The sequence below is a fragment of the Polyodon spathula genome, chromosome 5 (genome assembly GCF_017654505.1).
Source record: "Polyodon spathula isolate WHYD16114869_AA chromosome 5, ASM1765450v1, whole genome shotgun sequence".
In the NCBI taxonomy this organism is placed as follows: Eukaryota; Metazoa; Chordata; class Actinopteri; order Acipenseriformes; family Polyodontidae; genus Polyodon; species Polyodon spathula.
This window is the reverse complement of record NC_054538.1, coordinates 63357183-63501361: the sequence shown is the minus strand read 5'-3', so window position 1 is coordinate 63501361 and position 144179 is coordinate 63357183. Positions and strand designations below refer to the sequence as shown.

General features: G+C 36.6%; 1 protein-coding gene across 1 annotated transcript; it reads left to right on the top strand.

Annotated features, from left to right (window-relative positions):
- The first annotated feature begins 57651 nt into the window (after window positions 1-57651).
- On the top strand, window positions 57652-112623 carry ccdc85a (coiled-coil domain containing 85A). Its single transcript, XM_041250967.1, has 4 exons — window positions 57652-58021; window positions 63109-63982; window positions 110106-110163; window positions 111060-112623. Exons 1-4 carry the CDS (start codon window positions 57818-57820, stop codon window positions 111073-111075), a joined length of 1152 nt encoding a protein of 383 aa, XP_041106901.1. The 5' UTR covers window positions 57652-57817; the 3' UTR covers window positions 111076-112623.
- The last annotated feature ends 31556 nt before the right edge of the window (window positions 112624-144179 follow it).

The window sequence follows — 144179 nt, the reverse complement described above, 5'->3', positions numbered from 1 at the left end:
AGTCTTGCAGGAATTCAAATTCAGGTATGTATTATCAATATTAGTAGCAGTAGGGTGGGTGAAAAGAACATGATCGGGTTCATCCCCTGTGAGAACAGTTAGTGCTTATCATCAATTCATCTTATTTGAAATCGATGTAAGATTATCCCAATAATCATCAATGGCAAAACATATATATTTTAATATAACTTTATGTCTATTACACGTCCTAAAATATTTAAGTATGTTTGTGTGGTTATATGTTTAACAGAGCTCTAAAGGGGCTACAAATCAGAAAAGACAACGAAACCCGTTCTAGTAGTACAGTATTATTATAAAAATATTACGTAGTGGGAAATGTGGGTGAGTTGGATAGCCTATTGTAGATTTAATAGCAGTATTTTTTAAATGTTCTGTACTAAACAGTTTTACTAGACCATTTTTATATCATTAACCTAATAAGGATCAGAAATGCTGAAGCTACAGCTCGCAGGAAAACTTGTATCTATCTATATCTATATATATGTATTATAGGGTTATAATACATATTGTAAAACGATCCTTTCACTTTTCACGTTCGTTGCCCCTTTCAAAGTAGACCCAGGACACAGAAATGGAATTGATTTAAGTGCTGACGCACACTTTTAATAAACACCAATCAAATAAATTAAAACAAACAAACACCTAGCTCCTTCTTGGAGCACTAACTATACAGTCTGGAACCTAACTCACCCAGGACAGCTAAGCTGTTTACCTGTAACCCAAACACAACTCACAAGGTTTAACACAGCACTTTACCTTGACTGCTTGGAAGCGGACCACACCTTCTGCCTCCCTACGCACAGCAGCCTGGAACAGACTGGCTGCCTCTCAAATACCCTGCACCTGGCTCTAATTTACAACTACCATCAGGTGCAGGGGATTACTAAACAATTACACAATTAATAATACCCAAATGTGCATTCTCACAAGGTTTTTAGCAGGGAAGGATTTTAACCCCCTCCCTGGTACCTTACAATATATATGCAGACAAAACATGTTTAGCAAATAATACAAGGATAGTACACAGCGCTTTCTTATGGAATGTTTTATTTTTTTATTTTTGTAACGCTATTTTGTTTTTTGTTTTCTTTCCCATAGTTTTTTCCTTGCAGCGCTTCAACAGCCTAAAAAGTTTGCGGAAATCCAATCTAAGAAAGCTGCAAGGCCAAATTGGAACTCAGACATAAAGATTTAAATATACCCTCCTCTATTTTAAATTTATTTGGTTATTTGCATTTGGAAAAATAATTTCTCTGGCGAAAATAAAACTACACGGAAACACACAACCCTAAAGATGAGAACTATTTTTCATTTCTCCATGGAAATTGCCCCAGTGTTAGGTCAACACAGCAAATGGCAATTGCAAGATGCAACAAAGAGGCTGATACTACTGACATTGCCTGTCATTCAATTAACTGTTCAGATGCACGAAAACCATAACACCTCTGTCAACATTAGCCACATTACCCATTAAAAGATTTCACAGTGTTTATAAGATAGTTGTGTTTTTTGAACATCTGCCGAGCTTGGCACAGAAATTTGACTTTCCTATAGTTAAAAATATGTTATATGCCAACAGCTCCAGAAGCAACTCGTTGTTATGTGTACCCGTGGATAGACCTGGCACAGATTATGCTGGCCTTTGAACCCTGTAGCCTATTTGTGCTGTTGTTAATAAAAACATGTTTCTATGGATGAAAATGTGAGACTGGATTCTGGAGATATTTTTTTGAAATTTTTACTTAATTGTTTGTGTTTTCCAAACTAAGTGTTCTTAGTAACATTTGCCCTACGGCAGGGCACTGACCAGTTTGGACATGGCAAATACCAGCAGAAATGATTTCTTTGCGGCCAATGTTAGCATCCTGTGGTTAATCAGCCAGCAGTTGCTAATATTAAGTTCCCTTAATTCACTGGGCTAACTGTCAGACTCCAGCCATTGGCAACAGAGGCAAAAAAGAATAGTTGTCTTATGATAATGTCATTATGTATCCTGATCCAGAGTCTGTTGCATTAAGTGATTGTCCATAAAGTAATTGTAGCATTCTTGTGAGCAAAAGGCTCCTCGCCAACATAAATAACAAGATTATATTTCAGATGTTATCAAGGCTGAGGTAATGCTTTCAAATAGAACAGTTGTTTTTGCACAAACTAATATGAAATGAACTTTGTTATTTGTACACAATGTAATTATTAATTGTAAACTGTGGTTGTTTTTTAAATGTTGGTCCAAGGGATATTGCATAATTTAATGGAAAAAGCTTATTTAAATAAGCTCTAACTTCATTGTAGGCATTGACATGGTCTTGAAATATATTATTTTAATCTTTAAATCTTGCCATGGCTCTTTCCAGATTTTAATGAAATGTAATATCTTTCAAACAGCATCAGGGCATTGAAAGACGGCATGCTACTACATTATAGCGGCTACATTAAACTTAAAAAAAAAAAAAAAAAAAGTCCATTAAGTTAAAAGATGTGCCTTATGTAGCAGCAATCACTTTCTATTACAGCTTTATATGAACACAAAACCACCACACTACTGTTCGCAAGTCTCAAAATGAAAGTCCAAAGAGGTTGGGTGACATTAAGTCTAAGCTCAAGGCAAGCTTGTTGGGCAGTTTAGGACAGCTCACTACATTGCACAAAAGTACTAAAAATATTAATACAGAAAAACACTTTCAAGAGAAGATATTGATTGTATTTTTGTTTATAGTATATGTGGTCACATTTTGCTGATGCACTATGGATTTTATTAGATGGTTACCGATGAGTGAAAACCGTGTTAATTTAATATAGTAATATAGATAGCTGGGTAAACAATCCAAAAAGGAACACAGATGTTTTTTCAATCCAAAAATATATGCCAGAGGGGATGCCAGAGTTGCCTGGAAAATGGTTTCACGCCAGTAGAAACGCAATGACTAAAATCTGGTGATAGAGCATCCCAGTGGTAGATAGCAGTCATTGCTGAATAATCCATCAGTCCAGGCAGGTCAGTCAAACCAGCCTGCTAAGTTGCTGGACTGAGTTCCAGATGTGAATGCCTATTAGCTGCCTACATACAGAACACCCTTAAACCTTTGGGGTCACTGGTCACTTAAAGGGTAATATACTGTACAATAGGCATACAGAGAAGGCATTCTTAAAGAGGGGAAATCTATATATGATTGGGTTTGCATTTTCTATTCTTTGCTGCCCACCAACAGCTGATTTAAGCTGAATTTTATACTCTGGAGTAACTTCTTACATTTGAATGCTAGAAAACATTTATACCACTTATATATATATATATATATATATATATATATATATATATATATATATATATATATATATATATATATATATATATATATGTGCTAATATATATATATATATATATATATATATATATATATATATATATATATATATATATATATATATATATATTTAAAAGCCAGCTACATAACTTGTGTGTAGGAGATTGATATGTGGAAACTTGGCTCATCAAATCTGAAGTGACAGGCAGTACTGGAGCATGACTAGGTTATCGGCGTCCCATAAAGACGTCCAGCATGCAGTAGAATGCTAAGAAAACAAGCATGCATTTAGTTCCCTTTCTGCAACACTAAATCTCTGCAAGGTATTTAAAGTAATAATGGACATTTCTGAAATTATTGATAAGGCAGTGATTTAAAATGTTTTGCATCATAATCTCATATCTTACTGGCAGTTAGCTCCTAAAAAATGATCAGTTATTAAAACATAAGCATAGCCTCAGGACTCAAAAGCTATTAAAATATTTTCAACTGCTTATTCCTTAAACTTCTTTTGCATACCATGGATTGATAACACTCTGATGACATACATCTCAAATTAACAAGGTTATTTAGTCGTCTCTGTATCTCGGTTGACTAGTTAACAGGACTTCATAGGCAATTCACAAGAAGAAAGACCTGGAAACTGATATAAGACTAGGAAATAATCTTTACTAATGTAATGTTTATGAGACAAACACAGTTTTAAATCTAATTACAAAATATTAAAACATTTTAATAGTGCATTTCAAATAGAATTATAGTTGGCAGTTTTTAAGTTGTCATACAACATTATTTGCTTTTTCAAATTTCAATAAAAATAATGACAATAAAAGCATAAACACATATGTACACCTGTATGTATGCATGTATGTATGTATGTATGTACACTGCTGTGCAAAAGTCTTGGACATTTTGCACATTTTGGGAGGGGATTACACTACCATAGAATCAACCATCTACAGAACATCATGTCATGTATACATTTTAAATAAGACAAAGAAAGTTTTCTCAATCCAGTTGATATTTCATGTAATAACCGGCTAGTTATTACTGTAAACACACGCTTATCAACACCTGCAACAAAGAGCGACCCCAGTGCTAGCTGTCAAACTGAAAGGAATTCCAATCGTACCTCACATAGTTACTGTCTTCTCTTGCTCGCGTCTCGGCAAGAAAAATTGCTCACCAGTAGTTATAAAAATATTGCATGGGATAATGTGTGAAAAATGAGAACATTTTTTTATAATCAAACACTAACAGAAATTAAATAGAATTGTAAACATTTTAATGACAATAAATTGCATGAATTTATTTTGTTTACGTTCTCAAAATCTCTCTCTCCTTGGCCACGGTGATAGTTCCTGTTAAGCCTCAGGCTGAAGTACCAAATTAAGCCGGACTGCAGGATCTGAAATTGGGGTGGAGATTGGTTGCGTTGGATCATAAATAATACTATTACTTCCCGTCGCATATGTACTATATATATATATATATATATATATATATATATATATATATATATATATATATATATATATATATATATATGAACACTGTCATAGCCAGAACCTTTTTGCCACTTGGGCAAAAATACAAATATCTTTAGAAACTTTCAATTTTTGCCAAGCCTTCCTGCTCTGATACTCTCTCTTCTTTCAGGTATTTTTGCGAGTAATAAATAAAAAAAAATATTATATTTCATGCAGTCGCCTCTCTGACCTCCTGCCAAGTTAACTTCACTTTATGATGTTTTTTCTGAAGTGGCGTTGTAACAGGATGGCAGGTATGGTCAGACCCGAAAGAAACACTCAATACTGCCAGGTGAAATGCGAATTGCGCTGTTGCGCAGTTTAATCAATAAACAGAAAATAAAAGGTTGCAAGACAAACAAAACACAAGACACGGCACTGGTAACCAAAACAAAGAGATGAAACAAAACGGACTAACAGACAAACAAACACGGTGAGTCAAGACAGTTCTAACTACGTTATTTTACTTTGTTTACTCTCCCTGTAGTTGTGTGTGCCTTCATGTCCAGTCAGTTTTATATGTTTCCACAGGTCAGATCACAAACAAACCTGGTGTCTGTGAATTATTGCCGACGGGGATTGTTGAGACAACCAGTGAATGGGGACAGACAACCGGGTTGAAGACCGTGAGACGTTATACATGCTCACATGAACTGCTCATTATCCTGAACGTCCTCCCAGCTCTTGCTTCATTCTTCTTAATGAAGCTTTATAAAGAATTCAGTTACAAACAATTGGCCTAATGGATCAATTACAGTGCAATTATAAGTACAAAGTAAAGTGCAAAGAAAGCTTAACCCTGTTACATCAGCATATTATTTTTTTTAATAATAAAGATTTGTACTTTTTTTGTGCTAAATATGCAAATGTAATATAATGTGGAACTTTTTGTAGACTCACATGAAAGCTGCTTCGTTGATTCTTCCATCCTGGAGCTGGTGAGTACTGGTATAAAATACAGCTGTAGATCTGTATTTAGTTTGAACCAAGCAAATCACGCTTTTGGGTACAGCACATCCCATTCAGATTTGCTTGTACTCTATGCTAATGAGGAAACAGGCATAATTAATGTGACATTAAAGGTCTGTCACCCATGGAGGGATGGGCATGGTATGGCAGGATTATTATTTTGATGGTTTACAACTGCAACATGTTATCTGTCTTGAGGTGGGGGAAAGCCCCTGGAGTATTGAACAAATTCTGGTCAACTTTGTTGAGCAGCCTAAATAAAGTGCCATAGGCAACACAAAGGATACTTTGTAATGTACTCTGATAGCTGATGCCTTCACATTTCTCTAATTAATGCATACAATAATTGAACTCTGAAACATTGGACTTATGACATAGACGGTGGGTCTAGTATTTCTCAACCTTGACCTGGCGGTAACTTGACCTGAAGGTCAGATGTTTCCCACAAACCTTGTATGTGACTGTGACAGGGAGTACCCTGTCGTTGGTTCTTGAGTGCATGTGTGCCTTTATGGAAGAAGCTGGGACGAGGAACAGGAGATGCGTTGCTAGGCAACTAATTGAGCAGGTAGGCCCGCCCGGCGCTTAGCTGATCGGGAGGTCTGGATTGGCTGGGGGGCGTGCCCAGAGCTCAAAAGGCACCTGCGCCACAGCTCGAGGCGTCTGCAACGACACAGCAACACAGGTGGGTGCTGAGCGAAGGTGTGTGCTTGTTGTCATCGAGGAGGAGAGTGTCGCTCCATGGAGAAAACTACTACATGAAGCCCTTACACTCCAAGAAAGTGCTTGTGAAGGCATTGCCCAGCCAAGGCCATTTGAAAAGGCTGTTTGAAGAGTCCAGAGTCGCTGTGAGGATGCCGGGACTCCGGGAGAAGTAGATAAATTTAAGGATGTGTGAGATAGCAGGGAGGGTGTTAAAATTCCTCCCTGCTAAAAAATGTGAAAATGCACTGTTGGGTGATTGGGCTAAGGGTTTGTGATTGTGTTAATTGCTTTATTGTTTAGTTAATCCCCTGCACCTGGTGCTAATTGTAAATTGGAGCCAGGTGCAGGGTATTTAAGAGAGGCAGCCAATCTCTTCTAGGCTGCTGCTGAGTGGAGGGAGGCAGATGGTGTGGTCTGCTTCCGAGCAGTCAATGGGTAGGGCTGTGTGAAACCTGTGTGAATGTTTGTGTTTGTGTCAGGTAAATGGCTTGGCTGTCCTGAGTGTTAGTTAGGTTCCGGTGGTGTTTAGTCAGAGCTCTAAAGGAGAGCTAGGTGTTTGTTTGTGTTCTGTTTTGTTTTCATTTGTGTTTATTAAAAGTGCGCGCAAGCGCTGAAAAACATACATTTTTGTGTCCTGGGTCTATTTTAAAGGGGCAACGAACCGTGTGAATGCAAGGATCGTTTACAGATGATAATCCCAAACAGTCTAGAGAAGCTTCGCATATTGTAGGAGGTTGCTGGAGTGAGACGTTCCTTTTAGTGGGACTAGCACTCTTTTCTTTATTAAATCCGGCGCTGAGATTACTATTGTTGGTACCCTAGCATTGGGGCCTATGTTGTTTTTAAATTTGCACACCTTTGCGACGTGTCATCACCCACTGCTCTGTGTCTGATTCTGTATTATTCAGTGACGACTCACCTATGTAACCTCGCTCTGTTACAGCGACCAAGTTCACCTGTGTGACAATGACCTCCATGACCTATTTAGTTTGGGTGTGAAAGACAGAGGGCTGCAGGTAATTAGACCAACAGTATAACATCCTGACAATCACCTGAAGTAAGCAAAACAAATCAGATTCAAATGTGTTCAATAATAGTATAAAGATAAGAGCAAAACAATGACTTGAAATCAGTAATAGTGTTTGTGTTAACAATGCAAGGGTGCATAGGAGGCCTAAGGGACAAGTCACAGAGCCAATTTAAACAGGATGACCAGTTCACCCAGGTAAGAAATGGGCCAATTTAGCCTGGAGCACTGCTAGGCTTAGAAAACAAAGTTTAATACCTTGAAACATATGTGTTCAGTATCTTTTTCCCTCAGGTTCTTTTTCCTTAGCTTTAATTGCTTCACAATCTGTTTTTTATTTTCAAAAGAGGCAACAATTTACCTTCCCATCTCTAATTTGTTAATTGTAATTACGGGAATTACTGAATCTTTAAAAACAGCGTCCGTGAATGCTCTAAACTCCTTGACGTTTGTTTAGATGCTGAAGGCAATGCATTAGGAACTGATGGTGACTGTACATTATCCAATCAGTTCCTGATGCAGTATCTGCGACATCATAAAATCTGCATCTCTCAGTGCTACACTTGGCTTCGCCACATGACCATCTGTTCACTTCTTTAATCAAACAATACTATCAACTAATCAATTGGAAAAGCTTGACGTACAGTCTGGGATTAGCCCAGTTAAAGGAAGAAGCTGCAGTTTGGGACAAAAAGAAAGAACCACAGACATAACTTTTATCTTGGGCAGATTAATTAATCAAAGCACGGTTCCTGAATTGCACTGACAGCTCTGTTCAGCACCTCCTTTTCCAGAATTCAGCTGGCTGCCAGGCCTATCGATCGAGTGGTACGAGGAAATTGCTGCATTTAGCAAAATCTCAGTGACCACTGTGAGAAAAGCTAATCACGGCTCACAGTTGCCAGCTGAGATTATGCCAGATCACAGCCGTTAAGGTAAGCCTACAAGCGGGAGCATTTCAGTTCAACTTCTTCTCTACATGCATAGCACACATCCACATATGCATATCTGACAGTTCATTATATAAACTACTTCACAGAGCACATTCAATCCTCTTAAATTTACCTACTGGAGAAGTACTTGACTGAAAGGAAAGAAAAAAAAAGTGCAACCTCTTTAAAACAAATTTTGTTAAGTAAATGACAGCATTTTCAAATTGTATTACATACAGTATGAACTAGAATATTAGTTACAGCTGAATTACATGAAGTAATGAAAGGCAGTTCTTTAAATGAATTTTACTTCTAAGTGTTTTTTTGTTTTGTTTTTGTTTTAATAAACTGCACACTTTGTTGGAAATTAGAACGTATGTATGCAATTATGAAAAACCCATTTTGAAAAGTGTTCTTCACTTTGTTTTTGCCTCCGTGGTATTACACTCCAAGCCATTTTACTCTAAGAGTATTCGCTTTAAAAACAATAACAAGGCTGTTAAATCAGAGTGCAATGTTTATTAAAGGCATGATTTAAAATGTTAACCCTAAATTGGTCAAATCGTTTAATGATCAGTACAAAACTCAACCTAAGATGATTCAGCTTTGGCTGACCGGATGGATTTCATAGTGTACCGTACATGTTATAAAAGGAATAATTATCACAATCTGTGAGAGATTCCTGCAAAATGTTCGCCGCAACTGATCATGGCTGTGAACTGTTCACAGATTGTAGGATCTCTACAGGTGATTGTGAGATTTGGTAGAACTTCACAGTTGCCTGCAGAGATTACTCAGTCTGTAATCTATTTCTAGGTTATCCTGCTGCTGGAATGAAGACATGCTTTTATGCTCTTCTAAATTTCCTGGAAAAAAAAACACAACAACCTTACCCACATTAAACCAATTATCTTAGATTCCTTGCCTATTTGTATTGATGTGTTAATGAAACATATCTGCTAATAGTGAGATGCAGCAGGGTCATGTATTCTTCCTGATATAGAGCATCAGGAATAATCCATCATTTCATTTGACACCATTCATAAAAAATATAGACCAGTCAATTAACACTCCAAGATAGTATGCATAGCAAATTTAAAGGCTTATAATGTAAAAATATAAATGTTACTAAACGTAATAAATTTGTGCTTAAATGTAAAGAATCTAAATGTAATATACAGTACGTACAGCTATAGGCCATCAATAGCATTTATACTTAAGGTAATTCTATTTTCTATAAGAGTATTGACCAGGCTAAATATTTAAACTTGCTATGTAAACTTTACTTTCTTGGAAACTATATGGTTAAATCTTACCTGGTATTATGGATTAGACTCCATCAAACAATCCTTCCCGCATTCCCATGTTGTCAGACAAACTTCTTCAGCTCCGGGATTCAGCAAGCGTACTTCTACCAAGGTTGCTTCTCATCAGAAATTGGCTTAAAGAATTTACCATCCTTGGACAATTCCACGCCTCTTAAAAGCTTTATTTACTAGAAATATTTCTAACAAGCCAACAATCGCTTCGTTCGACCATCGCCAGCTTAGATCGTTGCCTTTCCTCCTTGGAATACCACCATAACTAATTTCCTCAACCTCGGCTCAGTTTTTCTGCAGCTGCTACGCAATCCCCTACTCCAGCCCAGTTTACTTTGTTTTCCTTTGCACCCATTGCTTCTAACACTTCTCCAATCTGGTAACCTTTCCACAGTAGTCTTTACTTTTGAGACTCCAAACACAGCAACTCCTGTGCCTCATCCTACACTAATTTTCAGAAAACTCTGGGGTCAGGTTCAGGAAAGTAAGGATGTAAATATAGTCCTTTTGCTCCTGCTTCTCTAGATGTTTATGATAATAGTCCCAGACTTCGGGAATGTATCAATCATCCTGAAATCGAAATGAACCTTTCCATAGTTCGTCTCGTCATATTCAGAGCCATTCTCTGTGACGCATATCCTATGTGCTGCCCACAGCTGGACACCTACCTTAGCTTCCTGCTGGATTTAGCACAGCTTTCTATGACTTTCACAAATCATTTTCAGCTAAAGCAGCCGCAACTTTAGAACAGTTTAATCTTAGGATTAATTGGGGCATTCCAGACAACAAATTATTTTGTCGCCATTTCGCAGTTCTAAAGGTGACCTCCTACCAGATCTGTGGTTCGGTAAACCACAGAGCTCCTTTATGTCCTCAAGCAGCCCAATCCTCCCAAAAACCCAGATTGCTTTCTATCCATCCCACCCTTCCTAATATCTTCCAGATCCTCCAATTCGGCTTCACCCTCAACAAACTAACGACAGACGGGTTAAGCCGATAATGTTTGTCAGAGGGAAACATATATGTAACAATTTTAATAAAAATGTCTGCACTTTCCAGCCCTGTCAGTTCCATCGCATCTGCAACTTCTGTGGAGACATACCAAAGTGTTTGCCCTCAGCACAACTCCCGTACAAATTAAAAAATGGCTAAGAATGATACCATCCACTCCCATTATTCCAGTAGCCCTCGGGTTTCATTAATTCATCACCCAGACCTATACCTCAGCCTGGCAGCTGTTGTGCAGATTCTGTACTCTATCCAAAAGTCAGGCATCCTCTCCCACCAAACATTCCATCATTGAATTTATTACTTTTTGTTACATTAAGCGGAATCTGTCTCTCTACCATACAGAGCTACCTAGCAGGATTACAATTTAATTTTCACTTAAATAGTCCCCTTTCAATCTCTAACCTCCTTTCCACGTATTCGAATGCTGCTATGCGGCATCCAATGATCCGCTCCCAATTGCACCCCCCCCCCCCCCCCCCCCAAATCTACAAATTACTAATGAAGGGCTGCAATCACTCGTCAACATTCTCTGTGGTGGATGCTTCACCCCTTACAAAGACACCTTCTTGAAAGCAATGTTCATCTCAGCTTACTGCAGATTTCTGCGTTGTGGATAAATCACCTCCCGGACCCAGGCTTTTGTCCCGTCTTCTGACCTTTGCATCGTAGACGTCATCAGATCATGTATTCGTTATATTTAACCCTTTCCGGTCTGACATCATTGAAAAGACGTAAACTACAGGTCTCTAGTCGTGTTTTCTCCAGAAAAAGCAGAGAGAACCATTTGATGGCTGAGTGAGACCGATAGGAGCTGAATGAAACCGAAAAAAAGGGATGTGTGAGCAATAGCCCTAGCAGCTGCACCATACAGAGACAAGCAGACATAAACTAAGTTAGCTTCCGCATCCAGCGCTCAAAGAATATCACAGACATTTGCAGAGCTTTTTGAGATGTTATAGTAATAAAATAATGTCTTGGATCGCATTATTGAGGAGTTTGGTGATAAAACGAGTGATCAGGAGAGGAGTTATCAGTATGCATGTCTATAAAGAGGTATGTGAAAAATAAAGCGAACACGGGGTGGGGCTGGCTGGAGATGCAGTACTGATGTCGCTTAGCATTGCAATGCCCTTTAAACCAGTTTTACTCGGGGGGGGGGTGGGGGGTGGGGGGATGTAAACAGTGTGTGTAAAATAAACTGCCATGTGAAAATAAATTGGACCTGAGTGCCTGACAGGCGCCGAACAAATGGACCGCAAAGGGTTAAAACATTCCAAGACAGATTGTGAAAGGAAAGGGGTACTTATATATTTACTTAAAATGACGCTATATGCCCCTATTCTGCTCTTTCCAGCTATCTGTCTATGCGCCCAGGTGCCGGTGCATCTGACCCCCTCTTTCTCACCCGAGAAGGGACTGTTGTTTCCAGGATTTGGTTTTGTGACAACCTACGCACAGCTCTTCAACATGCTGGATTCCCTCCTGACAACTACTCCGGCCATTCCTTCAGGATTGGTGCCATCACTTCAGCTGCATCAGGAAACATCTCTTCACATATGATCAAGTCTCTGGGACGATGGACCTCTGGGGCGTATGATCTGTAAAAAATGATGCAGACATTTCAGCAGCTCAAAAAGCATTACCCCTTTAAATATATAATTATTATTATTAATAATTTTAATTTTGTGGTTTCATTTTGCAAGGTGAGGAAAGCAAGGCGGACCAATCCAAGCATAAGTACTAAACTCCATCTATTGTGGTTAATCTAATTATGAGCACTTGATTATAGTACAAGGTAGGCTGAGCAGCGTCTTGAGTTAGTTTTTTGGGGGTAGGTAGCTCATGCCACTATCTCAGCTGATATGTTATGTAGGTATAATATCAGTAAACCGTCGCGTCATCAACCAATAATCATTCATCTCAGTCAGTTAGCACATTGGCAGCCAGAAGCTCAATTGAAAAGGCCATCTCTTGGTCCTTCTGTCAAAACACAATAAAGATTCGGTCAAGTCACTCTTTGGTTGATGTCTTCTTTCTGAAATATGTAAATAAATTTGGTACAGTTGTATGATGTGACAAAGAAACAGAGCTTAACCTTGCATACAACCGGGCTGCTCAATAGAAGTGTGCCAGTTCATTCCTGCTGGTCTGCAACAGTGGTCTCACAGTAACAGCTGGCACGTGTCCTCATCTAACAAAGCCTCTGTTGGAAAAAAGATCTCCAATTGCTATACTCTAGCAGTTACCGTGGTGACAGTTAACTAGCATGTGTCTCATTGTTCTGTTCTGTCTTCTTAGTTTAGCTGCAGGCCGGTGGGAGATGTTTCCTTCTTGACCCCTTGAACTTGCAGATATTGCAACAAATTGAAAGGGAAAAAAAGAGAGATGTTATGTGATAAATTTAGCTTAATAAAATTTTATAGTTTGTGTATTCATGTACTGTATATTTGCATACTGGAAATTTGCATCTGTGTCCAGGTGGCAGGAATTAACAAAAAGAAACACTAACCTTCCTTTCATATTTTCTTTGACACAACATACAACGGGAAAGTTTGGCGGGGGATTTATTGTGGCTTTATTGGCAGTTTTGATTGGATCACCAATTATTCTTCCATCAATCACAATGTGTCATACAATGAGTGATCCCAGCCTCTGACAGACTGGTATGCAACACAGGTTAAAGAAGCGCTGGGCAAGGGAAAGAATGTGTCGGATGTTAATGAATATGAGAATGGCAGTGAGTGATAAAGCCAATTTGCTTGAAAAAATTAAAAGCAGACCAGACATTTCCATCAATGGATTCAGTAAATCTGGAATTTATGATGCGATCAGAAACTCTGAGGCAGTGTAAACTGTGCCTGCTACCGGAGTGCTTGCAGGACTGTTCTTTTTTAGTTTAAGCAGTTTTGTGCTATTTTATTTTTTTTACAAGGGGTTAATTAAGAAAGGGACAAAATTGTTTATGCCAGACTTGTTATAAAGTCTGTAACACAATGTTGCAAATTTGCTTTCTATTGCTATTGTCGATACGCTAGATGTAAGCAATAAGGCACAACAGGGTGTGTGATATATTCGTGGCTTGCAACACCCCCAGGGCTTGGTGATATTAGAGCATATCACACACCCTGAAGTGTCTTATTTGCTTATAAAATGGGTTAACTAACTACATTAAAAGAAAAAAAAGAGAAAACATTTTTTAATCAACAAAAAAGTATTTTTTATTAAATATCTTTCTGCCTAAAACTGAGCTAAGAAAAAATAGTTCCATATACAGTAACTTTAAAACAAAAAAATGCATGAATTAAAAAATGTATAGATGTTGAATTGAACATTGTCATTGAAAGTGGAGTTTTTCCTTTATTCATTATACTTTTTGTAATTCTTGGTTTGTTCATTAAATTTAAAAAGTAAAATATTGCTGCCCATTTTCATCATGACACAGCACAAACAAGTCTGCCATTAATCACGCAGACCTGCCTTCACAAGGTATGCGATAGTATCAGGTGACAGTGCGGTTATTTGTATTTATTTTTAATCGTCCTTTGTTATCTGGGGAAGTGACAGGAGGTAACCATATCAGATTAGCAGTACCGCTTCACAGTGGCAAGAAAGACGTTTGCATTATGGAATACCGGGTCACTTATCAAACTGACTTTGTGGTTTTTATGACTGGACAACTTGGAGAACTACTGGGCCTGAGTTAAAAAATTTAAAACAATGCATGGTACAGCAGAAGAGATCATACCATTGTACCTGCACAAATTTAGGTGGAGAGAAAGGTACGGCAGGAATTGTCGAGATTCATCTCAGATCACACAGTTGTGCAGGCGGGGCAGAAGATGCAACCGACCGAAGGAGGAGTACAGGCATACAGTTCACCAGTGGCAGCAGCAACAAAACATCCATTTAACCAGAAAAGGTTCTTTTAAGAGCCACACAAATCTTCTTTTTAAAAAGCTGAACTTTTTTTATATTTAAAAAAAAAAAAAGCAATATGCGTTAGTTCTGGCAGAGTTCAGGGAGAAGGGGCAGAGCGATCAGAATGGTGAGTTTTGAATTGATTTGAATACTTTTGCATTTTTTTCACTACTTGAATTAAAGTCAGTGATGTCTGATTCAGACTCAATCAAAATCTCACCTACACTTCGGTTTCCTAAAAGGTCAGCATTTACATAAATCTGGTTAGTTATTTTTATTGCGTTAAAATGGCTGCCACTTTTGTTTTGCTTTTTTTTCAAAATTCTAATGACATCTGGATATATACCAGTGATTTGCCCCTTTTTGAAAAAAAGTGCCGACCCATGGTGATATGCTGTAATATCAACACCACCATGTGACCTGTTTTGACCAATCAGGATAGAGTATTTAAAATACGCATTTTATAAACTACTATTAATTTGTTGTTCTCCAAGTTGCTGCAGTGACATTGTAGGTGCTATAACGAGTTACTGTAAAAGAGATACTGTTTTAGCAGGCAGGTTTCATTAAGTAAACATGGATTTGAAGGTTTTTGAAATTAAAAGTAGAATACAAAACTGTGTGGCATTTTTCTTTGTGAACCAAATGTGCTCATTTTAATACCAGCCAAAAATTCCCATTATACAGTGCATTAGTTGTTTAAAGGATTTCCACTAACATATTAGAGATGTACTGTTTAGCACTGATCTGTACATTCTACTGCGCCCCCAGCATTTGAATAATGCTTTACATTACATTGATAAGCATGTGATTAAATACATAAGCGTTACAGTAAAATATGGTTTTATTATGATATATAATGGTAATGAAACAATATATATGCATATGTGTAAGTATAATATGCTTTACATATTTATTTGTAGCCACTTGGAAGTTAGAAACATTTAAATATACCCTCCCATATTTGAATATTAATTAGGTTATTTGCATTTGGAACAACAATTTTTCTGGCTAAAATAAAAATACATGGGAACACACGCTACAAACGCTATTGAAAACTGAGATGTAACCTTCCTTGGTAAATCACTTAATAAATAATAATATATTAATAAACAGTTGAACAGTACACAAACTTATGTGAAGTATTTAAAGCAAGCTATGTAGGATATGCAGTATTTTTACATTTTTATATGCTGAGAGCTCCTAATTCTGGGTAATTCATTTTTATTGAACACTGAGTTATTAACTGATTTCAATATTCCAGAAAGATTATATTAAAAAATGTAATCCTAAAAATGAAGCACAATGATAATCATTACAATAAAATGAGTCTATAACTTCCAATTGGGTGCCCAATTCCAGTCCTGGAGGGCCTTTCCACTCTAGGTAAAATACCTGGGTGCAGATTGCAGATAGGTTCAATTTCAAACATTATTGGAACAAATAGTTAGAATGTCTCAACTTTGCAGATACACGTTTTGTATAGAAAAAAATAAAACCTTCATATTGATTACATTATAATGTATTATAGACTGTGATATTATACAATTGATCTGGCAAAACAAATGTTTAAAAAATGAATAAGTTACAGATTAAATGGGGTCTATTTTAAAGACCTAAATAATAGCACCTTTAACTGCATAGTAATCCCACTTTTGACTCCTTATTGGCAGTCCCACGTATACAGTGGAAAATACCTGCAGTAAAGCTGGGTCATGAGGTTCAGGGTGGATCCAGTGTAGTTAAGATCATTAGAATAACATAGTAGTTTTACAATACCTTAATAAGGTAACATGATATTTTACCCATATTGACGGTTTTGAATATCACATACAGAAACTGCGCCTCTCTAATGTAAACTGAACTGTAGAAAAAAACTTTGTGCGATATGTAAACTCAAAGCATGACACATTTTGCAGCAGTTATTCCACCAATGTTTTCATACCAACATACCCTTTAAATATAACTGAAGTGTGTCTGGAATTGTACATTACACACTGTGCATCATAACACCCATTGCTTACACACTGTCTACATTCATTGTATCATGTTCTTCAAGAGATTTATTAAATGCATTTACCTCAAAGCTTGCTGGTTATATAAAATTGCTAACTTTCTCACATCACATTTTTTTTTTTTTGTCTTTCATTGACAGATGATGTACAGTAGTTAACTATCAGCAAAAGATAACATATTTTAAAATATCTATATGGTAAATCTGCAAAACGTATTCAATGCAAGTCTATACATTCTCCTAAACACTACCAATCTTTGGTCAGTGCTGGTACAACAGCCCCTAACCTTTTACTCCTCCCCCTGTAGTTCTCTACTTTTTATTACCAGTTGTTGCAGTCACTACCTCATTAGCTACAACCACAGTCCTAATAAACAGCTTGTGAAATGGCCTACCTGGTTATCAGTTTGAATAGCTTCCCCCTGAATAGGTCTTTTATAGCCAAATATCATTCTTCTAGTCTTGGGGCTGCAAGCAGGTCTTCAACCAAGCGAATGTTTGCAAAAGGCACAGCAAAGTTATTCTGAAGAGGTTTTTTTTTTTTTTTTTTTTGCTGACAAAAGAAAAATCAAAGTTTATTAGATGTAGCAGACTGGCAGTCCACATTTAGTTATTCGCTCAATAGACAGAGGCTTTTTGACAGTCCGAACTTTCTAAGCTGTGGGTCCTGCTGAGCCCAGCAGGAGCCAAACGTTGCGTACCATCTGTCCGATCTCCCTAGATTTTTACAATACGTTGACCTAAAAAAACAACAAAAAAACTAAACAAAAAAACAAAAAAGACACATTTCACAAAACTTGCAGTTTAATTTAACTTATTTTCAAAGAGCTCCTATTGTTGGTTATTTTATTTTTTTATTTTTGTTTTTGTAACTGCTATTCAGCGTTCAGTATTTCACAACTGCACCACACCTGTATTTACTGGAAAAAAAAAAAATAAATCCTAAAGAACAATACCTTTTATTCTGGAATTTCTGTGTACCGTTTTAGTTCTGTTAACAACATGAAATAACATTTCAGTTCAAGTTATTGGTGGCTTAGAGACCAATTGAATTATGTACGCTTGAATTGAGCTGCTTTACAGACTGAGTCTGCTATTCAAGCTAAACAGTAACGAACCCAAATGCAGCTGCTCTTTATATCATTAAAACAGGAGTATTTGTGTGCCAAGACTGAAAAACCTTCCAGTTACTTGACTTTGCAAAATAATAAAAAAATAGAGAAACATGATGGCTTGAATTGTAAGGATTAATTTTATCAGGATGTGAGCATTAGCTCACATACTTAAAAATGGAATCAGTCACATAATATTAGTAATTTTACTAACTACTACAACAATTTGTACAAGATATGGTTATTATGAGTAATAATAATAATAATAATAATAATAATAATAATAATAATAATAATATAGCGCTGTTATACTCTTAAACTAAACTTAAACATACTGTTTTATATAACCAGCAATGGGCCACATTTACAAGCAAGTGGCCTTTGTATTAGTAACCTGGAAAGAGCTGTAGAAGCTAATGCTGTTTACCCCCTCCAGCCTCCCCTTTGCGGCTTCAGGGAGTATTGCGGAGCACCTGTTCTTTACCATGTTCCTGCTGTTTTCTGTTGTTTGAAATTGTTGCAAGCAGGCCCTGGGAGAGTCACGGGAGACTTGTAATGGTTCAAGACAGGCTGCGAGTGTGGCAGTTACTGAACCAATGTGCAGATGTTCTCTTTCTCAGCAGTGAACTTGTTTGGTGTTAGCCTGGTCACAATGAAATCAGCAGCGGTTGTTTTTTTTTCTTCATCATTGTAGCCAGAACATTGTTTAAATGTTAGCTAGGAGCCAGCTGAGACCACTGGCGCTGAAAACATTTGATAGCTATTTTAGTAGAAATTACATATTTCAAAGTGCCTTAACAGGGTCAGGGCTGAACCAATGGAGAGTAACTACTTTGGTTGAATATGCATTTCATCAAATTGAAGTGGCAGGATCCCACACTTTTCTTCAATCTATACACTACCCCAACAACAAGCAATGATGAGGCACCCTACCCCACCATGTACCCCAGTACTCTTACAATATCTGTTATGGGGTATTTACTACATTATTCCACAGAACACCTTTGTGGGCATTTAAAAATGATCAGATAGCAGAATTTATTGTCTGGTTTCTTTACATTTCTTAAAATAGTTTTATCAACTTGTCACCGTGTCATGCCCAATACATTCGTGTTCATGCAACAATATAAATGTAAATACCAAAGCATCTATTAAAAAGGAGAATGATGTTTTTGTCATACTACACTATGATTTACACAGAAAACACCAATAGAACTGGTAAGTTCAATATGGGATTGGCAACCTATTGGAACTATGTTTTGCCGTGACGATATCATAAGCTTGTTATTCCTTCTCCCTCTGGAGACCTGGCTTTATATCACCTCAGGTCAATGGAACACTATTCTCCAAGGAAAAAGAAAAAAAAACAAAACCCAAATCAAGACATTTCAATTCAGGATTGAAGTTCGATCTCAAGGGAGGCACTCCCTGCTCCTGAAGACACCATGCCTGTCTTTCACACTTAACCAAATGTATTAAAAACATTTTTCTTCAACTTCATTGTATATATTTGATCTTATGAGTTTTAATTGTTAACAATTGTTTAAGGTGATGCTTCAATACACACCAAAATGGACTAGGCTGTTCTTTAATCAACCACATCATTTCATACAGTAACCCAAACAGCAAATCGCTACAGGAACCTTTTAACAGGGAGCTATCTGTCTAAAACACTGCAGAATGTAAATTTATGCACCCAATAAAATAGGCTTCTGCCACATCACACAACAATCTGTCTAACTATATTTATTTCTAACCCACTTTATTGGATACATATTTTTTCTGTATCCCTCATGTCAGCTGACACAAAGAACTGCTAGAGGTTCTGTCGGATTACATTTGACAGGTTTTCATATATCATTACAGGAATTTGCAGTGATTTAAATCCCAATCTTTGCCATATGCAAATGAAGAGCAATCAATTTAGAGCAGATAAAATCACTGACCTTTCTCATTCTCGTTTTGTTTCAGGGATCAATGCAAATGCATAATTTTGGGAGTTTTATTGCACTTATTTCATTAAGCCAGGGCTAGGCAAGTGACTTTTCTCTTAAATCCCCTGGCCTTTTATTTACAGCAAAACATTAGCTCAAACGTCAAAGCCTTCAGCATATTGAATGACGTTAATAAAAAAAGTACGATTCAGGCAAGCATTTGTGCTTCTGTTATTATATAGAAGCTCTGTCACTAAACGATATTTTTGTACAGCCAATTTAGCTTCTTTTATTTTTTGGTTTATATATTCCCAGATTACAACCATTAACTGACGTCAGAAATCACTATTATGTAGCATTTTAATTAAGACCTGAAACTGTAGTTGGTGCAAAATATTTAAACACATCTATTGATATTACAACACTTTCTAAGAAAATGCACCAAAAAATACACATTTAGATTATAATTTAACATTTAATTTAATTACATTGAATTCAAAATTCCTCACACTTATTGAACCCCAACATAAAAACAACAAAAAGGCACAACTTGGAGGTTAAAGGCCCTGTTTTGAAATAAAGATCCCTTTTCTGAAAAGTAAAAACAATTTTAACAAACTTGAAAGTGCTACAGCAATACCAACATAGGAAAAGAAAACTCTACTCATTTATTTTAGCTTTGCTTTGTACGATTCAGTGGAATAAAATATCAAGAACAATAAATCGACTGACTACCTTCAACTTAGTCATTTTTTTTTTTGCCAATATTATTCCCTTACCATGTTGCTTTTTTACTTTCTTCAAATCAAGTACGGTCAAATGTGATTTTTTTCTTAATAGAGATGTCCTTATGATAACTCTGCTTACCTTTTCAATTAAACTTTCATTCCTCAACGTTTTGATATTTTTAATGTTTGCTGCCTCTCTTCCCATCATCCATCCTGTCTTCCAGTTCAAACCTTCCCCAATCAAACAGTGCTCCCTTTAGCGCTGGGTACTGCAGCAAGTGTAATGCCATCATGTTATCAACACCTCAAGGTTGACCCCTCCTTTTATCCCAGCGTTACCCCCCTCTTATGTCACTTTATTGATCTGATAAATTACCAATTTATACAGCTGTTTTACCAGCTGGAAACTAACAGTCCAATTTTTCATGTAGCCAATTGTCAGATTGTTTAGAGGAAAGGCTGCATAAAGGCGGCGCATTATGTTAAGTGACCTTTTAAAAGCAAGTTTATAGCAAGGCATGCAAATTGCAAGACAAAGCCTGTGCATTCATTAATAGGGCACTATGCTTTAGCTCTGGTGCTGGTGAAACTGTTTAAGCAGAGCTTGTCAAGTAAGGTATGATTTGTTTCCACTTAAAAAAAAAAAAAAAATTCTTATACTGAATTGGTATGATAAGATACATATCATTATGAAATGCTGGACCTAAAATGCAAAACTGTAACTCATGAGTTAATTAGAAATATTTTTTTGGGTATTCATACTGTTATTGAGGATAACAAGTAAACATATTTTGAAATACTCCATAATTTGTAAAAAAAAAAAAAAAAAGTATGAGCCGTGAGAAAATAAAAACTTGACTATGATCGTCCATGTTTACCACTTTGAATGCTTTTTATTATGTCTTTGCTTGATCAAAACAGACAGGGCAAAACAGGAGTATAAGGGTCCCATATTCTAATTGGTTGAGAATGTTTCCCAATCCATTCTTTTTAACCCAAAGGTAAAAGAGAAAGACAAATGTGTGCATGACAGTCTTGTGTGGACTCAAGCCAGTGTGCCTTGAATAGTTTATATCTTTATTTATTCCCCTTTTATCATGCTGTCCTCTGTCAGGAATGCTACGCCTATAAAACAGACTGACTACAGTGACATGTCACGTATCAATCACAGGTGGTCCATCCACAGCTACTTCAGAAGACCTGTAACTCCCAGAAGACTGTGTTGGTAAGTAGATCAATGACTGACATTTTGGAAATGTTGGTAGACATTTTTTCCCCAGATATAACTGCATCAGTACAATTGCTGGGTTATTCATTAAAATAGTGTTTTCAGATTGTTCATAAAAACATACTATTAATATTGTTCTGCAACACCTCCTACAGTTCTAAATTTCAATGGACCTGTAATAGGGGCAAGAGCAACTGCTGACAGATACTGGACAGAGGCTGGAGGTTGGAGATTTGCAAATATTTACAATTAAGAAAAATATTCAAAATAAAACACTGAACAAACACAGCTAACAAAAATAAAGGGCCTAAACAGTGGTCGAGCACTGCTCCCATTAAAATGGAGGTCCTGCGCCAGGAACCTTCTGTACTACACACAGTCAATGAAACTTTGGTGGGATTAGAATCCCCTACATAAATCCCTACTTTTACAGTTGGGGTTACCCCAGTCTACACACAGTGATAACTTGTTTCTCACAATTATTCACCTGCTCAGCCATAAGGGCTCTTTGCACATTCATGTCCTGGTTGCTGACAAAAGAACAAAGGACTGGCTTTCCAGCTCCTTGTTAAAGGCATGTGGCCAGGGTTCACTGATAAGCAACCAATCAATCAACATGCCACACATGGGTTTGGCAGGGATGAGATTTGAACCCCATCCCTATCTAAATGTGATTTAGAATCCAAACAAAAAATTCATGACTTACATGTGCAGGTCTTCTGCCCTGTGAAAGGACCTCTATAAAAAAAGAAAACAGCTTTCCCACCCAGATAGAAGAAAACAGAACACTGAAGAAGCTGGATAATGTGTTGGTTTGGTTTGGATACATAAAGTTGTCAGCCTTTCTTTTCCTATAAATTTCATTAACTACACAATCTTTCCCATCACAATTAGCCCGAATAATATAATATTTAGCAACTCCCTGAGCCTCATTACACAGTATGTGTTGCTCTGTGATGGTGCAGTGTGCTGCTGTGCGACATGTCTCCTTAAACTACCTGGACATTTTTGAAAGTTGAAAATGTGGGTGTGAGAAATTGCATTACGGCTTCCTACTTGTTAATATCTTGATTTTATATGAAGAGTTAAATAAAACAATAAAAATACAAAATTATATTATGAAAAATTATGATATATATATATATATATATATATATATATATATATATATATAATATATATATATATATATATATATATATATATATATATATAACAAAAAGTTGGAGGCTTAATTTCAGACTGCTTGGCCTGACTATGCCATTAAATCCAGAAACAAAATAAGTGATGCGATGAAATGGTAAAATGCCATTATATTCTTTGAAAAGTTAATTAACACTGGATATTTTTGGGAAGCAGACTTTGACCTCAATTGCAGCGTTTCTTATCAGTGTGTTTCATTCAGCTGTTTTCTTTCTCACAGGTAGACAGTGCATTCCCTCCCTCCACTCTATCTCAAGGCCTCATTTTGAATGACAAGGGGCTGATGTAAGCAGCTCACACACAGCTGCTAGTTTCCATGGTCTGTAAATTAAGAGGGTCATTGCTTCATTTAGCGTTACTATTTTTTTGCATTACACAAGATTTAGAAATCCTTACCACAAAGACAGCTGCTTTAGTCACAACTTTATAGCTGGTCATGTAGGCTGTCCCAATCGGTTTCATTTAATGCACTTTTTAATTGTTGTATATAGACATAGAGGATTAGGTGCGGCTAATAATTTTTTATATACAGTAACATGCCTCATAATTAAATAAGCACAGAGATGTCTTATTCAGGTGTTAAAATAGCATTGCACTGCAGGGGCACAACAAGCCTGCCTTTTGGAGGCCATTGCTAAATAAACATTTTGAAATATTAATAACACTGTCTTGAATTTCAAGAGCCAGCAGTGCGCAGCTGTTTAATAGACCGTTTTATGCTGTGCTGCAGTTTCTCTACCTAGGGAAGGGTACGCAAAGGGAAGGGTTTTTGCACCCAGCAAATAGGAATTTAGGTGGTAGGTCTTACCACCGGTTCTGGTATCAATACAATACCCAACCATAACTCAGAATAACGCCACAATAATTAACACATGCATAATCGTCATCATTTATATATATATATATATATATATATATATATATATATATATATATATATATATACACACACACACACACACACACACACACACATACATATATATATATATATATATATATATATATATAATATATATAAATTAAATATTGTATGCTGAAACTGTTCTTAAAATTAAGACTGTGTGCAGCATAATATCTTGATGTTCTGCCTATCACAAGTTATGCTACTAAACTGGGGTTGAAGTAATAAGTGTGCATGAACCCTCTGCAGCCTAATTTAACAAAAATAACAATGATGAGTGTGGTTAGTCTGCCTATTGATTTCAGTTAAAATAGGTTCTATTTTTAAAGTAAGTAAAGTACTTTAAAAATAGTAAAGTAAAGTAAGTTTTCCTATGATGTCTATAATGTCTATAAGATTTGATTTAATAAACAGCACAGGTGTTACTTATAGTAATAGGACACAGCTACTTAGCACGTTACTTATTATTTTAACATGTAGTTTCAAACAGTTTTTTGGCAGCAGGCCCATGTTTGCTGTTGCCACTCTCCAAGGTTAAAGTGCTTTTAAATGAAACAGGCATTGAATTTGGTGCTTAAAATGGGTAGACTAGGGCCTACAGCCACAAACTAAATGAACATGAAAGATATTGCAAGACTACTGTGCTAGGACCTCACTGCATTGAGGTAAGCATAAGCAATGCTTCTTCAGTATTAAAATATGTCAACTTCCTTATAAACTGTTATCTTTTTTACTTGTGTGTCAAAGGGTGCTATGCATCACAACAGATGGTAATCAAATCTTAGGCCACAGGTATAAAAAGGCTTTTTATGTTTTTTTTAATTAAATTTGATTCTGAATCAGAATAATGTAAATTGTTGACATTTTTATGAAGACAAAATTAGAAATGATCTTGAATTGAACAATTGCAGTATTACACAGATGCAAATGAGCTTAGAGTAAACATCACTGAAAGGGCAATAGGAACACAAGGATGTGTCAAGTGTGAGCTTTTAAAACATACATTTAAAACATTAAAATAGCTGTTTTTTTTAAAGGAATCTGAAAGATTTGCTCAGAGAATACGCAGTATTTTATTACTGTTTATACTGTTATTTAAGCACATGCAATCGACTATATTGCATGGAAGTCTACGCTGTTTTTATTTTATTTTATTAATTTTATGTTTTTACACCTGAACAGAAATGTATTGTATTTTTCAATCGTTCCCTAGTTTAAACAATTTTGAACTCTTCAGTTGCAGCAGCAACCAGAATAACAGGTTTTGGTGAATAAACCTGCTGTTACACAATGACGTTAACATCTATTATTTATTTGTTGCATTGCTTCTTTTTCCAGCTCTGCAAATAAAGGTAAATGTGGTCCCGTTATTCTGTGTTATAGTTTACAACTATTTACCACATGTACGTAATATATAAAAACCTGTTTTTACAATCATATAAGTTAGTTGTAGAAAAATGTAATGTACCTGTATTTGAAGTGTAACCGAAAAAAAAAAATACTAGGGCTCTTCTGATAATCAGAGGGTACCCCTTATTTAATAACATTAGAGCACTATGATTTTGGCAGATATATATGTCCTACTGCTGTCATATAGGCAGAGACATAGATCTATTTGCAGATAGGTGCAAAATCGTGAAAAATTAAAAAGGGGGGAAAAACACTTCAAAATGCGTTTTATTGGCCAGCAAAAAAAAGATAAACAGAGAAAAACATTTTCATTTTCTCTCCTGGGAAATTAAACTAGATGAGGTCTGGTTGAAGAAATAAATAAATAACTGGCTTTCAAGTAATGTCATCAAGATGCAGGGTGCTCGTTTAAACATATTCTTAAAATCACACTTCTATATTAATAGAAGGGACATTTATCAGTGGCAAGGTAAAAAATAATTCAGAACCTTGGTTATTGACTGGAGGCCCCTATCCCAATAGCAATTTGTGTGACCTTGCCCTCTCAGGGGGTTAAGCTAATTAGCCTCTGCCTCAATTTGACCCGACTAACCTTTGGGAAGGGGTGAAATTAAAAAATAACCACTAGCCTGTCCCACTGCCCTGCTGTTAACCTGCTTTTAGATGCAGGCAAAGATGACCATTACAATTGCAAGTCCAAATGACTGCCATATAATTAGTCAATATGTTTAGAACTTACAATTAGTGAGGCAGTGGAGACCTTAGATTCATTTGCCCCTTTTCTATTAGAGTGAAACAGCTTGCATTGGCACCCTGTTGTCAAAACTATGAAACAGAGGACGGGCCTAGCAAAAGCAATGTACACAAATAAAGTGGACTTTATAGGGTTCACTAAAAATGAATTGTTCAGTCACAAAAATACATTGAAACAAAATAACTGATTATTTATCTTTTACAATTGTACTGCAATACAGTTTTGGTATAATACTGTACGTAATCTATGGGCACACTTTTTGGCCAATAGAACATTCCAACTCTAGTCCACTATAAATGTTTCGCTCTTAACAGGCCATCCACTGTCTTTGCTTTTTAAAAACCTAAACGTAACCAAAGCGTACAGTAGTCATGCAATACGTATAATTTCAATTCAAATTCTGTGCGTAATTCTTCAGGTACAAACGGCTACATTTAATAGTGCTGAGTAATAGGCTTACATTAAGTTAGGCATTTAAAAATAATATATAAATCTGATAGTGCAAGATTTGTATTCATTTGATCCTACATGGGTTCTTTTGAAAAGAAAGACTGATGAGGACAATGTTTTATTGCAATCAGTGCTTCCAACAGCGTGCAGACTCTAAAGTAGCTTGCTTCTTCAATACGGAACAGCACACAGTGCATTAGCTCGTCATGTGGTAATTATTGAAGACCCTCTCAAACAAACAGTGGATTTGTCACAAAAGAAGTCAACATTGACAAAACTAAGCACAGTTTTTATATACAGCAGCAATAAACTTAAACATATGCATAACACATTTACAAATATATATATATATATATATATATATATATATATATATATATATATATATATATATATAATATATATATATATAATTAATTAAATACATATGTTTACCTATTACATGTTGTTTATGGGCTTTGTAAGATAGAAGCTGTTTTCATTCATTTGTTTTTGACTAGCCATGCCATATGGCTTATAATCAATGCTAGCCCACACACTTACTTGTGATGTTGCGTAGTTCTACCTGCATTAATTGCTTTCACAGAAAAGCCTCAGATTTACTCTTGACTACAGGCCTTATGCCAAGTTTTTTCTTCTAATCCCTCCTTGTCCCTCACTTGCTCAGATCCTTGGTAATTTGCCTTGTGCTGAGGTTTTTGTTTTTTCAAAGAGCGACTGAGGAAAGAAAGTGAAACTACTAATTTCATGCAATTTAGAATATTAAAACAAAAAACATATGCTGTGCTTCTTATACGAGGCCCTTGATGGTTTCCAGGTAAACTATGAAAGTTCTCTGTTGCTCTGGCCACTGGCTATGAATACACATGTGTTTAAATTAAACCAACTTTAATTCGTGAAAGAGCAGGGAGATTCAAGTCACTCACAGTCTGAACGACTATAAACAAAAGTAGCAGCATAGACCAAAAAACTCAAAATACAATAATAAGGTACACAGTAATAAATCATAACTACTGTAAATAAAACAGAATAAAATCAGTAAATAACGCATACATTACATTATAATGATTGACTGCATATGCACTGCTAAAGTAAGACTTTCAGTCATGTAACTTTGATTATAAATTAAATCGCTTCCCAAACTATGAAAGATATTTCTATTTATTTACTGTTTGGTAAAGAAACAGGCTTCTAACCAGCAGGTCCCTGGTTCAAATCCCAGCTCAGCCACTGACTCATTGTGTGACCCTGAGCAAGTCACTTAACCTCCTTGTGCTCCGTCTTTCGGGTGAGACGTTGTTGTTAGTGACTCTGCAGCTGATGCATAGTTCACACACCCTAATATCGTATCTTGTAAAGCGGTTTGTGGTGGCGGTCCACTATGAAAGGCGCTATATAAAAAAAAAAATTTTATATATATATATATATATTATTGTGTATGTCACATAGACAGGACATACTGCTGAACTTCTTCACTAAAATAATTAACCCAGCAAACTAGGAGAAAATAAAAACTACAAAATTGGTGCATAATTAAGGATTTGTACTAGACAACTTACTGCTTAGAGACTTAGTCAGCTCTGTTCAGTTAGCAAAATGAAGCTGAAAGGAGAGTTTGTCCATTTCATCACTAAGATTCTATTGAACATGTAGAACGGCCAAGTGAGTCAATCATTCTTGGCTCATACAAAGTGGTTCACTAGTCATTTTCTTGTCTTTGTAGGCAGACTAACACACTACCATAATACTGAATACAAGAATAAAATACACATACATAATAAATGACCAAAGAAAGTGGACCCTGACACAGCCTGACCCTTTCTGGTTTCATCACTTTGTGTGAGAGCCGGTGGTCTGTGAGACATGAAAGTCTTGTGCGAATGACTAGGGCTCAGGACTTCCACTTTAACGATGAAGAAATAATGCTGATTTCCTTGTTAAAGTGATCTGATTTAAAATGTTATGAGATAGGTCCGCTGTTTCTCGTGTAATTGACCATTATGAGGTGGAATTTTACATTTTAAATTTTGTATAAAGATATCGTTCCCATCAAATGATACATAAAATTATTATACATAAGCTCAAACATTGGTAGAGCTGGGCCCGCTTTTCAGCATATTGGCACCCACATAACCCGACGCCTATGGAAGGTCATAGAAAGCAATGTGCTCCTCATACAAAGTGCTATTTAAATGTTTGCAACTGCAAATGTACTACTGGTATACCTATCCCAGTTGAAATATAACACTTCAGCCTAGATTATTGGTTCACTGAAAATCTTTAACAATTCAGAGCCTTAAAATCAATATATGACAGGCCAATAAACAATATGCAGTAAAAGGCTGACCTATTATCACATGCTTCTATTATTCTATTTTAATGAGAAAAAAAAGGTACAGAATTTCTGAATCATTTTCTGGCAAATTATATGTGGAAAAGAAAACAACTGAAAACCTCCATGTGAACAAAATATTTTACACAACACCGCAGGGTTTACATCAAATTAAATTTAGCTGCAACACCCAAGGCCCATCTTCCTATTCTGCCACACAAATGTATACATTAGTGAATGAGTTATCACTTTTTTAAAATCAGGAAGATAAATACCCTTTACATATTTGTGATTAACAACGCTTTAATCATTTTAAAATTATTTATTTATTTTTACTGGTCATTTGTTTGAAACTGTGGCGAAGCTAAACACTTCCACTACTGGGATTACAAATATTATGAAGATCAAACAACTTACAGTGCATGCTTTCGTGTATTTCTGGCTGTAAAAGTATATAACATGTCATTAAGGGTCCCATTTGAATAATTTAAATCACAACAGTATTTGGATTCGCTGACGTTTTGATCAATTAAAAAGACTATATTATTTTTTTTGTTTATGACATAGCCTTCAGTCTATGGTTACAGCTTTTCATAGATATGCAAAATAAAAAAAGTTGTATATTCAGCTCTGTGTAACTTGCATGCACCAAATAATTTGCTTTAGAAAGCTTGTCAGATTACCTCTCATGTATCCATCTGACTTATAATATGAATACTGACATAATCCGTATATGATTGAAACATTTGTTATATTTACTAGAAAACAACGATAAGAAAATAAACACATCTTCAAAACAATGGATACAGGCAGATATGCAATTACAGAATGTACCTGTAAAAGCATTGCTCAGCATTTTAGAAATTAGGTGTATTATTATTATTATTATTATTATTATTATTATTATTATTATTAATATTGCATGATGATAGAGATTAGAAGACCCAGTTAACTGTAACAACAATACTGTCTACATATCATATACTGTAGAGCTGTTCTACTTTTTCAAAGTTGCCCTGACTCCCAGATTTGCTAGGCATACACACACACACACACACACACACACACACACACACACACACACACACACACACACACACACACAAATATTTGTTTTGTATACTGAAAGCAATATTAAGTTCAATCAAAAATAAACTTTCAAATACTTTTAAGAGAAAATGAAAAAATTACCTTTTGGAACTAGTAGTCTTTTTTGCTTTAATGTTCAAGATTCAAACTAAGACAATGTGGTCTGGTAGGATGGCTCTTGTCTGTACATCCTTACTACGTTCTACACAGGGCATCCCTCCTTGCCTGTGTCTGTTAATGAACTACATCCCTCTCAGACTGGCCCTTACTTGGGTGGAGGTGGTGGGGGAGGTTGAATGACCGCAGCCCATAGAGCTTTCTTCTCCCTCTTATGTCTCCCTCAGACATATGCTCATCCATTTGATATTCCACAAAGTGTTTTTGTTGTTGTTGGTTCACTCAGTCTCATAATACTGAAGCAGGGATTATTGCTGTGGAGAAAGAAAAAAAAAATCTGTCCATTGCAATAATCACTGCAGTCCTGCTCTAACCCCCACGCACCTCTCTCTCTCTGCACAGAGTCCCAGCTGATTCAGCCTGCATCCATCCATACATAAATCATTCCCTTATTCCACTGGCTACATGCTACATAGCAAGTATTGATTTTTTTTTCTTCTTTTCACCTTATTGCCAGGGAACTATGGTTTTAGCACGACTGGAGCACACTCGTGCATGCACACACACAGAGAGACAGACAACAATTTTGTTTACTTAGATTGCTTTGAAGGACATGAATGTAATTTATGAATCGTTGTGATTCTGAGTCTCATTGTTCTGCTCAGTTCTACCATTCACCTACATTGTGACTCGGCTGTCTGTTTCTTCTTCTGTGGCCTGTTGTTGTAAAGTAAAACAGAAAAGAGTGAAAGAAGACAAGGCCATGAAATTAACTTCAAACACTAACCCTAAGGTTAGACTTTAATTATGGGACTGCTATCCTTACACCTAAATAACAAAGCAAACAACAGCAATAGAAATAACTGATGTTTTGGGCATTTTAAGTAGTGTTAGCATTAAGTTAGTTAAGTGGTACTTGTTTTAAAAATGCTGTAAAAATAGAATGCTAATCCTAGGGTGACCTTTACTGAATAAATAACTCAATGCCAAGTACCGGCAAGCCACATTTGTTTTCTTCTTTTAAACAAGTTGTGCAGGTATATTTAAGACAATACATAGGTGCAGATACTTTGATTCAAAACTGCGATAAGGGACAGTATACTAGTGAGGAAGCATCCATAAGGCACATCTCTTGAAATAAGCCTGTGTAATTGTTCCCCTTTGGAAGTGGCCACTGCTTTAATTTATCCAGTGACCTCCATGACCTCCGTAACTCATCTGCAGGACACACATATTCCCCTGAGACTGAATGCAAAAAGCATTTATTGAAACCCTTGAATATATATATATATATATATATATATATATATATATATATATATATAATATATATATATATATATATATATATAAACAATTCTTTGTTTTCAGGTCCTCAGAAAGAGTAGTGGTGTGCAATACATTTGTATTTGATATTCACTTTCAGAAAAAAACATCGACATATTAAAAAATAAAGTACACCGACAGTTTTTGCTACGCACTAAGTGAAAAATAAATCCTATTCTAGAGGTAAACTTTCCGATCTGAAGCAGTATTTATATCAGTTTTGTTCTAAATATAGTTAACCATTTTAATCTTGTACATCCCTTATTGTTGTATTCAAAACAATCCTAGTTATCCTATTAAGTCATAAATACATTATTTTGATAGCACCCAAATAATACAATCAAAATACAGATTTATCATTTATATCCCATATTGAAAAAAGTGTGAGGAGACTGAAAATTCAATTGCGCTGCAGATTAAAACACTATAATAGTAATTATATGTTGATATTATGATCTGTAAGGATTGTAATTGAATTATATTGCTGCTGAATAGTAGTAATGGAGCAGATATTTGCACTTGCTAGGCAATGAAAACATTTAATAAATTATGAGAAATTAATCATCAGACAAACAGACGCTACCCTGAGAGGACTGTTTTCTGTATGTTACTGTTTATACACTGCTCCCATACACAAGACCAACAAGCACATGTTAATAACAAACATATAGTTCAATAACACAAAAATCTGGAATCAAAAATATTCAATGCAGTAGTCTTTTATGGTGTAACTTCAGACCAAAAATGACCAGACAGTGCTGAAGATTTATTTAACAAAGAATTTGATTTTAAAGACCTAATATGTATTGATTTTCCTTCTTCATTATGCAAATTTCAAATTAATATTCATAGTTCTCTTTTTCACATGTATTCTCCCTTTCCCTAGTACAATTGTGAGGTTGATTAATGCATTTTTTTTTACATAAAAAACCCAATGATATACAAGTAAAAGGCTTTTTAAATAATTGTAACAGATACTTATATTATATGAGTACTCGGCTTATCCCTTAATAAATATGTGGAATGAAAGAAGTTTTTTTTGGTATGATACCCACAAACAGTTTTCATATCATCTAAAAGCTCAGTTATCATGTTCCTTTGACTCATTTCACATTTCAATGTATTCAGGCACAATTCATGGCAGATTTAAAAATAAAAATGGTTAGGTTAATGTTATTGGGAATAGAATGTTAGAAATACTCCTTTGTGTCTTAGAAACATTCCCAAATTATATTTTCTGAAAATAATCCCAAACACAGTAAGTGCTTTATAAAATTGCATTGGCAGAACACTTAAGAATCAAGGAAGGATTAATAAAATAAAGCACCTAAACTACTACTGTAATTGTATACACTTTTTGTTTAATCACTGACCAATGTAGGTCATTAATATGGATTACTGTCTGCCACTTAACAGATATGCTCTTAAAGCCTACCATTTTTTTGCACTGAAAATGTACACAGTACAGACTGTGCACAGAGCAGACTAAGCAGTAAGATTAAAACATAATATAATATGCAGCCTTAGTTAAGTGCAGCATTTTGTAAAAACATGGTAGACCTGTTTTTTCTTTACTTTAGAGAGCAGATTCTTATATTTTGTTTATAAAGTGTTTTTAAAGAAAATACTTTGTATGGCCGACTCCCGTGAAGACTATAAAAGCACAGTCCGTTCCCAATCAGTGGATGAGCTCAGAGAACGGATCTTGGCAATTACTGATTGCTGACTAGACTTTAAAAAAAAGCTGACTTCCACTGAACCAGAGCATCTGGTAGCGAGAGAACTGTGTCCGTGAAGTACTGACTTCGGGGTCTGCAACAGTGTTTTTAATCATGTTTTACTGTGTTCACATGTTTAGTATACTTGAGGTGTTATTCATCTTTTAGCTTTATCTTTTAAAAACTAGGATTGGTGTTTACATCAGGAACTCTTTATGCGGATCTGTGAAGGTCAGACACATTTTATGGGGTGTTTTTTTTATGTTATGTTTAACGTTCTGAGTTGTAATGGTTTTATAAAGTTTTCACTGTTCCTTTATATAATGGATCACTTTAGATATATGATTGATTTAATTTATGTGTCATATTTATGTAGGTTGATTTTGGTCACTTTTAGGGGTTTAGTGTAGGGGTGTGTGCGTGTCTTCCTATTACACTTTCTTTCTGGGTTTCTTTACCAGGTTTAATTGACTTAGTAACCATTTTAATTGATATGATTTTGAGATCTGTATCTCTCTTGTCGACCAATTGTTTAAATGAACAGTTTGCCATAAGTTGAACATCCTGGTGTCTTTGTGGTATCTTAATTTCTTCTCATTTTAATAAAAAGGGGTTACTAGGCTGTCCGGTCAAAAAAAACACAGACCAGTTTTACACAGGTATCCTCTGTACGATTTAACATAGACATATTTATTTTGGAATTCATATTTATTGCATTATACCATATTCATCATAATGCAGCCCTGTAACATTTCAACAATGGTTAATGGACTAAAAATGTTTCAGTAAATCTTAACACAAGTTGCAGGAAAACTGTTCGACTGAAGACAAGAGAGGTGACTCACTCTGCTCTCATTCAGATAAGTCAATTATTTAAAATAGATTCTGCTGTTTCCCCCAAAGGTTTCGATGTACTTTCAAGCTTTGATGAATTTTAATTAAATACGGTATTGCATGGCATGGGAATAACAGAGAGAATGAGCTATCATCAGAAAATATATCAAGTGGGGGTTACTTCATTCACCAATCACTCTTTCCTGTGAGCATATACCTGTTGTTTTCAGCATTGAAACAACAAAGCTGAAAATATGGACTTTATTTACATACCACAGAAGGCAAGGCTGTTTTTGGGCTCAGTTTGCCATGGCAAAATAATTGTTACAATGTTATTTTACTTCAAACAAAAACTAAACAAAATATATGTGCATAAGAAAAAAAAAGTGACTTGTAAATAACATAATATTTTAAGATATTGAAAAATGAATGGGACACTTTGGGAAGTGACCACTTATAACCTTTTTCCAGTTAAACAGGGTGCTAATATGAATAAGGGCGGATTGAATAATATGAATATGGGCTATTTCAAGTATATACAGTAATTACAAAATGCTGAGTGACACACATGGTATTTTTAAAGAGATTATTATTATTATTATTATTATTATTATTATTATTATTATTTGAACACAGAAGTTCTCTCCTGTAATAATTGTAAAATTAGTTGCTGAGGTTACATGACCAAAATGCATTAATTTAAACCAAAGTTAGCAAGCGTAAAACAATGTTGTAAAAGGGAAATGGTAACTAAACTATGTCATTGTGGCTCAGTGTTTTTAAGCTCACGCCAGCCTAGGAGTGATTCAACAGATTGTTGTCTTACAGAGCACATTAGGACCACATCAATGAACCTCTTATCATAATTAAACCAAAAAAAAAAATTGTGATAAGTAAAGCCTGTCTATTATTTTGCTTCAGCACAGCAGATTTTTAGGCACAAAGAGAAGAACACGAACCTTGCCATCTGCTGCACAGCCTAGGGTTTTGTTTGACGTTCAAGTTGAGTTGTGTTACTGGAAACGATGGGCTAAATCACTGAAATTAGACAAGAACCCTGCAGACTAATCCATAGGAACCAGCCAATCCTTTCCTATTTTCTTGTGTTTGATTAGCGCGACTGTAATTAGAGAAATTACTAATAGGGTCTTCTGTCTGGCCAAGGAATAAACAACATATGTAGCAGGTTTCTTCTTTTGGTGTACATCCAAGTTTTCTTTCTGTAGCAATTAAAATGTGGACAGTCTCAAAACTACTTTTGTTCAATCATAATAATAAAAAAACATGTTTATAGTATATTTTTTACAGTTATTATTATGCAATTATAATAATAAGAATACTGTATATTTGCACATATAAAAAGGTTTCATAAATTGTTTACAAAATATTTAATTTATTACTTTCCTACTTTTTCCATTGTAAAGTCACAACTGCATAAGAATTTAGGATTATTCCCATTTCATTTTTTAAACATTATTTGGCATACCATAAGAAAATAAAGAAAAATGACTTGGTACAACACATAATTGTTATGTTCATTTTTCAGCTCTGGGATGACAAAAGCAATATAGAATATAGGAATATATTTGCCAGTAACCAAAACATGAAATGAAGCCTGGTCAATTCTTTCCCCATATTATGCTAAGCATTTACTATGCTTTTTTAATATACTTCACTATGCTTTACCATTCATGCTTGTGCTTTTACTATACAATGCTGCACTTTGCCTTACTTTTACCATGGTATGCCACAGTAAACATTTACAATGAACATTGCAATAAGTTATACACCTGAGTAAGGGCTCGAAAGAAGGCTGTGTGGAATATGAAATAATTCTGTATAAATATTCAAGTAAAATGATATAAACTACTTTAGGGTTTAATTGGTTCAAGTAAACAATTTAGGACAAGGTTGTAACAAGACCAGGGGCCCGATTTTGATAACATGGGGGCAATACGAGGGCAACGCTTAAAGTCAATGTGGTAGCGCTGCAGCTAGTGGTCTATCCCAAGAGAGTGAATTTGATCAAATTTGGCGCCCGGCACAAGCGTAATTCAACACAATGCTTTTGCGCTATACCAATCACTGCTGAGTAGGAGGTGGAATCTGATGCCCAATCATGAGTCAGTAACATTCCCTTTAAGCTGTTCCCTTTAAGCTGGCACCAGGATGCTCAGCAATTTTGAGATAAGAAAAAGAATAAGCAGCGCTAGCTCTGTGTTTTTGGTGTCCAATATGGAAGAGACACCATTGCAGCATGAAGTGGAATTTGGCAATCTGCAGACAACGAAAGGAACACACCACAGAACTAGATATTTGTGCAGGAGGTTGACAATAAACAAACCTTCGAGAACCCAGGGCAAATAAGGTGAAAGAGAACGTGGGAACAAATAGCTGCATCTATGAATGCTTCTTTGTTCGGCATCCAAAGAACTGCACAAGAGTGCCGAAAAAGGTTCAGCGATGTCCGGCGGAGAAGCAAACACAAACAATCATCTGCCCACTGGCCTGCAGTGTAGGTCCCTGTGTCATGGCAGATTTAGCCCCCCCCCCCACTATAGTTGTAAATGAGTAATGTGACAATTCAGTTTTGCGATTTAAAAAAGTTCAAACAAAAACATATTTTTTATTGGCATGTAATCGTAATGTTTATACTTGTATTGCTTTTGTTATTTATCATCTCTTGGTGCTTTACATTACATTTATATATATATATATATATATATATATAATATATATATTATATATATATATATATATATATATATATATATATATATATATATATATATATATATATATACAGTGCCTTGCAAAAGTATTCAGACCCCTGACCAATTCTCTCATATTACCGAATTACAAATGGTACATTGAAATTTCGTTCTGTTTGATATTTTATTTTTAAACACTGAAACTCAGAATCAGTTATTGTAAGGTGACATTAGTTTTATGTTGGGAAATATTTTTAAGAAAAATAAAAAAAACTGAAATATCTTGCTTGCATAAGTATTCAACCCCTGTGCTGTGCACCGATGAAAGAAATATGCCCTAACGAGGACACAATTACCTTACCATTGGCCTCCACCTGTGAACCATTAAAGTTGCTGTCACATTTTCTGGATAAAAACCCCACTGTTGGAGGATCATTGGTAAGGCTGTGAATCTGAAGGAAAATGAAGACCAAAGAGCATTCTATAGAAGTTAGAGATAAAGTAATACAAATGCATAGATTAGGAAAGGGTACAAAATAATATCCAAGTGTTTGGATATCCCAGTGAGCACAGTTGGATCAATAATCAGTCAAGATCACTGGCAAGAAAAGGCCGTCCCTCAAAACTCAGTGCTCAAACAAGAAGGAGACTTGTGAGAGAAGTCACAGAGAGGCCAACAATCACTTTGAAGTTCAGTGACTATGACTGGAGTAATGGTGCACCAGTCTACCATATCAAGAGCTCTGCATAGCACTGGCCTGTATGGGAGGGTGGCAAGAAAGAAGCCGTTACTCAAAAAGTACCATCTGAAAGCACGTCTGGAGCTTGCCAGAAAGCATGAGAGTGACCCAGCTGCAATGTGGGAAAAGGTTTTGTGGTCAGGTGAGACCAAGATAGAGCTTTTTTGTCAAAACTCAAAGCGCTATGTGTGGCGCAAACCTAACATTGCTCATGCCTCAAGACACACCATCCCTACAGTGAAGTATGGTGGTGGCAGCATCATGCTGTGGGGATGCTTCTCATCAGCAGGGACTGGGCATCTTGTTACAATTGAAGGAAGAATGGATGGAGCAAAATACAGGAAAATACTGCAAGAGAATCTGCTTCAGTCCGCTAAAAAACTGAAACTTGGGAGGAAATTCACCTTTCAGCAGGACAATGATCCCAAGCACAAGGCCAAAGCAACAATGGAGTGGCTCAAGAACAAAAAGGTGAATGTCCTACAGTGGCCCAGTCAAAGTCCTGATCTCAATCCCATTGAGAATCTGTGGCACTATTTGAAAATTGCGGTCCACAAGCGTCGTCCAACCAACCTGAACAACCTGGAGCAAATCTGCCAAGAAGAATGGACCAAAATCACTCCGACACTGTGTGCAAAGCTGGTACATACTTACCCCAAAAGACTTAAAGCTGTTATTGCAGCGAAAGATGGCTCTACCAAATATTAATGTGTGGGGGTTGAATACTTATGCAAGCAAGATATTTCAGTTTTTTTATTTTTCTTAAAAATATTTCCCAACATAAAACCAATGTCACCTTACAATAATTGATTTTGAGTTTAAGTGTTTTAAAATATCGACAGAACGAAATTTCAACGTACCATTTGTAATTCAGTAATAAGAGAAAATTGGTCAGGGGTCTGCTTACTTTTGCAAGCCACTGTATATATATATATATATATATATATATATATATATATATATATATATATATATATATATATATATATATATAACTATAATATATATAAAAAGAACCATATACCGGTGTGTGTGTGTGTATAATATGCTTTACATATTTACCCGTAGCTCAGTTATTATTTGTAACATTGAAAAACCTGAACCAAATTGCAATACATTTTGACTCTTTGGGTGGAATTTTCAAAAGGTTGTAAAAGATAACTCCAGTGTTAATCAACAAATTGGTATCTAGCATTGCTTTTGGCATTTTCAAGCAGTCGTTATGCCTATTTCATTATTAAATAATCGTGCTAATGTGATTTCCAAAATTATGTTCATTTACGAAATAATGTTAATATCTTAATTAGCAATGCTTCTTGCGACTATTTCTTTTGTTTGCGTAAGAATTTAAAAGGAAATCTGTGTTAATTGTCAATTTATCAGGAGTTAATTTGCACTTGGTAAAGGAGGGTTTTAATTAACAAAAGAGTATATAACTTACCTGGAAACATAAATGTAACAGACGCTGTCTGTGATGCCTATTACATCTGCAGGTAATTAGTTTCCCCTCAAGTAATATGTATAATTAATGTTATTTAAACTGTGTTGGTTTTTCCAATTCCAGTGAACAGTTTTTTTTTTAAAGAATTGTTAGGCTACTTAAAACTTGTGCTGGTGACACAAAATTGTTAATTGCCTGTTTCGTTTAATAAACGTATAGTACAAGCAGCTGCAATGGGGTATCGCAAAACCACAAAAACAAAGACAATTAATATTGAATAGAGCCCAATATACATGTTTTATTGATGCTGCAATTAAGTTATATAATAAACAAACAAAAACAAAACAAAAAAATACACAGCCAAAATGTTTGTTCTTTGTTTTGTTTGCCGTTTCATCTGTAACCCATTCAAACAGAGGGGGAGGAGGAAGAGCGACACCTCTGTCATATTGACAAACCTAGAAGAGAACAAAGGGAGAATGAGGCGAAGGACAACAACAGGACAATGAAGTCAAGCCGGCACAGAGTTCTGCCCAAAGTCTATCAATGCTGCCAAGTAATACAAGGATTTGGTGACAGCTCCTCAATCCCGGCGCAGACACTGCATCACTGAGGACATTTTCGGCTGCAACATTTGGATAATTATTTGGATAACACGGGGTACCTGTACTGTAGAGTTCCGCACTAGCGACATCTCATTATATCGACTGAATTAATGTTACTAATTAAAACTAGATAAAAAGCAACAAAAAATTATTTAAGTAAAAAATAAACTTCTGTTAAATGTTGAAATCTGTCTGTTATTGATTCAGTATAAAATGATTTTGCTAATAGTAGGGACCCCTAAACTACATTGTAGTCAATAATACATACCTTATATGCAATCAGTGGGTGGTTTTAGAGTGAACTCGGACATTTACAGATATGTCCCCTTTCAGCAAAAACAAACTGTATTAAAATTAGAAAACAACAATACTTGTATAGACTACAAAAACATGAGTATACGTAATACAATGTCTGTTATAGAATAACATTTAAATCAATACATATAAAAAAAAAAGAGCTCCCTGATCTGTATTGCAGTATCAGCAACTGGAACATTCATATGGCAATATTATGAAAAACATAACATGCCACGAAAAAATCATTGACCTAAGGACTGTATTATAGACTACAACCTGACCGATCCAAACATCTGAATCGCATATTTAACATTCCAAATTTACGCTCAATGTCACCTCGAGCAGAAGTGGTGACTTGATTATACCTGTGTTCAGCAGGAGTACTTAGGGTTGCAAAATGGTGCCATAAGCCACGAATACAATGCATGCTTCACTAAAGCTGCAGTAAGTTATTGTACTGCTCCGCTTACAGCTGACTGGCTAATACCTACAGTGGCACTAACAGTCCTCTTAAAGGAACCAATGGCAAAAAAAGGTTAGTGCAGCCGTGACCTTCAATGCAACAGGCAATGCATTATATCTTCCCTTATCTCTTTCCAGATCTGCCTGCAGTAACTGGCAGATACTGTAGTAACGGCGTTCTGCATGAGGTATTAATTATGTTATTAATTATAAATTTTACATTATATGTATGTGTGTGTCTTTTATAGTTAAGTTGTTTTTAATCATTGTTTACATTGTGTGTGAATGGGCTTTTATAGTCGTTTTAATGCAGTATTGTCCAAGTTTAGAATTCTCACATCACATATCGCTGACCCTGAGACAGGGGAGGTATTTTAAAAGACAAAATGGCTGCGCCCTGCTCAATGTAGCACATGGCGGACCATTAGATCAGAGACCACCCCCCCTTTCCCACAGAGGAAGTATTTGGTAGGCTTGCCATGTGTGATGAGAGAACGACTACCTCGATTTTTGGACAGAAACCAGTCAGGTTGAAGGGCAGTCAACAATTGTTTGTAAAGATATAAATATCAAGTTTTGTCAGTCTTTTCATCTCTTTTGAATTGACTCCATGGATATCCGTGCTTTCTGATACAAACATATCATGCACTGAGCTGTACTGAGGCCTTGTCTAAAGTCAGTTTGAAATATGATTGTATGGAGGTATACCTTTCTTGAATATAAAGTGTTTTTGAATCAAAAACCATTTGGTCAATTTTTCACTATAATACCAGCTATAATTTATTTGTTGGTCACAGGCGATGTATGCATTTGCTATCTTGATAGGCGAAAAAAGCGACAGTTTCAGAAAACTATGTTGATATCTCCTACTCTCCATTTGATGCAGGAATGCTAATGCATGTTCCATTCTCTCTAAAAGCAAACAAACACAAAATTAATACATATATTTTATTTATAAAATTAAAATATCGATATGTATATATACTTACGTTTTGTCTTTATGTTCCTCTTCTCTTGTTTCTCCACATTTCATTTCCTTCTAACCCCGGTGACAATTACTGCACTCCTAATAAACCTGCCTGAGATGTCTTTCAAAATGCAAACGCAGCACCCAGTGCCAGCTTTGCGCCGCATCAAAATCACTTCACAATGAAATATTAATGACACTACGACAATGTAGTTATGCCGACAACGAGTGCTAGCCATAAAAGATGGTGCATGGCATGGATTCAAAAATTCATGTCCCCCAATTCCCTATACTAGTGATTCATGCAATATTTCTACAGTAAATACAGTACTGGTGTTGATCAAACTGTAAGCAACCTCCCAGTCTAACTCTCCTTTTTGATACAGTGTCTGAACTGTAAGTTCACGGAAAGTTACATAATTGTTTCACTATATGTGCATTACAGAGAGGGAGTTATTTTATTGTGTATTTTACTCAGATGTGTGTTGTTATGTGTCCCTGGAGACCCATATATTTATTAATATTTTGCTACCCAAAACTCTCAATTTCCTACTAGGTTTTTTTAAAGGTTTGAATTATTTTATAAACCAAAAGTAAAATTAAATTACTATTAAAAACAGTACAATTTTATAAGATAACAGGCAATGCCCTAACAGGATATTATGTTTATTCAGTGTCTATAAAATGCTAATTTCATCTGTCGTGGAGAATGTGGGCTCCGGTTTTGTTATAATGTTAACCCTGGTTTCACCCATGCTAAAAAGGAACACATAATAGGTAGATAATTATTACTTTATCAAAATTAAAAAAAACAAAAAAAAACAGGAGCTAGCTATAACGTTACCATGATCCATGTAATGGCTTTCTTGTCTTAGTATTAATAATACACAAAATACAATCTTGCATTAATTTATCTATCTGTTTTCTTTTTATAATGGATTCATCACTACCCTGTGTATTTCTCCTGCTTAACTAGTGAAATGTGTGCTTTAACAAAAACTGTTAAATATATTGCACTGTCAAACTATAACTTACACACATAGATAATAACCAGTGTCACTGTTTAATAAAACAAACCCATTGTGTATTTTTTTTTTAAATCTTGGTTGACATCCCTTATTCTGTTATTACTTCTTAGCTAATTTCTTCAAAATTGTACAGCATTAAAATTGCAATGAAAAGGCAGGGTGCGAGCATGCATATTTATGAACAAACCAGTTAGAGTAACACGTTGCATGAAACGTGTAAGGTAGCAAATCCTTACTACTGGCTTAAACTTAACTTCTAGCCCAGTGCATAAAGGGTGATCCCTTTTTCAGCCCACTGCTGTAGCACTGTCACAATACCAGCTACAGATAGAGAAAAAGGGGTCACAGACAGTAGCATCATATTGAGACATAATCTGAAAATGCCTGTGATCATCATGGAGAAGCTTGATAGCAAGACAAGGCACCTGTTTAGAGTGTGGTAGAGATGTAAGTAATTGAAAATCTTCAGCAGTAATGTGCACAGGGTTACTAATTTATGTAGAGCACCCCCCTAGCTCTTAAGATCCTACTGACAGAAAAAGGAATCTGTAAGGTCAAAGGTACAGGTCAATGGAAGGGCACCCTTGATTAGTGCTAGTAGTCAGTTGCAAGTCTAAGTAATGTACCCAGTTCAATAATTAAAAAGCAAACAGTAAAACAATAGCATCTATGCCTTAAATAGAGAGGCAGAGATACACGGCCCTTCCTGTGTTGCAGGGTCGTGTTGCTAGATAGACACTGTAATGGGTTATTGCTACCTGAATAAATAGGGTGTAAACAGTTCAATAATTCTCTAGCCTATCTATCATTTGTTATTTGTTTTCCAATTCTTGTTTTGTTTCAGTTTTTTATGATTTAATTTTGTAAAGACTATTTTTGTTCTATCTTTAAAATAAATACCTAGTTGATCTATGAACAATCCCGATACTATCCATAACTGAAGAATGTTTTACCGTTTTCTTATTGATAAAGAAAGAAAACATAAATAATCACCAAAAGAAAAGTGCATTTTAAAATGACATCGTCCCTGAATAAACATGTTCTAAACCAGTTGCTACCGTCCTTTTCCAAAAAAGGGGGGGACTACCTTGGTTTTAACGCTATTCTCACAGACCAAACACTAGCATTAGACTATGACATACATAATAGTATTATTATTTTCAATGTTGTTTTTTTTTAAACTCCTTCTCTTGAAATGACAATTTAAGTTACTTGCTCTTTAACTGGGCGCAATAAACCATTCTTTAATCCCAGCCTACAGGGTTTGTTTTCAAAACACAGTTAATGGTATACTTCTCCTAGTGTACTGTGCATATATTATATTCATTTTAAGACCTAAATGTTTTGGAAACATAATGACTTACTGTAGCACTGTGGACCACTAATGGAGAGTTGGTCAACAGGTTGGATACGTTGTGCTAAATCAATTCCTGTCAGTTTATGTTATTTAATTTTTCTATTCAATTTTATAATTTGCTTAAAGCACTTTCCAAAATCACATTAAAAATGAATAATAAATGGCTAATATTCTAAACATGTTTTGCCTTATACAGATTAATGATGGTGGTGAGGCTTTGTCCTTTAGCAGGAAATTATAAAATGATAGGAAGGTTTAAAAATGCTTTGTGATACAGACTGCTTTCTATTGGCAGGCATATTTATTGGAAATTCTGAGATCCTGTCTTGATAAAAAGTAATTGAGTCTGAGAGTTTTGTGCTGTATGTTTGAAATTCAAGCACAGTCAGTCCCTGTTATAAGTTGATTGTGGTATACATCGATAAATCTGCATACAGCTTAGTGCCTGGGGTTTGCTCTCTTATTGGTTTGTATTAGGTTTCTTTCGTGAAAGGAAATCTTGATTTGTTTCAGATTTTAGCTGCATGTTCCTTATTTCTTTATGTTTTTTCCTTATTTTATTTTCTATACTTACAGACCAACACCCGCCCCTGTTACACAGAGGGTTGCCACCTGTCTGGGTTTGACCCGGACAGTCTGGGAATTGGCATCAGTGCCCGGGTGGCAGGAATTAACAACCAGGATGCCCTAATGTCCGGTTTTAAGTGAAATGCATAAGAAACACTAACCTTCCTTTAACATTTTTTTTGACATACCATATAATGGACATTTTGGCGGGAAATTTATTTTGGCTTTATTGGCGGTTTTGATTGGCTTGCCAATAATTCTTCCACCAATCAGAGTGTGGCATACAGTGAGTGATCCCGGCCTCTGACAGACTGGTATGCAGCACAGATTAAAGAAGCGCTGGGCAAGGGATAGAATGTGTCGGATGTCAGTGAATATGAGAATGGCAGTGAGTGATGAAGCCAATTTGCTTGAAAAAATTAAAAGCAGACCGGACATTTCCATCAATGGATTTAGAAAATCTGGAATTTATGATGCGATCAGAAACTCTGAGGCAGTGTAAACTGTGCCTGCTACCGTGGTACCTGTAGGACTGTTGTTTTTTTATGTTAACCAGTTTTGTGTTCTTTTTTAGGGTTAATTAAGTAACAGACAAAATTGTTTATGCCAGACTTTTTAGAAAGACTGTAACAATGGTGCTGATTTGCTTTAGATCAGTTTTGTCGATTCGTTGTAGATACGACTATTGAGACATCCACTGTGCAGGTATCACAACTTCCCTTAACAACATGTTAAAATAAATTAGTACTGCACTGTGTAAAACTGAGTTGATTTTGCCAGTGCTTGCAAGTCTATTAACTAGTTTTAAATGTAAAGCATTTTTGTTTCTGTTTTATTGTTAAAGTTTTCACAGGTGGCAAAACTCTCCTACAATTACTAAATGAGACTGTGACCATTCCACAGTGTTATATTAGTGAACCATAGCTACGTTTTAAAACTGAGAGTTAGCAAATGCCTATCGTTAAAGTGTACATCAGCTACTAATCCTTTCCAGTTATTGGTATCTTAAAATTAAATGCTTTTATTAAATGATAAACAAAATAAACATTTATACAAAAACAAAACACCAAACAAAAAGGCACAAGGGCAAACAAACAAACAGTAACACGTAATATGCTAGCTGCGAAACCAGTACACCTAGCAGTTGTTTACTTCGCTTAAAGGTTTATGTTCCTTTACCGCCGGACTCGTTCTGCCTCCCGAACGCATTTCCTTGTGCAGCCAAATCTGCTGGTCTTTTATATTCTAGCCGAGGGGTTAACTAGCTAGTAATCTTATTACCCCCCTAGGCCATAGTCTGCACGAGTTTAATAAGGGTGCGTGACTGTCAGCTAGTTAAATAATCAGTAGCTGATCAGTCACGCATCCTCACAAGGTTTATAAAATATATACACAAAACAATAACAAATAATATTGGCTTTCGCCGTCATATATATACACAAATCATAATATAAATAAATAATAAACAAAGGGACGGGACACTCTGACACATGGTGCTATAACGAGTTACTGTAAATGAGATACTGTTATAGAAGACAGAATTCATTAAGTAAACATGAATGGTTTTTAAATTAAAAGTAGAAATACAAAACTGTTTTCTTTGTGAACGTGCTAAGTGAAAAAAGCCAATAAAAAAAAAAAAATGAAAATCTATCAAGGTAGCAAATCCGCCAAATTTAATACCAGCCAAAATTTCCTGTTATACGGTACAAATCGCTAAGTCATGCATTCATAATTATTTGGCAGTCAATAACGTGTTTCTTGCTCTCGCCCCTGTATTATAAGGACATCAGTTATGTTCCCTGTTAATGCTATTACTGTATACTGTAATGATGATGGCAGAAATGATAAGGGCTAAGAGTGGCATTATAGTCATTTCAGAGTCCTGATCTAAATAATGTGAGATTAACTTATATTGCTATTGCAAATAAGAACATATGTGGTTGATTAGTTGTTTACTGAGTGACACATGTGACAAATCTATTTTAATGCATTAAGCAATGGAAGATTAAGCATTATATAGAATAAAACTCATGGAATTAGATTTTTTTTAAATCTTGCGATGTTGCCGTAGCATTGGTTTTAATACAATCTAACTGGTCACATATATTTAATGTAGTCACAGCTCACAATGGAGTAAGCAAATGTTATCTGTGGTTGCTGGTAATCTTTTCTTCAACATCTGGAGTTAATTGTTTATACACTGACAGCTTGGAATTCAACAGATGTTGGTTTTATTTTTAGACTTGCCTAACAATGGATACTGAGGTTACAAGTTATTTGTTTTCCATAAAATTGAAAATAATCAGGTTAGTTTTAGTTTGGATCCCTGCTTATACATTCAATATCATTCTGCTTCTACTTCAACAGCTAATATCTCATTAACTTTTTAGTGTTATGGAAGCACCTTTGGAGAAGTGCAACGGCACTATTCACTTTGACCTGTGACCTGAGAGGGATGGCATTATTGTGATGATGTTTTTGGTTTCTTTGAGGTATTGGCTTCGTACTCGGTACACAGCTATGTCCTATGATTCTCTCAATGAGCTTCCATGGTGGCAGTAATTTTACAAAGCTGCAAAAGTACTTTGAAGTTTCTGGGGAGACAGAACACCTAGTAGTTGTCTTAAATAATTGGTATAAAGCTGAATTCTCAGTCTCATTCTGAAATGTATCAGTTAATTTCCATTACTAGTGTTGTCCAGTAAAAAATAACCTTTTCATTGCCACACTGTTTTAACAGCTGACCAAATCAATGATACAGTGCACACGCTTTTAGAAAATGGCTTTACTGTTGGTACACAGCTGCTTTCTATGGTTTTCTTCAGTTAAGTACCTTTACTTGTGCTAACCATTCTTTTAACCACTGGCCCTAATAATGCAGATATTTCATCTATTTTACTTCATGTTTCTAAATTACCCTATCAAAGATGCCATTTGTACACATCAATAATATATATATATATATATAATATATATATATATATATATATATATATATATATATATATATAGCTAATATATATATATATATATAGTATAATCTAGCATCTTATTTACCTGGTGTGAAAAGTGGCTACATCCTTTGTCATTATGATATAAGCCATAATACTATTTATTTGAGCTTTTCTTTAACGTAACTAGCCAAAGTACCATAATCGGTGTATGGGCTACCCGAAACACTTTGTGAAGACTTCTGTTCACTTCACTTCGGTCAACTATATAATATATATATATATATATATATATATATATATATATATATATATATATATATATATATATATATATATATTTTAGTGCATTTGTTGTTGTCTTTATTCTGCTTTTATAAATCAACTTAACTTTGATTAAAAATGGGTATAAAATAAACCAAATACAAGACTGGGGTTTCATCTTTCTTTCTATTTTGTTGTTTTATCATATTTTTTACTTTTTTTTTTTTTTTTACTGGATTGACCATTAAAAAAATGTAAACATCATAGACTATCTCAAATCGACTTTTCTCTGCAGTGGTAATGGAACCACTCAAAAACACTTTGCTGCAGCTGCCTCACTCAATGCTTCTATAATCTAAGGTCTAGACTCAGAGCACAGCTGACTAAACACTTGTGCTTCTGCATGAAACAGTTTCAGGGATGCGTGTGCTTCACAGCTAGTGGACAGATAATTAATATGCATTAATAAATTATACAGCAATAAAAATGTCTCTAAAGACCATGGGGCATTACTCGGTATTCACTATGTTTATGGAAGAGGTATATTTTAAATATCAGTTTTACCTGATATTTTACTGAGCAAATATAAAAACAACTTCCCAACGTGTGCAGTTCCAGCACAACTAAGCCTCCAGTAATAACTTACCAGAAGCAGTGCATATACAGTATACATCAACACCAATAACAATGAAAATTGTTTATATCATACTGTTTAAAATCACAGGTCAATTTCATGTACAACTTTCATGTACAACTTCAAGCTGTACACTACTTTGGTCCTTTTGTAAAAAAAAAAGAAAAAAAAAGAAAAAAAAACAAACTGCTCCATCTAGTGGACCATTTTTAAATAACCATTGAATAAAACTTACCAGTACATTATTATACTTTTTGTAATAAACTGCTCAAGCACTATGTAAGACAAGCCCTAAACACCACCCCAGAAACCTAGTTCACCTGCCAGACATGCCTGCTATTCCTGCTCTCCCGGAGCTACAGCTTGTTCTGTGTATTTCTGCTGCCTGAATTCCTGAATTTACTTTAACCCTAAACTCAACCCTGATCCCTAACTGTAACCCTGACCCTACCCCTAACATAAACCGCAAGTCTTGCCCCTTTCTACCTTCTAGTGAGGCGGAATTATGCAAACCCTTTAACGTCATATTTATTTTATCCTTTCCATAATCTGATTCTGTCTCTCATTCTACCCCTCAGCTCTATCTCTATTCATGTACCTCTTTTTGTAAGTGACCTATATTACCTAAGCAATTTACATTTTGCTTTGGAAAATTTACTCAAAACATTCCCTCTGCTGATCTTAGCTGTGTTCCAGAAGACCTGTCCATGAACCTTGCAGTCATACCTCATAATCTGAAGACTAATAGTAGGATGCTTGTTTTACTGTTTACTGTCCATTTCAACTATTCTTTTACATACATTGTTTTACATGTGTAAAACATTTATCCTTACAAGTTAATTTCACGGGGTAGGAGCCAGGCTCCTTCTGCGAGGTTAGCTAGAATAAGCTTAGAGCCACGGATTCCGAGGGGAGCGATAGTGCATGAGATGCTAAAAAGGTTGGATTGGCCAGGGGTCCCCTTTGACTCATTGAGAGAACCTCTCATGTAGGTAAAGGCAGCGTAGCTTTCACAAATGTCAGGGAAGTGTGACTCACTAACCCCCCAAAAGGATGGACACCCGGCTCCCTGCTAAAGATTCCTACGAATGCAGACAAACAAAAGAACCGCCAATGCATATACAAAGAAACAAACAAAACATTTAGCAGAACAAACAAGGTTAGTAACTGGCTCCCTACTAATTATGTGAAGGCCCTCCAGTCATCCCCACGCCAGACATACTAGCAATAGACTGATATGCAGAAGATATCTCAGAAGGGGAAGAACATACGTATGATTCAACTGCTGATGAGGTCCAGCACCCCACCATTTTATATAACCAGAATAAATTAGATGCTGGTTATATATGGGCATAGAGGAGTCAATTTTTGATAGCTGAATGAATTGACCTTGCTGAAGCTGATCCATTTTCGAAATGCGCAGGAAGAGGATAAGGTGTGAATCTAAGATGAGTGTGAGGTAACTGCAGAGAATACCCAGCACAGGAAAGCCGGCAATAGAAATAATTGCATATTCTGAGGATTTTAAAAAACAAAAAATGCAGTTAGACATATAGTTTACATTGTTAGGTCATTAAATATAGAGAAGCAGCCTTGATGGAGAATTTAAATCAAAGTGCTCAGAATCTCGATAGAGAAAGGCAGACAAGAAGGGGAAGTGGTTGGAGAGCTCTTAGAGATTCCACATGTTGGACAGCTGGTATTGATAGGAGAGTTGGGGAGGTAATGGACATCAAACGAAATCAAACAAAATTGGTATTGTATTCCTGGGGACAGATAGGATTTGATTGTAGTTGGTGCAAGATATAAAGAGTCCTTTGTGTGCACTATAAAAGCCATAATCCAGTCCTGGTTGAATGGGATCAGATTAATCCTGCTTTGGGAGCAGAAAGTGAAACAGGTGATCCAGCTGGGGGAATAAGATAATCTGGTGGAAGGAGCGAGTGCTGCAGCCATGCATGCATGTGATGTATTGAGTTGTCTACTGATAGTTGGATTCAATTGAAAATTAGCTGGATGGCAACCTCTGAAAATAAGCTTTTAAGATTGGTGATTGCTTCTGCTGGCGGATCTGAGGAAGGAGAAATCAAGAGCCAGTGTGGTCCAGTGGTTAAAGTCCAGGGCTTGTAACTAGAAGGTCATCGGTTCAAATCCCACCCCTGCCACTGACTGACTCACTGTGTGACCCTGAGCAAGTCACTTAACCTCCTTGTTCTCCATCCTGCAGATGAGATGTTAAACCAATATCCTATTGTAAGTGACTCTGCATATAATGCACAGCTCACAGCCTACCTCTGTAAAGTGCACTACAAAAGGCACTATATAAAATAAGAGAAAATCAGGTGGAGGAAAAAATGGAACATGATATGAATTGAAGTATTCAGCATAAAGCCTCTGAGAGAGTATAAAATACTTTTGGGCTGCTGTGGCAGCTGAAAGTTAACTGAGTAGAAAAATAGAATTGCTAACCAGGAGCTGTGACCTGCCAATTTAATTGAAAGAATTCCATCCGATATGTTAATGTAGTGTAAAGAAAACTGATTGTGAGGAATGAGCGAGTTGATGCTACTGGTGCTTGATCCCCGTGGTGCTGACAAGTCAATGATGAGTTTTCATTACATTTTCCGAGTGCCGATGCCGATGGGGTTAATCCTGAAGATTGGAAATGGGGCAGCTGCAAACGGGCCAACCATAAATCCTTTTTAATCTACTTCTGAATAAGAGACTGTACTGTCTTGGGCTCTTGAATAGAAAAATTGAGGTTTTTGCTTTGGAAGGAGGAGGGAGGGATTTGGCTGATTCCGGTTGAAAAAACATTCTCTAGTCCATCGATTAAATAATTAATGAAGATCTTGTCTGGATGATTCAGAAGTTTTTGTTTTAAAATGGAAATATTTATGGGAGTGGAGACTTGGAGCTACTGGGCAGATGGCTTTAGAATGGGCATCCCTGCAAAAACTGCACATATGGATGTTTTGCACTGTCTGAAAGAGCATATACCGGAATTGAAATTATTACAGATTTGACTTCCTCCTGCGAATCTGATTCTTTGCCCAAATTTGTCTTCTCTTGTAGATTGCTCAGGTGGGGCTGAAGAATGGATGGAGTTAGGGATTGAGATTCCAATATGGAAACAGGGAGGAGTGATGCAGACTGCTGATCTGGAGGAGGTTGATGCTATGGCAGCTTTCGGGCAGAGAGAGATTGAGTGGCTGGTGGAACCACAGACCCCGCATGCGTTGGTTCTGAGACTGCTGAAAACCCTGTTGAATAGGTCTAAATCAGGTTGTGCCCAGTCAATGATGTGATTACCTGTTGCCAAAATAGCTGCTGCTTTTGCTGAAAATGATTTGTGGCAATCAAAAAACATGGTCCCTCCATATCTGACAGATAGCTCCACTATGTAGAATTTGTAAGAAAATAGTTCTTGTCTGTGGTTTGGGTATACTGAACATAGCACATCTCTTTATATAGCGAATGCAAGGACGAGTTCCCCCAGGGTTAGATTTTTCAGTAATCTGGGGTCTCTGGATTCAGAGTGACTGATAAAGAAAAAACAGATTAACGTCCTTACCTTCAATTATGCTTCGTTGAATGGGCTGGGATATTGAGTGACGACGGGCAGTGGTTGAGGCAGCGGAACCATATGCTGGGGCAGAAGCAGCTACAGAGGTGGCTGAGTTTACTGCAGGAATGGAGAAAAACACTAACTGAGGAACTTTGCTTCTCTTGTTCGATGTTGGACACCCGTTTATCCAAGTTGATAAGTGGTATTGACTGAGGAAAAGGTCTCCACCACTGGCTGCATGAATTCTTTTATTTCATTAAAAATCTGAGTGTTCCTGCTGAGGTTTGTTGACTGGAGCAGCTGCCTGCTGGCTTGATGTGCTGGCTAGAGGAGTGGCTTGCTCTGCGACAGTTTACCTGCTGTCTGACCTGGGCTGCTGAACAGCCACACACGGCTGGGGAGTTTTCTTGGGTGGAAAAATGGGTTCTGCCGAGATGGAATTACAATAGAAAATGAAAAGAGATTCCCCATTGCTCCCTGTTGGAATCTCGCTGCCGTTTTTAAGGAGGGTCTTTATGAGTTTGTTGAGAGTCAGTTCTTAAAGTACAGGCGCTCTGGAGGTGTATCCTGGGCCCGGAACCGCTTCGATCAATGGGGATTGACTCCTTCAACAGTGGATAGTGGTATGGTAGGCACTTGTTCGGATGTTGCAGAGACATCTGATAGAGGGAAGAGTGGTGGGCTAATCAGCCCCTGGATTGATACTGTAGGAGAATGCTCTGATACGGACATTAGGTTGTCCTCGAAACCCTCCAAATCTGAGGAAGAGATGTGCGGTAAGCACGCCATATTTGATTTTTCTTTTAATCTTTATGATGAAAGAAATTAGCTGGTGGTCTTACAATCCGCTTAGGGTCAGAACAAAAAAACTAAGAAAATGCAAGACGGAAGTATAGGGACTGACTAATGGTTTAAATAGAAAGCAGATTTAATTGATGATAGGAGAGCAAAGCGTAGGGAGGAGCCTAGCTCCTGCCCCCCAAACCACACTAATAGGTTACGATGTAATGCTTATTTAAAACAACCACAAGCATTTTTGGTGCTCATTTTTTAAATTAAAATTATTAATGTTAGCGTATATTTTGTATGTGTCAAACATATTCTACCATAGCACTTCTCTTAGTGTCTTGTACACTAGGCATTCAGTACATATTTTACTGAAGCAATGCAGTCACTTTGGATACTATACCCTGCTCCTTACACTGCAGCAGCGTCATGTAGAGTTGTATACGATTTGGTAGCAGATTTTAATAACTTATTACTTTTAATAACTTTTGTGTATTTAATAGTATTTTGCATATGAGTGACATTCAATGTGTGATTTATAGTATGCACACATTGTCAAACAGTTTCTGTTAACAGGAAAAAAAATAATAATACAGTGCGTGAACCTGTCTGATGAGCCTTTGGAGGTTTAAAACAATCTTCGAATCCCTGGCTAGCGAACGAACCTTCGAACACAGCCCTAGTATTTATAATTTAATTTCCAGTTTACCAAAATGTACATGCGGATCAGTTGGTTGGAATTCCAAAGCCAACTTTTAAAGTATGGATTTATTGAGTACTGCTATGAAATGAAACACTGCTACTATGCATGTGTGGCAAAGCGAAGCCTTGCACATGGGGAAATCTGTCGTTTATTGTATGTTTTTGTGTTAATTGTTAACATTGATTTAATTAATTGTTTAGCTGCTGTGCGCTCCTCTGAGGACGATTACCCGTCTGCGTGGAGCAGCAGCTGAAAGCAATCAACTGTTCCTGCAGACGGGTGGGCGTGTCAGCGGAGCGTCAGTATAAAAGCATGGCAATCGCTGTGGTCAGGGCTGCTGCAAGGCCTGCCATTTTCACGGCACCTTTGAGTTATAGTTTGTTGTACTGTGTTTTATTTTGCATTTTTGTACAGTTAGCTGTATTAGTCCTCCTTGCGTTACCATCGCTGGTAATGTCACATGACCACCTTTATTTTACTTTCGTTTTCTGTTTTTGTTAACAAAACCTGCGCACCTGTGCCGGCGTTTTCAACATCAACACCACGTCTGTCTCTCTGTGCGCTTGAACAGCGGCTACCCACACACGTGACCCGAATAAGACCCTGTCACATATGGTGTCGGAAGTGGATTCCGCTGCATCCTGCCGAAGCAAGGCTAGGTGGCTACAGAGAGACAGGAGGAGCAAACCCCTGAAATTTTTTGGGGGGGACAAGGGCAGACCGCAGGTAACCCTGAGGTGCTGCTGAAGATGGATGGAGCCGCGGTCCTTGTAAAGGCACTGGAATGGAGCCGAGAGATCCAGCCCGAACGCCAGAGAGGCCGAGGAGGGTCCGTCCCCGAGAGCTGCAGAAGGAGGAGTTCTGGTCCTGAAAGCTGGCGAGGGAGGAGGAGAGACTGCCTGCCCAGAAGCCAGCGGGAGGAACTGCCTGCCGAGTGTCAGCGAAGGAGGACCTGTCGTTTGTGGGGGATCGTCTCAGAAGGAGGCGGGGCAATCCTCTGGAGAGGAGCCCCGTGAAGGGACACTGGGTTTAGGGGGTAATAATTGTGGGTGTATTGTTGTTAATTATTGTTACATGTTAGTAGATTATTGTTAAATGATGTATTGTATGAATGATGGTGATGGGAAATGAAAATAGTAAATTAGTGTTAATGTGGATAATGGTTGTATGTGTGTGCATGTTTGTTGTTTGTAGCGATGTTGGTATTGTGGCGCTAACGCTGGAGTCTGGTATTATGGTATGGAGGTTGCGCCTGGCTCTAATGTTCCCTCCCACCCACCCTTGTGATTTTTGTTTTGTTGAATGGACCCCTATGGGTTCCATTCTGAGCGGGAGGATATGTGGCAAAGCGTAAGCCTTGCACAATGGAAATATGTAGTTTATTGTATGTTTTTGTGTTAATTGTTAATATATTGATTTAATTGTTTAGCTGCCGTGGCGCTCCGCTGGGGACGATTACCCTTCTGCGTGGAGCAGCAGCTGAAAGCAATCAGCTGTTCCAGCAGGCGGGTGGGCGTGTCTCAGCGGAGCGTCAGTATAAAAGCATGGCGATCGCTGTGATCGAGGCTGCTGCAAGGCTTGCCGTTTTCACGGCACCTTTGAGTTATAGTTTGTTGTACTGTGTTTTATTTTGCATTTTTGTATAGTTAGCTGTATTAGTCCTCCTTGTGTTACTATTGCTGGTAATGTCAGATGACCACCTTTATTTTACTTTAGTTTTCTGTTTGTTTGTTAATAAATCCTGCGCGTCTGTGCTGGCATTTTCAACTTCACCCCAGTTGTCTCTCTGTATGCTTGAACAGCGGCTACCCACACGCGTGACATGAGGAAGACCCTGTCACAGCATGATAAAAGGCAATACTAATACCATATCACCTGTTTTATCTTATTAAACATAAATTTAGTAGATCCCCTAATCACTAATGCATTTAATAACTGTAAGTAAACTACTTTTTGGAAAAATATGCAGACAAACTATGGTAAAATCTACCTTTCCTCCTGATAGAACGAAAATTAACAAAGGCATTTTTTCATGTTTTATGCATGAGATTTTATTTGATATTTTTGTTTTTTCAATCCAGTGGGTCTAAATAGTGGCAGTTCGGTGCTAAATGCTTTGGGAACTATACAGCGCTTTTGGAAAATCTATTTTGCCTTCTGATAGTGATTGTAAGGTTAGGATTAGGATAAATATTTGGGTGAAACTGTGGTTGACGGTTAGAATTAGGTTATCATGTAGCTGCTCCTGGAAGCATGGATGTTACTGTGTTAGCAGAACAACCAACATACTTATTACCCCCAATTGTGTCTTTTTTTAACCTGGCCACTGAAAAAAATAAAATAATGCAACATTACTTTACTTTTTTTCTTTAACTATTTTTAAATTTTTATTTGAATGATAAAAAAAAAAAAACACTTTTCAATTACCAATGTTAGGAAATACCACCACTAGACAGCACTTACAACCAAAACACAGCTCAGAGCTTACATTAAAAAAAACAATCAGGATCCTCATAAATTTATCTATCTATCTAGATTTATTATTAATATTATGATTATAATATAATATTATTATTATTTAAACTGTAGGTTTTAAACTGTAGGGTTTGATTTCCACTCTTGGGCAAAATGAAATATATGTGAAATATGCATTCTAAAGGCAAAAAGGACATGTATAATCAAGTGTTGGTTGCAGTTAATGTTTGAGTAAACATTTCTCTCCCTTTTTTTTGTTTTTTGTTTTATAGTGCACATGGTACTTGTTATATAGTAAACCTCCTTTCTTCACAACATGTTGTGCTTGGCTGCAGCAATGTTACACTGCTGCTGCAGTTGTTCTCCTTCACTCTGCTGCTGCAGTTGTTTCTCCTTCCCCAAGACATTAATCCCCTGGGAGGATTATCCAAGCATCCTGTGGTTACTGTTTTACCTCCTGTGCAGCAGTAGATTGGCCTGAAATTCATATTACTGTAAAACAGCCCAGGATTACAAAGGGGTGTGGGTGGGGTGGGGTTGGGTACGAAACAACTTGGGGGGATGCTTTGTTGAACGTTTTTGAGAATCTTTTAAGCTGTCTTTGAAACTAAAAAGGTGTTCAGAACCCTTGATCTGGTTAGAGAGCATCCAGTGAGGCTAGACAAGTATTGTACAAGTACCCACCATTTAAAAATAATATATATATATATATATATATATATATATATATATATATATAATATATATATATATATATATATAGACACACACACAATAAAGGTTAAACTCGCTGCTGTAGTTGCTGATTTGTACACAAATGGTTTTATTTTAATTTATTTCCATGCTCTTTGAGCCTGCCTCTTTGAGGTTGCGAGCTGGCTGCAGTGACGTACAATAACTATGTCACATATGTCAATGTCAACCTTCCTCAATGTCAACAGCACCGATAATTGACAGCTGCACCAAGTTTTAACTACGTTTTTGATGTCATAAGTACACCTATGGCTAAATTATTTTGCATTACCTGACCTTTTTCAGGATTCGTATTATATATAGATGAATTTTAATATATATCATATATATATATAGTATATATATATATATATATATATATATATATATATATATATATATATAATATAAGGATCTATTATATATTATATATATATAATAAGACAAGACCGGAAGCCAAAATAGTATTTCATGCTAGCTTTTTTGAAATGTCACATTTTTTTTTTAGTTTTAGTCAGTTTTTCATTAAGTATATGGAAAACTACAAAGTGGTATGTAATTCAATATGTTAAAATAACAATATTCAGCAGGTTTCATTAGACTTTATGAACACATTAAAATATATTTAACAGAAGAAAAGGGTGACCAGTGGCAATATTACTTGTAAAGGTTTTTAAAAATACCACTCCTTTAAAAGTAATTGAAGACGTTTCCAAAAAATACCTCCACTATGCACATCTTTTCAATATAGGTCTCAAATGTGCAGTTTTGGATAGCAAACATGTATTTTCATTTTAAAACCTAATATCTGGTACGACACTAGGTTATATAAGGTTTGCAAGACATGATTTTATACTGTCTTGCACTTCCTGGGTGACCACCTGGAGCGTAAAATTATCCCCACTATATTAGCGTTTTTATGAATTATTATACCATTGACACTGCTTACCAAAAACATGATTGCAGAATGTGTCCTGCATGAATTCACCAGGTGGCGCTTGCTTGCCATAAAGCTTTTCTTAGTTCAGATGTATTTGACTGTGTTCTCTCTGTGAGAGAGAGGAGAGAAAAAAAAAAAAAAAAAAAAAAAAACACCAGGCCCTCAGGACTGTTGTGGCACACACTATAGTAGGGGGCCCCGTCTGCTGTGTCTCTCACTGCAGTCACACTGTCTCTTGTTGCTGTTGCGGCCAGTCGACTATTCCAATGCATTCGCAGAGCACTCCGCCGGCACACACTATAGTAGGGGGCATGTTTAGCTCGTCAGCTGATATGGCTTTAACCTTCTAAGTAATCAAATTCGACTTCTTGAAAATCCGGCTTCTGAAACAACAGAATTAGCCACGTGAATTACACGAATGTTTTTTTTTTTTTTTGGGGGGGGGGGGGGGGGGGGGGGGGGGGGGGGGGGGGGGGGGGGGGGGGGGGGGGGGGGGGGGGGGGAGGGGGGGGGGGGGGGGGCATGTGCTGCAGCAGGTAGTTTGAATACTAGTTCATGACACAGCTGGGTATGGTGGACTTCAGGGAAATAAATAATAACTCAGAGGGGGACGAGTGAATGCATTTGTTGTAATTTCGCAATATTTCCATGGACCGTTTTTTTTTTTTTTTTTTTTTTTTCAACATCATAAGTGACAATGGCCAAGAGCGCAGAGGGTCCAGCAGAAGACCTCTCCAAGGTGCCGGACGAAGAGCTGATGAAGTGGGGTAAGGAAGAGTTGATACGCCGGCTCCGACGGTCAGAAGCCGAAAAAATGGGGATTATGTTGGACCACGGCAACTTGATCAGGGAGATCAACCGGAGGCTGCAGCTTCACCTTAACGAGATTCGGGGACTCAAGGTAAGGCATGGGACTGTATATAACTTCTTATTATTTTGACATCATAATACTGTACATTAAACCTCAACGGCACCAGTTAATAACGACTAGGAGGATCTTAGCTAAATAAAAAAAAAAAAAAAAAAAAAAAAGAAAGAAAGAAAAGCGTCCTTGGTTGGCAGATAGGAAGGCATAATCACTTATAGTAGTTGGGTTGAAATAAAATGCAATCAAAAGAAAAAAAAAACACTTTAGTATCGTGAAAACAACACGCTGGAACTAATGAAAAAGGCGGTGGTTAGAGCGGTGCGATTGAGGAGGTTGGGGGCGACTGTGGTTGCACCTTAAATGGAAGACTTTGTTGTTATTATCATTTAAGATGCTATTATTTAAATAAAATCACTTAGTAAAATAATTTAAAAAAAAAAAAAAAAAAGTATATAAAACGTAATCAAATAAAAAGGAGGCTCATTAAGTTAATGGAATGATGTACTGAAGTAAAAAAGTCAACTATTCTTATTTTGTCAGCCAAAAAGCTTACAGGTTGAATAATGTTAGTTACAGTTATTTGTATATTCTTTCTTGCGTCCCATCACGTTGGTACTGGTATAGTTTCTGTGAAAATATGCATTTGGTCCATCTTCTGTGACATTTTGCATACGTTGTATGAAAAGATCTAGTAAAAAATAGTATTGCAGTATGTAAGGACTATAGTTATAGCGAAATGCCCCTACACAGCTGTTTTTATTTCAAAATTGAATACTGTTCATTGTTATTAAAAATATGTATTTGTTGCATTTGATTTGATATAATATTATAGATAGTTGTGCCTAATCATTTGGAGTAGCCTGTAAATTGAAACCTTAAAAGTTCAAATTAAGATTAAAATCATCTTCTATTAAGAACTGCATTTGCAACAGATGTATTGTGAACGGTGATAACCAGGTTACTGTGTTAAACATTTCATTTTATTTTACACATTACGCACCGGATGCACAACTGCTTCAATGCACATCGCATTAGACTAGTCCAGGGGCATGCCATTGGGAATTACACCAAAAAATATTACAGTTAAATAATAATCTTAAGCAGCTCTGGATCTTTAAAATAGAGGAGACCATGCAGGGCTGGGACCAAATCAAAACTTTGCTAATCGCTCTTAACAAAACTGTATTTAATGGTGTTTTCTTTTTTGTAAGTATCTAATTTCTTCTGCTCTTAAAAAGAAAACGCTGTTAAATACAGTTTTGTTAAGTGCGATTAGCACATTGTCAGAGATTTGATTTGGTCCCAGCCCAGGTCAGGTAATTCAAAGAGGCAAAACATAGCGTCTCATCAAATTCAACAATGTATTTAGTCAACACATAACACGTGTTAAAAAATCGTTAGTGGTACAAATTACTAGTCAGACGTAGCTTCACAGGTTAAGCAACATTACACAGTACTTGTATGGCATTGCTTCACAAGCTATGCTATATATTACTTGTCAGATATTCCTTCGCAGCTATGCAATACAAATTGTAGAGTACAAATAACACAATATAAGTGCAAATCAATTTCGTTATATTACAAAAAATAAACTTTAGCCACAGCTCTGCTAGGAATGTGATGCATAGAACTTCACCGTTTAAACTACACAAAACACATACCTGCATTGGACAACAATCCCTGTACATAATTAAAATATCATCAATTCAGTCTGCCTATAAAATCTGACATTTCTCTCAGATTTGATAGCTCTGATCTCTTTTAAAGTAACTTTTGCTTGCCAGACAATGCAGTCTTGTTATACATGTAAGCTGTCATAAAAGCGGTCCCATGTTTTGTGTCTTTTTACCCTCCCCACCCCAGACAATTACAGCAGGATCATACCCCTCTTAGCTTTCCCAAGCAGGTTTAAATATCCCTGGCTTCCTGTTCATGAGAACAATACTAGAAGCCCATTGGCCGAACTATCCTGCAGGTAATTAATTACTTGAGATTTCATACTCCAATGTCATGGCATCAACATGTTATTTTTAAAGTGACAGCGCAACACACACACACATAAAAAAATAAAATACTAATTTTATGTAGTAAATATAAAATAAAAAAGTGTGCAAGCAATTACCTTATAAATATTCAAGATGATAAAATACATAAATAAAACAAGTGGCTGCAAATACATTATTCACACTTGTTAGAGAAGGGTGGGCAGGAACAGTGTGGTCAGTGTGGGCAAAAGGAACCTCTCCAATGGAATCTGGGTGATTGTAAGGGCGTTGTTTTACCTGCCTGGTTATAAAAGATAAAAGCACTCTGTAAATATACAAATGTATATAATGTACTTGGTCAGTACTGGTTAATCCAATGGAAATGCTTACTGCTTTCATATATTTTCTTTTCCCCTTGAATTTATATTTGTATTTTTACCTCCATTTTGATTCTCACTTTTACCAGCAGCTGATGCAGAAATAACATTATATGACATGAAACTCAACCCAGCATGTAACTGTAAAAAGTGACATAACAAAATTTTGGGCCAAATAAAAAAAAAAAAAACATGTGGTTCGGGTTACCTAACGGTCCCTATTTTTATCCACCCAACCCTAAATATTTTTTGCTGATAAAAGGCGACATTTTTCGATATTCATCTGAAAAATAGTGCGCAGCCTCATTTTCGCTCCTGCGATTTTCCAGCAACCTTGTGCAAACAAGATCTTCAGCTTCATATAAATTGTTGGCGTCTGAGTATCAGCAAGTACCATGAAAATCCATTACAGGAGCAGCGTATCAGCAGTCATTCATTAGGGTGGGCATGATCGAGTTCATCCTCTCATTCTACAGCCAACTAATAATACAGTGGAATAGTTGTATGCCTTTATATAGATATTCACTTAAATTCAGGCCACTAGATTTCAGTTTACTAAAGCTCCCTTATTTTGAAAACTAAACATTGACAGGTATGCAAACCCACTTTCACAGTCAGCTATGCTCGCTGGAGGAGTTTCCACTGCAAGTATTTTTTGGTTATTTTTTTCAGCGTCTTCATGCACCAAATCAAGGATTATAATCCATGCTCCGAATAAAGTGAATGTTATGGAATGACCACCCCTAATATCAATATTAGTTACCGGATACCAAGAAGCCGGGAGGTGGGAACGTATTTAAAATGCAAAAAAACAATTATGTAGCCTAAAATATCAAATTACCTTGACAAACTCTTTTCCCGGTACTCCGTACAGATGTTTTACCAGTACGCGGAAATATAATTAAAATACCCCTTAAATCACTGTGAACACATTTTCAGAAACTCGCTCATATCACTAGCACGCCTGTATGTAGACATTATTCTTGAAAATGTTTCTTTGGTATGGCTTATCCCAGAAGGTTGAGATGCAATGTTGGGTGTATTTGCAAAGATACATATTCAATATAAAACACAGTAAAACATTGCAGTCCAAAACACGGGAAGCACCTTCTTCAGAAACAGGAACCTTTTATTAAATACCAGCATCCGAGTTAGTTCTGCCTGCTACGGATGTGTTTTGCAGAGTGATTTAATTCAACTCTGCAGAAAGTGTTCTGCAGCGCTCAGTGCTGTGCTGTGGAAAACACAGGGGTTTCAATGTATTGACTTTCAGATTTGCAGTGTTTTTTAATGTGTACTGTATGAATACTAGTTCACTTTGACCTGGTTAATCCAACATTTTTCATTTGTCAAAATTGAAATATGACAGATTTCAGATATTAATGTTGCAAATACATCATTGCATATCATATTTGTTTAAGGTAAATAAGGTGTTTAGTGTCTAAAAGCATGTACCATGATAATATTAATAATGCACAAAAAACTCAATTTATGTAGGAGTTTTAAAGCTAAAACTCTGACTGGTTTCACTTAACTGTTAATTAGTTGCCACATCTATTTTGTTATTTTCTGAATTCCATCAAGATTACAATTATAGCAGATTTGTTATTTAATAAGAGACTCATCTCTTTATTTTTTTACCTCGACTACACAAATTGCTTTATTTGCAGCAGACTTTTTACAGCAATGTGTTTTCACAGTGTAGAAAAGAATGTAGTGACAGTCAGTAAGTGCTGCAGTAATTCTGCTGCTATATTTCAGTCTCAGTGGTTTCACTCCTTAGAGCTACCTGCCTATAGAGTATTAATGAAGATGCACCCTCAAAATGAGACTGAGCCAGCTGTGAGGTGGAGAAAGGGGAGATGGTGGGAGAATGAAGCAAGGTGACAGTGAAACTAATGAAAGTACAACAGGGGTTAGTGACAATGTACTGTAAACTAGCACTTGCCACTTTTACCATGCTCACATTGCTTGTTCAGGAAATAAAAAAAATAAAAATAAAATTATTTTTGTCCCCCTGCTTAACCTGAACCACGCACATTTTTTTATTTGGCCTTGGTAAAATTAAAGAGAACATGAATATCACAATATTACAGCGTCATGTGTATTTCTTTTAGTCCACATGGTAGTTCACCTATGAAGTGAAGTGGGTTGTAAGTGATAATATAGTCATGTCAAAAGGCTGGGCGTATTGATTCTGTTGACGCCACTGGCTGCTCATTGTCTCCAGGGCATTACTGTCAGTGAGATTGTGCATCTTGGTACCAAAGTGTTTTCCAGGATATAAATCCAGTAAAACATATACCAGACGTTGCAGAAAAGAGTTTCTTGTTGTGACTGGTGGTAAAGGTATTTAACTAGTCTTTCAGATCAGCCTTTTTTTTTCTTTTGTCGATATTCAAGGAATTCACAAAAGAAATGCAAGTCAGGCCAAATTTATCAGTGCGCTGCTTTTTATTGTTGTGGGTTGTTTCTTGCTGCAGAATGTTGTGGGTAAAAAGGAAAGCTTCAGAAAAAAAAAAAAAAACATCCTAATATTTGGTGTCATATGCAATACTGTAATGTTTTCTCTAGCTGTCTCAAGCTGTTTATTCTTAAATATGAAAATATAAATAGTCCTTTTTTATGAACCCATTATTGATACTGTGACAATATTATGGAAACAGCTTATTGCACAGTGTTTACTTAAAAGTTTTTTTTTTATCATATTAATCGTTTTTTTCACCTGTTTATTTTTGTTTTCTTTCTGGATCTGAAGGACATAAACCAGAAGCTGCAGGAGGACAACCAGGAGCTGAGGGACCTCTGCTGCTTCTTGGATGATGACAGGCAAAAGGGGAAAAAAGTGTCAAGGGAGTGGCAGAGACTGGGGAGGTACAGTGCTGGAGTGATGCGAAAAGAAGTGACCTTGTATTTGCAAAAACTGAAGGAGCTTGAGGTGAAGCAAGAGGAAGTGATAAAGGAAAACCTGGAACTGAAAGAACTTTGCTTGATGTTGGATGAGGAAAAGAGTGGTGGTGCGTGTAGCCGCAATTCAATAGACAGCCAGAATAGCCTGTGCCAGATATCAGCAACAGGCACTGGCCTACTGAGGGATGTGGGAGATGGGAGCAGTACCTCCAGCACAGGAAGCACAGACAGTCCAGACAACCTCCAGAAATCACGAGGAGAGGGAAGCCCAGAGCACCAGCAAAAAAATAAATGTAGCAGTAACCCTGAACAGAAACATATGAGAGGGGCAAGCCCAGAAAAGCACAAGGGCCTGGGCAGAGGGAGTCCTGAGCATCAAAAGTTTACCGCCAGTGCCAGCCCTGAAAATCTGCAGAAACACCTTCTGAGCAGTACCAGTAGCCCAGAGCACTTCCAAAAGCACAGAGGAGGTGGCAGCCCCGAACATCAAAAGCACAGCAGTGTTAGCCCAGAGCATCTGCAGAAACAAGCGGTGACTGATACTCCAGAACATCTGCAGAAAGCCAGGGGAGGAAGCCCGGAGCAGCTGAGGCACCAGTACAGTGGGAGCCCGGAGCACCAAAAGTACCCAGGTGGAAGTACCAGCAGGGAAGGGATCCAGCGAAGGCAAGCCCCAGACGAAATGTCGCCTCATCACAGGAGTATATACAATGGGATGAATGGTGGGTTGCTAGACCTACTGAAACCTCATTTTCAAAGACTACAGGCACACAAAACACAAAACACTAAACAGTGACAGTATTTCATTTTAACACGTCTGGGTTTGAACCCTGGAACTGCCAGCCCTCAAATGGGGTCTGGTATTTCTTGGGTTTCTTAAAGACTGCAGGAATTATTGTTTGAACTGCAGCAATAATATTAAAATAGTTCCTCAGCCCATATAGATTTGGGATGAATAGCTGTATACTAGGGTGCTGTCACTTCCTTCTTTTTTTATTTTATTTTATTTTTTTATTTCTTTTTTAAGACATACGGCAGAGAGTTTGATAGCCTGGCAATTTTAATATGTTAGGAGCTGTTGGGGATTTTACAGAACATATGTAATTAACATATGTGAAGTGAATTATTACATACTGATATTAATTAAATCTCTTAAGTTTCATAAATGTATTTATGGGTTTTAATCATAAGTATATCATTTTTAAGGGAGTAAGAATCAGTTGTAAATGAAAATCCTTATAGGTGAATTAATTTAATATTGCTGTTTTAGATAGCTGGCTTAAGTAAGAGTGCCTTACCAGTCTGAGTTATGGTGCTTAGGTTTAATACAGTTTTGCATTGTATATTTGAAGATGCACTGTTTAAAAGGTACAGTTAAAAAAGCTTCTCTAATTATTTACTGCTAATTATGTGCCTCGTTTATACAGCTGCACTTGTTCTTTTTTCTATTTGCACCTTAATTTTTAGAGCTCAGAATACTTCAGAAGGTTACTTCAAATGTTTTGATGGACATCATTGCTATGCTAGAGCAGTGATGGGTTGTTTTCTTCCTGATTCTGGTTATGATACATTTACTGTAAAATGGCTTAACAGGGGACCTGGAATCTGTGCTATAAAAAGTTACCCCATTGCAGTGGGAAAAAAATGCAACGTAGAATAAAATATTTTATAATGCTCTGTAATTGAATTGTTCACAGTGTTTATTGCTTCACTTTGTGCTAATGTAGCCTTCGATTAGAAAAGCTAGAGTAAAGAATATCAAAGCACAAGCTGGGCTTGCTTCTCAGCCCCTACTGAGGTTAATAATGATTTTGAAAGGAAAAGTGCAGAGTAGTTTAACTAACTGAATATACAGGGCATGTTTCTGCAGGTCATCTGTTTGTCTTAAGTTACCCATGATGTTTTATTTATGGTAATTTGACTGAAGTGGTAAAAAAGAAATGGATTACTGCATTTTTTTTAAATAACACGGTTGCTTTTGCCTTAATTATCATAATAAGGTGATTTAGATAAGTTGGCTGTATCATATTATCAAGGTTAGAATGTAGCATTGTTTCCAATTTTATTATAACACAGTAGATAATTTACAAACAAGGAGGCCTTTTGGTCCGTCAGTGCTCGCTCGGCTCCTTGTAGCTGATTTATCTTAAACCTTGAATCTTCATTACTCAGCATCAACAGCATGGCTAGGTAACCCATTCCATACCTTCGTCACTCTCCATGTAAAGAAGGGCCCCCTATCTTCTGTTCTTCACTTTAGATTTTTCAAATATGTCCTCTGGTCCTGGTTTTCATACAGAGTATCTACCATGCCTAAAGATTTTAAGTACTTCAAATCAAGTTATTTTTGGTGGTGTCATTGTCATGTGGCATCAAAGTATTTAAAAGGTTCGCTGTTCTGTAAACTAGTGCAACACCAATTTTTCTTCTCCGTTTTAAATTCCCATTTTGAAAGTTGCATTGAGTCAGCAACCCACTTATCAATCCTGAACACTGAAGATTAACTGGTGACCACTGTTAAGCTAAGTGTTTCTTTTCCCATCTTGAACCCAAGCAAAGAGTGTTACCAAAGCTAATGAAGCCTGGATTCAGGTGTCCAGCATACAAAGTCTTCACCTTGACACCTGACCTGACCAGTAAGGGTCGCTAAAGCCCAATTAAGTGACTTAGTCTCAGACAATGTGATTCCCTAACCCTGCTGGAGTCCAAAGGCCAATGCAATGCTTTAACTTGGTGATCCCCCATCGGTACATGCTATTGTTTTTTTTTTGTTATATATATATATATATATATATATATATAACAGGAAACATACATAATGCAGTATTTAGGTTTAGACTCAGTCGTGTACAGTTTCTTAATTTAGGATATCAATTTACATTAGAACACAATACAAACTTATATGTGCTATTTTTTAAAACTGTGGTGGAAAAATAAATCTGCAACTTGGTTTGTGCACTGTAATGTTTAAACACATTTGTAAGTAGCCAAACTGCAAAGTTTTGTGTTGATTGAAATAATAATGAGTAAGGAAGATTTACTGAAAGAATATGAACCTGCATTTACTGGATAGTATGCTGTTGCTCAGTAGCGATAACGTCAAAATGGCTGGTCTTTTTGGAAGAGCTACAGAAGCATTTGTACAAAGATATAACAGTTCCTAAAATGTATATTTAAAAAAAAACCCAAAACACTTTAAAATATTGAACTTGGTGAAATCCTTTACAAATAGTACAGTAAAACTAAAAAAAACTAAACAGTTAGGGACATTCATTCTGGAAAACTCGTGTGATAGAGAACAAAAGCTTATTAAAGCTTAGACAACAAATACTACATTGTACATATTCCATTACATCTTTGGCCTTTGACCTCCCCCTTTGAGGTACCCCTGCTCGTAATTTAGTTTGCTGATGGAGAGGCTGACTGCAGAGAAGCCATGGGGAGGGTGGGGGGGGGCAGGATAGTTGCCCTGCCTCTAAGAGGAAGCCGAAAAACAGGTGGAGGGTGAAATATTTAACATTATTAGAGAGTACCAACCATGGATAGACTAAAGATAGATTTAGCTGATCAAAGGCCGTTCAGTTTTTGTTTTTATCCTTCAGCATTTCTTCAGAATGAGAAGTCTAGAAAGAGTCAATAGAAACTGCCTGTACCAGGCACATCTGTCTGTTCTTGATAATGTATAAGCGAATCATTACTTCCCAGAACAACTGTTGTACAGTTTACAGTAGCAAAGGGGACAGGGCTTTGTAATGCCAGTTTCTGTTGAATGGCAACGGTGTTTAGATTTTGCTAAGAAATATTTGTTTGGTCATTTTTGTAAATTGTTTAACTTGAGTTTTCCTATGGTTCTATTTTAATGTGTTACAATACATTGTCTTTAGAAGTTTTGTATAAATATTTGAAATGGGAGTAATATGGTGGAATGCTGATTTCTATACCAGTGCAAAGATACTTTATTGGCACTTCAAGTACAGAAAGAGTAAAGATAGCTGCATGCTGTTCCTTTGGTGGTTGAGCACAAAAAACTTTGACCTAGCTCTACATTATTCCATTTGTAGGTTATTTAACACATTTCAGCCTTCACTCGTCATTACAGGCTGACAGTCACTCTGTGCAGTGTTCTCCAAGAAGCCAGAATTACCTAAAGTTGTGAACCAGTGCAGTATTCATTTCTACTGGTAGTGTTCAATAAAATCAAATGTAAAAGCACTCAGTGTTTATTCTGTAATCCTCATTTGTGGCATAACCACTGTACTCATTGAATGTTAACAAATAGTAAACTAGTGTGGCAGCAGCAGTACATTGCAAAAGGTAGGTAATTTAATATATCCAAGGTCTAGCTTCAGTTTAAATAGATAGTGTTGTTTGCCTAGCAGGGAGTGTTGGATGATTTTTGCAGCAGTACAATGATTATTGTTTTCAGTAGGTTTCATTCCAGATTGGTTTAGTTCAAACAAAGCTGTGGCAGGCTGCTACTTCTGATGACTGTTGGATAGAATATAAAGCTCTGTGTGCAACCACTAAATGGTATGTTAACTGGCCTGCAATCAAGTTAATCCTCTTATACTGTAAATTACACATGTTAAAATAAAAATACATGTTCGTGGTGGATCCCTGGTACAATTTTTTAATTCATCTTTTTTATGTGAATTACGTTTGTTAGAGGGATGGATCTAAAAAAAATAGAAGTTACAAAGGAGCAGTATAAAAGACAACCCACTGCGATTTAAACAAAATCAGTTACCCGTTTTGAAAAAAATCTTTTTATTTGGAAATAAATTCTGTAGAATCTTGGCAATCCAAACCAGTTGCGACTAGTTAATTAGAGATTTAATGAGGTATTTAATCTGTACCATAAAAATGCCTTATCTAGTCTTTGTTTGAGATTTTTGATGCTAGCATTTCATTAAAAAAAGGTAATAACCATTTGAAGAAAAAAAAAACCCACTACATTCTTTATCATAGAATTATTATACAGTATTGTGTTCTTATTGTAATTTATAAGAGTTTATCTTTAAGAAGCAGTGTGTGATTTACCTGCAAATTTTAAAGATATCACTTGGATCTATGTGCTTACAAAGCTGATTTTGTGCACGTTGGCTAGAACTTTGCATAATGCTAATCATACATGGATCTAAATGAGTTTATTAAGTATCATACAGATTGTATTTACCCCAAGTTTCTGTTTAAAACTATTACTAAAAATGTTTGATAAACTGTATCGTGGGTTTGTGAATTCAGGTGGTTACAGCTAACGTACAGTACTTCAGAATACACTTGCAAATAGCTTTCCAAACAACTGTCAAAAGATCTCATTGTAAAGTACTACTAAGTCCTATGTTTAAATGTGTATAACTATACACCAATGCAATTTTTCTGAGTTATGTCTGAGCAAAACCCATGTCCATCTTCCAGTTATGTCCGTTGGAGTGATGAAGAGACTCGGGTGGTAATATCCGTAAGGGAAGAGGATATGATGAGGCAGCTTGATACAATGCACAACACAAACATTGTTTGACCCACTGTCAAAATAAAATGTGGTGTGGAATTTTTGTGACTTATTTCTCGGGGAATCAACAATACTACTCAATATTCCAATTCTTTATTTAGCAGAAACAGTCATACAAGTACAGCGCAAATGAGGATACCATATTTGATATAAAGAGATACAAAATAAGCTACTGAAACTAAAATGTGAGACAAAATAAAAGTACGCCATCGGGTTACAAAAAAAAGATAGCAGTGCATCTCTGATAGCAGGATCCTCTTCATATCTCTGTTGTGCAATTGTTGCTGGAGGCTGGGGTAGTTGTTCCACCGCTTGCCTGAACACCTCCTTACGGTCCTGGCATAGATTGTGCAGGATACAACAGGCAGTAATAATTTGGGAAACAAACTCACTTCAGTGGTATCTGCCCCCTCCCTTGCAATAGCCCAAACGCCTGTTCAATGACCACTCAGTTTATTATTAATAAAGATCTACCCCCCACAGATGATGTGTGAAAAGCAGTGTGGACAACAACACTAAAACAAAGTATTAAAAAAAAACAGGCACTATCCATCAGCAAATCAGATCTTTAATAACCATTTACATCACATATGATTACACATGGATTTTGTCTCGTGAAACTGTTCTCTGCTCATGTAAATGGTATTTTGTGGACTTTCACGGTTAACAGCGCAAGAATCTAAGTGGGCCGTCAGCATGGCTGATTTAAATCTGACCACCCTCGCCCTCGCCTTCATTTTCATAGCGATCGGAGAAAAGTAGAGGAAATACGAGGAAAATGAAAGGCTTTATATGTAAATGCAAAAAGGTACAAAGTCTATGTTTATTTTGCGAGTCATCCATGTTTCAAGAAACAGAAACACTTATGTAACTTGGCCCATTGAGTGAGTTTCCATGTGGTTTCCAATTTTACTTGAGACACTGTGCTCGAGCCACATAAAAAATGACCCTCTACATTTTGGGTTTCCATGGGCTCAGTTTATTTTACTCGAGAAGACCCTCTTCACCCGACGTTATGCAAATGAAGGAGAAAGGAGGAGGGCAAAATGCAAATTAGCCATGCATAGCGTTCTCGTGCTGTTTCCGCAGACAGCTCGGGAAAATGTGGTTTCCATGCACATAGAACAGGTACACGAGAGAATCCATGGTTGTCAGGTGGCATCTTTTTTGAGTGAACCTGTTTAAAGCACAGTGTTAAGCTCATGTAATAAAGCTGTGATTTGTAAATGCCTCGTGCCTGGTTGTTTAATAATATGTTTTACTGCTGGGACACTTTCCCAATGTCCATTGGTTGGGTGGCATATAGTTAGTAGTGAATAATATTTCAAATAATTTATCACGCAATTAATTAAATAAAAAAGAAAATAATTAACCCAGAGTTAAATAATGAAACTGTCCAAACCAGCTCTTTCAAACCATTGGAGTCATAGGATTATCTGTGCCAGACACCTTCCATGTATGCTCCAAAGCTGTCTGGATTGAGAGCAGTGGACTTTGTACGTGAAATGCGAGTTTCCGTGTGAAAATTGGAGTGGATTTTCTGTGTTTTACGTCATGCTCACGAGTAAATGGGCCAGTTTCCATGTGGGGCTATTTACACGTGAAGTGGCGCATGCACGTTTGGGAGAATTACTCGTGTGAATCAGATTTGTGGCTGAAAAAAACAGCCAAAGACAGGGATAGTGTAATTCTCATTTCCTCATGTAAATGAAGAAAAACCTGAGAAAACCACGCCCATTTTCACATGGAAACCCGCATTTCACATGAAAATGTAAATTAGCTTGTTTGTCCTTATGTGACAAATATTGCAAGAGAACAGGTCATGTGTTACTGTGGCTTTCAAGACGGCAGAAAGTGGGCGGTTTTATGGTCAGCAGTGATATCTTTCACCTTAATGATAATGCAGGCAGCTTTTGTTGTTGTTTTTTGCTGTGTGTCTGCCCTGTCATGCTGTATATCTTAAGTGGGTTTACAGTTCTGCATAAAACCACTTACAAATATACCACGAACTGTGGTATACACTTGTTATAGTGTTAAAGCAGCTGTTTGAGAGTACCATTGTTGTAAAAAAATACGCTAAAGTTAAACACGAAGAGCAAGCAAGCTGCTTAAATGTTTATAACTGGATTCCAATGTTTTTTTTGATCCCAGCTATGTCCGAAGACAACGCGTTTCCCACTCCACGTTAATAAATATAATTTTTGAACTAAATGTCATGAGCCAACTTGATTGCCCAAAACAGCGCATTGAACATATATACAAACAAGTTGTTGGTGCAAATGAATGTATTGATTGTGTTTTATTTGTTTGCATCATTAATATTTAACACAACAGTAAATCCAACACAACTTAAAAGAAAGGAGAGAATCTCAGCATGAGTCTCCTCAGATCGTTGCTGTCCAATTGAAACTGGCGGCTGAGGTAACCTGCCCCCCGTCTCTCACTGGCAGCCACTGATTCCTGAACATCTCATTTTGTTGTTGAGAAGAGTTTGTGCAGGATACAGCAGGCAGTGGCAATTTTGGGAACGAACTCATGCTGCATTTCAATCCGTTTCATCAGTATCTGCCACCTCCCTTTCAAGTGCCCACTACCCTTATTTGCCCAAGCACAGTGTTGAATGCTTCCTCAGCAGCTGTCAGCCGTCCGGATCGGTAGGTTTTCTAAGCCAGGGTAGTATACGCAGCATCACCTGATCCCCTATATGCTGTATTGCCTGAATGGAAGGGAAATATATATAACGTCTCTGACGGTTTTCAGCTATAGTGATCTGCAATACCTGTTGGTCAGTTTAAATTTATACCTCTGAGTTTATTTGTAATTAATGAGTAACAAGAGAAATTAGCTGAAACAGTATTCACTAATAACGACATGACACCCCAATAATGACATTTGAAAAACAACTTGGGCAAGAGCAGTAAAACATAGTAAGGCACCAGGAATTTAGAAATTGCGGCTTAGATTCACTCATGTACTAAATCTCAGTGTGTGCATGGAAACAACATTTTCACAAGCCATCTGTGAAAACAGCATGAGAACTTTATGCATAGCTAATTTACATATCAACCCCCACCTTTCCCCTTCATTTGCATGACGTCAGGTGAAAAGCTGAGTAAAATAAACGGAGCGAATACATTTTACACGAGGTATTTTCCTTGAGTAAATGTTTGGAAACAAAAAAAAACATACATGAAAACTCCATCAATGAGATTTATCCAATCCCTCTCTTTATTTCGGCCACAAATCTCATCCTCTCGAGCAGTTCTCTCAAACATGCACGTGCATCGCCACTTCACGTGTAAATAACCACACCTGGAGACTCCCCCAATGACAAATTTTCACTGATAATTCCCCCCCACCCTACTTAAAATTGCCAATTTTATCAGTGAAATAAAAATATATGTAATCACAACGAATACAAAGGACTGATATTTCAAGGATTGTGTGTGTTTAAGTAGGATTATCCTGTTATTGTTCCAGTCAATTTATCTAGTTTGTTTTTTATTATTCCATCTCCTGACCTTGAGGACTACCGTGTGTGTTGTAATGAAGGTGATTTATAAAATAATGTAATATTACAGGACGATGCCTGATAGTAATGGTATTAAATGAGGTAGTTCTTTGAAGGAATGTCTTAAATTAGGATGGATTATATCATAGCATCAATACATTACAGTAATACAGTAATACGTTTTAAACTCTCCTGAAAAGGAAATGCATTTCGTCTTACAATCTTTACAGCATACCTTCACCCAGCCTGTGCGAATGTAGTTAGTTCCTGAAGAAATCTTGAGTTGGCACATCACAATTAAAGGAGGTCACCCTTTTCTACTGTTAAAGGTCTTTTGCGTGTAGGAATAGATAGATAATTTTGCTATAGGTGAAAATGTACTGCTTCTTCCTGGTAACTAATTACTTCATGTTTTATAATTCAAACCCACTCACTCCAATGGTCTAGCTGTTGCCATTGGATATTAATAGTCAATCAGAAGCAATAAATGGTGGCAGCCAATCGAAAACAATAGGTTTCTTGACCCATATAAGTACTTCCAGGTTGCTTGTAAACAACACAGACAGACAGGATTCAAAGGCGGAAGTCTCCATAGGACTCGATTTGCAATCAACTTTAACTGTTTTTAAAATTAGAAACCTCAAACCATGTCAACTTGGAGTTTATCGAGGTACAAGGAATGATTTAATTGCTGCCAACAGTGACGAGAACATTTCTGTAAAAAATGTTTTTGAACGGCGTATAAATTAATGTTGCTAACATTATACTTGAAATAGAGTTAATTATTGTAGCATTATAAATTCATTTGAAAGAAAACTCCAGCGTGCATTCAATATTGTATCTATTTCTCTGAACATTTCATTCTTTCATAATGAATCTAAAATGATGTAGGGTTACCATATTTCAGATCCTGAAAAAGAGGACGCTACCCAGGAGGGCTGCTGACGGGCAGGACCAATTTTTATTTAAGATTAATCTTTTGTTGTGCAAAATGCACACAGCAAAGCTAAATTTAAACTAAACTGTAAAGTTTATTTATACTTTGAACATCTGAAAATGATTTAAAAAAAAAGTATAATTGACTGCATCAAACATACATCTACCTTTTTATAGTCAGTACTCTATTGCTTAGCAATCATACAGGTCTTAGCAAGATAACTGTGTCAAATCTGTTCACCAAACATCCCTTTTTTACTGTGCTTCTTTGTGTGCCCATGCATATTTCTCAGCAGTGGTTGGTTGCTCATCAAGCAGCTCTGAAAGTCTTTGCAGGGTGTGTGCTTGAAGTTGTGCTGTACAAGCAGGATCCCTTTCAGGGACTCAACAGTCAAGTTGTTCCTTTTCTTTGTCCACTGGCTTTGCATCAGTGAAAAAACTTTAAAAAAGCTCTAAATTTGCATTGTGAGAGGGAACAGCAAACAACTGTGCAATCTTTAACAGTTCTGAGTGTTCAGTGTTTTTGATCACTTTTGAAACCTTCCACACATTTTTGAGATTGCTCAACTGATCAAAGCACTTGTCTAAACAACAAGAAAACTTTTTTAAGTTTGGAACTTGCCATAGCTCGTTTGCATTATTGTCTGTGCCCTGCTGCAGTTTGACGTTCAAGCAACATACATATTTTAAGTGATTGGAAACTGAAACTTTCAAAAGTACTTTTTTTTCAAAAGTACTTTTTTTGTTTTTTTTTAAACTTGGTAGGTCTCAAACCTCCACTGGTAAAAGTACAATTTGTCAACACAATACGTACCAGTAGTCATTTTGTTATGCAAATCAATTTGATTCATTTGTGTATTAGAGGCAACTGAATGAAATAATTCCTATTTCTTTATTAATTTGGTAGACTTCTTTACCTAAGGTGACTTACAAGTATTAAAGGACAATACAAGGTTACAAGAACAGTATGTATATAATATATAGGCCTATATAATTTTTATTTATTTATTTATCTTCAGTTTTTTCTACTGCTGGCCAAAAAACTTGTCTTTCAGTCTACAAATGAGCTGCTGTAGTTTAAGTTCCTCCATTTAAAAATGTTGATCAAGCTCTGATCCTGCTCTGAAGGAAAATAGAGTTAGGATCAGATTTTGTGCTCAGGATCAGCTCTGATCCTTTTAGTACAACTCAGTACATTAAGGGAGCAAAATCAAATCTTGGATCCAATACAACCGGCCCCAGTGAACAATGCAATCGCGCGCTGTCTGCGTAGGTGTGGCGCTATTAGGGCATGCCGGGAATTGCAGTTCTGCTAGCATCAGCAGCAGCAAAGGAGCAAGCAGGCAAAATCTTGCATTTTTCGAAAAACCGCCCTGACGGAGATGTGATAGGAGCCAAGTGAAGCCAAAAAAAAGAAATAAATAAGGTGTATCTGAGCAATACAGATAGCCCCTGCGTCACAGAGGTAACACGGACACAAACAAAGGAGACAGCGGTAGCTGCTTCCGCATCCAGTGCTCAAAGAATATCACAGACATTTGCAGACCTTTCTCTGCTGATAAAACGAGTGATCAGGAGAGGATTTATTCGTATGCATGTCTATAAAGAGGTATGTGAAAAATACAGCAAACAAGGGCTGGGGCTTGGCTGGAGATGCAGTATTGATGTCCTTTTGCCATACAGTGCCTTTTAAACCTGTTTTACTCTGAAAAAAAGTATTTTAAACAGCGTGTGTAGCTGGCCATCTAAATCTGTATGTAAATGAGTCCTGCCCACTTTGTGCTGTCACACGATTTGATTAGCTCTTGTTCTCTATTCATTGCTTTCATTCCACTTAACTCGAAAGCTACCTGTTTTTACTTACTCTCGAGCTTTTCATGAGTCATAGTACAGTTGTGCTGCACTGATCAGCCCCAAACAGATCGAAACATGTCTGCAGATTGTACTTAGACTTTTAAAATGCTGTGAATGTAGAAGCCGCTTGATGACTTTCAAGCAATTGGATTGGCTCTTGTTATGCTGAAATGTGTGTATTTCCCGATTACCCAAACAACTTGGAGAAATGGTGTCTGTAGTTACGTGTCAATCAGAGTGAATTGAGAAATTGGTAGGTCATTTTGAGTTTGAGTACACCTGCTTGAAACCAGGTTTTTCCTGATTATCTGTGCTTTTAACTGTATAAACTTGTCTATAAACACTTAATATTTCATTATATGATATGTGTACTTATATAAGCTGATAATCATAAGTGCATTTCATTCAAAAATTTAATTTTTAAATGAAAATGTAAATCTTGTCAATTTCAATGAAATGGTCACCCAAAGCAAGGGGATTTCAGTCTGAAGCCCAAGTCAGTTAAAATTCAGAAATGTGTATAACACGGTGTTAGAACACTGGCCTAAGTATAAAAGTGTCTTTGTTAGATGTTCTCTGAGTTAACTAGGATGTTACTTAATTAACCTTTTGTCACCAATTATTGTTTACAGGTGAGGGTCCATGATTACTATAAATATAGATAGCATAGGCACAAGTTTGTAATTCCTGAATGTAAAGGAGCAGAAAATGGCAAAATACGCTCAGTTAAGCAAAGAAGAAAGTCAATCTTTAAGACAAATCGCAAAAAACTTTGCAAGTGTCTATAACTGCTGTGGCCAAGACCATGATTTGAAGAAACTGGCACTCATGATGACCGAACAAGGTCAGGCAGGCCAAGGATAAAACACAGAAATTGGACATTTGAGGAGTGGAAGTCGGTCTTATGGACCGATGAGTCAAAATTTGAAATATTTACGTCCAACTGCCGAGTATTTCGAAGACGCAGAGAGGGTGAGCGCATGAGTTCTGCATGTGTGGTTCCCACTGTCAAGCATGGAGAAGGCAGTATCATGGTCTGGGATTGCTTTGCTGGTGACAGAGTTGGTGATCTTTACCAAGTCTATGGCAAGCTGAACCAGCATGGCTATCACAGCATACTTCATAGGCATGCCATTCCATCAGGATTATGGCTAATTGGGCAGTCCTTCATTCTTCAGCAAGATAATGACCCAAAACTCACCTCAAAGTTGTGCATGAACTATCTGGCGAAGAAGGAAAGTGAAGGCAACTCAATCTAATGACCTGGCCTGCCCAGTCTCCAGACCTCAATCCCATAGAACTTGAATGGGATGAACTGGACAGAAGAGTCAAAGCAAAGCTACCCACAAGTGCCCTACATCTCTGGGAATTGCTGCTGAAACTTGTTAACCAAATGCCTTGTGTTTGTGAGGCTGTTATTAAGGCAAAGGGTGGCTATTTTGAGGAATACAAGATTTAGAGACGATTTTCAATTTTCTTGAACATTGCTTTGATACTCCTTATGTTTTGTTTTGTATATTGTAACATAGGTTTTCACTTTCAAGTTTTTACAGAAACGTATACAACGTAAAACATTGTCAATTATGAAAAAAACTAGTTTCCAGCAAGTGTGCTCAAACTTTTGACTGGTACTGTATATATTAGTGCTGTGACAAATATCTGAATAAACGAACTAGTATTTATTGACAAAAATCGTATTTTTTTTCGTATTCGCTACAAATGACAAAAATACCTTGCACTTATCTACCGTCTCACCAGAATTTGCGCGACAGTTTCAAAAAATGACAAATGAAAAAGAGCTCTGTGTGATATGTCAAATGCAAAACGCGGTTGTGGCAAAGTGGCTGGTAAAGAGGAACAGGTGTAGCGGTGATGCAATGCAGGAGTGATAGGCAGACAACGATATCCAGTGAAAAAGTGCTTTTATTTGTAATCCAGGTCTGGTGACTGTACAATAATAAATCCCTGGCTATACACAACAATGTGTAAAGCGCGGGGATAGCAATAACAGGGCACAGTCCTGAACAAAAAATGAACACACGGTCACCAGTCCTGGGTGAGTGCAGACGTGCTTGTGCGGTGGTAAAGACACAGGTAGTTCGTGATGGTTGGTGCAGTGGTGATCCGGTTCGTGCTGTCCCTTGTTGACAGCTCCAGATTTGTGCATTTAGCTGTCTAGTGGTGAAAACACAGACAGTTATTTACACAGACACAAACAACACACAACACTCTTTTCTTTTAATGAGAGCGCTTCTCTCAATCCTTCTCTCTCTCCAGCGTTTTACCCAAACAAAGGAAAAGATCAGCGTTACCCTGGCCTCTATATGTAATCCCGCATGATATCTAGGTAAACGGTTGCAGCTGCCTTATTACTTGCAGCTGCCCCTCGTTTATCTTTCAAGTCAATACGGTCTTACAAAGAGTCTCGCTTCTTTCCAGGCTGACCCACTTCCCGGTCCCGGAAACTAACTGTCAGGCCAGACCTTCCAGATACTTCTTTTCTTGTTCTTTAGTGCCCTCACAGGTCGGGAGGAAGATTTATCACCAGAACTCATTGTATTTCTGTCACAGCGATATATGCCATTCACACTAAAACTGAGCTAAAAGCAGGATCATTCATCTCACAGTGTCTACTTTCTGATGTAAATGCCCTTTGTCCTCAAAACACAATATACACCATGTTAAATACAACTCAAATTATCGTTTATTTCCATAACATGCTATACGCAAGGCTTGTAATTTAGCAAAATCCAAAATATCCACTGAGCCAATCAGCATGCAATATCGCAGTCCTGTGACCCTTTTATGGCAGAGCCCAGGAGGAGTATAGTAGCATATTTAATCTTGTAAATTGTAATTTTATGATTAAATTATGAATAATTTAAAAAAATGGAGGGAAGTCAATTTTCTAACGGGGTGTAGCAATGGTGAATAAGGATTCACAAATAAAGTCATTTTAAAAAAATGTGGAGATTTATACTTGGTTATGACCCTGACTGAAGATGTCATTAGCAGAGGGGGCCGGTTGTAGTAACAAGGTCAAACAATAGGTCACGTTTTACTCAACATTTTAAAACTAATAAACAAACAATTACAATAATGAACACTATCATATTATGTTGCTTAAGTCATATTATAAAATAGCTTGGATAAATTAAGTACTGTGATTGGCTGAACAAGATCACATGACTGTATGGTAAAAATTCTCTTATGACATCATAGACCAATTTACTTACTTGATCTTACTTGCCTTAATAGTAACAATTATCTAAACAGTGTTTCTGTAGGTAAAAATATCAACATACAACTGAAACAGCATTTAAATCAATCAACAATCTGTTTCATCTCTGTCACTAAGAATTACAGACAAATTGGCAAATATACTGTAGTATTTATAATTTAGTCAGAGAACAGCAAAGAAAACTCTGAGGAAAGCAGTCGCAGTAACACTATTCAAAATCCATCTGCGAAATCACCACGCAAGTCTCACTCAGCATGTAATGGTATATGCAGCAGCGGCATCTAGTTATTAAACTAAATATCGCCTTATAAAACTGACTAGCGAGTATGCTAATGTTTAAACTCGACACAACAGATACATCTCACCACTACTCTTCGATTTCAGAAACATATTTAAAACAAAATTAAAATCTCTCCTGCTCTCTTTTGACACAACCGTTGGGCTTTTAAACAAGGTCAGGTTCGGTAAAGAATTCTGTTGTGCTCGCCGCGGACAGGAAGAACTGCGCAAAGTGACACAAAGTTTTAGTCCACATATCATCTAATGCTGGTTTACAATCTAGGTAAATATGCTGGTTACCGACTATTGGTGTGAAAACAGCATCCGAAATTATTGGTCAGCTTCTCTTGAAGACCACAAAGCCCGAGTAGGATAATTTGCTATAAAAAAAAAAAAACACACTCAGAAGCCCCTCCCTCCATGTCAAGTGCAGTGTATGGCTGTTACATGAATCTTACCCACTTCCTGGTTGGTTGAAGGCATTCGGCCTGCGGCCTCCTGCCTCACAACGCACCCAGGGCGTGCAGTAAGAATTGTCTTACCACACACACTGTCGTGGGTTATTTCTTACATAACACAATATTCATAATAAAGTTGAGTTCTTATCTATAAACAGTAACACATTTAAAGCTTGGGACTCTCTGTCTGTAGCTTGCTGTTGTTTACATTATCATCAGTATATTTTAAATGATCGAAAGCTGAAATTACTTTTTTTTTAAAATTTTCTTATACCAATACAGTATTGGTGAGCGATAATCAGTTTGTTTGAAAGCTAGGCACTGATAATAGGTGCACAGGCGATGATTCCATGAGCGCTGCGGGGCTCACGCACCAGTGGGGGAAAATAAGGTTCCGCCAGTGCAAATAAATCACCTGTTTGTCAAATTATAGTGTGGATGCTTCACAAGCAGAACTGTCATTGCAGCGTTTAAAAATATAAAATCCATTTATACAAAGTTTCCCAGCTTTCTTGAAAAGATCTGCGGTTCCTTTGTTTTTCTTTTGTATTTGTTTTGCTCTCATTAGTTAGTAGATACAGCGTCCATCAGTTATGGTAGATTCTACTGCACTTGCTGAAGTGGTTTTCTCCCACTGCTAATTAAAAAAAAAAAAATAGCTACCTTGCTAACAATTTCATCCCGAGGGCTACAGTGAAACATACTGTCTTTAAATTGAGACTCTAGTGAAGACTGCGTGTGTACGCGAGTGCATTAACTATTGCAGATATTAATTCGTAGCCAGTCAGTATTTTTGTGAACAGCAACACATGTAATGTACAATAAAATAAACATTTTATTTGTGTCATCAGTGTCAATTTCAGGCGGAGCTTCATGGTCGGCAGGGTTACAAAGCTGAGTGAATTTTTTTTCCTCTGTCTTCCCGTCTGGTGCTGTCAGTGTCTGTTTCTCAGCACACAGTACAGTAGTTGCTCAGTAAAGAGGTACAAAGAGGTGATTAATCGATCAGTATGAGTGTTTACAAAGGTGTAAATCTAACTGTGTTTTCTTTTATTTTTTTTTAGTAAAATAAAATCTACGTCTATTTTTAGGGACCCCAACTGCTGTTGTTGATTCCAACTTAGGCACTTCACATAAGGACTAGCAAGTTTACATCAGGACTAGCAAGTTTCAAAAGGCACAATATTGTTAGTTTCTAACCCTGATATTATTGTATTTTGATTAATTTTAAGCAATGTATTTGATGAACCCTCGTCAGTGTGCCTCTGTAATACAGAAAATCACTGACTTTTCGTTCAAGAGTTTGTTCATGTCAATATTACAGTTAATATACCATGTAAAAGCAGAAAACTTGAAAATAATATTTTTAAAAAATACCAAATTCCTTTTGACTTTGATTAATCAATTTGCTTAATTCAGTAGAATGTGGATATGTCATGTTTTGCAAGAAAACAGCCCATGGATATATAGCCTTTTGCTGCAAAACTAAAACTAAAATGATTAATTTTTAGAGATTCAATACATTTTAATTTTGTTTGATTTAAAATTCTTATTTGTTTAGTTTTTCCATTAACATGGAATCAATGTATTTATTCAGAAAAGCACAATAAAAAAATTATCATTTACCAAAAATATGAAAAATTGGTATATCTGGTTTTGCATCTAAACTCTTCATTCTCTATTGTGTGTGTGCGTGTATATATATATATATATATATATATATATATATATATATATATATATATATATATATATATATATATATAAAACACAGGGACATCACAACAGAAACAGTCTCTGTTTAAAAGTTTCAGACCGTAAAAAGTAAACAAACCAGATTATGCGTGCGCACGCATAGTGCTCTCTATGGAAGGCCATCTGGGACAAAAATGCGTTGTTTCTGCTAGAGGGAGTCAGAATCTCATGGGACAGATAAAAGGCAAACGTCATTCTAAAATGCCTTGCTTAAACAGTACCCAACTTCCTGAAAATGTTGTGTAGTGATTTTATATAGATTGTACATATTATATATTTTTTGTTTTGACTTTCTGTTATGTGGAATGTAATAAACAACGCCATTTCCACGTTAGTTTTATTTGAAGTGTTTAAAGTTAAATTTCAGTTTTCGTTTGCTTGTTCAGCCACAAAAAGGCACAAGTGAACCGTACATTATTACTTTATGAAAACGTGTCTATAGACACTGTTTACTGTGAGGAAACGGCAATGGCAAGAAATGAAAAAGAAGTAAAAAAATAAAAATAAAAAAAAAATGCTGTGTCAACGTTATGTACTATTTATTTCAGGAATAAACAAAACAACGTTTAACTTGAACTTCTATTTGGCTTCCTTTGTTTGGTAGTTAATTCACTGGGGTTAAGTAAATAATGACAAGTTTCTTTTGTGGTATGTTTTGTAATTCATTCATATATATATATCACTTTTAATGTTGCCTCCACATTTATTCTAAACTGGTTTTCAGAGACTTATTTGGATATGAAAGATATACACGTTTTATTTCCATTCTGTGGCTTTAAATGAGGTGATGGTACAATAGTTATAACTGTGATAGATTGTGGTATGTATTTATTTTATGGATTGCTCCTAACAGTGTAATATAACTTACCTGTGTACAGTAGGTGTGTCAGTGACTGGCTATATGCCCCTGCTATGCCTCTTCTGTGAGCAGATTGGAGAATTTATTTTTAAAAACAACACATTCCTTTTACCCTGCCACTTTTTACAAGTCACAAGTAGATGAAAAACAAATAGTGATCCTCTGTTGTGAGAAACAGTGCGAGTCAACATGCCTTGGCCAACTTGACAGCGGAGCTGGCTCTTAACTAATGAAGTCCCCCCCCCCCAACACACACATAATCCATATAATAGTTAATTCATTTAAGTGACTGGCTGTGCTAGGCTCATAGTGGTTTATTCTTCGTGTTTGTCCAAACATCTAAAGGGACATTTTAATGCAGCTTCAAAACAAATATGCAAGAAAATTGAACATAACCTGTAATATTTATTTGGTGCAATTGTTCTTCAGCTTCATAAATTGATCATATCAAGGATAGAATTGCTATTGTATCATCAAAGTTACACTCATTTATGTAAAGTATTAACAGCGATCACACTGAATGCAGTACCAGTCTTGGCAGTTACCATTTTGATTTTTTTTTTTTGGGGGGTGGGGGGTAAAATAAATACACCAGCCAGTCAGTCATTCTGCATTCTAGTGAATGTATAACATTTGGGGTGCCACTGCATATGTGGGATGTCTTGCTCATTATAATCCTTTCCACTGACAAAGGGCTGTAATGCCCGAAGCCGCACCCTGGAGGTAACAATAGTCTTTCTGAGGGGCATTTAATTTTTCACTATGAGCTGAGTCTGCAGTACGTATATTTAATATATGAATCAATCAAGAAAATAAGTGAGCCAAGGTTGGATAGTGAATATGACTTTAAACACTGTAAAGCCATAAATATTTGCAAGCCTTTTATTTTTCGCTTATGACATTTTTTTAAAATTTTTGGCATGACTATCTTTGTGCTGACATATAATGAAGTAATATACTACTACCAGTGCAACTGGTTGCTAACATTTCTGGAGCAAAATAGGTTTTATGGGTGTGATTTGCAAATATTTTGGTCACAAATATTTATGGCTTTACAATATTTTGTTTAAATATAACTGATACAGCATAGGTAAATAACAGAAAATGTTTTTGACGTTCATACGGCAAGTTTCTTTCGTGGTATGTTTTGTAATTCATTTTCTGCTAGATTACAGACTCTCCATTCAGCAGTCTTTTTCATTCAGCCTTTTTATCTTGTTGTTTAGGAGTGGAGGTGGAGGGCATGCCTTTGAAAGGGGGCGGGACTCGCAGTTATGTGAACCAATCACATGACAGACAGAGACTATTGCCCGGTAGTGTAAGGATGTGAGGGCAATAGTTAAATCTATTTTTGCTCCTATGGTGAGGTTTTAATCAGTCACAGGCCAGAATTTCCAAGCACTGACTATATATTTTTTTTATTTATACCAAAAACATGAGTATATCTGGCATGCAATACATTTTAGTCATTCCACTTAAGTGGGATAACATAAGTCACAAGTGGGATTGCATGCTTGCCTTGACTAGTTTCGAATGTGTCTTTGCTTGCATTCCAATCCAGTGGTGTGCTGCTGAAATTCAGGACAGAGCTGCGCTTCGGCAGTGCAAACAATATGTGTTTTATAACAGCTTTAAAATGTCTAAAATAATTTCTGTTGTTGTTTTGATTTGGACACAACGATTTCCATGACAGGTTTAGTCAAGAAATGCCAGTTACCGATCTGTTAGTGTGACTTATCAGCCTGTTGCCCCTTTATTACCACCGGTGATGATAAGAAACCACAGAGGCTGCAAATTGACAGACCGAGCTCAAAGTTCTATATAAAATGACGGTTACGAAATGACCAAAACAGTGTTCGAAATTAATCCGCGCAAAAGCATAGTCTGTTGACGATGAAAGTAAAGATCTGCCAGGTAAAATAATCCCTAAATTAATGCATTTAATATAAAAATGTACACATTTTATTGATATTTATTTTAAAAAGTAAACTGAATGAACATTCATGGTGTCCGGTTTTGATCTCTGTACAGTATATGGTTTTGATCTCCATACATTATTTTTATCTGTTTAGGTGGCCTGGGCTCAAAAGTCAATTAATCACAAATTTCATAACATTTATGCATGTCATTTACTGTAATAAAGACTAGTGAAGACTGGAAATCCTTAGAATGAGGCTAAAAGTTGGATTTTAGGGAGCAGAAGTAAACCTGTTAACTGTTAAAGTCATTGAGGGAGACTCAAGAATTAACTATAGTTGTGTCAGCCAATCATATTCCTCATTCAGTTGTCATTACAAAAGTAAATAAATACTGTAACTTTGTATGAGTGTGAGTCCATCATACAAAGGACATGTGGAGGTGAAAAATGAAAAGGTTTATTCTCAATGCATTAGGTGCATGCTGTAGCTGGTACTCAAATTGAAAGTTCTATTAGCACACGCTGAACACCTTTTTGGGAAAGTTGAGACAAATATATTGACAGAATATGCTGGGTCTGCATAAAAGTCATTTTTAGCAACACCATTAGCTAAGAAGGAAGGACTGTTGTTTATAGAGGATTATTGTTTGTTGCTGACTTGGGATTATAGAGTAAGCAGCTTTGTTTTGTATTGTCTTTTTTATAATGTTTGCATATTTGTGAGTGGTTCTTATTACAGTTTCTCTATTGCTGTTTTTTTTTGTTTCTTTTTTGGCAAGTTTGTGTTATGGTGCTTTGACCTCAGGTTTGGAACTGCTTGTTAGTTCTAGCTGCCTGCCATAGACACATGTAATGAACTAGAACAATCTGTTACAAAATAACAACAAAAACATTTGTTGTTCAGATGTTATTCCTATTCAATTCGTAAAAACGTATATGAATTTGTGACTATTGTTTTAAAGTATTCCTCTTATTATGTATTGTAGACAGCTGGAACTGAAGAGAAGAATCATCTTTTTTTACTTTTATGTAAGTCACCTTGGATAATGGTGTCTGCCAAAAAAACAACAACAAAAAAAAAAAAACTATTTAGGAGTGTTGCAAATGAAACAAAATTGGTTATTTCATGCTGTTTTTTGATCAAATGTGTCCACCTCTAGAACTTGTACAAAATACAGCAGTGTTGTTGCATTATTTAATTTAATTTAGTACAGTGTCCTCTAGTTGGGTTTGACATAAAACTCTAATTCATCCAAATTTCAAGGGACTGGCAAAAAAAAAAAGCTGATAGCTGCTTTCTATTACAGTTGGCAGGTCATTACTAAGCAACAGAAGATACAGATTGCAATGATTGTTTCACAGGGCTTTTTTATCTAAATGTGGTGCTGTATGTTGTAGTATAGAGCAGGTTCTGTTGAAGAATGCTGGGACTCTAGCACTGTAGCTTTCTCAAGGTTAGGTGTAGCGTGGGAGGTGATGGTTGGTATGTAAGGCTGCTGACGGCAGGCAATTTTTTAATTGCAGTTTTTAAACAACTGCTGTATACAGCCACTAGCCTTGAGAGTTTTGCAGTCACTGGAAGTTACATTTATTTCACCAAAAAGCAGAGTGCTGTACCTTTGCTGCAGTATGAGTAAATGTTTGTTTAAAGTACTTTATTGAATGTAGGCCTGCAGAAATAAACAATCCCAACTGGAGGAAGGTTTTTAAAAAATATGTATTTATATAAATGTTATACAGAAGCAAAAAAAAAAAAAAAAAAAAATCAATCTATAGGAATATTTATCAGCATAAGTATATCTTCCTTTGATTTGTGCTGGTTAAAAGGCAGAACTGAAGAAGCACATCATTTTTTTTAACTCTTTGTCTGCCTATGACTAATTGCCTACAGCAGGGATCCTGGTGGGTCATTCCACTATTAGTTTATATAGGTATAATGAAATTAACTTCTTATAATAATGAACTTACTGATATTGACAATGGTTATTATCCTGGCATTACTACAGGACTCTGAAGTTACATACTGTACTATACAGATCTGCACAGCATTCCTTAGGAAATTGTAGGTGGAGTCAGCTAATTCTAAACAGGCAACCCAAATGGTAGCTCGGACTATTGTTGTCCTAAGAGCTTTGATAAAGAAATCTATACCTGCATGCACTGCTGAATGAAAACCACTTAAAACTAAAGTATATTGAAAGATCATGAACACAGTTTTGACAGTAATTGTGAAAAATCACAACAAAAGTGACAACTGCTTCTGTAGTACAGGTCATAAAAAATGGAATGGCATGTAACAAAGATTTTTTTTTTTTTTAAATGGGAAATATACAATACGATGATAAGCTTGAAAAGTATTTAAGAGCATCTTAGTACAACTCTTAATTGATTGACATTATACTGGACGAAATACATACAACACATGGTTAAGCAGAGATATGTTCAAAAGTATTATCTTCCATATAAATCTAATAATTACATGATACATATCGGCAGTTTCAAGGTCAATAACTATATAGCGCTAGAGCAATGTACAGGAATTAAAACATTTTGATTTGATTTGCCAATCATGTTACAGTTAAAAAAAAAAAAAAAAAAAAAAAAAAAAACATTTTAAATACCTTAGATCTATACATTAACCTGACATACTCTAAATTCTAGAATATTCCATTTAATTGAATGGTTCCATACCTGAACAGGAAATTCTAAATTAAGTCAGATGGACTTTAATATGAAGTTTTGTCTTTTTAAGCTGCAGCTGGACTGAAAGTGTTGCTTGCTTGTGATAAGTCTCTCTTTAAAAGGCAGGGGGATCTGAGGATATATAGCAATTGAGTTTAAGGTTAACTGACTTCTTCAAGGTAATTAATAAAAAACATGAGGGATGGTATCTAGTTTTTTTTTTCAGTTTCTGCATGTTGCTGAGTTTCTTTACCTGGTTTTCTTTGAATAATGCAGTTTACATGTGTGAAGACATCATGTAAAGTTTGTTTTTTAGCTAATAATGTGATGCATCGTATATTTTCAAAAACATCCAGATGGTTTCATTCTGGCTCACACCCTGCTGCTCTTTTAGCATTTCAAAGCTGCTTAAAAGCTCAGCAGTGCATAACCGAATGATTCATCAGGTTACTGACAGGACACCTTTCTATAGCCAGAAACTAGGCTTGTATCAGCTGTGGTTCGCTTTGATTTAAAGGAATGTTTACCAATGCTTTGAGTTGGTACTGCTTTTCTTCTTACCCATATAATCATTATTACGGTTCTCCCTTTAATTATATTTTCAGTGTTAATTCTGGATCTGCTAATAAGTCAAACACTAAATATAATGCTGTATCCTGTGTTGTAGGTCACATGGTCTGATTGCGGCTGGTATGATTTGGAGTGAGTTTGAACTGTTACACACATAGATTGATTAGGTTCCTGGACACAGCAACTTTGTATCTGTAGCATTGCCTGCCCAATTAAAACTGATTTATAAAATACCAGAACCAAAAGATCGTCAACAGAAGACAATAGGGACCAATGGTCATATTTCTAGTTCTAATAAGAGATACAAGTTTTTTGTGTTTTTCTTTTTTACTTGCAAGCATAAGTGGTTTACTTCATGTGTGCAATACAAGATCTCCTAGTAACATCTCCAAGTAAACTTTACTCTTTTCATTCCTGTTTAACATTATACTAAGCAATCCTCAGTGGTTCAGTTTCATGAATATGTATTTTTACAGTGCTAGCTACCATGTGTTGAAGACAAAGAAACAATTGTTGGCACAGCAACAGCAGCTTGGGTTGCCTGAAAGAACAAATGAAAGAGTAACAGACTTTTTGTACCTATAGACCTTGTTTAGCAAACCTCTGGAGGGTTTTATTCATGAAAAAAGTGTTTTTCAGACACAGAAACAAAGTCAGCCTGACTTGCCTGGACTCTGTTTGTTTTGATTTCAAAGGCCTCTGGAATACGTTTTATTTGGGTACTTCAGAAAGTGTATGGGAAGCAAACAAGGTCACTGAACAAACAGTTTTTTTCATTTTGTTTCTGATTTACAAGCAGACAGTCATGGGGAACAGGAACACATAAGACATTGTCAAAGTGACAGTGAAGTGTAGCAAAGGATCCAGACAGATCAAAGCCAAGTCACACTACAGTGTCCAGTGTAGAAAATGACCATATGCCAGGCCAGTGGCACAACTTAATTTGAATATCTTCGAATAATGTAATAGGGTTTTTTTTTTTTTTAATATTCTGTATTTATACACAAATACACACTTTTATGAATTCCATACTGTAGGTTCAGAGAATTGTGAAGGGTTGTCCATTTATTGGGTTTCAGGGAGTGATAAAAGAAATGTATCACCATGGCACCCAAACAGCACAGTTCTAATAATAATCTTTATTTTTATATAGTGCCTTTCATAGTGGACCACCACCACAAAGTACTTTACAAGATACGAGACTAGGGTGCGTGAACCATGCATCAACTGCAGAATCACTTACAAGAATGTCTCACTGTGGCAGGTTGGCGAGTGGAAAGAGGCCCAGAGACAGACTGCACTTCAAAAAAATAACTTTTATTATAAATAAACACAAAAATAAAAGGGCACAAGGGCCAAAACAAAGCAATTTAAACACAAAGAAAGACAAAAAGCAAAACTTACAAAAATAACAATTTCCAGGCTGGGCAATGCCTTCACTGGATTCAAACTTTCCAAACAAACCAAAAAAAAACCAACCTGCTTCCTCAGCTCCCTCTCTCCAAATGAGAAGCAGAGGCCTCCTTTTATATCAGGTGGCTGGGCGCTGATTGATCGTTAATCAACCTAATCAACTAATCAACCCCAGCCACCTGAACATAATAAACCCAGGCAGGTAGGGCAAGTTAACCCCATCCCTGCCAATTTAAAGGGCAGAGCTTTGCTCTGCCACACTCACCCAATAACACAATTCAGGGGAATTGGCTACACCTGAACAGTGCATATGAACATTGATCTGCGCACTGAATTCCATAACTGAATCCTGTGCAGCATTGATATGCTTCTCCACATTCAGCCTTGTGGAGTCTTATCAGAAGCACGTTGGCATGGCAAATAATAATGATCTAGGCAGAAACAGCAGAGAATCATACTGAACACACACCATAGGATACTCTCTTCAAACATGCTTGTCGTGGATTCAGACCACTCGGAAACGTTGCCCCTTCCTAACTTTCTGTCTTCGTAAGTCGCTTTGGATAAAAGTGTCTGCTAAATGACTAAATAATAATAATAATAATAATAATAATAATAATAATAATAATAATAATAATAATAATAATAATAATAATAATAATAATAAATAATATTAAACTGAATAGAAAGCAATACATTTAATATGTCAATGATATAAAGTATACCTCATATTCGCTACATGTTAAAAGTCAAACCCTTGTCTGGTTGGACCTGGTCAGTACTTGTGTGGGTGACCTCCAAGGCAATTGAAGTATTGGTGCTGGTGCTGGACCTCAAACTGTAGACATTATTTTCATCAAATGAATGAAAAAAATGTACAGTAAAACTGCACAAATAGGACTGTACTTATTTTGCTGTACTTGCACCATCATGTTGACCTGAAGCTATGTGACTAGACAAGTGGTTTTGGGGGGGGGGGGGGGGGGGGGGGGGAATATGTCTCAGATTTGTTGTGTAAAAGTACAATGAACTGGAAGCACCCCACTTCCAGGAAGAAACATGGGAATGAGTTTGAGGGAAGGTCATTGCCTGACTGCAGCAGACAGGGGACTATGGTACTCGGCAACACAAGCGGAAAAACAAAACAAATTAAATTAAATTCAAGATTAGAAAGTCGTCATTTGTGAGCCCCTTGTGTGGTCGTGGTGTTTTCTGTGCTTAAATTATAGCCCTTTGCAGGATACAGTGATAATGATATGTGTTTGAAAGCAGCATAATATGAGTAGGTCATGTAGCACTGATAAACACTGTGTTTATACTAGAGTAGAAAGCATTACTCAACTACCAGTTGGTGGTTCTTAAAGGGGCAATGTTTCCTTAAAATATTTTAAAAATCTAACCCACTTAATCCAGTTACTTCTGTGTTCGTACTGAAGTGTATTTCAAGTTGCATATTAATTATCTGTACATGTCAATTACAGTGTTGTATGCTCATTGTCTCCCTTTGCTGAGTGAATATTTAGTAGTAATGTTTTTCAATTCAATTGGATTTAAATCCTACTGAAAGGACCTAATAAAAGAAAACATAGTTACTTTCTACAACAGTCCTGTGTTTCCCAACATTGTTCAGCATGTCAAGGCAATATTTTTTTGTATATTATTCCATGGATATTCAGTCTGTCAGGGTAGCTGAGTCCTAATGAAAGTCTATTACTGGTATTGTGCTGGGAAATTGCTTGAAGGTGAATTGAATAAGAATCTGTTTACAGATTCCGTCCTAGACACACCCTGAAAGTGCCCATCTCCAGGTATATGGGAACTGTATGTAGGATACATGAGACAGTAATGTTATGTTTACCATATTGCAGTTCTAACCAAGAATCCTTAATTGTTAAAAATGTAAATGAAGATTGCTCGTGGCTATGGCTGTGTCGTGTGTTTTTTCTGCTTTAGCTATATTTTTTTAAAACCACATACAGTCCGGCAGTTAAATTACAGTTAGAAACCCTATGTGGTCATTTCTACACCAAAAATCAACCCCTATTATAGAACTACAGAGTCTTACAATGTAGTTTACTTGGACTCGGGTGTGTTGTATGATGCTGGATATTTATTCTCCCTGGCTGGATTCACATTTTACTATCAACGCAGTAAAATAACAGTGAATGTGTTATTGTCTTTCACGGTCTACATTTGAATTTAAATGTGCCACATTTATTCAGTACTGTACAGTCTGTACAGTGGAATGGTGTCTACAGTAGAGAGATTTCCATTTCTATGGGTGAAAGTCAACTTAAAAACAATACAGTCCATCCCGAATTACACGACAGCCCTTTAATGATGTCAGTTCACAATGTTTGGTGGTGCTGGATTAGACAGGTTTTACAGTAATGCTACTACCTTTTTAAACCGTTTCTGGTGCCAGTGTATCCCAATGTAAAATCATATCAAAGTGTAGTAAAACATAGTAATGTTATAGTCAAATCACAATGAAGTATGCTAAAGCATTAGACATTCATAGTAATACATGGGAAAAGTACAATCACTTACACAATTAAAGCCGCTAAGCACCAGACATGATGTGATTTTTCACGACAAAATACTTTCATTGCAACATGACCATGCACAGGTTTGAAAACTGCCAGATCTATAAAACTGTTAAAACTATTAAAAATTGCTGTTGAAAAAACTATGATCAAGTCGTCAATATGATGTTGAAATTCTCTGACTGTATTTCAACATATGACAATAAATCATTTGTACAAGGCTTATCCATTTCCTTCGAAATGGACTCCCTTATATTATCTTTCATATCTGTATATTTATAATTACGACAATCTTTGCCATAAAGCTCTGGGTATTTTTTCAACGGCAAGTATTATTTTTTCTTCCATCATTTTTGAAAGGCTTCACCCTGGTTGACACTTTGCATTGAACTTGTTTTGTAATTACTCAATTCCCTAGTTGTTGCGTGAAAAAATTAAAAAAAAATAAGATTAATTTCTATTTATTTCACGTCACCCATGCATCGCCTGTTGTCGCCTGTGGTGTGAAAGATACTTATCAAAAGTATAGGTTAATTCATTTTGTCACATCGCTGCACATTTTCACTTGTTGGATCGTGTCTGGTGTGTAGCGGTCATTACCCTGCAAATGTACGTTTAACATTTGTAAGCATCTGCAGAAGCTACATTTATATCTGAGTCTATGAGAATACAATATTGCAATATTTAATACAGAAAAAGACAAGCAATTAACGAACAAGCAGCATTGTGTAAAAAGAAATTATTTTGTGAATGTAGCCTAGTAGTTTTTAAACCTAAGCACATAAATATAGAAATAATAAATCACATACTGACTATGAATGTTTAATGAAAAGTGTAATGAGAAATGGAAAGCCTTTTTTTCTCCCAAATGGTTTATTTTATTTTAATAGAACGCTATCTACTGCTATGTAAATATGTTCAGAATTTTTTTAGATTTTTTTCTTTGTGTATTACGTTCGTCTAATTGTGGGCCACCGATATTTAGCTCTTTTATATATCACGTGAAATATTTAAATATATGCTAAATGAAAATGAAGTTATAAAATAAGTTATAAAACATGGTTATATACAATTAACTGTACTTTGATTGCAAATAAAATATTCCTAGATTACACACACTACACATTTCTTTTCATTTGTTTTTGTAAATACCCATTATAAATGGACCAACACTGTTTATCATTTTTTGTAGCAGATAATTAGTAAACCTTGTCATGCACAAACAAACAAAAAAATCTGACCCACAAAACAAAAACAAAGTTTTTGATTGAAAAGCAGTAACAGGACTTAACATTAAGCCTAAGCTTGTCCAAATATTTGGAGCAATTATAGTCTGAAATCTCGTTAGCTAGAATTTGCAAAGGACAGTGTGTAACAAGTTTCTGACGTGATATGTGAAAGAATTGCAGAGAAGAAATAACTTAACACAGAAGCCAAGCATCTCGAAATTACACTTCTGAGCAGCCAGACTTGCAGTAAAAGAGAAATGAATTGGTGATCCATAAGAAATATGGAAGCAATCACAATTAATTGGTAGGGCCATTAAAAAGGAATATACAAATCACACTGTAAAGGAAGGGAGTGTAAACCATTTCTAATTATACCACAGTAATGACTTTGTTGAATACCAGCTTATTCATGGGAAAGAGGACTGCTTCACATGGCTGTCTACAGGTCAGATCAGCCATTGTCATTTGTTCAGTCTAAACGTCACTGGAAAACATTTGACTGAAATGTACTTACTGTTGTAAAAACACTGTTGTACTTTCTTTTTTAAATCAATAGAGTAAGCAACATCTGTTTCAGGGAGCCAGGGTTACATCTGTAATCTAATGTTCCCTTTCAATTCGAAGATGACCACCAACAATACTTTTTGGAAAAGTATACCAAAGCCGTCGCGAGGGAGCGTGAGCAGAGACAGCAGACGAGGGATGCCTTGAAACCACAAAACCATGGTTAATGGTGTAAGCTTGCAACCTCAAGGACCCTTGTGCTTAATGAAGGCATAGAGGGATCTACCACATTAAGTCGGTAGAACCTGGTGAAAGTATGCGGGGTAGCTCAGCTAGCAACAGTACATATGTCAGATAATGAGGCTCCTCTAAAGAGTGCACATGATGTAGCCACTCCTCTGGTAGAGTGCGCGGCCACCTGCCCAGGTGGGGGTAGGCTGGCATTAGTACATGCAGTCGAAATAGTCCACAATCCAGTGAGACAGCCATTGCTTTGAGAGGGCCTGACCCAGGGTCCTTAAACTGTGACAGACAAAAAGCTGGTCAGACTGATACAGACCTCTCGTCCTGTCAACGTAACCTCTCAATGTCCGAACCGGGCAGAGGGAGTTTAGTGTTTGATCCTCCTCTCTGAACAAAATGGAGGGGGATGGAATGCCTGCAGCTCCGCTGACTGATTTAAGTGGAAAGCCGTAACCACTTTAGGGAGGAATGCAGGGTTTGTGCGTAACAATACCCTTTTCTTCGTCCCAGGTGCGCATACAGGAGCTGTGCACAGACAGAGCCTGTAGCTCACTGACCTGCTTGGCAGAGGTGATGGCTAACAAAAAGGCTGCCCTCATAGAAAGGTATTTAAACTCTGAGATCAACACAACCCTTCTAGGTGGATGTAACTGCCAGAAAACGGGTAGCCAGGAAATGGGCACCTGGGAACACAGAGGCAACAGGGACATGGCATGCGGATATGGCTGCCAGGTACACTTGCAGCGTAGAGGGCGATTTACCTGCTTCCAGCAGTTTTGCAGGAAATGTAGAATAGTTGCTCTAGGGCAAGGGTCATTTATCTCTATTTGTAGTTGTACAACAGCCATAGCATTCTGCAGTGTACCTATGATCGCGTCTGATAGCCCTAAAGTGGACAGACGGTCCCGTTCAGGGAACAGACCCATGATTGGAGTCTGCCTGGTTCTGGGTGCCAGAATGCCTTGTCTGACTGAAGAGATCCAAACGTATTGGGGTCTCCCAGGGATGGCCTTGTAATAGCTGGTAGAGAGTTTAAAACCAGATTCTCCTGGGCCATTAGGGGGCCACCAGGAGAAGTGTCACCTTCTCTCTCCGGATCTTCTCTAGGAAGGCTAGGAGCAATGATGTTGGGCTAGGGCATTGACACCTAGTGGACTGCCGAAGCGGTGGAGGGAGAACCATAGGGGGCAATGAGTCGTTTCTGCCGTGGTGAAGAGATCGTCTCGGGCCTTGCCAAACCACTCCCAAATTCGCTTCACTACCTGAGGGTGGAGCTGCCATTCTGATGGGTGAGGACCCTCCCTCGAGAGGAGGTCCACCGCCCGATTCATTACTCCATGAAGGTGAACAACCCGGAGTGATAGCAGGTTTTGTTTTGCCCACATCAATAGTCGAAAGGCTATGCAATGTAACCCCGGGGACCGAAGTCCTCCCTGGCGGTATATCCCTTGGCACTCCAGGAGAAAATGCTGGCGAGCGAGTTGAACTGTTCGCAGTTCCAGCTTATTTATATGCATGGATCGATTGCTTGGCCTTAACCACGTGCAGTCACACGACCGGGACATCGTGCAGCATACGCCAGAGTGGGGCAGTGTACTCAGAGAGCTGCTGTAGAGGCAGGCTTAACTGTTAGTAGACAGTAAGAAAAAAGAACGTACTCTTGTTTTTTAGTTTTTTCTTGAAGGCCCAATGCAAGGTGGGTGGGCCGAGACAGCCAGTGAAGTCTACTCAACAGTGGGACAAGGTAGAACCAGGCCCCCGGTGAAGGACGCACATGTTGTCTGATGTTAAAAGTTTTTATTTTTAACTGCAAAAGCAGTAGAAGAAAAAAACACACATGTACACACAACAGCCAAGCTGTGGGGGTAGAGCAGTCACCACGCCGGGCGGGTAGATTGAAAAGAAAGAGTTTTTTTTTTTTCTTTTTTTTTTGGCCAAGTGTACCGAGTAGGCAGGCCGAAACAACTGGCAGAGTCGATTCAGCAGCGGTACTGTAGTGAAAGAATTAAGCTGACAAATGGTTTTTGATTCAAAAACACTTTATATACTGTACTGTACAAGAAAGGTATACCTCCAATACAATCTTATAAGCACGAGATTTAAACTGACGTCAGACGAGGCCTCAGTACAGCTCAGTGCATACGTTTGTATTAGAAAGCACAGACATCCATGGAGTCAATTCGAAAGAGATGAAAAGACTGACAAAACTTTGTAATGTTTAGTATTTATACCTTTGTAAACAAGTGTTAACTTCACTCCTATTTGTTTTACTTCTGTCCAGTGATAGGGGTTTCCACTCTATCATTGCACACCCTTTGCGGGGGAAAAAAGGGAGTTGCATACCACGTTGTACCTAGCAGGGCGCATCCATCTTGTCTTTCAGTTCCCCTCCCTCATCTCACACTATCTCTGCTAATTTCCTGCCTTTTGGCGTTTAGCTCAGACGACCATCTGTGACTTTGAGTCGTGTTAGGCTATGCAAAACCGCACATAGCTGGTTTTGCCAATGGTAAATGAAAGAACTCGAAACAAAAATGTATTGAAACTTAATATAAAAGCGTATTTAAAGAAAGGAATTAGTAAACACATTAAAAAGACTATACAAACACAATTTAAACAGTGATCAAAAACAACTTAACTAAAAAAAGGTTACAATTAATAACATAATTAATACCTCAAGTGGCAAAGTCATCACTACAGTACTTGGCAGAGCCCGGCCCCGGTGGAGGAAATCACATGTCTCTTTTTTTTTAAATAGCAGGAGAAATAACATATAACAGCCGATGCTGTAGGTTAGAAAGCAGTCTGCAACACAAGTGATGCAGATTGGTAAAAAAGAAAGATTAATTAAGTGTAGTTGCGCAACGATTATAGCTCAGTTCACATAAGCTGAGTTACTGAATGGAAGTGGCAAGCTGACTTCCAGCAATATTTTTCAAAAATAAAGCAGGGAAACCAGTAAAACTCGAGTGAGAGCTCTCTCATACAGACTCAGCAACTGGACAGATTAGTACCTTACCTTACTGCAGTGAGAAGCAAAAGAGGAATTGAGCTCCATGGAGTGACTATTTGTTCCCTCTGGAGGCGGGACTGAGGACGTCATTCCCCAGAAAGGCCTATCGGCAGATCTGATATACCCGTCACCAGCATATAGAACAGAGAGTTAGACACATTTGATTTTACTCCGGACTGGGGACAAACCTTTTCATCCATCTAAAAATTTGGCATATCAAGTAACACATTTTAATTTCACCCATAGAGCTTATTCGACCCCACACAAAAAATACCAAATGATATTTGTGGAAGACTGTCAGGGGTGCACCCAGGATATAGTTGGCACGTATCTTTGGGAATGCCCCAGGATCCTGTCCCTTTGGAAATTTGTAGTTTCAGTGATAACTGGGATGACTGCTGTTCAGGTGCCACTGTGTCCTGGAGTGCTCCTTTTGGCAGATGACTCCCAACTCGATATGTCAAAACTTCTGTTTCTTGCTGGGTTGACTACAGCCAAGAAAGTGATCCTGAGGGGAGGGGTGGAGCCTGATAAACCGTTTCTAATGTCTTTCTTGAATGTTTGATCCACAGCTAGGCTACACCTGGCCAGCTCGGCCACGTTGACTTCTTGGTTGGCTGCAGCTAATAATATAGCTGAGCACCTTCTTAATGGGTCTCCCCATTAGGACAATTGGTACTGCCCACATCATATGGTACTATTGGTACTAATATATATATTCTGATATACTTTATTTTCATTTATTGTACTGTATTGTATTTTGATTTGAATTTATATATCTATTTTTTTGTGTAAAACATAAAAATAATCAGAATAATTGTTCACGAAAACATTATAATAATTGAGCATGCGTGCATGACCAATTGGGCTCATTCTGTAAAGTAGATACCGTAGACATGACTCTGCTGTATGACACAAGCTCCCAGTGATGTAGTGGGACCTGACCGGAGCATCAGTATTTTTTATTTGGGGTGTGGTGCTGCTCCTCCACTTATTTATTACTTGAAATAATTTCATTTTGGTACAGTAGTCTCTGAACACCACTCAGGAAGCAAGTGAAGTGTTCTTATAGCCAAAGTGTCCTCCAAGACACCGTTAGCCACCAGACATAATATGAATGAATGAATGAATGAATGAATGAATGAATGAATGAATCAATCAATCAATAAATAAATATGTATTCCATTACCGTTTGTTTCCCTGCCATTTTGTAGCGATGAGGGTCACGCATGGAAATCAGAATACAAAATGAGCCAATTGTATGACAGCAATTCGGAAAAGATTTAATAAACCAATCAGTGTGCCTGAAGACACTCTCAAGATGACAAGTTGCTTTTGAGAAGACTGAATAAACCATTTTAATTTAAGTCTGACGATGATGAGTTATCAGGTTACAAAACAATACTGTGTCCATTGTGAACGAATCCCTATCGGTGCCAAGAAGGTGTTCTTTTAAACTAAGTTCCTGTTCCTTTAGCCGGAGCATTTACAATGGGAAAAATCTGTTTCACCACAAGGGTGTTCCCTAAGGCGAGGTGTTCTCTTAGGAGGTGTTCCTAAACGCAGAGACTGATGTATTTGTTTTGTATTAATACAAACACTTTTTCGTGGACCCTGGTCTATTAACTACTGTTATTCACTATCACACAGTGTGTATGCGCTGGCTAGTACAAGGTTTTTTTTCTAACACAGTGAAAATTACTTAATTCGAAACACCTCTTTTCACTATATAACTAAAGAATCCTTAAATAGAGGCTACTGTTTGCTTTTGGACACACGCTGCTGAGTTAGTATAACTATTTTATACTTCAAGTGTTAGTAAACATTAGTTAATATGTGTATTGGTTGACTATTATTTAATTTAATTAAACGTTACATTTAGTAAAGGTTAACTGTTTACAATGTACCGTTATTTTTTAGGACAGATCGAGCACTTTGTTTTACCTGTACACACCAGTCATTGGCTTCATTAAACTTTAGTGCTGATCTAAAATATTTAAGGTTTTTCAAAAATAAAAACAGTTTTCTAAAATAAAGCCTATATTCAATACCTGTGTGCAGTGATGTATTCCAGATAATATTTTTAAATGCTGTATTCCAGATAATATTTTTAAATGCACATTTTTTTGTTTGCAAAACACATACATGGCTATTTGGAAGAATTATTTACATTTTCATCAAGTTGGACTAGATTCCTTCCAGAAATGATGAAGTGTGAGGTTTAGGCTTTGTATTTAAAAAAAAAAAAAAAAAAAAAAAAAAGCCGTACACATTTTTATTTCTCACAGCAGCATTAAAGTTAATGCAGCCATGTTTCAAATCGTAGTTCCCATATACATCTTAAATAAGCTATTTATTACAAAGGCTGGACATATACAAATAATTCATATGTATGAATATAACGAAACAATGTAGTAACATATTCCCAAATTGTTTATGTAAATAATAATTATAAATACTTATATTATACAAATGGTACTATGGCAATATAAAACTGCTTTTTGTTAATTAAAATCACTGCAAAGGCAATCATAGGGCTATCATTTTCTTAAAGGGAACGTCAGTTGCTTTTTCTTCATTGGTCAGCAATAACAGAATTCTGCAAGCGGCCAGTTCAAACTCACAACATGAAGGGGATCCAGCACAATTGTAAAGTACTTTGTTCACACGTTTGCATTTTACCACGTTTCCTCAAAATTATTCAAGATTTGTAATTATACAAAAATTATGTGGATGGTGTCATGATTATTAGAATATAATGTTCATTCCCAGAGGCTCCAAAGTTCCCAGTTTGAAGATAAACTCTCGTTCCTTTTGGTTCCGAGCAACATTTGTTCCATAGCACTAATTGATTACTCAGACTGTGGATGTGTTCAGCAGTGTGGGCTGCTGGAATTGCAGTGGTGTTAATGTGAATGCTTCTTAAGTGTTCCACCATCCGGTCTGCTAAACATCTTTTAGTTTGCCCCATGTGTTTCAGAATGAATGTATTTACAATATTACATCATGGTCTATGGATATGTGCCTTTCAAAGGTTCCCCAGAAGGCCGAATAGCACTGTGTACCACATATTCTCTTATATATGACATGAAGGGGGGAGTCTTGAAAATATGTGCTGTAGATGGGTCCTGTTGTAAAATTTTCTTTGCACAATTGTCTGTATATTTCTGTTGGTTGGGTGGTAAGTGAGGATCAGTGGGATTCTATCATCTGTGTGTTGTATAATGTTATTATATAAAGCATTTTTTCTATTTATATTTGAAATGCAGGATTTAGCTTTAGTGATGATCTTGTCCGGAAAGCCACAATTTCCAAAAAACACACACATTTCCTCACTTTTGGCGAAGAAATCTTGATCTTGATCGTCGCTGCAAATACGTCTGAATCTTAACAATTGTGATAGGGAATCAAGCCGTAGGGTGTGAGGAGTCACACTGCAGATATGAATGAGAATCAGTTGGTTTGTAGTAGACAGTGGTGTTAATGGTGGAATTCAAAACAGCGATGGAAATGTCTGAGAAAGATGTATTATTTTATTTTGTGTTTGATAAGTTTGTTTACTATTTGTGTTACTTTATTTAGTTATATATATATATATATATATATATATATATATATATATATATATATTTGTTCTATTATTATGCTTTTGCTAATGTTTGTTTTAGATCAGCAGGGAAGGAGTTAAATTCCTCCCTGCCAGAAATACATGTGAAAATGTGGCTGGATCCTTAACTAGGTTAATTATTGATTAATTGGGCTCCAGGCACATAAAGCCAGGAGACATCTTTTGTCTGGGTGAAGAGTTGAAGAGGACAGGAAACTGGTTGGAGAAAAGACAAATGGTGTAGTTTTTTTTTTGGAAAGGTACTCATTTGGTTTATTATGATTGTGTTTATTTTTGGCCCTTGTGCCCTTTTATTTTGTGTTTGAAAAGTTTTTGTTTGTTATTTGTGTTACTTTTATTTAGTGTTTAATAAATATAAGCACAGCAGCGCAGTTGGGCCCCGTACTACTTGTGTTGATGAGTACCTCTTCCTGGTTTGACATCACATACACGAGCCAACCTGCCTGTGACAGGAGTGAAAGGAGTCCCTCTTGTAACTCGCCCTCCCGACTACTGGTAGTGCTGTGCAGGAAGGACCGAGAAAGGCTGAGTCAGGGTTGGGGCAGAAGCCACAGTGGTAGCGGCCATCTTAACTTGGGGCAGGACCTCATGGTCGAGCCCCATTATTGCAATCAGCTGTGTTGCGCTCGACGATCGGCTGAGGTGGGGCAGTGCACTGACTGCAGGGGTGGGGCTCGGCACTATTTAGGCTGTGGGGTTCTGCCATTCGGTCTCCCTCTCCCAAGCAGGATAAGTAGTTCCTGGAGATACTGAGGATCACAGGGGGACCTCCGGGCTCGGAGGCAGCCGGCCTGGGAATCCTCAGTCTGGGTATATAAGCACAACAAAACAAACTCACAGGGTTCACGCAGCACAACTGTCTCAATTCAGGATAGGGAGACCGAATGGCAGAACCCCACAGCTTAAATAATGCTAAGCTCCACCCCTGCAATCAGTGCACTGTCCCACCTCAGCCAATCATCAAGCACATCACAGCTGATTGCAATAATAGGGCTACATCCATTCTGAAGAGATGTTAGCCAGGGCCTGTCTGTTCTGTATTTGGACACTAGAGATCCCATTAACATCTTTCCCAGAAGAGCAAGATTTTAACCTGTCATGGATAAATAGTTTTACGGTCAATTAAATAACGGCCTGGCTAAATTCCTCAATATATTCTAATAAATACATTATTGTTCACTAAGATATTTGACAAACACATACTTGTTCAGACTCCCTTAATTTTGCTTATTCAATATAAAATGTTGCAAGCCTTGTGTTAAAACATGATGCGTGTTCAAAACATTTTATTATTTTATTGCAGCATTTACTTTTCCCTGTACTAAATGCTATCTAATTTGTTATTACGGGATCAAAAAGTTTATGTTCAAAATGACTCCCTAATTCTTCTTTAACCTGGATAAATAAATCATATTAAATTACATGAAATACAAGCATGCACTTTAAAGTCCTGACTTCTGATATGGAGGAACTGCATTACTTAGAAATGTCTATTTATAGCACACACTGATATGAACTATCAATTAGGGAGATGAAAACAACAGGATGCATACAGTACACATTATGGAAGCACTCCAGGTATAATTGCAGACCGTGTACTTTAAATTTTTTTCAGATTTCAGCACTTTTGCTATTTTTCTGTCTGACTTGCTTATCAAAAAACCATTATACAGTAAAACATAGTATACAGAATGTACAGTTTACTGTCAGTGGCCTAATAAATCATGAGTGTCTTATCGAGAAGTACTACCTAGGATAAAAGGTGTGTGAACAAGTTGATTTGTTTCCCAGATCACCCTATAAGTTTTCACTAATGTAAATAAATATATTTTGCAGCTCTGGATTTAATTACCTTAGTGTAGTACTTCGTGATTGTGCGAAGTGAGTAAATTGATTTGCCTTATAGGGCTGATTACCAGGATTCAGCAGCAGGTACCAGCCAGTGTGCATAATACTGTACAAGATTTCAGTACTGCTTTTTCCAAATGAAAATTAATTGAATATACATTTAATTACGTTTTATGTCTTAAAGTAGTGATACCGTTATTGTTTCTTTGCAAGAGCTCCAATACTTTATTTGGTTAAAAGTCTATTTTTGTCCTTTTTATTTTGTTAAAAAACTGCTTGCACTAAAAAATAAGCTGCTATTATAAAGAGCACATAGAACAAACAATAACATGATAATGTGCAATAAAAGTATGTTCAGACCACTCCTTCAGTTTGCAGTCATTTATTAGATCTATTAAATATTTATTAGTTTTAAACTTAACATATAGCTCCACCTGGTGACCAACACATGTAATGGCTTGATAAATGTGACTTAACACATCACATGGGACAAAAACGACTTGTGGCTGACAGCTGTACTGTAATTGTCGTTAGTTTTTCGTCACATCCATAGAATACTTTTTTTTTTTTTAGTATCAAATTTTTAGTTGAAAATTAGAAATACAATATAGTAATTCAAAACAACAGAACATTCCCATTTTCCCCCCATATCCCCTCTCCCTGTGCCCCCCCCAAAAAAGGACCCCAAGAATCTACACCAGACATTGACAGCTGAGGACTGGCTTATCAGCAATTGAACAGTCTCTGCGGCCACTCCCCAGGCCTGTACAGTCCCCTCCCTGGCCCCATGAACCTGAATACTGAACATATTTGTAATGTGTCCTTTTTATACTATATTTTATTTTTTAAATATTAAAAAAAAAAAATACTAAACGTGAAATATACTAGTCTGTGTATGTAGGCTATATTATGTGCAATTGATCTAGTCCTTGTCCTCTTTCTTCCTTCTATCGTGGTAACGGATCCCTATTCTCCAGTTGCCAAGGAAACAGTTCAGAATGCAGGGGGGACAAGTACATTTTAGATGTCACATCCTGTACAGATACCAAGAGCCAGATTTAGAAGTGAATGCATTTTTTTCACTGAAATGTAAAGAACAACATAAATATGTTTGTTGTGTGATGCACTGTCATCATAGACTCTGTCCCCTGTTGGTCAGATGAAGTGAAAAGCATGAATGCAGATAACAACTTTGTTCAGTGATGACCATTTTAATACCCGTTTTGAGCTGTTTGTTACCATTATAAAAGTTTACTGTGGTGGTGAAAGCATGGCAAAGTGTTTTAAAGCACTGTGCAATCATGGTTTCAGCACAGTAACGCAAAGCGAATCACAAACATGCATTGTAAAGCAATGGGAAAAACATGGTAAACTTGTGAATTAGTGGGCACATTTATCATGGTCATTTTTTTAAAGGTAGCTTTATAATCTTAGTGAGTTAGAATGCTATTAAGGGGAAACACAATCAATGTAATGTAAAAACAAGACAAAAAAGCTCAAACAAAAAGAAACACACAACCTTGGATAAGAGGAGGAGACTCTAGAAATACAGTCATCATTAACGACATTAACTTATAATTAACACCAGTGTGGTAATTCTAAACAAACTCCTCAGTGAAAGCAAGAATGCTGTTGAATGCCCCCAATACATCTTGTGCTTATTTTTCCATAATAAAAGCTTTATTTATGAAAAAAAAAAATGGAAATACAATACATTCAGTGATCACAGGCAACCTATTTATGAACACCATTATCAGATGATCACAATGAATTGTTTTCCTGGAGTTACAGTTTGGTTAGGGTTAGGGACACTTTGTACGTGCTTATAAACTACTAATATATTTTAACATAATTTATTTTTTAATTAAATAATTTCTGTGGTGATTATTTATTTAAGTGTATGCAATGTCCAGTCGTTGTTTTACTGTTGTATCTTGTATACTGTACTTGTTTTTATGTTTTGTTGGTTAAAGGTTTATTAAAATTCTATAATCATTTCTCGTTTATAACTTTCACATCTTGTGAATGACGACCATTGGTTCCGAAGTGTTCATAGTAAGGTTGTTTTTTGTTGAGTTATTGGTATTCAATGTATTTGTAGAGAAAATGTCCAGTGAGAGCTGTAAATGAACGTCTCAAACTGAGCTGATCAATCCCCATTCATTTGTGTCAACAGAGCAACACCCATGTTACAGACATATAGTTAGGCAATTTGTTTGTAGAGAGGGACATTCTACTGTATGCAAATTCAACCAGTTCCCCATGCATGACCTTCTCAGGTGTTGTTTAATTTAGGATTATAATCCTTTTAAATCAGCACACATGCAAAACCTAATGTGGTCAATATTTATTTCTACTTTGCTGGGCAAGAAGATCCACCTTCCAAAATCTGCTTAAAATTATAACCCATAGTTAGCAATCTACACCTGTACTAAAACTAGTGCAAACATCTTCTGTTATTAGTCATGAATGATCAATCTGCTTATCTAAGCACCACCTGGGTTCCATAGTTTGAAGAATGTTATGAAACCAGGGCCGTGAGCAAATCTAATTACCAGATCAATATCTGATAGCAAATGGGTAGAAATTGTTAGTTGTTTATTGGATTAGGAGTAATGAACATTATGAGATTTGACTTTTATTCAATTTGTAACAGCAAATGTAGATATGATTTAACACTCATTGAACCAGAAAGATTTACAAAAACTATATTTGGAGGTCAGTATATAATAATAATAATAATAATAATAATAATAATAATAATAATAATAATAATAATAATAATGTCTTTTGAGAGTTATTAAGGTTTTACCCTAACTGTTTGTTTCGACAGGGGACGAATTCCAAGATGTGTAGTGGACAGGGGATTACTGTATATCAGGTTTGAAATGCTTTGAAGAAACCATTCACAGTATAAACTGTCCTGTGTTGAAAGCCATTACATAGTTTTCATACAGAGAAAGGCTAAGTAGGCCAACAGCTGCTCTGAAGACTCAATTTCCATTTTACTTTGAGGTTTATATTTATAGTGTAGAATTTTTCACATCTAATTGGTGCTTATGCTTTCAACAAACTGAAAGCCTGACCATTTCCAGCTACAGCATGTAACCTCATGTTTTCAGTCCCACTGGCCCCAATGGTGTTCACATCTGTGTTTTTTTCTTCTACTGTAAGATATTTCTATTTATAACATGACATGCTCATTTTGTTTCAGTGTAACTTACAAACATTGAATACAGCATATATCATATCTAGTGGAAGCCAAGAGTTAAGAAACAAACCACCCCCACATCTATATGTAATCATTTAAATGTGCAGGGCCAGAACAGGCAGCAGTTGGTCCTTAATCCACACTTAATATCTGTGTCGTCCTATTTGAAATCAGTGTGGCGTGATCAGGATATATTTCACAAAGCCTCATATCAGACAGGGTTTTCTTGATGTGCCACTGTAGTGAATTAAGTATACAATTTATTTAAATATAAATGAGTCTCTAGTCGCCCTGTTGAAGAACGTCAAAATGTAAGAAATGAGACATACCACATTTAAGTTCTGGACCACGCAGAACTTGGATTCCCTTGGACAATAACTGACAGTCACACAATGTGTCAGAAATATAAAACAATAATTTATTTAAGAATAAACAGGGGTGCACAACTTGTCTAATATTACAGAAAGGAAAGGCTATTGGTTAGATATACTTGTATGTATGAATAGTATACAGCTCATTGATCTCATAGTCAAACAATTACAACAACCATAACATCATCAGCATACATGGTTAATATATTAATATTGAATATTCTAATTTGCATCGATCATATCAATATGCACAATAATTAATTCAACTTCCCATTCAGAACAGAATCCAACATTCCAGTACCTAATTTAGCAAATTAGTTTTATCGTGTTAATTTAGTTTAGACGAGATGTACCAAACTAATAATATGTTATCAACCTAAGTTGATTATATATTCAAATTAACTCAGAAATGGGGCAATGATCAAATTCTCTGCATTTACGAGGCAACTCCTTTGCGTTGCACCTTTCAACAAACAAAATACATTTCTTACACACTCTAAAACAGGAAGTTATATTCTATTCCCAGAACAGTTTATCCACTAACTTGATATTTACTACAGTTACTTGCTCAAGTCTTGTTGAATACTTATCAATTTCATTATAAATAAGTTAATGAATATTGTAGATGAATACTGCAGCTCTCTGGATCCGAAGTTCCAATGAAGACGGTACTTTGCTGTACACATTGTATTGCTAGACTTGCAATAAACAAAAAGTTATTTTCAAATGGAGATCAGTTTGTTGATCTCCAAGTCTTGCAATAGTATTCTTGTTGTCGACAGTTTTCCAACTGGGAATAGTATCGTTGATCAGATGTAACTCACTTCAGATAATGTGTAGCAATTGAAAAGTTATATAGTTTGCAGACATTTTCTTATTGCAATTCTTCCAAAAGTATAACTGATGGCTTTGCTTCAGTTTGTTTCATGCAGCTACATGGAAACAAAGCCCCACTTTCTGATTAATGCAGTATCTTTTTAACTGAGTCAGTCTCTCACAGGACAGTCGACAGGGCCCTTCCTCAGAAGGTGATTTTAGCCATTATTCAAAAAATGGGTTCTTCCTTGCCTTCCGTGAATTTGAGCAATTATGCTCCCATGACTTCAGTAACTTTCTTCAGAACAGTTCAGCTTCCATTTCTCCCTCAGCACTCATTCTGATTGTCAAAGTTCAAAGACTTCCTTGTGTGGAGAGCGCCCTCTCTTGCCTGGAGCGCTGTTCCTTCTGTGGAGCACATATGGAAGCTCTCAGTGTGGGTAGCTTATGTGAAGCACGTATGGGAAGCTCTCAGTGTGGGGAGCTCTCTCTCATGCCTGGAGCGCTGTTCCTTCTGCAGGGAACTTATTTAGTGTGGAAAAAGTCTTTGTTTATGGAGAGCGCGCTCCGTTTGAAAGTCCCACGGCTGGTTTTGTTATTCTCACTTCCACCCTGTGATTGGTCAGTTTGTTTATTTTGGGCTGTGCCCGAATACACATGGGGTGTTTCTCATTGGTTGTTCTCAATTGGTCCGTGGTTTCGACCCCTGTTGGCTGTATTTATGAGGGGTACTGTTCTCTGTCCAAGGTGTCAAAGCATACTCAAAACTGTCTGGCTTGCCTTCTGCAAGAAACTGCTGGCACTTAAATGATTCATTCAATGATGGGGAAAGATAAAAGACTTGTCCAGCAGTTAGTTTATGATTCTTTTTTAAAAGCATTCTTTGTCAGTGGGAGAGTTTGTGACCAGAAACCAAGTAGACACAGACAATGGCTTAGGTCCCCCCCTCTATATATTAAATTTCTGTTAATTTCATACACAGAATATATAATGTTTACTTACAAGGAATTTCAATAATGAAGATATACATACTGTACAGCATATTATGACCCACTCTGACACTACACCAAAAAGTAAATCATGCAGTTAAAATAATTAAACAGTGCCAAAACAAGAGTAAAACAAGAAAAACAAAAGGCCAGCAATGGCATTTGGAGCCAGCAACGAGTCAGAGCATTTAATTTGATGCTGGTCATCGTTCAGGCTTCTTGTTTCAGGGAGCCATATGCCGCAAATTAGCAAGCTGATTGAGACTGATATCAGAAGAAATCCCTATTTTGTACATTAACAGCAAATCCTTTCTCATCTTTGAAAAAAAAAAATACTGTATATTTTCTAAATGAAATACAGAAAAAAACCAAATGAACATTTTTTAAATGTACAGTTTTATTAGGGTGCGACATTCTCCCTTTAAACTGCAGAAGGCACAATCTGACTAAACGTCCGCCGAGATGACAGCAGGACTAGAGGGCTCAAGCATCAGGGAGTCAGTTGTAGCTCTTATAAATTTATGAGCTGTGTCAGAATTTTGTGTCTAGAGATATAAAAACAGCATCCCTGCGGGCAGCTTTATATAGTATATATATATATATATTATATATATATATATATATATATATATATATATATATATATATATATATAAAGTATGGTTCATGATAAATGCTATTGGTGGGTCTCCCAGGGTGAGCATTTTTATGCAGGCACCTGTTTACACCACATATTTATGGGATATTTATTAATCAAGCCTGCTGCTCAGCCCCAAATGATTGCATCTATATGCAAAATCTCAAGGACTACCTAAGAGGGTGAACATGGATTCCATAAGGGCTTAAGTAGGGCAGTCAATCTCCAATTCTACATGTTTCCCACAATTATCATCTGGTCAACCAATGTATAATGTTTACTTACAAGGAATTTCAAGAATGAAGACATACGTTCTATAAAGTATGTGTTAAGTTTTAAGACCATAATAGTGGACAGGTTGTCCCTATTCCTCTGTAACATAGTTGCTCAAGATGGCTCATAAAAACTGTTTGTTTTTTCTGAAAACACAGAAACCCAAATTAAAATTCTAAAGCCTATTTTAAAACATCACTTTAAGGGCTTAAATGAAATGTTTTTTTTTTCCTTTCTGAATAATGACTATTTGGATTAAAGAGCTTCACAAATCTTTTCCTAAGTGAAGATGATTCCATGTGTATATTCAACGTGGGTGCAAATCTGGGCACTGTGAAGGACAGGCCAGTCATTGCAACTGTGCTTGTGTTCGTGCATAAAAGGCTAATACAGGCTAATACTTTTATACCCTGCTAGTTTGGGTGGCTGGATAACAGAGGAAGCTGTCACACTTCCAGAAAGACCAAAGCACAGCCACAAATGTATTGCATTTCATAGTTTTACAGAAATGATGTTTGAACATTTGGCTTAGAATATGAAATTAATTTCTCTTGATTTATACTGTGTTGTTACAGTGTTTAGCACATTTAGAAGCCCTTAAATTAAATGTGTGGCTTTTTATTTCAGGTTTGTGGTGTTGGAGAATATTGAAGATACTGCTTAATAACAGATGCAATAAAACATACTAAAAGTGCTGATATGTGTGGTTAATATATAAAACAAATACATTTGTAAATTTAAAAAGTAAATGATGTTATCCATGAAAAGCAGGCGGGAAGTGGCCATCTAGATGTAATGCAGCCAATTTAGTTTTATGTTCCTAAAGTAGACGAGTGGAACATTATTGTGGCGAATTTTGTTCAGGCTTCATGATTGCTGGTTGATAGATGGGACGTCTGGGGATTTGTTTCTTTTAACCAGATTTGGAACGCAGGTTACCTCGGATGTTAGGACTTCATACAGATAATGACACTGTGGTGGATTTGCTGACCAATAGGGCTTGACAGATTAGTCATTTTTATGACCTACTGTATTACTGCAATGGCTTTTTTTCCCCACATAATGCCTGCATTTAAGGGAAATTGTAAAAGCAATGATTTGTGTACCTCTTGAAAATGTCAGCCATAGTACTAGTCGTGATATCCACCACTGTTTTTTTTCCCCTCAAGGTGTAAGTGGATAATAGATGGTATCCACTTTTGGACTGGCCTATCAGGTACTTCTACATTATAAGGGTATTGATTTTTGAAGTATCAACCAGGTAAAAAATAAAACAGTATTAAAGCAGTATTAAGCCAGGTATTATACAATCCAACAATGATTCCCAAAGTTAATACTATTAGACAACATCCACAGCAGGGAAGCTGTGTTACACAAATGACTGCATCTGTTTCCAGCAATAATTCCCACTCTGGGTAATCTATTTCTGTTTTTTTTTTTTGTTGTCACTTTGGAAATAAAAGAAAGAGTAGTACGTTAGTGTTCCTCATAGTCACAGTAGCATCAACTCGGCTTCACATTCAGTTTACCAATGCCTTGAGCAAACACATACAGTTACAATTAAATACATTCTTTTGTTTGAGTTATGCTTAAAATCTGACTGACTAATTATACAAATATTATAATGCCTTGTTAACAAAGCATTTTTCCCAGTGCTCAGTTTGCCTTTGTAAAAGGAGTAACAAACTTTATTTAGGGCTTTAGTTTGGGGTAGTACTGTGGTAAACTGTTTGAATATTGCACTGCATCGACACAAATGTATTTCAAGAGTAACTGATAACATGATAAATAATAATTACTATAATAATAATTACAATAATAATTGCTTGGGAATGCAAGAATACAGATGTGCAGGATTATCATGTGTTACACAGGCACTGTGGCTGATTAGTTATAGTTTATTTACAATTTAACAACATGTGTTAACTAAATGAAAGTTTGTTATTGCTTTTTGTAACATTTGAACTAATAGTTAAGCATTACTGCTTTACAACAAATATACAACAAATACAAGCATATGCAACAAATACAAGCGGGGAGAAACACAGCTTGTTCGCTCTCAAATCATTAGTAAAATTGTTTGGCGAGTGAAGTGCACTTTTAGGAGAATATGTAGTGTTTGATTTTTAAAAACAAAATTGTTTAGAAAAAAGTGTATGAAAACATAATTCACACCTGTGTGAAAAACTTGTGACAAGCTGGAAAAACAAAACAAAACATGGGGACAGGCTGTTGAATTGGAAGGTTCAGTACAGGTCCCCATAAATAACTGCATCTCGAATTGAGTTCTTTGGAAAAATATATATATATATATAGATATAGCTATATATAATATATATTATATATATATATATAATTCGAGCTCAGAATCTAAAAAAAAAAGAGAAAGCACTCAAACAATTCTGTCAGTAACCAAGACTTTGAGACTAGCATGGTAAACTACTGGCCTCTCTTCTATCTTCTATCTGGCCTCTCTCTTCTATTCTTCGTAACAGCCGTGTCAGTCTTGTTCTGACCTTTTTGATTGCTATCTATCTTGTTATTTTTAGCACTCATATCAGCTGGCTGTTGCACAACTACCTGCAGAAGTGTCAAGCTCTGGGACAGGTAAGGATCTGAAATTCATGTACTGTACATACTGTAGTATACATACAGGCTGCACTACCGTTATGCTATTCTTGAATGATTTTACTGGCATATAAGACTATGGTATGGGGCCAATGCATCTAGTGAAGGCCAGATCTTTAATTATCAAGTTAAAACTAATGTAGTTAATGTAGGGAATTTGTAAAATGTCACATGTTAGTCTCAATTGAAAATGAGAAAAAAAGAGACTCCCCTGGGATGACAAACACCATATATTATAGTCTGAGTATGACATTTAGTTCAATGGTTTCTGTGCTTCCCAACAGAGAAAGAAGGTAGGTCTATTTATCAAGTTTGTCTTAAATGTGCCTCCATGGTGAATGTCCTTTTTTGGATGATAATTTGATCTAAGCAGGGTGTAGGATTGGTTTGTTAATATTTAATGTGATATGGAGAAGCAAAATAAGCAAGCAGCTTCCACTGCAGACTGTGAGAAGTGAACCTAAAAAAATAAAAAAACAGAGACAAAAAAGGACATTATGGGTGAATTGAAACAAGTACAATGGTAACAATGGGAGATTAGTCTCTGAAAGACACAGCTTCTTTTACAGTTTCCTAACACTAATATTCTGATGAAAAACAAGATGAGACTGAAATCAAATAACAAAGGTCTCAGTCTTTTATATTGACTAGGAAGTAAGACAAGGGATATGGTTGACAAGTTCCTCTCTCCTGAGAGACACTGATAAGGCTCCAGAAAATTGATTACTAAGGGCTGAGTGACAGAAATTAAAAGTTCACACAAAGCCTGTTTGGTCTGATTTATCACAATTAACATCAAATGTCTTTCTTTCTCACAATGAACCTACACAAATAACCCTACTGATCCTAACCATCAGTTTCACACTTTCTTGCAGTTTTGATGCGTCTTGACTAGAACCTTCTGTGAATGATGACCACTAGTACCTAGGTCCCAACTGGATGTGGTCTATAGAGAAGCTGTAGTGGAAGAGATGGGATTTCGAAGATGTAATAAAGAATGCTTTGCTCTTTTTTCTTTTCTTTTTAAAGAAAAAAAAATGTAGCCTTTAGAACTAATCTGTGATATGAAGGTTATCTAAACATGTCAGGTGTGCTTAGACAACCTACTATATATTCAGATATTCACTGACACTTAAAATTGATTCTCTCTGTACAAACTATCACAAAGGTTCAACTAAGGAGATGTAGCCTACATGGTGAAAATGATGTCCTACCTCCCGGGAAAAAATTAAAAAAGTAATTGGACGAACGAACACGGAAAGACTAGATCTGGGGATAATCTGATTTATGGAGATTTGCTATGCTACTTTCAGTTCCATTGAGGTTTTCCTCATGTTCCGTTTGGATGACACACACAAAAAAAGTGTATTCTGCTGCTTCCTTTGGACTGTTCACCCTACAGCACAATATCCCAATTTTGTTTTAAACTGTTTGTCAACATTAATCTACACTGGGGATATTGGGAAGACCTTTTATTTCACTGTACTGTTCTTTATATACATGTTGGGTTTCTGCCTCTGTATTAAGCAGAACAGTTACTTTGTAACCTTTTATTTTCATGCGTAACCCTTTTTTATGTTGAAAATACAATAAACTTTCCAGTCTATGACATAAATGAAAGTGCATTTTCAACGAATGGCTTTCTGTATTGGAATGCACATATTTCGATCATGTAATATGCTAAGTAATTGGAAGAAAGTAAATCATGTAATGCCACAACAGGATTGGCCTAGCATGCCAACATTTAAAAGTTCAAGGTTGTATTTCCATAAATTGTCATTAATGAAGATAATATATGTGTAAAAACAAACTGTGATTTATTAGAGATTTCCATACTAACTCAGTTGTATAGAGATAAGAAATTACATTTGCACATCCATTGTGGCAATTTCTAGCACCCCAGTGGTTGAGAAAGTTTGTAAGTCTGATAAATAATGACCTAAAGCAGAAGCAGCAATAGATAATGATCCAAAACACAATATAGGGTTGGTGTTTACAAAAAAAGTATTTCTTGCATTTTTATCATATTTTATGTATCAAGTGATAGCGTTGTCAACAGTCATGATGGTTCTGATTATGTATTTATTTTATTTTTTTAACAAAAGTGTTTCTCAATCCTTCAACATACCAAACACTTTTATGTGTAGCCATTATGTGAACAACTGCTGAGGAATGATGAATTAGAAAGATACTGTAAGTGTAATTACAGTATCTTAAGGTAAAACCTAAGAGAAACTAAGTGGTAGGTGTACTAACTCTCAGCACTAACATACAGTTTGCATTTTCGTTGCAACACTTAGCAAAGTACACATTTTGTTGTATGCACTAAGAGAAAACATGTTAATGAAAAGAGTGGCAATAAACAAATTCAGATTTGTTGTGTCCTCTTAGCGAGATCTCTAGCATTGTGAGAGTTGTGCGACATTGTTCAGATAAGTAGTGGGAGTTGAGTTGTGGTTTGCTGCAGCAGAGGCTGCCCGAAGGATAATGTCTATACATGCAAGGATCCAAGAATCAAAATAACACTGTTTTTGTTAAATGTAAACGTCATCTGTACAGTGCATTCTGTTCCGTCATCATTTTACTTATTTTAATATATATATATATATATATATATATATATATATATATTATAACGTATTCTATTGGCTGAGGCTTACATTTCACCCTCCTATACAAAACAGTCTGACACATAACTGAACTTTAACAGCACTTGCAATTTACAACAAAGAAAATAAACAAAACAATGTAAAAATGTTCTTCTTCCTAGCTATGGCTGGACGGCTAATCCGTTTACCTGGCTTGTCCTTCGTCAGCCTTGCTGCCTCTAGCTGTTTCTACATCAGCCACGCTCCTCCCGACTGTAGTGTTTCGCCTGTCTTTATGCAGGCCTTAATTGGGCTCGGATGCATCCTCTCCTGCAGTGCCGGGGCATTCTAGGAGTTGTAGTCCTGCAGCTCCCTCCTTGGACTACAACTTTTCTTTTTACAGACTTCCTCCATTGTCTTTGCCACTTATAGTCTTATACTTATATAGTCGACTCCACTTATTTGCAGATTGGATAATTGCACAAAGATTAATAATTGCATAGCATGCAGCTGGTCCTGTTTTTTAGTGCATCATTTTCTATGATTGTATAATACAGTTAAATGCATATCGGCTAAATACAGAATTCACTTAATTGCATGAAGCTGCACAGTTCTGAAGTCCACTGTACATTACATTTTAATTTTGGTAATTGCATAATGCAAACAACGTTCGAATGTTTAAAAAAAAAAAGTTTGAGTTTCAGACATAGCAGTGACGTAGAGCCCATATGAAACACATGACAGCAGAAAAAGCCAGCAAGACAGACACAGCAAATTGCAAAATGACTCTAAAACTCCAGCCTCAGCACACTACGAGCCTTCCTGGAGACAAATGGTTGTCAGTATTATGAGAGTTTCTTTTGTTGTTGTTTATCAGCTCAACTGGCCAAATACTGTACATATTGTACATACTTCCATCAAATATTTTTTTGTTATGTTGTACTAAGATCTATAGTAAGGTACAGTAAATGCCTGTTTAACTTTTATGTTTAACTGTACTGTATTACAATATTATTCTGTATATATATACGATTTTACCTTTCATATTGTACAATACCAGAGAATAGTGTTGTTTGTACTGAGTGCATAACATATTTTAAATTGGTTTATTTTTCTTAAGTTATACAGTATTTTGGGTTACTTGTAATAAGTTACTTATTATGCAATACATAAAAATAACTTTGTTTATTGCGGCTTTTATATACATTATTTTGCTTTTCATATCGTACATTGCCAGAGAATAGTGTTCTTTGCATTGAGCGTCTAACATATTTCAAGTTGTTTTATTTTTATTAACTTGTTCAGTATTTTAAGTCACTTGTAATAAAATATAAGTGAAAAATAAAGTTATGAATCTGATCAAAATGAGTCATATATACATGTACACGTACATATCGATCTATTGTCATTGTATCCCATTGTATTCCCTCACTATGGTTCTATGACTATGACCTCACACCGGTCCAGTGTTCATGCAATTATGTGGAGTCGACTGTGTGTGTGTGTGTGTGTATATATATATATTACTTCAATTTGGTGCCGCCCTCGAATTAAAGATGCCCTCGTATTGACGCTGCAGTCACATATCAGCTTTATAATAGAGGCCGCCCTCGAATAAACGCGGTTTTGTTGTTTTGTTTTCAGTTTAATTGTAATTCCTGTACTCAATCTCTTTCAAATAAAAACAACGCGCTTACTATCTATGAGAAGATTTAGTTTCGGTTTCTCTTGCAGAGAAATTACAAACAAGCAAGTTACTGAGGAAAAAAATAACCGAGTAGAAGTTTTTACAGAAATCAAGCTGATATTCTGAGGTAGTTTAGGTGCAGAAAAATATCTACGTCTCACTCTTGGACTTAACTGCCATACCAGTATTGCTCCGCCCGTTAGCAACCGATACACACTTCTGATTCGCTGGTACAGTACTCCCCTGACCTTTCAACTCCCACCTAATAGGCTCTTGTTAACTGTCAGTAAATATACTGTATTCAACCGCTAAAAACACACAGGAGTTTAGTGCTGCAGATCGGAGCATCCCACGCACCATTTCTAAAATTAATAAGGGTCACCCTCATTTAAGGGACGCAGTCATTTTGATCAATTTAAAATAAACGGTGAGGCGCCAAATTGAAGTAACACGGTGTGTGTGTGTGTGTGTGTGTGTGTGTGTATATATATATATATATATATATATATATATATATATATATACACACACACACACAGTGCCTATATATATATATATATATATATATATATATATATATATATATATATATATATATATATATATATATACAGTGCCTATAGTAAGTATTCAACCCCTTTGGACGTTTTCACAGTTTGTTGTGTTACAACCTGAAATCTTGATGCATTTAAATGGGATTTTTTTTTTCCCTTTGATTTACACAAGCTACTCAACAATTTTTATTGTGAAACAGCAGTTAATGAAAATAAAAAAAAAATGGAATGTATTGGTTAGATAAGTATTCACCCCCCTGAGCTTTTGGGTAAGTCTCTACCAGGTTTGCACATCTGGTTCATGCAATAGTCGCCCATTCTACTTGGCAAAATTGTTCAAGCTCTGTCAAGTTGGATGGGGATCGCTGGTGGACAGCAATCTTCAAGTCTTGCCACAGATTCTCAATCGGATTCAAGTCTGGGGTTTGACTGGTCCACTCTAGGACATTAACTTTCTTGTTTTTAAGCCACTCCAGTGTTGCTTTGGCTGTGTGCTTGGGGTCATTGTCCTGCTGAAAGGTGAATCTTCATCCCAGTCTTAGGTCTTTTGCAGACTGAAGCAAGTTTTCCTCAAGGATTTGCCTGAATTTAGCTCCAGCCATTTTGCCCTCTACCCTGACAAGCTTCTCAGACCCTGTCGATGAAAAGCATCCTCATATCATGATGCTGCCACCACCATGCTTCACAGTAGGGTTGGTGTTACCTGGGTGATGTGCAGTGTTGCATTTGCGCCAGACATAATGCTTTGCATTTTAGGCCAAATAGTTCAATTTTTGTTTCATCGGACCACAGAATCTTTTGCCACATCTTTTCAGAGTCTCCCACATGCCTTTTTGCAAATTCCAAGCAGGCTTTTACATGGGATTTTTTCAGAAATGGCTTCCTTCTTGCCACTCTTCCATACAGGCCAGATTGGTGGAGTACCTCAGTTATTGTTGACACATGGACAGTTTCTCTCATCTCAGCCATGGAACACTGTAGGTCTTTTAGAGTTGTCATTGGCCTCTTGGTGGCTTCTCTTACCAATGCCCTTCTTACCCAGCTGCTCAATTTGGGAGGACGGTCTGCTCTAAGCAGATTCTGGGTGGTGCTGTATACCTTCCACTTCTTAATGATCGACTTGACTGTTCTCCATGCGATATTCTGTGCGATCTGTGCCTTTCCACTACTTTATCCTGGAGTTGTTTTGAAAGCTCATTGGTCATCGTGGTAGTATCTTTGCTTTAAATGCACCACCTAATTGTGTGACCTTACAGAGACAGGTGTATTTAATCTGAAATCATGTGAACCACTTTTATTGCACACAGATGGACTCCATTTAACTTATTGTGTGAATTCTGAAGGAAACTGGTTGCACCTGAGCTTATTTAGGAGTGTCATAGCAAAGGGGGTGAATACTTATCTAATGAAGACTTTCCAGGTTTCTATTTTTAATTTTAATTGTTTTTTCACCCCCCTATTTGTTCACACATTGAAAGTGTTGAGTAGGTTGTGTAAATCAAAGGAAAACAACCAATTTAAATGGATCAAGTTTTCAGGTGGTAACACAACAAACTGTGAATTTTTTTTTTTTGCTAGAAGAACAACAACAATGATAATAATAACTTTTCTTTTTTGAATACAATTTTTCTTTTAATAAACAAAATAAACACAACAAATGTAACAATTGAAAAATTTGTTCTATTGACTTTTTCCAGTTCCAATCAATTCACTTAGGATTACACACCCTGAAAAGGTATATAAAAACATTTACTGCAACAGATGGCTGTGAGCTAGAAGTGGAAGCTGCACTTAGCTTTGGGAACTTCCTATACTCAGCATGAATAGAAGGTTTTCGCTTTATATATATATAAAATGGTTGCTTTTCATTTACTTGCAATCTACATATAAACTTCAGTAATATTCAATGACTCATAGGCCTCACAATTCTTCTCATTTTGTATTGCACATATATACATATGCGCTTCTACAATTCATCTTTCACATCAAACTTTTAGAAAGAAATAAAATTATCTCAGCAAATCTTCTGATTATTATTATTATTTATTATTATTATTATTATTATTATTATTATTATTATTATTATTATTATAAGCAATAAGCATGATATAGAATTAAGTATAAGCTGCCATTGAAAGAGTTAAAGTCCAGGAGACGTGTCGAAAAGAAAAAAGTTGGCCGAATCTCCAGGGCTCCATATATAAAGTGTGATGGTAGCTCCTTTTGTAATAGTACAACATTTTTACAGGTTTTTTGTTTACACCTTGTGTATCTTGATCTTTGATTTATATAACATAACACACAGACCTTGGTTGTAACAATAACTGACGTTTATTCATAAAACCATGAGCCTGTCACTAACTGTAAACGGTTTCGCTAGATAGAACAGCTATACACATGTAAAAAATTGGCTTACCTTGAAAAAGAAAGTTCCCCGCACTTCTGTCACCTTTGTGTTACAATGCTTGCACGTTGCCGTCCATTTATTATTATGTTCTTCAATTTCAAAATTGATGTAGGCAAACTGAATGACGGAGGCTGCTTCGATGCCATTTCAGCTCATATATATAATATATATATATATATATATATATATATATATATATATATATATATATATATATAAACACAAAATCACATGGAAATAAGACCAAGTACATTATTCTGTGAATGCACCAGCGGGCAGCTTAGTCATTTAAAATATACCTGTAACTTCATACATTATTGCAGTGGGGGGTAATACTAATAATAATAATAATAATAATAATAATAATAATAATAATAATACTACTAATAATAATAATAATAATAATAATAATAATAAAATAATAAACAACTTTTACTTTATATGGTGCCTAAATGCAAAGCATCTCAAAGCGCTGTACAGTTTCATATACAGTAGCAAAAAACGTAGCAAAGCGCATAGTTTCTCATGCCTGAGTGGGCCAAATATCCGGTAAAAACTGGTCCTTAATTCTAGTGTAGTATTTCCTATAATAATAATGCAAAGCTCCTTTAGCATAGAGCACATAACCTTCATAAAACACCTCGGAGCTGTTTTTCAAGGGGTGTCATTATTACAACATGGAACATTATTATAAAGTATAGTTTTTATCAGTAAGGACACTTACAGACAGCTATTGGATTATTCAAATTCAGAATGCCAGCCCCAGCCTGCTGTTGCAGTTTCTCTTTTACACACCAGGCAGTTCTAATCTGTATATTTGTTCTGAATTTGGATTACAAAAATGACTCCTTAACAGTTTTAGATTTTCTGTCAAAATATGGCAGTTTTGTAAGACAGAAGTGCTCTTTCTTTCTAGTTTGAGTGTGTGTGTGCATATATATATATATATATATATATATATATATATATATATATATATATATATATATATAATATATATATATATTTATATATATATATATATATATATCATATATATGATAGACTGTATACAGTCATCGTTTGATTTCAAGTAGCACACAGACATGGTGTAAGAAAAACGAATGGCTCTGTTTAGTGAACTAGCCACCTATAACAACACCATCACAAGTGGTATGTGTGTGTGCAATTGCTGCCATTCTGCTTGAATGAGCATAGAGGTTGATTTACCACAAAGGAACACCAAAGGAATGAACAAAACATATAACATACTTGCATACAAATGCCAACTGATGTGCAAAATAATGTTGCAGTAATAAAAATTAAAAATATTTGCTTGGTGAAATAAACTTCTGGTACCAGTGTACTCCTCCTCACATGTAAATCCCAAACTGTGTAAAGCAGGGGTGTCCAATTCCTGTCTTGGAGGGACAGAGTGGGACAACTTTACCTATCTAACTGGAAAGAACACATTGACAATATTTAGCAAAACCCTGATAATAAGATTGATGGATACCTGAGATGTTTCATAATAAAAGTGCACAATGTCTATGTGTGACAGTCCTTTCCCTGTCACAGGTACCAACAGATATTTCCAGTTCCAATTGTAGTAGTGAACATGATCCAATGTCCTTCAGTTATGAACCACAGAACAATGTACTTCAGGCTGGATTAACCCAATTGGTCCTGGTATCATGTATAGTACAGTGTACATCAAGCAGCTTCAGAACTAAGAACCCTGCTGGCTCCACTTGCTCTGTTAAACATAGTTTATTTTGTTTTGTTTTATTTTATATAACATTTCCTGGGAATTTATTAGTGTTTATTTAAAAAAAAAAAAAAAAAAAAAGTTTGCTGTGTAAGATTGGAGGAAAGGAAATACTTTATTCCCCAGATTATTTATGTGCCTTACAACCAAGCTTGATTCACCAGTCATGGCTAATCCTGGCACATTCAAATTGGATTTTAAGTTGCAGAGTACAGGAAATATCTTAGAACATGACAGAGTGATACTCATAATTCTAAATGTCAGTAATTATCACTGGGATGTGCAATCGAATCCACAAGCTGTGTTTAATATGTGGTAATAAAAACAGAAGGTAGACACATACTGTATATGCTTTAGTTTGACAGAAAAAGAAAATACCCTCTCCATAGGTACAATTTATGCATGCCATATTTTTCTACTTCCATTAAACGTTGCAGTGGTGGTTAAAATGATGCTCATTTGCAAGATAGTCTCCTAACACAAGGCATGACATTGTGTCCTTGGGAAATCAATTAATTTTAGGGAAATGTACCTGTTATATAGTATACTGTGCTGTATGGGCATTCAACAGTTACACTAAAATTCAGCTAAGCCCACTAGTACCGACTGGTTTCTCTTCTGCTGGTAAAATTAATAGAGTAACCATCGATGTAATATATTATTATATTTTTATCTGATTATCATACCAACACCTTAATGAACTGACATTGTTTTTGTGTTGTTTTATACGGCCTCTGGTTGTTCTCTTTACGTTAGTCAATATGAACCATGTTAATCTTTGATATACAGTACTGTAAAGGGGTGATGGCCCAAGCTTTGCCCCACCCTCAATCACAGTATTTTCTCAGGAACACAGTGGTTTTTAGAACTCAGGAAACAGAAACTTGCTAGTGTTCACAGGTATAAATGTTTATTTTTGCACGGGAATAATACTTCACACAGATTACAAATGACAACAGACTAAAAGGTTGTACATACAACGACTGACATTCACACAGACAAAATCACGGCTGAGCAACCCAATGACCAGGGAGACCCAGGCTCACCTACTCCTAACAGGATCAATTATTCATTAAACAGTCACACCTGGAATGATTTTATACAAAAATAAACTCTATTATTTAACGTTCATACCATTTACAATAAACATTCATATTTTACATTAAACATGCGTCTTATCCTTTATAGGTACTGTATTTGTTTAACCTGCATGAATATCGTCTTTGTTTAGAAACATGATCGTTAAACTATTCTATTGTTTACTCATTATTATTATCATTGTCATTATTATTCTCTAGTCCCTAACTAGTCCTTACCTATTACCAATAAAGACTGAACATTTGCCTTACCCCTTCCATTGGACCATCATAGATCAAATACACTTGCTCAACAGCATGTATGATACATAATAAACCATGGCTCTATCACCAGTAGAATAGCATTAACAATAATAAGAACAACAACAGGCACTTAATTACAGTGAGGGTCTCACTCTACTCACCCCCACAAGTACAAAGAATATCCTCAATGTGAAATAAGAAGACAATACTATAAATCATTCCATTTACAGTAGTACAGAACCACCCTAATCTCAGTACTGACACTGTAATCTTTGTCTATTTTATTGCACTGCACTTTTTATTTAGACACGTTATGCCCAATTAATTAACTTTCTCTCTGTTGTGAGCTGTGAGAACATTCTACTCTACTGGATACTATTTAAAAAAAAAAAAAAAAAAAAGTTTTGTTTGCTGTTTAAAGGCTTCCTAATTCAAAAATAGTCTATAAATCTAAAGTGGCATTACAACAAGGAAAAAAATCAAGAGAAAATTGACCTTCGGATGAGACATAAAACCGAGATTCTATTGTAAGTGACCGCAGTAGCAGTTGTTGATGCATAGTTCACCTAATCTCTGTAAGTCACATTGGATAAACGCATCTGCTAAATGACCAATAAATAATAACAACATAACAAACCCAAAGCTGACATTTTAATAAGCTGTAAAATTCTTACACGACGCGATAAAGAATTGACATTCGCTATTGTTTTTATATAAATAATATATATATATATATATATATATATATATATATATATATATATATATATATATATATATATATATATATATATATATATATATATTTTAGCATTCTGTGCAGAGATGTCATAAAATAATTGCAGTTATCACAGTTGTTGCTAGGGAAGTATATTTCACAGTGTGCTACAGTTCAGACTTCAGAGACTTTAGTTACGGCTGCCCATGACAACAAAACAGGATGCTTCTACTGCTCACTCAAGGTGACAAAGGAACCACAGCATCACGTAGCCAGGGGGTATGTGTAGAGAAGAAACCGACAAGGACAGCTCTACCATTGTGGCTGTTTTTCTTTCATATAGGTAAAGCACGCATATGACATTTTCTTTATTAACAACGATAAAACCTGACTGATTGTTTGGCTGTGCTCTCCTTCTTAACCAGATTATTTTTTGTTTGTAATGAGCCTTTGTTTACATTTATTTGTTACTGCCAGTTTCATTAAAACAAAACACAATGCAATCCCATAATCTGCCACTGACCTTAGAGGAGGGCAGCTGAAGCCTATAGTGCCAGGCAGTGGAACTGAGGCATTGTGACACCTTTGTGGGGCACCATCCCTCTGGTTCATATTTGCCCCAGCAGTGTCAAAATGATTGTGTCAATTACAAAATATAAAACAGTAACACAAAATAACTGTAAAACAGAGAACGTACAGTCATGTGCTTCTTGGACAAATACATCTGTAGGAAAGAGCCAGACACTCCATCTGAGACGCGCTGTAGCTGTTTTTTGTTTACAGTAAATAATAGCTGAGATTGGCAGGCTGCAGATTCCTGACCAGCAGGTGGGAGTGTTCCAGTGAAGCGTCTCACTAGAAAAAAGTGGGGCACACACTCCCCAGGGTGAATGAGCCAGGACCAATAGTCTGAGACAAACCATTGTTTCCACTCCTGCCACTTGGTTGGTGAATAAGACGGATATGCGACCACCACATGTGTAACTGGGGTCACTAATGTACGTGTCAAAAAGATATTTAATTGGGGGACTTTAAATCCTGCCAAAGGATATGGAGGGTATGCAAGTGCATGTTCCTACAGCTGGACCTCCCTTTCTTGTGGGGAGAGCGCTATACCAAACTACAGGCAACTTTATTTTGTAGATTTGTTTTCCCACTGTGTTTGTTTAGCATTTTTGTATTTCTTTTGTTTACATTGCAGTTTATGTGGACGCACACAAGGATTTCCTTTGTTTTACCTGCCCTGTGAATTACCATTGCTGGTACCCTAGTGGCAGCAACCTATGATTACAACTGTAAATATTGTAAATAAATCTTGAGGGTCTGAGTGGAGTTTCAATGTCAGTTTTCCTGTGTCTCAACTACAACAACAGAGTTACAACAAACTGATTCAAATGGCAAGACCTTACATCTGGTAATCATGCAGAACATACTGTCTGGCAGGTACATGTCTATTATAGGCCTAGACTTGGAGGAGCTCTTTATTTAATAAACCTTACCTGGCAGTTGGCAACACAATGTAATTTGAAACTTTATCCTACACCTCCCCATCCTTCACTTTGTTTCCAACCAGACCCCTTAATAATGGGGGGAAAGTACACTACTTTGTCCCCATCCACCCTGCTGCTTTAGCGTGGCTGCCTTCTCCGCCTGAGATGCAGGACCAAATCACTAAAAGCGATACAATCACCCAAAACCTAAACAACTAACCATTAGCTGTTAGATATTGAAAACATATGTGAGGCCATGGCCAGTTTACATCTCTAAAATACAGTCTTAGCTGGATGTGAAGGGGATTTATTTAAGAAGTTTAGCTGTTAAAAGTTTTATTTAGTTACAAGTTTATACCTAAGCAGGAAATGTACTATTGTTTCACCATTACAGGTTACATGTTTCTATCTGGCTACATGATCGTTAAATATTTATTTGTTAGCAATGAAGCATTTGCATTTCTTATCAAAGACAAAGATGTGGTGTATTCTTCAAAGGTATGTTGGGCGGCATTTAGGCTATATTATTAAATTCACTGGTTATCTTACTGTGTATGTGAGTCAGTAAAAAAAATAATTATAGCTTTTATTTACCCCCACAAGACTGTAATTATACTGTATATAGGAGATTTTATGTGACAGTTTTCTCCCCAAAATGTTGTTACAGTGAATGATTCACTGCTGCTGCAGCAGACTGCTGAAGATTTTAATTTTTTGTAATTATAGCTGGTGAGAAGCAAGTTACAGTATGCTGCCAGAAGCCACTGGGGATGCAATATGGCTCAGTTACACATTAGAGGCAGGACACATATCCATTGATTCCCCAGCAATGTTGCTTCTTAATATATCCTCAAAGAGTTGAAATCAATTACCACTGCAGTTATGTATGATTTAATGACATGTGTGAGAGGAAACACATTGAGTAGGCCCGACTCCTCTCTAATTGAAAAATTACTGCTATTGTTTCATCTTTTCAATTATATTTGAGCCACAATATTATATACAAATTAGTGGCTGCTAAAAGCAGGCATTTTAAAACCACACCCCCCTTTTACAGTGCTCGACCTTTCATAAAGACAATGGGGTCTTCTCTCAAAATTTCAGCTTTTGAAAGGGGAAAAATCCATATTAAGAGATTATACAAGAGTCCTTTTGGACCCTATTTTTAGGTTCAAAGGCAAAATCAGTTCCTGACAGGAATAACTCAATTGTAACAGAACTATACTAGCAATAAAGCACTACAGGAAGGAGCTGTTACATCATTGCTTTTAGAAGTTTCTTGCTTGTTAAATGTTGTTAAAATGATATATTCCTCTCTACAAAAGTGACCTTGCTTTTGCACTTACTTTAAAATTACACTTCTTTGTTTTTGGGTTCTTTTTTTCCCATTATAATAATTTGAGTAAGTTACTGGAGTTAACCACTGTGACAGCTGTGCCTGTATTCCATTATATTAATGTATGCGTTTCTGAAGTGCTTTTTACAGCAATGAAAAATAACATGTATGAACTTGTATGAACTTGTATCAATGGAAAACAATGTAACCATTGTGCAACCGGGCAATGACCATCTGCAGTGCCTTTAATATCTGCAAAATAGTTTTGTAACTTCATGACACCAAAAAGAAAACAAAAGTCATTCAATAGTTCAGTAATAGATAAAAAAAAAATAAGCTAATACAATAGCTTTATACCCTATAGACCTCAAAGAATAATGCGTAGAATTATAGCCTGAGAACTTCAACCGCAGGGAGCTCCAGAAAATATGTTCCTATAAATCATTTGCTCTTGTTGGATACAGATTGTCATTCTACTGTATACTGTTTATTATCTAACAATGGCAAGTCATAAAATGTACATCCAAGCAAGCCAATAAAATGATAAAAAAAACTTGTACTACAGTATATTATATATGTATATGTCTTGCAGATTGTGTTGGCCTAAGATCAAATTAAGGAAAGTTACCTATCAAAAAAAAGATGGTTTAGATGTATATAAACAATGCATCCTGTAATTTACTTGGTCTTTCAAGCATTTGGGTTTCAAGACACCAAGAAGTTGACCACATTTTGAGCATTCCCATAGGAAATAAGGCACCCCCCCCCCCCCCCCCCCCAAAAAAAAAAAAACTGAAAAAAGCCCCGCCATTATTAAGAATCGGTTTATTTGAAATGAGCCTTCAACAGATGCTTTGGGTTCTGGTTAGGATTGCTGTTGAACCTTGGTATAACTGGTGCAATGCAGTTACTAGGATAAAATGCACAAGTGTCCCTAAAGGGCAGGTACTTATGTTTGACTGCAAAAACAAACAAACTATGAAAATACATGTCAGAAGCATTGAAAAACTGAAAAAATGTCTGAATGATTTAAATGATTTTATATCTGTCATTGTTTAGATGAATTGAACAAGATGTATCTTCTCAATGTGCCAAAGTAGTTGCAATTTTTTTTAAAAAGGGTATACAAAAACTATGTAATAACATGGTAATAACTTCCAAAAGGTTCTTACATGTATTGATGTTACTAATTATTTTTATGTATTTCATTCAATAGGCCAAGATGCTAATTAATTCCAACCTTGAAGACAACAATTCATGGGGGAAAATTCAACATGGTAAATAACTAGAGGTCTTATCTTAAATATATTGCAACAGTGAGTTAACTACAAAAACACATCTTGTTGGGAAGTTTTGAAATCTTGGGCCAACCAGGTTTTCATTTTTTAAATTTTTTTAAATGCCTAAAATATAATTATGGTTCTTCTTGATAACCAAATATTTCAGACCATCAACTTGAAGGAATGGCAAGGTAGCATTTACTGAATTTATTTATTAGAAAAAAAAAAAAAAATGTACCAATGGATTTATGAAACGTTATATTGGAAACATAAATACTGTATAATTGAAACAAGCCTTTTAATTGAAGAGGTGACCACGACCTGTAAAATACATTATTTTAAAAGCTCTCTTTTTAGAAAGGTTGTTATTTTCATTCATTACAGCAGCAGGAGTCCAGTCTTCCATACAGTCTTTTAATATAAATCACACATTTCTGAAATATACCAAAAAAATCAGTGCCAAGTTTCTTAATGTTGCTGTGTCTGGGTAAAAATAATTATTCTTGCTCGAAGGTCTTTATTTGCTCGCAGAATGACACTGAGTAATGTGTATTGCAGAATACTTAGCCCACTCAAGAAGCTATGACCACTAAGCTGTGAAGAAGACACAAACTTCACCTGTTTATATTACCAATAACACACACTTCTCATTAATAATGCACTTAATTAATCTCTTCCTTGGGTTTCTGGCCAGGAGTCTGTTAAACTTCCGTTGACTTATGATTAATACAGGTAATTTAACAGAGATGGGTGGAAATAGTACAGTGTTTTTAACAACACAAGTAGTTTGTCAGAAAAGTACATGTAAATGTAAAGCATTTTGGGTGGTACTACGCTAATATACAATTAGGATTGTGCTTGGCGGTGACAATTGGAATTGAAATTAATTAATTTGAAGAAGTCATTCACCCCTGCCAAGTTAAAGACGTCTTGACATTGCCAGGTGATATATTGAGAGTGACAAAGTTTTGACAACCAATGAATCAATTACAATTATGCCTTATACAAAGCAACATGCAAGGGCGGCCTTTGATGACTTCTTCTATGCTGCACATTGTTGTAAAAAAATTATTAAAGCTAATTATTAAGATCTGTGTAAGGTCCCAACAAGAACAAAATGGCTTGACATACTTCTAAAGCTACCACCGAAAGTAAAGGTTACTGTTAATTTTACTTGATCCAGTACCATTGGTAAACAAACCACTTGTTAGTATAACTTTGATTTCTATGGTCAGCAGACTTACATATTATATACTGTCTTTAACCTTTATCTTTCCTAGTATTTCCAGATGGTGTTAGCATTTTATGTGCGAAAACTACCGACTCATACTACCTTAATTAAATTCATGAAAGAAATCTAAACCAGCCAAACAAAAAGGCTTGAATAACCCCAGACATGAAGGATAATCTGTCCCTCTAAACATCTGTGCACTGCCAGAAGTGCACCTGGGTTAAGCACATTCAAAGATATTGATTTTTTTATTCCTGTGTAGTTACTGACTGACCTAACAAAATCAAACAGCAAAACACCTCCCACTTCAGGCAACAATGTCTGCATATGATATTCTGTTTAACAGATACTGTACTTGAAAAGGTTGTACAACAATACTGGATTGTAAAATGTTTGGAAGGCTTCAGCAGTGCAATAAAATGGCCATTGTTACAATACCATAATGTAACATAAAGTGCTTTGAACTCTTTCCTTTTAGTGACATACATCATTTGTGACTGCAGGATATGCCAACATGATTAAATCTAGTTAATGGATTTGAGTCCAGACAAATCTGCCTATTAGGAATTAAGCTGTGGATGTTTATCTCCCAGTTTGTATTGCTTTTTCATCACGAAGTGACACGCTAGGCAATGGGCGCTTGTCTTAATCTCGTTTCTCTTTTATATTATCGCAAAAGGATGCCATTGAGAAGAATAGATACGCTTTGCATCCATTTTGGTCTTGAGCGAGAATGTATGCTTTTATTCAGTTTGAATATCTCTGTAACAACCTATTTATGAAGTAGGCACAATGTAAATAAAGGGACTTAAATCATGAGCTGAACAATAAGATCATGATAACAGATGACTTGCTGTAATTTGATTACAAATAAATGCATGGAAGGCAAGAGCCTTAGTAACAACATTACCAAATGTTTTGCTGTGGCACGACTACAATGGTATGAGCTATTGATACCACAGTGAAAAGATGTTCATAATTTTCACATTATTCAGGCTGTTTTCATTCACTTGCCAGGAATTCGAAGATAGTTCTCAACCTTCAAAGGTCATTCATGCACTGTCAGATGTTTTTTTTTCTTTGTTTTCTCTGTTAACAGAAACCTTTTGAAAATGTGTGAATACTATAAATCACACACTAAATGTCAATCCCATGCAAAATTCGATCGTTTGATTTGCATACTGCCTATTACTTAAACAAAAGTTTATTTATTTTCTGATATGGTTTTACGTAACAATGGTTAACGTAAGGGATAAACAATGCTATGTGTTGGATCAGTAAAAATAATTCCGTTTTCGAGAGTCGTTATCGTTCTTATCGATTCAACACTTTGGGCTGTTTATGCCACTTACATTTGTTTTCCTAATTGATACTTGTTCAATAATGAGATTCAGTTGATTGTTAATTTGGTAATTTAATTAGTTTTTTGCTCTTTTCTTCCGCTTACTTCAAACAGTTCAAATGTTTGTCTCTCACTTGTGGGAATGTTCCCACTTACACATCTCACTTACACAGACTCAAGTGTCTGTTGTAAGCGAAGATAGTAGCAAGGACTATGTTTTAGATGTAGAGCATGAAAGTGGAGCACAGATTAAAGTTATTCATGAAGAAATATCCTAGTAAAAAACAAAGCCCCTTTCACACTGGCATGCCCTACCTGGGTCATAACCTGGTGTCATGTGGGTCAATTACATAATTTCACAATGCTTTTGAAGAAGCAGGGTTGACCTGGGTGACAGAAGCAAATACACAATGCTTCTATCAATGCCGCGAAAGCAGCTTGTTACATACGCTTCCATTCAAGCTTCTCTGGATTGAGTCGTTGACCCAAATGCTGATTAGAGCAAATATTTCTTCCTGCAATCTGGCTCATGGTGTGCCTCAAGCAACAAAAATATGGCTAAACAGAATAAACAGAAATGTTCCTTTGCGGAAGTGAAACCTTCATGCAGAAGTCATGCATTTTGTCTCTCATGCAAGTTTATTCTGTAAATTTTGCAACAAGGTGGTGCTAAGCTGATCATTTGTCTTTCTGAATAAATTAGTGGAACCAACTCATTTCTAAACAAAGTTATTAGCTGTCCGATCTCCAAACATGAAAATATCAAAAGCGTAAAGGATTAAAAGAATATTTTTCTATGGTTTGCAAAAGGCTTTGTGGTTTATGTATTGAAAAAGGCTGGATTTTTAAAAAATGTTGTAGTTGCTTCAATATTTTCTTTTATAACCTTGCTTATAAAATAACTAAACTAAGCATGTCATTTTATCAGTCACCTGCAAATGGTAACAATCTGTAGCATGGAATAAATGGTGTAAAATAAAATACTGAATGAAGAGGTCTCTAAACCTCTCATAATGTAAGCTAATTTTTTTGTATTTAGTTAAAGAAGCTTGCCAGGGTTACTTTTAGCAGTTCTCAGTTGTTAATTCAGTCTTTCTTGGTACAGCCTTTAGTTAAGTATGTGCAGTTAAATTCAAGCACAGGTTATTATTCGACATGCATGCTATTGACAACCAAGATGCTACAAAATCCATGACACCATAGAATTGAAAATGGCTAAGAAAACAATGACTAAACTAAAGTCCCATCACAATGAAACAGCACCTGTTAGGCAAATATGTTGGCACAAGATCCCTTTCATACTGGTTACTGCAAAAACCTCAGACTACAAATCACTATTGCATCATCGTGGCCCCATAAAGCAAACGTCAAGGTCTTGGAGAAGAGAAAATGTGGGGAAAATGACGTAAGTGAGACGGAAAAGGCTATTGGAAAGAAATGTGTAATGTAAGTGCATTACTTATTTGTCATTTTATGTCAATGCTTAGTTAATTTTATGAACACAATTCTGATCATCTAACCATTTGTTTGGTTTCCCAACCCATAATTATTACATCATTATCAAATATAGATACCAGGGTGAATTTACTACAGGATAACAAATGTACTTTTGAGTACATTTTCTGAAAGCTGAGAACCAATACAGTTTCAGTTTTATTTTCAAGATTTACCAGTCATTGATTGATGCTTAGAGAAAGTAAAAAACAAACCTTGCATTAATTGTACAGCTCAGTACATGACTGAAACAGATATATATAGCGATAACAGCTAAAGACATTGTCAGTCTGTAGTGATTCATAGACAATTCTTGATCACTGGAAGGTTAGAATAACCAACCACCCCTTCCAAAAAAAAACAAAACACACACACATAAAAAAAATCTGCTTTGGTAATCCATGTTTCGACAAACTTTTATTTGCAATATCTTTAGGAAAGCCATAATGCATTCATGGTGAAAGTTAAGGAATACAGATGTTTTGCTGTCTTTAGAATTGTTTGTTTACTTTAGCTTTCTTTTAGTATTCCTAAAGTACAAACAATAAAATGCAAAATGGGTGAATCCTTTTTACAAAATCTAGACGCAGGATACAAACAGTAGTCATTATAAATTGTAGGACAACCAATTGAATTGCCAACGCTATCTCAGGACCAAGACAGGATCTGTATTTCCCTTCTCAGAACAAGTAAATACTGCAGGTGCTGCATGTTTCAAAATATTTCCTTTTACAGTTTTGCTCAGAACATTGACTTTGGAATGATATAGAATGGTAAACAAAATAACACCTCAGTAGATTGATTTCCATTACATGAGAGTAGATATTAAAACTTCATGCTGATTTGAACTGGGCTCTCACCAAAACACTTGGCTCTCTCTCGCACAAACTAAGACTTTACAGTAAACTAATGTGATCCATCTGCACCTCCATCCATTTTCTTTTCTTTTAATCTGGTGATGTTGATATCCTTCTGTCTGATGTTGATGGCTGAAGTGTAATGCTGGCTCCAGGGATCAGCTTATTTTGCCTCCCCAGTGCATCGGCACACACAACGGCTGCGATGCTGGCTCTGGGGATCAATCACAGTGCTCTCTCCCCAGCGCATCAGCATGACAACCATCTGAATTGAGCTAAGTAGTATACATTTCTGGAGTCTTCAAGAGGGCACCTTCCGTCCTCTGTGTTTCATCGACTAGCCCCCACTCAACTCAGCCCAGATTACTTACCCATACATCAGTGTTGCTTTCTTTCTATTGTGCTTGAGATCCCCAGCCAGAATCTTTACGTCTCAACGACAGCCAGTTGCTGCTCCTTTCTGCTACTTCAGATAAGTTCTTCACTGTGCGACGCAACTCTTGGCCAGTGAATCCGACATCTCTGAGAATCCTGGTTGTAGAGTGTACCCTAAATCCTTGACGACTCACCTCCACTGGGTAAACCCGGACTCTCCATCCTCGCTGTTCTGCTTCAGCAGCTAATTGAGCAAACCAAAGTTTCTTCCTCTCATACGCCTCATCCACAGCATCCTACCATGGCACTATTAACTCTACTAGATGAACAAGGCGTGCTGATCTGGACCACAAGACAATGTCCTGTTGAAGGTTAATGGTGACAATCTCCAACATCTGCCAGCATTTTCCCGTCTCTAGCAGCTTCCAGTTGCCCTGGGCGAGGCTTGGTTTTAACACCTTTTCTTGGTGGTTGCTCTCCTTTTGTGTGTAATGCTTTGATGGAACTGGTGGCAACTTATTGGTCAGGTTATGCTTGTCTTCCAATGAGAAGGCCAAACATTGCAGCACTTGGTCATGGCGCCAAGTAAACCGTCTTGGCTAAGTCCCACCTTACATCCTGTCAAAATGTGCCTTAATGTTGCAGGTGATGAATACAAAGGACAGGAGGGATCCTCACCCACCCAGAGGTTTAGGTTCTGTGGTGATGGGAGAACATCATATGTTGATCTTATGAGGAAACTGATCCTGTTCTGTTCCATTGTCCATAGGTTTTGCCAGCCGATGTTGCTTTGTAAGAATCATAACCAGGTCAAGATTGTAACTAAACAATAGGTGAATTAAACAATATTTAGTCCTTGACCAAATTCATGAATCCCATCATGCATGCTGTTGAATTAATCAATAAAGGAGTGTTTTTAAAAGCATGCTACAGAAAAGGTTTTCATCCTGTGCATGCAACAGAAGATAGGTGGCCATTTAATATTGCCCACAATTCCTATTATGGCTATGTTTGTATTGCTTTTTTGTTTATATTTAAAATATAGCAATATCATTTTTATAAATCTGTATCCTCTGAATACCATATGACTTGGGATATTTCAAATACAATTTTAATTTCAATGATTGAAAAGCAACAGAAAACAATATCCTGCCGATTTTCATTTCATCAGCATTATGGTATTTTCTGTATTTAATAACTGTAACCTCATTTTCATTTCTAATTGATGGCTTGGAATATTTAGGCAGTTGTATAAATCAATGTATTCTATATATTAAATTCAAGCATCCTTTAAGCTTATTTTACTGTGACAGTGATAAAAGAATGCCTGAAGAATGTATGCGTAGTAGAGATATGCCTCTTTATTGAAAAAAATATCAATTTCATGGCAACATTCAGGTGATGACACTTGGAAAAGCCACTTATTATTCACTCAGTCAGCCTGAAAGAGGTAAGCACCTGAAAAAAAAAAAAAAAGAAACTGTTAGAAAATGAAGCCCATTTATTACTGCAGTTTTAAAGCAATAATGGGTTAAACAGAATACTCATTTGTGTTCTAGTTTCATGAAAGTTATGAAATTGTGATTGAACACTGACTGAGATACAAATCATGTTATGGCTTTGTCGTGTGCTCTTTTGGAACATGAGAAGGTTTGCAGATAAATATCAGATGCATAGTTCCCATGAAACCTCTAGGACCAAATTTGAAACTGCAGTTTCACATAGGTAATGATAAATTGCCTTCTTTGTAGGGCTCCCGAGTGGCGCTTCCAGGAAAGGTGCTCCACACAGATGTGCCCTATAGCCTGATGATCGCAGGTTCGAGTCCAGGCTCTGTCACAGCCGATCGTGACCAGGAGCTCTCAGGGGGTGGTGCGCAATTGGCTGAGCGCTGCCTGGGTAGGGAGGGCTTAGGTCAGCAGGGGAATCCATGGCTCGCCGTGCATTAGCGACCCCTGTGGCCGATAGGGCGCCTGTGGTTCTGCAGGTTGGTCGAGGATACAGATAACAATTGGGCACACTAAATTGGGGAGTAAAACTGGGGTAACAAAATTGGAGATGACTAAATTTATAAAAGAAAAAAAATGGACTACTTTGTAGATAAGATCATGGTATCCCATTTCTTTTGTGTCGTTCACATTGTGCAGAGAAATCTTTGGAGATGCAGGAGATTTTTCACTTCAGGGGACCGTATGATTCAAATCCAGGGATCAGACAATCTGTCAAGAAATCAATATAAGGGACTAATGTAGTGGTTATCAAAAAAAGTATGAAAATGAAGAACATAAACATGTATTTGTATCAAGCTGCTCCATCAAACCTCAATCTGACTTGAGGATTTGTTCCTCACCTCTCCTTTTAAATGCAAACTAGCATTACAAAGAAGCAATTGATAACTGTAACGTCTGTATTTGCTATGGAAATAGTTTAAACAGAGCACTGCACTACTAATGTTGGTGGATTATTTATTGGCATAACAAAAAACGCAGTTTGGGTATTTTTTAGTTAACAACCTGAGGATCACACATGGAACACCTGTCGCTACAAAACAGTAGTTTGCAGATGAAAACTGAGGGAATTAACCAGGAGGGAGTTCCTATAGATATCAATGGTTCTAAACTTAATGGCATAATATTGATAATTATACCACCATCATAAAATTATTAATTAATACCGAGTAGATGTATTGTCACAGCATAAAACATTAAACCTATGGACTGTGATCAAAAAGCTAAAGTATGGAATATTATGGACTTAAAATGGAAGTAGACTGTGTCTTATAGCAGTGGTAATGCTATTATAATTACTGTAATTACTCTCCAACCAAAAGAATGCAAAAATAAGCATTGAACTAATGCATTGTAATTGCAGGGCATTCTATTTAATGCACATTAAATACTGTTTATACCATTGAACAGCACTTCAAAAATCATTTCTTTTTCTTTCTTACCCTTTTTAAATGCAGCACATCAAATATTCTTACATTCATACAGCGACATGAATATTTGTGCTCAGTTTCATGTGTAACACGTTAGATTAGACATTAACTTTTAAAGGAGGCCATAGATACTGTCAATTATGTCTCATAATTACTTAATTTTGAATTGGATGCATTCCAAGGTAAAACTAGGTAGCTTTTGTACACATGTTCTCATGGGAACTTCCAGTACCGCTTTATCCTAAATCCTAATAGCTTGCTTTTCAAGAATAGTGCTATACACTTTTATATAAATGAATGCTCTATACCAGATACACTATTACAACACTGTCACACCAAACAGGTTCAACTGTATGATGCAAGCTTATCTACTGAGACTGTATTGACACAGGCAATATTGAGTTTAGTCTTGATAACTTGTTGTGATACTATGTTGACAACCTCAAGGTTTATAATAATAAGAGGAACTTATGTGATCATGAAGCAGTTTGTCTGTGCCTGATTTTGGATCAACTGCCAAGTTGTGAAACGCCATCACTGCATAACATCTTAGAAACGTGCATAGTGTAACCATGGGAAAAAACATGGTAGAACTGCAAACATACCATGTAAACACACTGTGGTAATTTTTTAAAAGGGACAGCACAGAGAAGGTAGATCCAAAATAGCACCCAACAAATACAGTACATGTAGAAGGTTCTGGGGAAAGTTTCCTAATGCCCTTCTATAAAATATATATAGATATATAGATATATATATATATATATATATATATATAATATATATAATAGATATATATATATATATTGAATAACTTCTATTATCTTTATTGACTTTTTTGGAAGACATTGAGAAAGACTGTTGAAACCTTTGACAAAGAGTTTAATAATCAATTGTAGTATAGTAGGTTTCTGTAAAAGTGACCTGAAGGTTGTTCTCCTCCAGCACTTTAAACAGTGTCGACACTCTTTACACACTTTCCAATTCCACTTTACAAAACCGGAAGTTCACTTTGAAGTTTTCTTTTGCACAGCACTGGGTAACACTTCACTGCCATGCACAACTGCTCATTGGGAAAATCCACATTAAAATGATGGAAGTGTTCTGGATCAGTAAGATCAAATGACATAAGGTCTTAACATTCTTTTGCCTGCAGAATGCTGCATGCATCCTTCCTGACATCAGCATTATTCAATCTAATTTTTTTGTTTGGTGGGTCAGTTTCGATTGGGTTTTTGGCTTGTTCTGTGGAAAGTTTCTCTTTCAATTCTGTCACAGCTTTAGAGAGCGTTTAATTGCTACTGCAGTCAAAGTTTGCTTTTGTATGATAATGTAAAGAATCGCAGAATGAAAATCTCTCCCAGAAGCTTTGCGTCCATAAGATTTGTGAACTGATTCATCATCCTAACTCTCTCAGTTCTACGTTTTCTCAAAGCACTCGTGTGGAGCCTTTTGATATTCGTAGGCCTACACATTATTGATTGTGTTGCCCCACAACTAGAAATCTGACTTTTACAAATCGTCATCAAGAGCTGTTCATTTCAGAGATGTTGAGAAAAATGCTGAAAAGGCAGAAAGATTTGGAAAGAAAACTTTCCAAATCTGAGATTGGTTTGACAACTGAGCAAACTTATTGCATAATAATATTTTGCTGATGTTACAGTTCATATAAGGAAATCAGTCAATTGAAATAAATTCAATAGGCCCTAATCTATGTATTTCACATGACTGAGAATGCAGATATGCATCTGTTGGTCACAGATATCTTAAAAAAAAGGTAGGGGCGTGGATCAGAAAACCAGTCACTATCTGGTGTGACCACCATTTGCCTTATGCAGGGAGACACATCTCCTTCGCATAGAGTTGATCAGGCTGTTGATTGTGGCCTGTGGAATGTTGTTCCACTCCTCTTCAATGGTTGTGCGAAGTTGCTGGATATTGGTGGGAACTGGAACACGCTGCCGTACACATCGATCCACAGCATCCCAAACATGCTCTATGGGTGACATGTCTGGTGAGTGCAGGCCATGGAAGAACTGGGACATTTTCAGCTTCCAGGAATTGTGTACAGATCCTTGCAACATGGGATCGTGCACATTCATGCTGAAACATGAGGTGATGTGGCGGATGAATGGCACGACAATGGGACTCAGGATCTCATCACGGTATCTCTGTGCATTCAAATTGCTATCGATAAAATGCAATTGTGTTTGTTGTCCGTAGCTTATGCCTGCCCATACCATAACCCCACCGCCACCATGGGGCACTCTGTTCACAACGTTGACATCAGCAAACCGCTTGCCCACACAACGCCATACATACTGTCTGCCATCTGCCCGGTACAGTTGAAACTGGGACTCATCTGAGAAGAGCACACTTCTCCAGCATGCCTGTGGCCATTGAAGGTGAACATTTGCCTACTGAAGTCGGTTACAATGCCGAACTGCAGTCAGATCAAGACCCTGGTGAGGACGACGAGTACGCAAATGAACTTCCCTGAGACGGTTTCTGACAGTTTGTGCAGAAATTCTTCAGTTGTGAAAAACTACAGATTCATCAGCTACCCGAATGGCTGGTCTCAGACGATCCCGCAGGTGAAGAAGCTGGATATGGAGGTCCTGGGCTGGTGTGGTTACACGTGGTCTCCGGTTGTGAGGCCGGTTGGACGTACTGCCAAATTCTCTAAAATGACGTTGGAGGCGGTTTATGGTAGAGAAATGAACATTGAATTCTGTGGCAAACAGCTCTGGTGGACATTCCTGCAGTCAGCAAGCCAATCGCATACTCCCTCAAAACATGAGACATCTGTGGCATTGTGTTGTGTGACAAAACTGCACATTTTAGAGTGGCCTTTTATTGTCCCCAGCACAAGGTGCACCTGTGTAATGATCATGCTGTTTAATCAGCTTCTTGATATGCCACACCTGTCAGGTGGATGGATTATCTTGGCAAAGGAGAAATGCTCACTAACAGGGATGTAAACAAATTTGTGCACAGAATTTGAGAGAAATAAGCTTTTTGTGCATACGGAAAATTTCTGGGATCTTTGTGTGTAATGAATTGTACTTAAGCGAAACACTCATTATTTTACATTGTGTATCAGTGGCAGATGTTCTGGGTTGCCAGAGCTTATTAACCCAACATGTTCTACTTGGCTCCACTCGCCACAGGCTAAACTCCACCTAATAATTATTTCTGGACCTGCCCCTGGTTCCAGTCTTATTAGCACATTTCTACACTTAGGCTTTATAAACAGGGTAGCTGCATCTCGACATAGAAAAAAGCTAAAGACGACAAATCTGGACGCATCCTCCTGAGAGGGTTTATAGGCAAAGAGTTTGTTTTCTGGCACTTACTGACTGTAATTGTATTAAGAGATTTAAGAGATTGTGACTCAATAAGCAAATAATAGCTGATTATGCAATAATACTGCTTTTGTATTTGGAACCAAAGTCATCCGTTTTTTTTTTTGTTTTTTTTTTAATGCAACAGGTACATTTCAGGCAACAGTTTCAGACATTGTAGGGATGAGTCAGTCAGTGTTTTCACAATTTTTAAAATAAGTTAACGATGCGCTGTTAAAGGTGGTGGGTGCAATCGACTGTACTCTTGTAGAAATACGTGCACCTTCAGAAAATGCAGTCGTTTACATAAACCGTAAATGTTTTCATTCTGTAAATGGGCAGGCAGTTTGTAATGCTAATAATATCATAACTCATTTGTTTCCACATTTTTCAAGTTGTCAATGACCTCAGCAAATCCCTTTTTTGAAGAACAATGCATTGTGGTGCAAGTTGCCTTTTCTCTATTTGATATTGCCTCTGGGTGCTCTCCTGTCTACTCTCTCTGACTATGTAGGTGGTGTGCCAGAATCAGAAAGGGACACTGTACACAAATACGGAGAATCAAACACATTCTGATCACCGTGGCCTTGCAGGGATTGCTTGCATTCTTGTGGACCGTTCTCCACTCCACCATCATGTGCTCCAGCCAGATGTTCAGCTGATCCTGTAATAATGAAAATGAAAATTAGTAGGTCAAGAGTAAAATAACATGTATGTTTGGTATTGTGAATTTTCAGTTTAAATAGAACACAGTGCATACAAACTATGTTACACTAATGACATAATCTATGTAGATATACACCCCATGTTATTACAGGTAAATTCTCAAATAGTAAGCTGCTAAACATTTTAAGTAGAATTAGAATATACATTGTTCCCTCTTTCAATAAAGGTTTAAGAGGTACATGAAATGAAATAGCCTTCTGATCTCTTGTTTCAATTATAAAAATGCATACCGAAGCATTATTATATAACTGTGTTCAAACCGCTTACCTAGACCTGTGAAGGGCAGACACCAACATCTTTCCCTCCTACACCTGCAATGCTCTCCTGTGGGATAGTGAGAGGAACTGCTTCTTCCGTTGGTGTTAACCCTTTGACGTCTAAGCAGAATTATCATATTCGGGCATGAAAATGACCCCACTTGTAGTGTGGCAACCGTAAATCAGAAATTAAAACTCAATATATCCACAGAAAGGCATTACCTAGCAGTTTCCAATTATATAATGTATTTTGTTATGGAATATATTTTTTCATATAAGCCGAACCCCCCAAAAATCAGAACATTTATAATAATAAGTAATATTTTTAAAAACTGCCAATTTCAACCCCTTTCTAAGTTAGATAAAGAAAAGATATCGAACGTTACTGTTGCATAATTTTATGGGGATTTCAAATAAAAGATTCTGATTTTAAATATCTTCTACCGTTGACGAGCTATAAGATTTTTTCCGAGCCAGGGTCTGTATGACAAAATGACCCACTGTCAGCTTTTTCATGGAAGTAGTCCAGACTAAACAAAATATCACAAAGTACATTGCCAAATCATATGTAAAAACTTTTAACCGTAAAATATATGAATAAATACAAGTAAAAAATGCAGTTATTTTTATTAAATTATTCAGTAATTTTACATGGAGAAAAATCATATTTATATACAAACTTTATATAATTTAATATATCCACAAATAGCATTTTTAAAAAAGTCTATAGAAAAACTTACTATAACACCAACAACAAAAATATATATAAAAAAATGAACTATAGTATAAATAGCGACAAAGCAGCAACCCTAACTGTATTGGGCTACTGCAATAAATGTGGCCACCACTGTAAAGCAAACAAATAAATAAATACATTTCATTTTTGGCAATAAACATAATGTACTGTATATTTCCTGACTTTCAGTGATTTTGCATTATGAAGAGAAAAGCATATTTATATACAAAAGTTACAGAATTCAATAGAATCACGAACAGCAAATCAACAATAACAAAAACAAAAAAAAGTCTACAGGAAAACAAACTATATGGTAATCATAAAGCAGTAATTGTAACGATAATGGGGCAATGCAATAAATGTGGCCACCACTGTAAGCAAGTAAGCAAACAAATGAATACATTTATAAATAAATAAATAAATAAAAGTGATGTAGTGTGGTGTATGTGCTGTCAGGAGACATGCAGTCAGGGTAGGCACAGCAGGCATTCTTCCTAAGTGGGTGGAGATGGGGACACCAGGCATTCTTCCTCTGCTGGTGGAAACTTGGGCTGTGGACACTCAGACTCCCCCTTTGTGGGCTGTGGACGCACCGACTCCTCCCTCTTGGGCTGTGGACATTCAGGGTCCTTCCACATAGGATGTGGAGGTGAAACCAGCAGGAATTCTTCCTCTGCTGGTGGATATGGGAACAGCTGCCTCCTGGGCTTTGGATTCCTGTGGTACCCCCATCTGGGCGTTGGACACTCGCGGGCACTGGACGTTCGCGGTCCCCCCACCTGGGTGCTAGACGCTCTCGGTCGTCCCCCCCCCGGACGCTTGCAAGCTGGCATAGTGACATCCTGACCTTTTCCTACAGTGACTTTTGACCAAGTCCGTTTCACAGTCAAGGTGACATTCATTATTGAGGCAATCTCTTTCCAAGCTAATTTCGACCATGTTTCTGAATTGACCATTTATATATGAACCTGATTCCCACCAATTTGCTTCTGTCAATATCTTTGCACTAAGCTTGCTCAGGGAAAATCAGCACTTTGAGTTTTGCTTGAACACCATTTAATGCACCGCTCTTTATAGCTCATATGTCTGCGCTGTAAGCTTTTTTTTTTTGTTTTAATTGTACGACTCTCGCTCTTTCTTCAAAAGAGGTTCTAATCCTTTGGTCCCAAACTTAAAATAAATGTCAAACCTTTCATCTACACAGCCCTCAGTGATATACCTAAGCACACACTAGTTAGATATGAATCCTGCGTTTGACACTTCAGTTTTAATGTTGTTCTTTTTGTACACTTTGAGCATAAAATCTAGAAGTTAATTTTGTATGGTTTTCAATGTATTTTTAGACACTTGCATTTGCAAGGCGGTCAGCTAACTGATTGTCTAATTCAGTTCATCTACCAAATCTAGAAACACTCCCCAATTTAAAGAGGACTCTCTCATCATGACCTCTCAGTGGCATTTCCACAGAACCCGATGCAGTCAGTTATTAGAAAGAGGCTGAAATTCGTGGGAGGGATTATTGAAAACGATTGTTCTCCCATTTAGTGCAATTGAATAATTGTCTCATTAGATCACTCCACGCATGATCTATAAATCACAGCAAAACTTACCTGGGCGCTGCCAGATTCTAGTTGCAATCCTATCTTCCACCTCCTCAACTCCCACCTTAATGCAGGCAGTCCCCTTGTGGGGGGGACCTAGCTCCCCTTAACAGACAGGACAATAGTACATAGTTATTAATTATGGTTTTGGTCTAAGCTGTATCCCACCCTTGCTCGCTGTCAGCCAGTCCTTCCTGTCAAACCATGACACACAAAGCTTTGGTTTTGTTTGTCTTGTCATTTAACCTCCATCTTTTCTTTTATTGATGTAGAAAAAAATGCTTCTGAAGGAAATTATCAGCATAATTCACTGTACTGTAGCCATTGAGAAACCCACTTTGCACTCGCTGAATGACTAAGTAATTGGTGGGCTGAAAGGTTACATCACAATTTCCCTGAATACTCTGGTAATCTTGGGTTGTCGGAGATTAGCCCCATCTGAATACTAGTGTGCTTAGTGTGAACTGTACAGAGAACCTGTGAGAACAGACTGATGAATCAACGAACTGCTGAGCAAGTCGAACAAGGCCAAGGACTGACAAAATTTTGCTCTCTCTGTTCTGAGTACCACGTAGACCAAGAAATGTCAACAAGAGGGCGCACCTTCATTGTGAATTTAAACAACGGACTGAATGAAAATAATTGATAAGTGAAACTAACAATGAATATTAAGCGTAATAAATTATTGCATTGGACTATATACTGGAGGAGCTTAGCACTTTCCGCCCTTAATGACCAGCTGCCTCTGTATAACAAAAAAAATATATATTATGTATTACATAATTTCATATAAAAAGAGAGACACATTTGTTATTTTCCAGAGGGACAGACCACTTACAAAAATACCTTTTGATTTTAGCATGCTGTTATAATGAATATAGTATTTGAAGGACAATCTCCATTGAAATAAGTGTTACTTGTTACTGCGAACATGGGTAATAAATAATATTATTCATGGTAGCTCTTCAAACCCACAGGTTACATGAGAGTCTGCTGGCAATCTGCCTTACTGTTCTTTCTAAACTGTAAGCCATCAGCGTACAGGAAAGCAGTTCTTGTGATGCATCAGGTCAGGCACAGGGCAGCCTAACAGCAACAGTAATGAGGCAGCTTTTAGTTTTGTGTTTCTTCCCACCATTTAAATTTTTAATTGAAATGGAGATTGAAACCTATGCTGCTATTCACCAAGTATCGACTGAAATTTGAGATGCCAATGACCCGACCCTTTAAATTGGGTTGAAATTCTTTTGGAGACAATCAAAGTACTTGTTGTTTGTTTCTGAGATGTGGTCCATGCTTTTCTCTCTACAAAGACTGAAGGTTGCTAAGGTATGTGTTTGCCATATATAGGGCACAGAGTATACACATTTGCAGACAAAAGTATTTGGGCAGTTAAAAAAATGAGAAAAACCACAAATGATTTCAGTAGGTGGCATCAAACCTACTCGGGACATAATTTGTAATTGATCTATTAATAATAATAATAAATAATAATAATAATAATAATAATAATAATAATAATAATAATAATCTTTATTTTTTATATAGCGTCTTTCAAAGTGGACCACCATCACAAAGCGCTTTACAAGATACGAGACTATCTACCTCTTTGTGGAGTCATGCTGTTAATGTGGTCTTATTACATGCAAATGAGTGCCATGGGCAATAAATACGGTCGCATCTTTGTCACTTGTGAGGCCTTGCACACTTGGAGATGACAGTGTAGATGCTTATTAAATATGAAAGTACATGAAATGTACAGAGCAAATAATGCCCTCAATAAATGCCCTTTGCATGCAGGTTCATAATATACAGCTGCAGACAAAAGTATTTGGGCAGTTAAAAAAAATGAGAAAAACCACAAAGAAAGGGATTTCTATAATTTTGAATTGCAACAGCAGCCTTTAAGTCAATCCATAACATCTCAATGGGATTCATTAAAGCAACAGGAAAAAACAATTGGCGAGATGTTTCCGTTGCAATCCGACCTGTTTAACCCTAAAGTCCGCCTGAGAAAAACAAAGAGAGAGTGCAGGGTGGAAAAGTATGAGGGAACTCTGAGACGACAAGGGGAAGGGTCTGGGATTCTCTGTGTACCTAACCAGTGGGACCGAGATATTGACTTGGGATATGAACAAGTCGGGTTAGGGACTGAGATGACAAATCCATAACTGTAATCTTCCTTTTTTTCAGACATTCTTTTATAGACTTTGCAGAATGATTAGGGTCATTATCCTGCTGGAATCAGAGCATGTGAGTGGAGCAGAGCGCAGGTAAAGTGCCTGAGTGGAGCATGAGTGTGAAAAGCCTCTGGCATCCTTCCCACTCCAAAAGATGTTTTGCAAAGGAAAAAAGTTATATTTTGGATTTGTCTGACCATAAAATTTGGTTGAAGAAATCATCAGGCTTCTTCGAGTATTCAATGGAAAACTCCAATCGCTTTCTTTTTTGTATTGTTTTTAACAAAGGTGTGCATCTTGGTTTCTCGCCCATGGACATTAATTTTGCTAACGTATCGTTGAATTGTTCTCTTATGAATTTCTTGACTATCTCTTCTCAATTCTTGTGTCAAAACTTTTGCAGTGATCCTATAATTATCATCAGGTGATGGTTTTCAATGATGAGAATTCAGTTTGAAATTACTTTTTGCATGTTATTTTTCATTGTATGTAATAATTTGTTGTTTTATTATAAAACTGAATCTCTACTTTAATTTATATCTTTCAATAGAACAATTCAAAATGATAGAAATCCCTTTCTTTGTGGTTTTTCTCATTTTTTTTTAACTGCCCAAATACTTTTGTCTGCAGCTGTATATTATGAACTTGCATGCAAAGGGCATTTATTGAGGGCATTATTTGCTCTGTACATTTCATGTACTTTCATATTTAATAAGCATCTACATTGTCATCTCCAAGTGTGCAAGGTCTTGCAAATGACAAAGATGCAGCCGTATTTATTGCCCATGGCACTCATTTGCATGTAATAAGACCACATTAACAGCATGACTCCAACACAGAGGCAGCTTTCTGAAACAAAGTTCACACAAACAAGCTGCAATGAAAACATCTTTACCACAAAATTCATATTGTAATAATGTAGACCAGGCAAAGTTAACCAGATGTTCCCTGTAGTATCCTTTACACTGGAACAATAATACTAATTATATCATAGAAATGTGATGCAATATTAGAAAGATGTAATAAAAAAAGATTTTCAATGCATAATAAACATGTTTTGTCTATTTTTGTTTTGTCATTATTCTATACGGTGTGCTGGTTATATATACCTGGACATAGTACCCTATGTATCCACAAACCCAGGCACGCAACTGCTTCTTGCACATGCTAGCACAATGTCTGTATCTATGGGAACTGTCCCTGGGGAGTCGATGCTGCATGAAAACCAGTCAGACACTGCTCAGCATGCCAGCGTTTATCAAGTCTTGTGCACTCAGGCATGCCTCTCATGGTTTTTGACCCATCTCATGCTTATCCACACACATGCATCTTATGCATTTACTAATAATAACTCCAGTGCTTAAAGGCTAAATCTGGATTGATTAACTTGCAAGAGCTACTGTACTGCTATACCAGAGAGAGTAGCTTCAAATGTAATTTGAGTTGCTTTTTGATATTAATACTGAGTTATTTTTTCTAAATGCTGTATGGATTTACCTGACTTTGGGTGGCTTTAAGTGATAGCCTATAGGCGTATTTCGGGGGACGAGATCCGGGGCTCCACCTTGCTTTCCCTGTCAATTTCCTGTTTAAGTCTGAATCTCACACAGCTCGCTGTCCAGAGTTTTCAATTTGTTTTCTCATCTGGTGTTTTCACTTTCTAGCAATTACTCCATCATACGTGCTTAAACTTTCTCTCTTCACTAATGTGTAAACTTCATCTTCTCGTTCTCTCGTCCGACTCCGAAGATTTTTCTTGTCCTTTTC

What these genes read in the sequence shown, in the direction of transcription:
- ccdc85a (XM_041250967.1), top strand. Translation starts at nt 57,818, where the DNA reads ATGGCCAAGAGCGCAGAGGGTCCAGCAGAAGACCTCTCCAAGGTGCCG. An exon ending in ACGAGATTCGGGGACTCAAG is followed by an intron (nt 58,022 to 63,108) that starts GTAAGGCATGGG and finishes CTGGATCTGAAG; the next exon opens with GACATAAACCAGAAGCTGCA. An exon ending in TATATACAATGGGATGAATG is followed by an intron (nt 63,983 to 110,105) that starts GTGGGTTGCTAG and finishes TGTTATTTTTAG; the next exon opens with CACTCATATCAGCTGGCTGT.